General features: G+C 38.0%; 3 protein-coding genes and 1 long non-coding RNA gene across 14 annotated transcripts; 2 read left to right on the top strand and 2 right to left on the bottom strand.

The window, feature by feature from the left end:
* Positions 1 to 29,775: 29,775 nt before the first annotated feature.
* On the bottom strand, positions 29,776 to 110,111 carry LOC117419801 (transcription factor IIIB 90 kDa subunit-like). Of its 3 annotated transcripts, none has more exons than XM_058988003.1 (19): positions 109,778 to 110,111; positions 107,134 to 107,388; positions 100,707 to 100,787; positions 93,551 to 93,724; positions 81,868 to 81,899; positions 79,909 to 79,981; positions 71,771 to 71,920; positions 70,563 to 70,656; positions 66,768 to 66,894; positions 66,339 to 66,378; positions 66,123 to 66,215; positions 64,897 to 65,184; positions 48,195 to 48,253; positions 47,743 to 47,824; positions 47,575 to 47,630; positions 47,080 to 47,339; positions 33,007 to 33,058; positions 31,139 to 31,298; positions 29,776 to 30,663 (listed from the first exon to the last, which is right to left on the bottom strand). In XM_058988003.1, the coding sequence occupies exons 2-19, from the start codon at positions 107,315 to 107,317 to the stop codon at positions 30,626 to 30,628; spliced, it is 2,043 nt and encodes a 680-aa protein (XP_058843986.1). In that variant the 5' UTR covers positions 107,318 to 107,388; positions 109,778 to 110,111; the 3' UTR covers positions 29,776 to 30,625. The 3 variants fall into 3 exon arrangements, with proteins under 3 accessions (XP_058843986.1, XP_058843985.1, XP_058843987.1); XM_058988002.1 differs by having other exon boundaries at positions 48,195 to 48,256; positions 109,778 to 110,110; XM_058988004.1 differs by lacking the exons at positions 79,909 to 79,981; positions 81,868 to 81,899; positions 93,551 to 93,724 and having other exon boundaries at positions 48,195 to 48,256; positions 109,778 to 110,110.
* Positions 39,525 to 41,051, top strand: LOC131697629 (uncharacterized). The gene is made up of 3 exons (XR_009307416.1): positions 39,525 to 39,812; positions 39,999 to 40,075; positions 40,930 to 41,051. It is a non-coding gene; the product is annotated as an uncharacterized LOC131697629 (long non-coding RNA).
* On the top strand, positions 74,550 to 79,015 carry LOC117422264 (BTB/POZ domain-containing protein 6-B). 3 transcript variants are annotated; one of them, XM_034037043.3, is made up of 5 exons: positions 74,550 to 74,680; positions 76,268 to 76,562; positions 76,962 to 77,052; positions 77,255 to 77,373; positions 77,579 to 79,015. In XM_034037043.3, exons 2-5 carry the CDS (start codon positions 76,357 to 76,359, stop codon positions 78,609 to 78,611), a joined length of 1,449 nt encoding a protein of 482 aa, XP_033892934.1. In that variant the 5' UTR covers positions 74,550 to 74,680; positions 76,268 to 76,356; the 3' UTR covers positions 78,612 to 79,015. The 3 variants fall into 3 exon arrangements, with proteins under 3 accessions (XP_033892934.1, XP_033892932.1, XP_033892933.1); XM_034037042.3 differs by lacking the exon at positions 74,550 to 74,680 and adding an exon at positions 75,346 to 75,978; XM_034037041.3 differs by lacking the exon at positions 74,550 to 74,680 and having other exon boundaries at positions 75,344 to 76,562.
* Positions 110,112 to 111,556: 1,445 nt separating the features above from the next.
* On the bottom strand, positions 111,557 to 117,360 carry LOC117421803 (protein phosphatase 1 regulatory subunit 36-like). Of its 7 annotated transcripts, none has more exons than XM_058988005.1 (11): positions 117,262 to 117,360; positions 116,014 to 116,078; positions 115,229 to 115,312; positions 114,410 to 114,570; positions 114,212 to 114,281; positions 113,944 to 114,042; positions 113,500 to 113,640; positions 113,247 to 113,289; positions 112,610 to 112,803; positions 112,138 to 112,332; positions 111,557 to 111,808 (listed from the first exon to the last, which is right to left on the bottom strand). In XM_058988005.1, the coding sequence occupies exons 1-11, from the start codon at positions 117,295 to 117,297 to the stop codon at positions 111,574 to 111,576; spliced, it is 1,323 nt and encodes a 440-aa protein (XP_058843988.1). In that variant the 5' UTR covers positions 117,298 to 117,360; the 3' UTR covers positions 111,557 to 111,573. The 7 variants fall into 7 exon arrangements, with proteins under 7 accessions (XP_058843988.1, XP_058843991.1, XP_058843993.1 ...); XM_058988008.1 differs by having other exon boundaries at positions 115,229 to 115,331; XM_058988010.1 differs by having other exon boundaries at positions 116,014 to 116,249; positions 117,262 to 117,357.
* Between the last annotated feature and the right edge of the window lie 4,536 nt (positions 117,361 to 121,896).

A 121,896-nucleotide genomic window follows, 5' to 3' on the forward strand; every position in this document is an offset into this window, starting at 1 on the left:
ATTTAATCAATAATTAGTAGCTGTGTAGCGGGGCTGGGTGTGTGTGTGTGTGTGTGTGTGTGTGTGTGTGTGTTCTTTCCAATGCCCCCATTCTTGCCAATTTAGAGGCTGATAGTAGCAATACAGATATAATTATCGTCTGCTTTTATAAAGGCATTAGTTAACTCTGGACAGAAGCTTTTTACTCCTAATGGTTGCCAGCACATACTTTTACAGAAAAAATAAATAATGTTTTATAATGAGTATATAACCGGAGGAAACCTTTTAAAATGTGCATGTTCACCTAGTCACCCACAAAACAATTATATCAAGGGACTGTGACGGGGGCATAGAGGGTGGCTTTTTAACAAGTGGATGGTGTGCTTCTTATACAGTAAGTCTGTTTGTTACTGGCAGAGGAGTCCTCCGTCACACACTTGATCCTTTTTGTGTATTAGTTTGTTTTCAAATCCCGTCAATAATCTCAAGAATCTTCATGAAGGTTTAAGGTGAGGGGGATAACTGCACATCAATAACACAAAAACAGAGCGCGGCACAAATTCTCGAGACCGAAAGGCGTTTTTTCTGCTTTAACGAGTGGAATCTCCTTTGGCTCTAATTACAGAGAACTCCCTCCTCAATTCATTCTCATTTCATTCAAGTGTTTACCCTGTTGTAGACACACGTAATTGTATTATTACCTTTGATATTTATACTAAATTGAAATATAAACTATATTTTAAATACATTTTCTTAGTTTTCTATTCACAGTACAGGAACCCACTGCAGATGTCCTCCCATTTCATTTATGAGAACAGTTATCAGTACCCTGGCTATTATATGAATCAATACTATACAGAATAAAGAATAAGGGGAAAATGAAAAATATCCTTGCTTACCAATGCAAAATAGTTGATGTATCCCTAGATACTGAAGCACAATACAGCACATACTACTGAATTCAGAATCAGGCATAGCCTGCTCCCAAGTGTGAATCAGTCAATCAACTGATCAATAATAAAAAAAAGAAGTAATAAAATAAAAACTCAATTCCAGAACTCTTTCACCTGCAATTGCCTGCACTTCCTAACATTATGCCTGGAGCGACTCATATTGCAGAAAGACAGAGCCAGAGTTGAAGCGAGGTAAGGTAACACCACCGGGGTCAACAGCAAGTGATCTGTTCCGCGGTGTGAAGTTGTTCGGCTCTGACTTTGCTCCCTTTCCATCTGCGAGACAGCCAATTAATCCATCACTGAGGAGAGCAGGTCCCCTGTCGAGGGCGATTGGGATCTGGAAATCTCCCTGTCCCAAACCAACTGGCTCTAGTGGGATGTGATTGTTGCACACTGTGTCCCCACATCAATACATCAGGAATATATCATTCTCAACAGTTTCATAGTATGAATATATAAAGTATGAATATTATGAATTGGACATTATTTTGGCATCTCACATCATCTGCAACAGACGCATGTGGTTATACAGTAATTATTGTTCTTACTATATATATACAGGATAAATACATTATGTTGTACATTGTACCTGTGCAGTTAAATCCAAATGCATTGTGGCCCATTCAAGAATTTCAATTCTTTCTTTATTTATTTTTTTCTCTCATTTTATTTTCTAAATCACACTGTGTCATTATGTGCGGCAAGGGTGATTGAGAAGCCTGGGCCTTATTAAGATTGATTTGTTATATTTTAAAATCACAGATCACTACCTGGCTCAACCCTAAGAAAAATGTTTACGACGAGCACACATTGTCCTACCGTACTTCATCCTCATTAAAATACAGGGCTTCTTTCTACCCTGGTGATCATTTATTAGTAATAATATTCATCTTTTGTGTTTTTGTTTTAGATATTTAAAAAGCCTTGAAGCCAGCTCAAAACACTTTAAAAATAAAAATCAATATATAAGCAGCGCCACTTGAGCAGAACAGCTCAGAACGGTTGCAGGCATCATTAAAAAGGTAGGGGAAATTGTCTGTTTCATCTGAAGCTTACTGTACTTACAGCATTGCTATTGCTGACTGTAATGCACAGGTCTCATTGCTCTGTCTAGCAAGGACCCCTGTCCCCCATTGATCTCAGTGTCTGTTTGTTTATTAGCTTAAGAAGAGCCCAACTTAGAGGCAACATGTCATTTCCAGTGAACCCTGACTTGCTGCTTCTCAAGTTTACAGCTGGGTGGGGTTGGGGTCAAATGTCTTTCCCAGGGACATGTCAGCCACCGGGATGTCCTTGCTCTTAGTCCAGTGCTCTAACCAACAGACCATACTGTCTCCAATGGGACCACTGTCCTTCAAACAGAAACGGTCCAGTGACCAAATGATCTTCAGTTCTCACCCCTGGGTTCTGTATCCTGGTTAAATAAAGATTTCAAAATATAACAGGGCCAGCCATTCAAGTGCTTGCATCCAGGTCATGTAGGTGTGTGGGTATATTCAGGAATGACAAGAGTAGATATTGCTGTTAAATGGACAGAATTTATGATCAGTAAATTAGATTTATTACAAATGTGACTGATTTTGTGTTTCTATTGTACTTGGAAATGTAGAATGGTCACAAAGTAAATTACACAGAAATACCAGGTTCAGATGAATTGTGATTTGACAATGAGTAGCACGGTAACAAAGACAGACAGCCCTTGTAAAGATAACACTTTCACATGTATATATGATTCTTACAATCCATTAGTGCTTCTGAACATCAGATTATTGTAGAATTTAAATAACAATATTCCCATTATATTTGGTAGTGCATTTCACTGAATTGAATATGATTCCTATTGACACCATGGACATTGCAAGCTTTTCTATTTAGCTAGGAAAAACCTCGAGCTATATTTCAGAAGGCATCAACTTACATATTAATAATGCAATGAATTTGCCCTTTTTAAAGGAGACGGCACTCATCTTTCTACTGGGATCCTGATTGCTATAAGATTAGGGAAACTGATTAGGTCACTTGAATTATTTAGCCAAAAATAAAAATAACGTCTAAATCAGGAGACTATTTTATTGGTTGCTAAAATAAATGAACTGTCACATCACTTTCACTTTTCAGACTGTCTCTAGCAGCTGGGAGTGTGTGCAGTGTCTCCGCTCATGTGTGGTAGATACTTTGTCATTTTCTGACAGTTTTAAAAAAAATAACAGTTGCTTAGGATATTGAGTAGGACTGAATTAGGTCTGGGAATAGGCAACCAGGAACAAGCAATTTGAGTATCACAACCCCGAAACCGAGTGTATGTCAGTGAGGTTACGTGATTTACTGCAAACTACACTTCCGATGAAGCTTTCTACTTCAGGGTGGTGAAGGGGGACCGCATATATTTGTATTTCCCTTAATGTAGAAATTCAAATGAATTCCCTTTTCATTCTGTGTAAAGACACATTGCATTTACATAATATAAATGTGTATTGAGTGAAGTAGGGCTTCAGCTCATAAATGCACCCTTGCCTGGTAAATGTGCTTGTTTTTAAAGTGATTGAATATGGATGCCACTTCATGTCATCCAGGGTATACCAGACTGTGAAGCCTGCTAAGAACTTTAATTGTATTTATTGATTTTAAATTTCTACATTATACATATCGCTTTCTAAAGTCTCCTGGGGTATCAAACTCCTGTGAAAAATTATAGCTGTGGTCAGCACTGGTGTCAAGAGGATCAGAAATAGTTGTGTGGATTTCTATGATGGTTTAAACCCCTTTTCACTGTAACATCTTTGCATTCATTTATTTACCAAAAGAAACTAGTAAAAATAAACGTTAAAAATCAAAGACGTTGTCAACGTCATTTAAGAAATCTTGGTACCACTTTAGAGTACATTGAATGAATAGACATGTAATTACATAATTACATTGTAATAACATGTTTTTGAACATCTTTGAAAACTTTTGGTAACACTTTGCATTAAGTGTCTCTAATTACTGTGTATTTGCATAGTAGTTACTTAGTAAATACATGTGTACCTACACATAATTACAATGTTATTATGCATCGTTACAATGTACTTAATGTGTAAATATTTTTGCAGAATATAACCCTGACCCTAACTCTAAACCTAACCCTAACCCCCTAACCTTAACCCTAACCCTTTTCTGATACAATTGTGTACTTACATATATTGTGCAAAAACATTTACATATTGTAACTGTGCATAATAACATTGTAATTATGTGTAAGTACACCTTTATTAACTAAGTAACTACTATGTAAATACACAGTAATTAGAGACACAAAGTAAAGTGTTACCAAACTTTCGGTGCTACCATTGATCTCTGTACTGTGTCTACGCTTACATATAGATTTTATATATATCTTTAAATATATGTCTCGTCTAGAAACTGGAGATTTTTTTATTGTTTATTATTATTATTATTATTATTATTATTATTATTATTATTATTATTATTATTATTATTAATATTTCTCAAGAAGAAATATTTGCTCTAAAGCCAGCCTTAGGCAATGCAGTACAACATGTCTCCCTATCACACTCAATGCACAAACTGAATGGGTTTTCACTCCATTATCTGCAAGCACACGTTGTCTCCATTGTCTGAGAAATAGCTTGATTTAATGTAATCAGCACAGTTGTTTTAGGAGGACTGCGTCACACAGAAACTGCATTGACTGTGATAGCCATGAAGGAATATGGCCAAGAAAGTATAGGTGAGGTACATGCTAGATCATCTTCACAAAGTTACGATACTGCAGTTTAGGCTGAAATAAAATTTTGATCGCCCACATCTAGGGAGTATTTATGTGGTTCACAAACTGATGGCTGGCTTTTAAAAAGTATGACTTGTTCTTGAAAGAATGATTAAAGGAACCAGAGAGGCGTTCAGGATACAGGAGCCGAAAGAAATCCCAGAATTGTTTTCTACTTACTTATAGGTGTGATTAACAGCGTTAGTTTCCCCAGAGTTTCACAATGAAATACATCCTTCTCATGTTATCTTTTATTTTTCACAGCTCTAATCCAAAAAGCAAGATGAGATTACAGCTGCGAGGCTGGTACAGTATATCATCTATTAACTGTATGGATGTTGCACCAGTCGTAGCAGGCTGGCCTTTTGATGGTACAGTATTTGTGAGCCCAATCTACAGTAGGTTTTGCTTTGCAAAACCGTAATATCACTGACCAAGTGCTGCAGAATAGGACAATGGGTCTTTGTGATAAACACAGTAGTTAGTTATCAAGGTCAGGCAGAGTATAGTATTGCAGGACTGAAATGCTCTCTCGCTCTCTCTCTCTCTCTCTCTCTCTCTCTCTCTCTCTCTCTCTCTCTCTCTCTCTCTCTCTCTCTCTCTCTCACGCTCTTTCTCTCTCTCTCTCTCCTCTAAACGGACTTCAAACCCCATTTTGAGCAGCAGAGAGTGATTCAGTTTTCTACCCCAGGGCTAGAGACTGCTGTGTGTTTTTTGCCACTTGGGGGGAGTTGCTTGCATGTCGACTGTCTAAAACTCACCAATTTAACCTAACCGGTGGCACATTCAACCAATTGATTGCTCCAGTGCAGTATCACTTCAGCTTATTGCTGGATTTATACTTGCAATTCATAGTCTCATAAGCCAACACTTAAAACCTTACAGGTACTATTTATTTTTAAATTGCTTAGGCTTTCTTTTTTAATTATTGTAGCTGTTATATCTGATGGAATTGTATCTATAGCCCATTGCAGAGCCTCCTTATATATTTACCACAGTAAAGCATGTTATACCAATGAAGGGCATGATTACCCATTAAACAGGACATCCTCACTTCTCCCTGAATTAACTTTTAACCAACTTTCTTTCTGTAGAGCAATTTATTAATAGCTACATGTCTTGTTAAACTTGCAGACTGTCAGTAATGACTCACTTTCGAACGCATGTACCTTATTGAAGACATTGAGCAGGTCTGACTGGAGCAGTGCAACCCAAACCTGTTGTTAATGTTATCTAATGTGGATACCATCTGCAGCATCATATGGAACAGTCTTGTAGTTCGAGCTGGGATAAGGTTAGGGTGTATAGGCTTGCTACTATATGGATAGAGATAAGTAAGGATATAGAGACACTGTGCGTCTCACTTAAACTTTAAAATGCAACGCAAACTTTTTTGCAGAATATAATTTGCTCTTGAGCAAAATGATTATTTAAAGTGGCTTGACTAACTAACTGGAAAAAGCATCCTCTAAACCCTGATGTTATTGTAATACTTTGATAGGGTCACTAATTACAGTAGTTGTTAATCCCTTCAGGATTTCTCAAATCAATTAGCCTGTGTTCCGTATTGATGAATTTAATCTCTGCACTTTTTTCTCACGATCCTTAGGCTCTTAAACATCCTTGTTTTATTCATTTCTTCTGTGGCTTATTCTTCTGAGTGGCTTAATAACCTACATGTCTTAAGCATGTGTCAAAAGGGGCATAAATCACCCTCTGAAAAATAGAAAAAAAAACTTTAATAAGAGTCTGAGTTGAAGCTTATTAAAATACTGACCTTCATATCCAGGCAGGAACATGACTTACATTACATCTGAATTGCAAACTATTGTTCCCAAAGGTCGACTCTTGTAAAATCACTATAATTAAAATGACTCTTTCTTTTTGCCTTTAACTGACCATGTAATATGTATATTTGTTTGTTTTTAGCCTCTGTTTGAGTTCCAGTTTTAAATGAGCTACAGGTGTAACTTAAAACAAAGAACTGCAATGAATATCATTTGCTAAGGACCAACTAAGACAATTGAAATCCAGGAGGAAGTATAACTTTAAAAATTCTATTAGTCTGGAGTTAAATCAAAGCTTAAAACACATCTTTATGTAGATTTTGCCTTTGTGTAGATTGGGGTGGCCCATTTTAGAGTTTTGTTAATATGTGTTTTTTTTTTGTTGTTGATATTTTATTGTATATTACATTATATTATTGTATAGTATATTTATCTGTAATGTGAAGCGCTTTGGGATGCCTTGGCATGAAAATAAATTTGATTGATTGATTGATTGATGGTGTGAAGTTCTACTGTACATCCATGTAAATTATGAGAATAAAGCTCTAGGATTATAATAATGAGGCATCATAAAAGCATCTCAAGAGCTATATTTGCGGAATTAACAGTTACATTTAAACTTAACTTTTGGGGTCAACAAAATTAGAGTAAGTTATCATAACAATATAGTTAAGGAGAAAATTAAAATATCAGGTAAATACCAGTTAAAAATACTGTAAAACATTACAAAGAAGCCTGTCCTCAAATGAGGACAATGAGGGTTAATATTGTACCACGGCTTTAACTAAAATGTAAACTTTTTATCACTGATATTATGTCATTTGTCTTAGTTTTTTTTTTTTTTTTTTGTAACTGATCAACCTTAACTAACAGTAACCCGAGAGTCCTTTCCTCACAGCTCCTGACTGCAGTAGACAGAGTTAATGTGGGAGAAAACTGTATGTCGGTGTCTCTTTCTTCTTCTTCTTCTTCTTCTTCTTCTTCTTCTTCTTCTTCTTCTTCTTCCTCAGGGGGATTCCTGTAGCAGATGTTTGCGCTTCTGCCAGTTCCAAAGGCCCCGGGCACCTGTTGTGTGAAAAACAATACAGAGGCATTTACATAACATCACAAACTCCTTTATTGTGAAAGAAAAATACAAGAAAAGGGACCCTTTAGTAAGTGGAAGGAGAGGTACTGTACAGCAGTGGTAAACAAGAGCCTTGGACTGCTTCGATTAAAGTCCTACGAGCGTCTCTGTTTTGAGGGCGGCGCTGCTTGTGTTTTCCACCTCTGCAAATGAACAAGGACAAAAAAAAAAAAAGTTTGAACACAAACAAGATAGTGTTCAAAGTGTTCTTACACAAATAGGACAGCAGCAACACTCCCAGCTAAGCTATTTCTGTAATTCTGCATTGTGTTTTTTTTAATAATATTTTCAGTATTTGCTAATTTCTCAGTGAGTCATAAGCAGATGCTTGCCAAGTCTTCAGGCAGCTTGTTTTCTTTTTCTTTAAAGAACCAATTGTTGGAATTGATGAGCAGGAACTGTAATTATATTGATTAGCAGGGGCTTTAATTATGCCATCCCTTTCTTGATTAAGCCTGGCTGAACTCTTACCAACTTGTTAACCTTTTCTTGTTTGTTTATTCTAAACGTTTGCAAAGTAGACAAATTAAGCCTTCTTTTTACTAAGAGACAGAAAACACAGATTTGAAATTGTTCCTTCAGACGCAGAACCACATTAATGAGAATCTTGGAGTTAAAGGTCTCTTGGTAGCTGTGTTTGTTTCCTTCTGATAAATTAATGCAAGGGTGCAGGTGGCATGAGTAGACAGCAGACTCCCTTTTGAATCTTGCCTGGAGAAAATGTTGACAATTTGCATTTAGCAGCACCAAAGCATGTAGTGTGGGGGTGCATTGTATTGGGGTGCAACAGGAGAGGTAGAACACAGGGCCACTCTGATCATTGTGAATGTTGATCAAAATAGAACATTCAGGCTTCATAGAGCTTTCTGAGAAGCCTTGAAATCTTTAATAGCTGTTGATACAGAACTGTGACATAAAAATAGCCATTGAAAGCCATGAAACTTAAAAAATAAAACAGACTGTCCAAAGAAAGTAACAGTAACATGATGTTCTTTATTTTTTGTTCCCATCACATATGAGGAAAGACTTAAGTCAGATTCCTCCAGCAAATCTCACATACTGTACCAAAACATAGATGAATATCTATTACCATCTATTGTACATTATATATATATATATGTAGCTGTGTGTCACTTTTGATTTAAAACACATTCTACATTGTTCCGCTATTCATATAGATTGATATGATTCTTACTAATACAGCAGTTATATACCTCCCTGAAGGGTAGCATTGTATATGTGCTATAAATATTTCACTTGTCAAGTAGAAAAATGCATGTGATTATTATAGGAAAATATATAGATCATTTAGAATTGCTAGCCCCTTCAACAAATATTGTTTCAAAGAGAAGGATGCTGACAAGTCTGTTCATCATTCATGCAAAATTAAGCCCAGCACCTGCTATATTTTTATTTAAAAGTAAAGCTGCACTGCGTCCTATATGATAATTGTAATTATCAATGCACAGGATTTAAACATAGCTTTCAATTAAGTTTTGTCAGAGCTTGTCTTCCCCTCCCCTGCTCCAGGACCTTTCCTCCCGACCTGGAGCTTTCAGTACCACGGCAACGAACAGCAAAGTCACACAATGCAAAGGTGCCAATGTGATCTCCGTAATACAGTTCATTTAATCTGACTGAACAGAGGGAGGCTCTCCCAAGGAGTAATGTGGTAGTGACCCGAATAAGACCATGATCAGTTGAAGATTGATAAACAGCTAAATATTAATCTGCTAATGTGTTTTATTCAAGATATTTCTCCTTGCCAAGCACTGACTTCCGATTCAGCACGTTCCTCAGCTGGGGATGTCATTTACTGTGTGCTACAGCAGGATTGTGCAAGGGAAGACACCTTAGGAATCACCTTCACCAGTGTGAAAAAGCTCAGGCAGCGACACTAATGCAACTTCTTCTCCAGTTCCTCCACTGTTGTCAAATCTGCAACAGATGGCATGAAGCAAATGTGTTTACTTCCTCACAGTTCCTCACAAAATGAACAGATGTCTGAATTACAATCTGTGGAATAATGCTTGATCTAATATGACAACCAGTAAAGGTATGCAAGTCTTTATTAAAACGGTATCCTGTAAAGGCTTTCTAAAAAAACGCTGAAGAATCGGATTTTGTTAATTACGGTTTTCCTTATTTGTTGATTCAGCATTTTAAAGAAAACTCTGTTAGTTCTGCAGACAGCCTCTGCTTAGCGTTGCCTTCTAGAAACCACAGAAGAACTATCATTCCAAAACAGGGGGCCTGATCATTTGTTTCTGTGAGCTTTCTTGAGGGTTAAAAGATAATAAATAAATGTAGTAACTTTTACCATAAAAGTGTTACGCATTAGCTTGCAACTTAATCTGCTGGGAGATGAAGATTTATCTCTTGACCTCGCTCAAGAGATAAATCAGTCTTGCAGATCTCAATCACAGTAAGGTCACTTACCTCAGTCACAGGTGAGTGATTGCCCTTGGAGGCAGAGGGAAAATGAACTGGAAAAACTGATGAGCATAAGCCTGAATCAATAGTTTAGGCTCTTCAGATATTGAATTCACCTTCTCATAAAACTAATACCCAGAAAACAGTGTTCTCAAAATAAGCTAGCAAATTTTTAGCAGAATGTGCAATGACCGTAAGTAAGAGAACTCATTATGCGTTTAGCAGATCCTGGATTTCAGTGTGTGTATCGTAGCCAGATTGAGATCATTAGAAGCTAATAATATATACAGTGTATATACTGTACTACAAACTTCACCCCCCAGTTCACTGTAAGACATTTAGTTATTTGTCTAACATTAATGATGCAAAAAATGGGGCGATGTTTTAAATTCTCCATTGAAATGTATAAACAATTAGTGTCTTTTAAAAGCGAGACTGTTAAAAAAGAATCTCACTCAATATACAGTATGATGTAATAATCTGTGCTGGCATATTCACATACTGTAGTTCCCTGGCTGTACTGGAAATGCTTTGATCCCATGCAGTCAAATATTCTTAACATTCTGTTCAATAGTTGCATTTTGAGAAACAGACAGAAAGCAAATGCTTCTGAGTTGCCAGTTTGTAAGCCAGAAGGAAACTCAGTCGATTTTATATCTCGTTTGCAATGACCAGGTGTTGCATTTTTATGAATGATCTGGGAAAAAGGAAGCTTGGAACTTAATAAATGTAAATGTTATGGGAAACATCCCATGGCAGCGATTTGTACACAGAAGTTTTAAAAGACCTACCAACTTCACGGAGGCAAGTTAGACTTCCCATCTGTTTCTCTGACACAGTAATTGCAACAGAACTTTGTTTGAAGGAATGTAGTCACTAGCGTTTTGGTAATTCAGTGCTGAAGCCAAGTGCTTTCCACTAGAAACTTAGAACAGAGGCGGCGAAGTGGGTTAATGCACTTGCTTTTCACCTCTGGAGGCATTTTTAACTTGTGTTGCTTTTCAATATGATGTGTTTAATAAAATGTACACATTTGTCAGAATGTGTGTTTCTGTTAAACCCAACAATATGAGATCAACATGACCAACCAACAAAAGCAGAGTAGGCTCTTTGTGCTGGGGAATAGTCTTCATCTTCTCCTGAGCAGAAGATCTGAGGAACAAGGCAAAACCCTTCCCTCTACATTGGCCACAGTAATGAATGAACAGTCTGGACCAAGGTGTTCATCTGAGGCTATTGAAAAGACTGAATCCAGTATTGGCAACACTTCAGGTGTCATTATGTACACTGTATTGCACCCGTATCTGTATAGTTACAATGTATATGTGAAAGTATTTGAAAGCTGAAGTACCATTGTGAATTCACAAATATTGTACTCATTTTCTGACAATTTCTTCACGTTATAAAAGGAGCCATTGACATATGCAGAGCAGACTCTTTCTAAAGGTTATAAAACTGTAGCTTTGCTTTGCTTTGTTTTATGGGGGGAAAAAACCCTCAGAAGAACCAAAGAGAGACGATATCTTGCAGATTTAAAGAGAGGACATCGTTGGATTGCTGAGGTTTCCAATCAATGGATTGTCATCGCAGTAGAGTTCCGTTGATAACCCGAAGATCTCTTTATTTTTTAGATGCAGCATGCCATGTGCCACAGTGTCTGCTTTTGAGAGATGAATGTAAATGCTTCAGCACAAGAAAACAGATGGTCATAATTAAATATTTTTTTTTTGTGTGGTTGTAAGAGCGTATGACAGAAAAAGGGATTTCTTTCATAAAAGTATCCGCTTTCTTTCAGTTCTGAACGTTTATGAAGTGTGCAATCCTTTTGATTGGCCTCAAGGGAGCCTGTGTACCATCTGTGCTTCTGGAGTATTGAGGTTAGTCTTACATAACCTCAGACCACCTTCTCATCTGCTTATTTGTAGTCATTTCTGAACAGCGTTATCACTTTTATATAGGGTGACAGCCTAAACAAAATATTGCCGAGATCAGGTTCCACACTTTTTGATTTTGTCATTTAATGGATGCCAAAGCATGAATGTAAAGATTTTTTACCGAATTGTCTGGATTGCCAATATTATGTACAAGAAACTCAACAATTAATGACAAGCAGGTCCCAGTTATTAAATTGTGTGTTTGTATATATATTGATCAACACAGTGTATCACATTCATAGATGTTTCCATATGTATTCAACTTTTTCTCCCCCACCCCCATTGTAAAGATTACAATAAATAAAATAAATAAATAGATGTTTCTAGTACAATAGTGACTAACTTAGGCAGCATAAAGAAGTGCCTGCAAAGAAACAGCTCAACTACCATTAGTTTTCTGGTAACTAAAAGGAGTCCAGAATATATTTTAATGGGCCCCGGTGGCCTCAACACAAGCTGTTAAAACCGAAAGTACAGTATTTTAATGAGCCCAGCTAAGCTGTAACAAAAACAAGAACGACAGCTAGGGTAAAGAAGCATCATATTGGAAGCACATCTGTGACTGAGACAAAGATTAAAAACGGATTGATATGTACATCTTTAATAACATTGGTATTGCTGTAGGTTGTGTTGTTCCTAACACTAGTTCTTATCACATGACTTGACAGGTAATCTAATTAAATATATGGGACCATGGTAAAGTAGAATGTGGAATACTCACTTCACAGAATTACTGTTACAATGCCGTGAAACAGCACACTACTTCCAACAGGATCAGGCTTAGGAAAGCTGCCATTACCTTCTGTCCTTGCTTCTCATGATGACAGTGGGATACAGTCCGCAGATTGACTGGCTTCAGCTTTCTATCACACCATGTTTTTTTTTTTATTTTATTTTAGCAAGCAACCAACCAATGAAAAATGACACTGCCAATAATGTAATGTTGTGCAAATCCGATTTAGTTGTGAAGGGTTTGGTAATCACGCTACACATGACAATACCCCTTTGAGAAGTTAACATGTTTTGAGAAATGATATGGCTGTGTTATCATTTCGTGTCCGGTGTAGCTGACAAATAGTTTTTTTTAACAAATGATCTGTCACTTCATCTAAGATACCGGTACTTGACAAATCTATGCCTTCCTGAAAGCAGGGAGAACAAATGTTCTGTGTGATCCTCTGTTGATCTAATTGCTTAACAATGGCATGTACGTAGCTAAGTCAATGGAATAGGGGAATGTACAATAGCCATATGTAAACCTATCCCTAACCCTATCCCTTACCTTAACTCTAAACTTACCCCAAACCCCTAACATATCATTATGGCTCCAGAAATGTGCATACAGATTTCAATATTCGTGCTGTTGCAAATCTTAAAAAACAATACAAGTGCATTACAGTACACAAGCATCTGCAAATATAATCTAATATTGCTGGCTGACACTGCACTGTATGCACTGTTATATAAATGCTTTTATCTTTATTAGGAGTATGACCAGATTTCAAAAAGCAAAAAAAAATAATTGTCATATTGAGAAACCGTGAAGCGAAAAGAAGCTGAAAAACGTGAGCTGATCTATTCCCACACGATATGCAACACCACATGCCCGGGGAGATTAGTAACCCTCAAAATAGCCTGAGGTTATTACAGTAAAATGATCTCCAAACAGCTATCTCCAACAAGGGGTGAAATGCACATTACACATTTGCTGTAGTGTGTTAAAGGAGAGCTGAGTGAAACTGATACGTGGATTTCACTGGACATCAGCACTGGATGTTTTGGTTCAATTTAATCAATGCGGAAGGAAATGCTGAATTGACTGCAGCACATATTTCTAGGTGAACTGGGCACTTAGTCAGAGAAAATAGAAATTTGTAACCGAGTCATGGAGAGCGTAGCTCTCAAGCTCTTACAAAAGAATTACCCAGAGATCCAGCATGTTCTTTTATTCTTGGGATCTGGAAATGCAGCGCTACACTCTGCATACACTCTTTAATTAGGTCAGGCACTGAATGCCATATCACTTGGGGCTGAACTTTTCAGGAACAATTTCTCAGGTTTGGGGAATTATCAGTTGATGTAAATGCAAAATCATCAGGAGCTGAAAAAAAAAAACAACCAATTGCTCATGGTTGAATGATTCATTTAAATTGCAAAACAGACATTTCACAGAATAATTAACATGCACAAGAAATGCCAGGTATATACATATTTATTAAAGTGGGGAAAAAATGGAACCCCTTGGGTCAAATCTCTTGCAAATGATCAGAATTACAGTTGAAAGTCAGAACTTTGTAGATACAATTGGGAAGAATAAGGAACAAAGACCAATGCCTTTTTTTCTTAAGAAGTGAAATAGCAGGACTACAGATAGCTGCTCAGTGACAATTCTACATCATTACTCCTCAAGGACATGCATTACTATCATTTGGATTGGATTCTTATTCTTTCCATGTGTTACTTCTAAGCAGAAATCAGGGTAAATGAAACAACTACAAATCTCTCTCTCTCTCTCTCTCTCTCTCTATTCGAGATGGGGCAGTTTGAACACCTATTAACCCCCCCCCCCCCCCATCACCTCCTCATCCAGCAGAGTATAGAGACAGAACTGTCCTGAAAACACTGCGACCCCCCCCCCCCCCCCCATCTCCTCATCCAGCGGTGTATAGAGACAGAACTGTCCTGAAAACACTGCGACCCCCCCCCCCCCATCTCCTCATCCAGCAGAGTATAGAGACAGAACTGTCCTGAAAACACTGCGACCCCCCCCCCCCCCCATCTCCTCATCCAGCAGAGTATAGAGACAGAACTGTCCTGAAAACACTGCAACCCCCCCCACAGCAGGGTCCAGGCCCCTGGTTTGAGAACCCCTGGCCTTGTCTAACTACCGCACTGCATCATATACCACAGTGCCTCTGCGCTCAGTGTGGGTGTTGGTAGATAAAGTGTGTGTCTGTCTGGTAGAAGGAGCAGCTTCAGCTAATCCTGAGGGAGGAACTGAACCAGTGACCTTCAGGCTCAAGCTAAGTGTGCTTCCTACTAAGCCCTAAGGTATAAAAAAAAATAAAACTATCACATAAATAAGCTGTATGGGTCGTGTCTAAAGAATATATATATATATACACACACACACACACACACACCCTCCATCATGTTTCATTGTAGGATTGATCAATCATGACAAAATATATTCAGTGTTTGCAAAATCTGATTATTGGAGGCCTGAGCCGATGAAAATAGGCAGGTTTTTAAGAAGCTGAACTCTGGGATTGTATGCGTTGCAGGGGGATCAAAGCATCACGACCCCCACATTGACTCAAGCTGTTCCTTGATTAATGGCAGTGTTCAACATGCAAAAAAAAAAAAAAAAAAAAGGCATTACTTCTGGTTTGTACACTTTGTACATCTGATGAACAATACGATAGTAGGATTGCAATTTTAATATATATAAATGGTGCTCAATGAAAAATGAGAAGGCAAGTTAACAAATAATAATAATAATAATAATAATAATAATAATAATAATAATAATTGCATAAATATCCTGTTGTACCAAAATTCCTCTGCATTGGCCAGATAACAAATAGTGAATAAACAGCATCAATTGCAGCATGTGTAAAGTATGTATTAATAAGAAGAAAATAAAATAATAAATGCTATTGAGCTACATTCTCACAAAAAAAACAAAAAAAAAACAGTAGTGACAAATACTATTGTAAGCCTATATATCTGTGTACTCCTACCAGGGCTGCAGAACATACCGAATTTTTTTAGGTAGAAGGTAACAATGCAGTGGCATGCTAGAAATGTCCTTTTTCCACTTGTAATTAAACATGGATTGAATTGGGAAAGCAGTGGCCAGATCAGAGGAGGCACATCCGGTCAAAATAAAAAGGTTGTTGCCTGTAAGGCACCCATCTGGACAGCTGTCTAGAAGGAGGTATCTTCCTCCCCTTGTTCATGACAGCCTTGTAACAATTAGTGGCAAGAAAAAAAATGACCCAGATGCCGGAGAGAGCTGCAGAGCAAGAAGAGCAGGCCTTTCATCAGCAGCGCTTGATTGACAGTAATACAGGGGTCCAGCCCAGTGCAGCTAAACATGCAACGCACCAATGATCACGCCAGCTGTGACGCCACACTTTTAATCCAATCATGCGTGTGTGCAGGACGCTACATGAGTCCTTGCAGGCTGCCATCTGTAGTCTAACAGTGTAAGGCTTATCAATTAAAGGGGTCACTTGCATATTAGTTACACCGGAGAGTCACATTCTGACTCAGGTTGCGGTTCAGGTTATGGTTTGGGTTAAGGTTAAGGTTGAGTTAAGGCTAGGGGTAAGGAAGGAGATGGCTATGATTAGGGTTTATTTCCTGTTTGTAACAAAGCCTTCGATCGCAGTATGTTGTAGTTTGTTTACATCTCTACAATGATACTGCAACATGTGACTCCCATATTGACTATTTCTAAAGTGTTAACATTACAATGCCATACAAGCCTTTGTGAAGCAACTGATGAATGATGTCACTTCTTTTGTCTCCTTGTCTACTTGTTTGAGTTCTCCTTTGTAATAAAAGCTACATTGTTTGATATTTGTGATGTGCCTTAACCTGCTGTCGTTCAGGGCCCTCCTGATAATAAGAGATTGGTTTTAGTTCTAACCTGTAAACCTCATTTCCAAATAGCTAGTGGTATATAGTAGCTAGCTGGAGCTCAGTCACATGCATTATCACATGCAGCAAAGGCCTCTGTGCTCTAATCAACATGAGCACAGAGGCTCCTTGTTTCCGAACACTGTAACTGCTTATGTTACTTCTGCCGTAGCAGAAAAGAGTCTCAAACACTGCTTTACAGATTCAGTTTCCTTGTCTTTATAACCACAGAATAACAGGTTTCCTAACTCAACAGTATTCCTTTTAATTTCAATGTATTTCAGGTCTACCATGAACATTTTCAGAATTTAAATTTGAATGACTTTGTTTTTTAAATGACTTGGTGTTGCTATGCTAAAAATGATAGACCACTGGTTTATTCAATAACTGAGAAAAGTATGTAATATACCAAAGTAGATGAAATACAATATATAATGTATGTATGTACCCAATTGTCGCAGTATAAAGCATAGTGCTTATTAAAAGAATCGTAAACCAATAAAATTCAGTTTCAAACAAAAACATATCAACCCAGTTGCCCTACACACAGTTATGGCTTATGCTTATTATGACAGTCCTATAGTCTGTTTTTTTTCTAGAGACAATAACTAGATCTGACTTGCCATTTAATTCTTTGTCTCAATTTAGACCTCAAGGATACAGAAAAAAATGACCTTTGTCTCAGACATGTCTGGCCAATTCCTCCTAATAGAGAAAAAAAACGAAAAACAAAAGTAATGGACCTGTTTCAAGCATTCCCACAGCACAAGACAAGCCGTTGTGTCCTGGTTTACATGAACTCACATGCAGGTCGTTATTAACAGGTTCAATGTGTAACTATAGACAGCATACAGAAAAAACCCTGTTGAATAATTGAGTTTTAACAGAGTCCATATGGACATCACAAACGCACACAGTAATTCCATGTAGTATTTGATGTTGATGGCAGGTGTATATCATGCAATTGCCTTTGAAATCTAAACTTCGAGGATTAAATCCAATCCTCAACCCTGTTTTACTTTACACTCAATTACACCCTCGTTTTGGTGGCACAGATAATTATATATATATATATATATAGACATGAATGCATTATACACATAAGGGCGTACTTGTCAAACCTCGCAATGTAGGAGTGACAAGCAGCAAGGAAGTTGTACAAACACTTTTCTTTTTTTTTTAAACAACCTTTTCTTGTCTTCTGGTGCAGTGAGAAAGATACTCCCACGATTAGAGCTCACCGTGACAGCTCCTAACATGTGTCTCAACCAAAGCCAAGAGATGTTGCACATTAATTAAGTTTAAATTACACTGTGTTATTTAGTTGTGCTCCGGGTAAGCACATCCTATAATTGTATCTTTATTTCTGTGACGTTACCAAGGCCTCGCTTCTCCTCCCTTCCTACTAGACGCTGCTAGTTATCACTCCAGCGGATGCTTTTTACAGCTTAAATATCAGCTGTATTTTCATGTAATTATACTCATCTGCCAGGCGGAGGAATAGTCGGTGCAGCCAGGCAACTGCTCAAGGGCCCACGCACTCAGAGGGCCCTAGAGAAGTTATCTTTATTCTGTTGGATGAAAACCTACCAACTGTAGGAAGGTCCTATTATTAGTTCCAGCCAGTTGCTGTTTCTAATGCGATGGAGATGTTATTAACAACACCTTTTACTTCTCTTGTAGAACACTGCCCCTGTTTATCTCATTATCCGTTCCATCTGTTCTTTGATTTCATCATTATCTAATTCAGTGACCTCTTACAAGAAAAATTAATGATCACTTCTCAGCAAAGACATCCCCGGCAGCTCTCATTATCGGTCTCTGCTCTGAATTTATAAAACACCCTCTCAAAGGATTGCTATGCACGGTTATGAATACCCGATAATATAAAAATTGTGGGAAGCCATTCCCAGTCATGATGGGCAAGAGCAGCTCTGACCAGCTTTGGTTGGCTTCCATATGCATGACAGGAGCAGTCTCAAAGGGTCAAGACTCCAAGGTCCATTCTGGACAGCAGACTGACCCTGAAATAAGGAGAGAAGGTAATCAGGAATGGGCTGGTCATGTACCCCCCTGCCCCTGGTGTTACGACAGCTTCTCTAATTGCAATTCAAAGCCCTGGATATTAGTAACCCAATCTGTAGATATCACCAGAGGTTTGATTCATCTTTTAAGATTAAAAAGTGTGAATAGTTCAAATCTGACTCCGATCAGTAAGACATGTGACTGCAAGATGCATTAAGAGCAAGTGGTGAACCCCATATAACAAGATGAACAGCACGCAGCCATGTGCACATTGTATGTGTGGGCAGATCCACAAGTATGTGGACAGCACTGACAATGAGGGAGAGCGTTTCTGCTCCTGTGCTGCTAGTTCATGCCCCATGTGCTTCATCTATAACCAGTTATGATCAGGCAGTACAACAGGCATTTCCAATTATTTCTGGATTATATACAGTGACTGAGGAAGATAAAACATGGAAGCTAGAATGCTACTAGCAGAGCTGTAGACTGTCAGTTCAAAGGGTTAGCACAACCCTACCGAAGGCATTGAGAGGCTGGTAAACAGATGGGACAAGTGTGTCGAGCTGCATGGCAATTGCATTGAAAGGATCAGCTTGCATGTAACATCAAAGCAACGCTTTCATTTATTTGCAAATCTGGTGCTATGTCAGTGTAGCCAGTGATAATGGAATAGTGCAGTTAACTGCGCCTTGAAAACAGTGTCCAACAAGCAATAGAACAGGTGTGTCGATCTCCAATATAATCGCAACCCCCACACAGATCCGCACACTGAAGAAAAGAAAGCGCTCCAACGCCAAAGTCGAGTGAAAACCAACAGGTCACTTTTATTTACATGACAGGCTAAAACAGTCGACAAACTACGCAGAATGAACAAAGTGCAAATGTTTCAGTCAGTGTTTGACCATCATCAGTGCAACCAGAATCAAAAAACATCCAGATATTTAAGCAATTAGCTTAATCAGTTAATGTGGCATAAACCATGTGCAAAATAAACAACTAAAAAAAACATTAAAAAACATGTGTTAGCTGTGTCAACATTTATGGACCTTAAATCATTTGAATTAGCTTCAATTTTATAATAAATAGTGAATAGGGATAGATCTTACAGCTATATGTGCAATAGATAGGACAAGCACATCGTAATAAAATCTATGTCTAGATAATCTGCTATCGAAATAATTTCAATATACCCTGGTAGATCCAAGGGGATCATTATTTCCTTTGTTAGCAATAGCTGGCTGTCATCGTGTCATGTGACCTGACCTCTTAATTAAACGTGTCGTTGCTGTTGTGTGTTAATTGTGTCTCTTTGTGAGCTGGCTGACAGACTCAGTAAAGCAACATACAGTAATGTACGTAGAGCCTGATTCAAGTCCTCTTTGCTCTCAAGGGTTCTATATAGTAGGGTGTCCTTTGAGATTGTGCTTCAAGTCAATGAGAAAATGCAATAGACTTTATCAACTGGCTGCACTCCTCTCGGATTAGACTTTACAGTAATCTCAAAGTCTTTAAGCCCCTCTACATTTTATTATATACCATTTCTGCTCTTTGCTGAAGCCAGGAAAAAAAAGAGTCATGTATTAGGGAACAATATCGCTTGCGAGCATTGAAAGATCCATTTTAATGGAAAGTTAATGACGTGAAGTGACCCTTTCAGAGGAAACACTATAAATCGTTGCACTTGCCTCACAAACCACATAAACACACAACACAATTTCAATTGGATTTTATTTGTTGAGCTGTTTTGTTTGTTTGTTTGTTTTTTCATTTCGATTTGTATTCATTTGTGCTGCCAGAGATCCACATATATCTATATGAGTCCTTCATAATTCATAATGAAATACAATGACAGAGGTATAGTACAACAGACACTCAGTAGTGTTGAACTATTGCACAAAGGCTATTACCCAAAGCCAAAAGCTAACTTTTGTAATCATACCAGACTTTCATATTGCAATGGCCAATTAATGAAATGTACACAGTATTTCAATAATAAATAACACTGCATAGTGAATAGGGTATAAATAGTGCATACTGTATATAACATGATGTTACTAAAAAAAAAAGGGGGGGGGGGGCCATATTAACCTTTTATGTATGTACCAGATTACTCCACTAGGGGGCCGGCGAGTCAAATAGGCTTTGCAGGTAATTTGAACACATGTTTGCATCAAGAGCTTGATGAGATATGTGTTTAACTAGTACCACTGTAGAAAAGTCAATACTTATATTCAGTTATAAATCTGCTTATGGTTCCAATGGTTTCTGTAACTTGAAGGTGATGAGGTTGTAAAGAGCTGTCTGGTTTTGACAGATGTTTGAATAACCATTTATAGATCATTCCAGCTGACTGATCAGACGAGTAAAACAATAGAGCAGCAGAATAGCCAAAAGCATATTGATTTTCAGCTCAGGTTTTTTTTCAGTGGCTCGTTGTTCATGCTAAGGTGCACCTTTTTTCCTTCTGTTTCTTTCATTATTGCAAGACTTTGGGTTAGCAGTTGAACATTCTCATAAACGTAGTGGTAATGATGGCTTGCACCGCAGGGTAGATCAAAGCACAGACTTAATTTCAAAGCATCAAAGTGGTTAATAATGTAGCATGTGAAGGATCACTGAAAAGAGCTTGTCTTGTTCCTGGTAATTACGAGAAGAAAAGGGTGCCTTGAACCCATCCAGGAGACAGAAATGTACTAAAACATCAACATTAATAATAATAATAATAATAATAATAATAATAATAATAATAATAATAATAATAACTGCTGTTACCCAAACGCGTTATACGTTGTATAAAAATAAAATACAATAAATAACAACCTTTCTATAGGTTTAGCTAATCACAATATGTGATGATGATGATGAATATGTATTTAATCTCTAAACATAAACTAGCTGCATTGTTGTAAGATTTGTGTGGGCTTGTAACCTTTGATAAGCATACGTTGGGGTAAGAGTACAATGAAGAGTAATTGGTCAGCCTACTAGGATACAAGGCTGTTTATCAAGCATTTACTGTGTCATGCACATAACAAATTGATAGTCAGGAGAATGAATTGCTTTATAAAGCTGTGTGGCAGTGTGCCCGCCCCTGTGTGTATTTTATGTTTATAAGTTGCATGTGGTGTGTTAATGTGGGGTTATGTAGCACGCGTGTTATAAAATGCACCAATACTCATACACCCACATTAACACACCACACGCAACATAGACACATAAAATACACACAGGGGCGGGCACACTGCCACAAGCTGTAATATGTATGTATTCTATATGGTTCCTGATCTATTCACGGTAGCTTTATGACAAAGTAGCTTCATAAATTACAGTGAGCATATGAGCTCCATAGATCTTTCTTTCCAATCAGTAATAATGCTTGAGTAAGAAAACATTGTTTATGTTCAGGCAAAGTATGAGGCAGAAAAGGATCTCTTGCCTTTAACCTCTTGGTAGCATTCAGCTTCCATGCTGGACTTACCTGTGTCTTGCAATGTGATTCTCTTAAACAAAACTAGCAATGGGTGTTTTTGTGAACCAAACCAGAATCATGAGAGAATCATATAATACACATGTGTATATACAGAACTATAAACCCTAATGTCAAGAGTGGTGTGCATAATTTTATAAGTAACAAAGTTATATTTTATTGGACAATACCAGTAAAGAAACTCAACTAAGAAGCACAAAGAATACCACAGTGTACAGTGCAAAACATTATGTGAATAACACAAAGTGTACTGTTTCTATACAGAAGAAACTTTAAAAAGTCCTCAATATGTCATATGCCAAAAAAACTGACATGAAAGGGTTATTTTTTTCTTGTACAATACTTACGAGAGAATCCCAGAATGCAGTTGTGTAGCGAGCAGGAATCCAATATCTCGAAGAATTAGGTCTTTTCATCGGGAAATCAAAAAGTGACCTGCCCTCACTGGGCATCCACCTTAGGTCACAGGTCAAAGTGTACGGGTTAGAGTTCACCTAATAATTTCCTATAACACTGGTAATACTGTATGAAGTCATCATCTGCGATGGTCGGTCATATATTAGCAGTTGAAACAGCAGTGGCTGTGGTGGATTTCCAAAGTCATACAATCTCCCCTCACGGGATGCTTAATGATTATGGGACCGAGATCAAATAAGAGCCTACGACTAAAAACAAAATAAATGAAGCAGCTGAACTGTATCCACTCCTGTGCTGGTGCTCATCTTTGTCTTGTTTAACAGTATCTGATCACCCACGCGTGTGTAAAGCCATGTTATGATGGCCTTTTCTATGTTGATCTGGCATCCCAATCCTATGTTTTACATCATCAAGGTGCAAAAGGTTCTGAACTCGTCTTGAACTCTTTCCCCATTGGGAGTGATTATTCCAACACAGGACACAAGATTTATTAACCAGCTCCACGGAGAACACTGCGTAAGTTTGGTGCCTCGAAAGAAGAAAAAAAAAGCAGTTTCCCAAGTCATTAAGAGCAAGCTTCCCATGTGATGGTATATCCTCTGTCTATATAGTCTTATCTTGCCAGTCTGCATGGTATTGTTACAGCTACCCTTAGTGTAGTGAGAGGATTTCAATGGGCAACAATAGATACATAGTCTAAAAACCCAAAAGCATCTTTATAGAGTGTGGACAAAGGTACAGTAAAGAATTGCAGTAACACTTTACATTAAGTGTTTTTAAATACTGTGTGTTTACATAGTAGTTATGTAGTAAATACATGTGTAGGTACACATAATTACAATGTTATTATGCATAGTGAAAATGTACTGAAAATATAAATCTTTATGCACGATATCTGTAAGTAGACAATTGTATCAGAAAAGGGATAGTGTTAGGTTCAGAGTTAGGATTATGGTTAGATTATGCAAAAAGATTTACACATTAAGTACATTGTAACTATGCATAATAACTTTGTAATTATGTGTGAGTACACATTTATTTACTACGTAACTACTAGGTAAATACACAGTAATTAGAGACACTTAATGTAAAGTGTTACCAGAACTGCTGAATAATGAAAATAAGTTCAAGACAACATAGCTGCTATCTGGTAACTACGAAGCTTGCTAATAAGGGCTAATAAGGGCTCTGACTTCTACTGTACTTTATAAATCACCAAGACTCGATTCAATTACATCTTTAGGTGCTCAAGTACTTTTTTTCCCCCTGTAAAATGGAGAAATGTTAAAGCTGACTTCCAGACCTGGAAAAGTACCCTTTGTATGAAACAGTACGTCCCCCACTCTATTTAACAACGGCACATGTGGGGTAGGATGTTTTTGCAGTCTGAAGGTACCATCATCTGCTACTGTCCAATCATTTAGTAGAATCAGGGGACATGATTCACAGCTTGGCTTTATTAATTCCATCTTAAGCAGTGTGTAGCATCCATGATTGACTCATTAGCACAGGGGTGTCCTTGGGTAGCCATCCTAACAGGAAGGTACATTTCTGTTACAATGCTGTGCCTGGGGTCCTTCCTCAATAGCAGTGCAACCTGCAGCTGTCAAGCTGAATGCTACCAGCCGGTACACAGTACATACATTCAGTGGTGTTGTTATATACGTAGCAGTTTGGAATTACATTTTATGCTTGGTTGTCAAAAGGAAGAGCTAGTTAACATTCTAGCGGTTAGCATTTGTCATGACTTTATATTGCCAGAAAATCTTTGGGAGGCAGTACTTCATCACTGCATTACTATGTAAAACAGGCACTTAGTAACAATATATTTGGCTCATGGTGATTTTTAGTATTATTATTATTATTATTATTATTAAGTAGTAACAGCAGCAGTCTATTTAGCTTCCCCTGGTAGTGTGTGTGTGTGAGTTGTTTTATTATTTTTATGTGCTTGTGGACAAATGTGATACAGAAGGTAGCAGGCATATGCAGGACGCAACATATTATATATCTTCAGATCATAACTTGCAACCCTATTGGCAATACATGGTCACGTAACCAAAAATAGTTTGTGCTTGTTCCCCACAAACCGGTCTTTAGTCACTCAGCAGGCAACAGTAAAAAAAAAAAACTATTGATCTCTGACATCAAAGCACCCCTGTAAGGGGAACGGTTTGTAAACACGAAGCAAAAACGGAAAGGCAAAAAACATCGGCTTCATCCAGAAACCACAGTCACATGACCCCAATATGGCAGCCATCTTAGGTCACAGTTCAAAGTTGGTGACATATTGGAACTAGAAGTGGCAGTAGCAAGTGTAAGCTCACCTCACTGAGGTGCTTAGTAAAACAGATCTCGACTGCAGTAATAGTCTCCACTCCAGTCGCTCCCTGTATAGCACTGCATCGTCCGTTCCTGAAATCTGCAGTGTGTTCTTGATGGCCCATTTCTCTCCTGGCATGCTAAAGAGGCAGGACAGGGAGATGACAGCTAGTGCCGATGTACAGTCCGCTCTACTTCAGCAAATCCCTGCTGATGTGTTTGCTACATCTTTCTGCTCCACTGTAAATGTTCTCAAAAATAAATGAGGTATACCAAAACTTCAGATGTTGCTTTAACGCATTGTATTTGAACCCGTTGTATTTTGTGTAGTTTATGTGACCACAGAAGAAATCCAGTTACCATAATGCAGTAGCGAGATTAGGATGCTTTATTTATACCATTTTGTGTAGCCAAAGATAACTCAAATGAATTAGCAAGGACCCTTACAAGCCACATATGTTATCTATCAGCAGCTCCAAAAAATGCTTGACTATAGAAATTAGCCAAGGTGGAAACAATCCAACTTGCTGTATTGCTTTAATGCTGAAACAGGTTTTCATGTTTCATGTAAATATGTGTAGGCAGATCTAAGACAGTAACCTTGGCCACTCGCCTCATATAAACTATTCATCCCAAGAGATACAATACAGACACGAACACTCTGGCCCTTAGTTAAGCATGTATGTCATGTACTGAACACTGCTAACCTGCTATGGGATTATGAGCACGAAAAGTCAAGCCATGCCAGGCATTTGTTTAGTAGAAATGGGGCTTAATTGTAAAATGACCAGTGGGCATCTCTATTATGAAGACTCACTTTTGATTTTAAAGAGGCTATTAACCAAAATATACAAGATTCACAATGTTTGTCTGCATGGGTCCCTCCTGGACTGTTCAATGCATTTTTGATAATAATGCAATTTCATGACCGTTTAGTAAAAATGACAAGGGGATCTAACTAAAGTCCCCAGCCGCCCTCCATGCATTCTCGTCAGCTCAGTAACCTGCTCTCTCATACTCACAAGACACTGTGTTGCGTGGTCAGTGGCTCAGATTCGCTTCAGTGATCAGACAGATCTCATTTTAAGATTACAGATGGTAAAATGTTGTGAATTTTCTTTTTGTTTGGGTGGGGCGATGTAACTTAGCACTGAGGATAAATGCTATGTGAATATATACCTTTAAAATGTAAACTGTGCCCAAAAGTCTGTAGGTGATCATGTGTATATATAAAATAATGAGGTAAGAAGGTTTTGTCTGAGTATATACAGTAAATTGCTTGTACTGGTTTGAAAAGTAAGCCTTGTGTTTGAGAAGTTCCTCTGTAGTCTTGGTCCAGTGAGGCATTAATAGCATCACATTGCAAAACGTTTGACCTTTTCACATTAGCAATTTGTTCAAACTCTTATTACATATTAACATAAAGCATACTGCAGTAGAAGATATAAAAAGCGATTACTGGATAGTGTTGAATACTGAGGGCGCTGGAAGTGTGCAGTTTTATGACTGGCTACTAAAATGAGTGTAATATTATTCGGTGTGTTTTTGAATTAAAGTTGTGAAAGTGAATGAAGCAGTTTACTGTTACATGCGAGTGACTGAGACTGCTTCATCAAAGGATCAATTTCCGTTCAGGTTTGGTTGTGATGTATCCTTATGCCAGGACATGTGTTTTTATTTTACTATTCCATCCACTCAGGCATAAGACAACAAATCAATACTTCAACTGCATTTTGGTCTTTATGTCTCGATGTATAACATTATTAAAGTATGAAGAGCTTATTCTAAACATGAACCTTTTTAGATTTTAGTTTTTTCTTTGCTTGATGTAATCCCATTATACAAGCTGGTCAATTTCCTAATGTGCAAAAAGGGCTTTAGTAAAACCTATGTGAAATACACCTGCAGTAAATTGGTCCTAACAGCACCAGAGTGGAGTTAGAATGGGAGTGTAGCTGCTCTTTAGCTGCATCGTAACTCCATTATACTGCCATTTGAGGGAATTGCAATTGCAGTGAATGCAGTAAAACTCATTTGTTACCAATTTACTTTCACTAGTCTAGACTAGTTTAACTAGAGGCGACAGATCAAACACAGACAACATTATTCTTATTTGTGCAAAAAATAAAATATTAGACAAAACTACATGGATCATTTTCATACAGATTTGTTTTTTATGTTTAAATTTTGTTCCCCTAAATGATGAGGGTCAAGGAGCTAGTCCTGAGCCTCCGATGTGGGCAAATGTCCACTGGCGACCTCGGCTGAAATGAGACATGCATTTCTAGTGATACAACCCACTGTTCCACCTATCCCACCTGAGAGTAGTTTTTGTTTTAGTGCAATAAGATTTAAGACAAACATCTTATTTAGAACAGTTTCCCTGCTGTTCTTTCAGCATAGGTAAGTTAAAGTCTTAAACAGAAAAAATACTTTAATGGAAAATCCATTTATTTAAATTAGTTTAAAGTATGTACTACAGGGAACTATACAGATACAAGTACAGCTTTGTATTTTTCGCTGTTATTTAACTGTATGAATGATGTGACAACCTTTGGAAATGTCACGATTATAAAGAAATAACTATTTTGACACCCCTTGTCCATTAAAAATGACAAATGGAAGAAATCCATGGAATTTAAATGCTTTTAACATTCCATTATCAAAATGTCAGTGATGCTTGAGTAAAAATGGTACCACAGTAAAGAGAATAATGCAATTTTTTCCCCCTCCAGATTATCTATAATGATTTTCTGCTAGGCTGTACATTACATTCTCCATTAGTATTCCCACCTGCTCAGTGCCTCACTACCACTCTCTGAAGTCAACATGATCTGTGAGACAGTTGTAATTACATGCAGGTTTATATCAAAGATTTAGCATGCAAAGGTTTTTTTTTTTGTACGGTCAAATATAGACACACTAAATTATTTTGACAGCAGCGGTGGAGTAAATTTGATTTTCAAAACGACAACAGATAATTTGTCAGCTGTTCAGGGAATTTACTTAAGAAATCATCACACAGCATCCAGTCTATTTGAAGGTGGCACTGGAATCGGTAGATTTGCAGATTTTAATTATGCATGAAACGGGAACACCATGATTTAATTTTTATCCACAACACACAATCAAAATCCTCTTGGCAACTGATTTGGGTACATGCTACTGATTGAAAAACAGTGACGATGTAAGCAATAATGCACAATATTGTCTGTCTGTGTGTGTGTTTGTTTATGTGCAGTAGTTTACCCCAGTTATCCAAGGCAAAGCTGAGCAGTGTGCATGTAGTTTACACCTCGTTACACAATGTAACTACAACAGCACCCCCCCTATGATGCGTGCTTCCCCATAACCTACTGTAGCTGATGTTTCTGCATGGTGGCCTCTATTCTACATACATACATAGACATTATTTTGAATTAAAAGTGTATGCCCTGGATGATTGATTCACTGGTGTCCTAGGTATCTAAAGGAGTGGTTACAGCTGATTACGCTTGTAGTAGCAGGAGCCGGACAAAGAGAAGCTGGTTTGTGTTTGCAGTTCAAACTCAGCAGACTGTTGGCATATCTTTAGCTAGGGTGCTGTGTCTGCAAACTCAAAAGATAATGAACTCTGTAATGGGAGTGTAAGATGAACTCAGCAGATGGGAAGGTACAGTCATGATTATGTTAAAGATGGGGCAGCCTCTGCCTCTCTGCTCTAAGCCTTAGAGAATGCACTGCACACAACAATAGGTGCCAGAAATGGTGGAGGTACCACCTCCCTGCATTACAACAGTTGGGAACTGTGGGATAAAAGCCAAGAGGCATATCCAAGCTGGTGAAGCAAAACCTGCTGCAATAGCAGTAAATCTGTATTAATGGCTCTAATGGTTCTAGTAATGCCAGAAGGATTAGTCAACGTAGCACTGCAATTAAAGAATTGATGATGATCACCTGGCGGGGACTAACTGTATCCCAGGATTTTCATATCGACTCTTTCCTGGGAGATAACAAGATTTGTAAAATGGTATTTATAAAAAATATATATATAAATTTGGGATGACTTCTTATTGTCATTGTGTATCCTGGTTGCTCCTGCTGTTTTAGCTATTAAGAAAAGGTTCAAAGAAATTAACTTTTGGACACCCTTAGCTCTTCTATTGATCCATCCCGATTTTAAATTTAAAATCTTAATGAATGCTTCACCATTCCCAAGGTGGCTCAGTCGTGTATATTATATACTGTATTAAAAATGAAATATTGATATGTACTGTAGTACTGAATGTGTTAAAATCCCACATTAAAACAAGGGTCTAATATTTCACAGATTAAACCACTTCCCAGCTAAAACAAATGATCTTTCTAAAGCAGGCTAAATTGAATTAGTTAATGGGTTTTTATTGCACTAATTGTAGTTGTGCTCTTTTTAATCCCAGTGTAAATTCATTGATTTGAAGTGTTCAATAATACCTTGTTCATTTAGATAATAAATAATAATAAAACAACACCATTACAAAATAATATGCCAGGTAGTGTAAGAAACCGTTTACTAAGGTGTGCCACTAATACTCCCTTTTCTGGGATTTACCTTAAAAACAGTGTTTTTTAAAGTGTGAATGAGTCTTTGCACAAAATGACTTTTACAGATAGATTCAATTGCAACAACCAAATTGTAATCAGCACTTAAAAAAAGTATTTATAATAATAATAATAATACTAATAAATCTGACCCATTTCTCTCTCCAGGATGACACTTCCTATTCATTTAGAATACACAATAAAAAAATGAAATGAATGGAAATGTTTAAATATATATATATATATATATATATATATATATATATATATATATACACACACACATACATACATACATACATACACAAAAAAACACACTACACTCCATCCTCATAAAGAGCTTTTCTTTTACTGATCTGATACAAGATTATTATAGTTCCCAAATACAATATCTATACAGATGGAACCACCATTTATAACTCATGTTTCGCTACATCACACAAATGAATTCCCTCCAAAGGCTTTCGGTCTCCCGTTACATCATTTTAAGGATGAAAGCTTTTCCAGGTAAGACCCACAGTGCTTGAATGTATTGTTCCTTTCCTTCACTGTAGCTCCTGCAAATAATACAATCCAGTCCACACATGTGTCCTTCTACGTCCTTGTGAATCACCATTCCATGTGGCACTGATCTTTCATTCATAACAGTAAAATCCTACACACTACACAGACATTTATTCACATATCATACAATAGGTTTTCAATTACCTTGTTCGAACCAAGCTTTTATTTATGGTCACTAATTAGGCATGGCTATATTTTGTCCTTATCCTGATTAAGTCTGTCTGCATATAGGTGGTAAGCTTCATGAAGAATCTAATCTGCTTCTGCTTTCATTAGGCTCTTATGCCTGTTTGTACTTTTTCTTTAGCAAGATCTCCCCCAAGGTGCGCACTTCCTTTGCACTGGGAACTGTGAGATGTGACATTTAATTAAACTTAAGCAAGACAGTTTATTTCCAGTATTACAATGGAACAGTCATATGCAGCGTCAGGGTAATTGTCTTCGCCTTTTAAGTCCAAAGTGATATAATCATTACCTTAAAAACACAGAAAGGCAATAAATCTATTGTGTTTCATATGAAAGGTCCCATCAGCTTGTCAGTGCTTATTCTTTCAAGGTCAGGATACACCTTTTGACAGGCAGCAGCATATCTTATCAGTCCACAGTAAACTAACAGATGTTAATATCCATCGTCGTCATCCACATCACAGCCATAATCTGAAAACGAAACAAGTAGTTGATATACGGGTTGAAAAAACTGCAATTACAGCTTCATTCAGTTTCTTAAGAGCTGTCAGGAGCTGCCATTCTGGAATGTGACCTTGTCACGTCAACTGAGAGACTGAGGAAAGTGTTACATTCAAGAAGTCTCTTTTTCTTCACCCGTTATCAATCACTCGTGGCACTTTGCTACATTATGAATCAGTGGATTTCTTATTTCTGTTTCTAAAGTAGATTTTTAGTTTACGGCATTTAAAAAAAAAAAAAAAAAAAAAAGTGATACAAGTTTAATGGCCAATTATGCACATAACGAGTTGCTACACATCTGCAGCAGTCAGGTGGTTGGAACTGTTAGGCAGAAGCTATGTAGGAGCCACGCTCTTAAAAGGATGAGACGAGGTACAAAAAAAAACAACCTGCAAGCTGGACAGGCTTTCACAAAGGAGACTGTTCTGATTATATATTCACCTACCGTTTCCTCCTATGAGCAGCATGGCACTAACGCAGGGCTCTTCCTCCTCCTCCTCTTCCTCCTCGGCATCATCCTCGTTGTTGTATAAGACAGGGCCGCTTTCTACCACCACAGGCTTGGAGGAGTCTGAAGGATCAGATGAAGAAGTGGAGCCAAATCCCTGCAAGCATATCGCATTTCGTGTTGGTTAATTCACAAGGCCAGTGATTAAATAAAAAGATTATACAAAAAAAAAAAAGGAAAAAAGTAGAATCAGACTAATCTTTACTTTTTCGAAAAAGTCTCGACACTAATAATAGAATGAGCTCCTAATTATTAGGAGTATTTCCAGACTGTCACAGTTGGACAAATGAGAGAAGTGTGAATAATGAGCAATCACGAAGCATTGAAAAAAATTACATATATTTTCTAAAGACTAGCTATCCAACTGTTTTTAAAAAGCAATGATGTATTGTATTAAGGTTTTGCAAAAGTACATTTAAAGCCATTTGGAAGAAGCCTTTAGAAAACGTAGCCTGATGGAACAAGAGTAGCTGCACAGAAACATACACTACCTAACAATCATATCATTTATACAGGATGTCCCATAAGACATCATAGGCATAATTGTTAATATCCGTTGGCTCTCTATTTCATTCAGGTGTGACATTTATTTAAACAAAGATGATCAAATTCACATAATTTTGATGTATAGAGCAGATGGTCAATGGGGTCTGGCTGTCCGATTTAACAGAGCGCATCCTTTTTGGCATAATATATAATGATATTGTCTATTATTCCTGACTTATGGGGCGCCCTGTATACTGTGTTTAAAATATACAATACATTAGTAACAATCTTCAAAAGTAACATTTGGTTTGGCTGTCCACACGGGATATACAACCATTTTCTTTTGTATCAATATTTAAATATAATTAACAAGCAACTGTTTATTTTAAATGTTAATCTGGAAGTCTCCATCTGTTCAAATTAGAGTTACCTTTTCTTTTTTAGGATTGAAAATTATCTAAATGTCATGTCAGACGGATGGAAAAAGCAGCCCGATTAATTTGCCAGCGAGGGGCCAGGCTGAGTCACATGTCAAAGACTTATCAGTCTTTCATTCAGCTCTAGCCAATTATACACCAGCAGGAGTTGGTTAGGTGTTGCCTAGTGATCAACTGCTTGACCTCACACACACGTGTCAAAAATCTCAAGTCTCTGTTAATAATCAAACACAAACTGTTTCAGAAGAATATTTATTTCCAAAACACTACTTCCAAAATCCTTACCCATGGTCCCCAGGAAGTAGTGGGTACCTTTTTATTAACTTAAAATCCTGGCAATAGGTTTTTGTAATTGATTTTGGCGAAATAATTAATCAATAACTTCAAAAACATAGATGCCAAGATAAAGTACAATTCAGGAAAAAAAAAAATCATTTTAATATCCTACTGTTTAACATTTTATAGCCTACTTTTCCAAGATACATCCAATGTAAAATGTACATCTTAATAATACAGCCTGTCAGATTAAATTGACTGCCAAGAATAAAGCTGACATTAAACCACTGTGCCATGCCATTATTGCAAAGCCTTTGTTTTTTAAATAACATGACAGTGTGAAAGCACTTTGGTTATTACAATTTTAACTCCACTATGCATGAAGCAGCCACTGAAATGTAGCACTTTGTAGTGAAATGTATCTTTAGTACAGCCTCTATTACTGTATGTTTAAAGGTTTACAGCAGGAGGCTTAGAATTGAAATTCTGAAGCTGCAAGTTGTCTAGCCCTATGTTAAATGAGAACAGAGAAATCAAACTGCTGTTTCAATTAACTCAATGGTAGAGCAAAATGGCAATTAACAGTAGGCTGAAAAGTTGGTTTACCTGTTCAGTTGCAAGCTTCTTGGTGGGTTGAGTCGAAATTAATGGCCGTAACCTAGACAAAAAAAAAAGTTTTAAAAAAAGAAGACTATTTTATTTTAGCCTTTTCAGATCCAAAATAGTTGAACAGTCAATAATAAATATTAGGAAGAATACATTTAACCAACTGAAGATGACAAAATCGATTCTCTTTGCCTTTTTTTTTTTTACTTAAATCTTAGAATCTGAGGCTCAATGTTTTACCCAAAGATACATTTGATAGAGAATCGATTTTCAGTTCAAACGCAGCCGAGTTAAAACCTAATTTAACGGTCAATTAGGCTTAAGCGGAACATTTTCTAATTAAAAACTGCCCAATTTTCCAAAAAAAATTTTCCAAAATTTTCTGTGTTTATTTTTGCAGCGATCATGCTTTATAAGTGACAGATAACGCTAATTGTTCTCCGAAGCCATGTGGTCTAGTTGTGAGTTTTGCGGGAAAACTAAATGAAAATGAAACGGCCAATACCAATAAAGACACATAGAAAATACTTGAAACAGTCGGTGCTTTGAGTAGCATTACAGAAGATACACTTGAGGTTATGCAAAGTACTACAGCATTTTTTCATTTAAGGTACACATTGAATATAAATAAATGGCCTATCGTTGTCTTTAGAACTGGTTAGTGCCTCTGGATATTTCAGAATGGCATGAATTAGCTTCCAGCCTCTTGGGTGAATCTTTCTTTCAACTGCAAAACGGACTCTTCCCAGCCAGCAGTCTGACTCCACTGGTGCACTGCTGCCCCTGCCTTCATTCAGAGAGCAGCTGCTGCCACTCCTGCCATATGGAGCATCAACAGCAGCACAACCTCCATGCCCATTCCGCTGTCTGGCTAGTGAAAGTCAAAGCATCTCACCATGCCATCATTAGGGTCACAGCTGTTATCCTATGGGCTGGGGTGTGTCTGCGTGTTAATGCACAAGTGAGCAGCATGACAAAGGGAGGATGTACCAGTCCTCCTTTTATCGGTCCAGTTCTGGTGAATGGAAAAAAATAAAACAAGGACTCCTGGGATAAGAAGCAGCATGCTGTACAGTACTGTGGCCTTCAGAAAACAGTGTTTACACCCTCTGTATACAAAATCTTTCTCATGTTAAAACAGATGTTTAATTCTAGTAACTGCCTCTCTCGAATTAGCAGTACACTTTATTTTTTTTATAAAACCAGTAAAGAAATGTGTTTCTGATCGACGTTCTTCATGCAAATGAGCGCTTTTATTTCTTCATTTGCTGTAGAATCTCTACAGTAGAGCTACATATTCAAATGAGTACCGGCACATCAAATAATACAGAAACTGTATAGTTGTGCTAAAAAGACTAGGTAATACATTTTGACACAAAGGAACTAGATTCTCAAAGCTACTTACTCCAAACCATCATTAGCGCCATTTTATTCTGAAAGGAAAATAATTCAATTGTAATAGAGTAGGAAACCAATTCAGACGGCTTGTAAGCCCTTGAGTGAAATGTCGTTTTATTCTGGTTTGGTAACTTTACTGGGTGGATTTTTACTTTCTAAAGAACATTTGCCGATGATGATTTGGACTAAATAGCTTTGAGACTCAAGCTCAAAGTCTCACATCAATGTTATATGTTGATAGAGACTTTCTCTCACATTTTATTTAATCCACATATAAAGCAATCCCTGCTTTTTTGTTATGAACCCCAAAAACAAACAAAAACATTTGTTTTCTTACATCATAAGAACAGAAGACAAAATTAACGACAGGAGGCCAAGTGACCCTTCCTCAAAATGATTAGGTAACCCACCCATCCCCTCACCACTCTGTGTGAAGAAGCGTCTCTTCACAGATGCCTCTCCTACAAGAATTCAGTGTAATACATCTCTACAGGGGCATTCCCTTTCACAGCAGCATCACTATAAAATCATTAGTGAGCTGGCATTATTGTGCATTATTGTGGCTCGCATCTGCCAGGGTTGGACCTTCTGGTCTAAAGTAAAGTACTATTAAAACTGTCTGATGATGATCATTATAATGCCACAGCAAGCAACATTAAACACAGGGGCAGAGTTTGCTTTGGAGCGCAACACTACACATGCTTTTAATACGCATTCATTTGCAAAAGCGAAGAGAAATCTAAATCATCATTATTATATATTACATACGGCAACCAGCTGCTAAATATGTTCCTTAATTTAAAAATCAAACTCGCATGTGACCGACTTTTATTATATCGATAATTCATATATTAGAAGTCAATTTTAAATGATATTTTATACGTTCTCCTCCTACACTGTCATGCAGTTGCTCGGCAGCTCTGTTTTTCATGCTGTGTTTCAATGGGTTTATTTTGCAGCCGGCTCCTGTCTCTTCACCAGCTGTATTTATGGGATTAATTAGGCATTTTTGACCGACGCCTCAGCTTTCTCTAACCCCTGCTAAGGATCAAACCAGTGACCCCACCACACTAAAGCACCTGCACCCCCCCAAATGGGCTGGTCAGTTTCTGATTGCACAATACCAGACAGTTGCTGCAGGTCTATCTGGTCTAATCTTTTCTTCAGTGCTGAAGCTTTACAATCTGAAAAGAAGGCTGAAGGTGATCAATTCAGTTATCAAGGTGGATAGCTCGGGAAGTAATATCTTATTGTATAACTTCTTCTGGTTAAGCACTTGTATGGATTGCTCCAAGAGAACATGCCAAAGATTAAATACCATTATTTATTTATTTATTTAATAATTTATTGTTTACCAGGAGATTTATCAATTGAGACCAAGGCCTCATTTACAGGGGGGTGGGGCAGTTTGGTTTTAATGTCTGTCTCTAGTATGAAGAGTATCTCGTTTATAGTTACCTCAACATTATTAGTTCTTAGTCCTCATATTGTATCAAGTTTATACAAGATGAATCTATGTTCATGTGCATGCTGTTTCAGTCATGCTGTACAGTGCTGTAGGATTCTAAATGGTGAAGATGCCCTTTTATGCCCCAGATGGTGTTGGTTCCTCCGAGATGTGCATGTTTTAAACACACTTGTACTAAAAGCCCTCTCCTTGCTAGTGGTCCCTGGAACACTTAACTGTGCCTCAGCAGCATCGCTTCAATCACACCCTGCCTCCGTTTCTTTAACAGCCACGCTGCACCACGGGACTGCATAAACCTGGCAGCATCAAATTCCACTTTGAAGCCAACAGGAGTATTGCTGCAATTCCCACTTCTACTGTGTCTCTACCGAACACAAGAAAACACTTAAACAACTGTAGCTTCTGTGAAAATATTTCAAGCACTGTTCAATCAAAACTGATCTATTGGTATTATTATTTTTTTAAATGGCTAAAAAAAAACAACATTATTTTGAATTGCTAGTTTGCTTGTGTAAGTTACCTGTACATGTCAGGTAGTCGGCATTCTGTGCATTAAAGTAAAAGCAGTATTTGGTGTGTGATCTGACGATACACTTTACATTCAAATTAGCCACGTGTTATGCACTGTACTGCATTAAACCCTTGATACTTACAACACAGACACACACAAAACATATATACCTGCACAGTAGAGGACTGTCATAAGCCAGCTATAGTTTGAAACTCTCCTGCTTTGGTTTAACTGTGGAAAGTCTCTTACTCTTAAAACAGCATGCGCTTTAGCTATCCATTATCTCCAAATCAGCACCCGAGGAAAACCTGACAGAAAGCAGAAATTGAATGAACTACATCTCCCAAAGCCAAACACAGAACACCCTGGCATTATTGCCTGAAAAATAAAAAGAAGTCACAAATAAGCCAACATAACAGAGAAACACCAGTGAGTATAAAGGTCTAGGGGGCATTCTGCAGACAGATGACAGCTACATGTCATGTGGGAATCCCATCTTCAGGGTCCAGGCATCTATATGCTTGAGTAAACCAAGCCAGCAACAACATATGTGAATTTTACAAGTGGCTACAATTTATTTCTATATATTGGTTTGAATGGTCGACCTCCATCACAGCAGGTTAAATGGAGATTTCCGCATCCAGGCAAAATGTCTCCTCTATAAGTAGCTCTTCAACCTCTCTTAATGTCAGCCCTCTAATGTGCTCATTTGATTTAGCCAGAGTTACACATTTTCACTGCTGTTACACTGCAAATCTCAATTTTCCCCCAAAGTTCATAAATCAGTCCTAATTAGCGTCTTCATTTTTTTTTTCCCTGCTGCAGACAGTTTTAAAAACACTTGCTTAATGCTGTGCATCGAGCTGCTTTAGAAATTCACATTTCTGTCCACAAATAAACGCTTTCTTTGGGGGGGGTTGATGAAATAATAAAATGGTTGGCAGTGTTTAAAGTGTTTTCTGTGGTTAGATCATTATGAATGGCTGCTATTTCCACTGCCTATACACCCCCCCCCCCCCCACCTCCACCCACCCAAAGCCTTGTCCTAATAGAAGTAATAGAACAGCACGTCTAGACAAGTGAAGGGGGTTTTCAAGGTTACAATCAGTCTTTTTGCACTAGTTTTCGATCCAGCCAAGGCAACAGTGTCTTGTTAAACGCACAGCCTCTTGCAAAGGATGATAAACTTAGACCACAAACATGAACTCTGCCTGTCACTCTTCCTGAGTGAGCTTTGGGCTAAAAAAATTCAATAAGTGACAGCCCCAAACAAAATTGAAAATACGAAAATAATTCAGGGCAACCTGTCTATAGTGAGCACTCTGATAAATCACCATGTGCGTACGTGCTCCAAGTGAAATCATCTGTAAAAGACCAGTCTATACACAACGCATGTGGTCATTATAAAGAGGTCTACTTATATAATAAGCATCTTTAAAATGCAATACTGTAGCTACAAAGCGTGGAACACATTGTAGAAGAGAAAATATAATTAAAAACAAATAGATTAAACCTTAGCCTACATCTTTTAATAAACAACCTGCTCAAATCTTACTTTGAGATCAATGGCCGATCTGTTTGTGTGGATGGATACATTTAAGCTTAAAACATCAAAAAAGGAAAATGTGAAAAACGTTCATTATTTCTTGATTAAATCACATTTGTTTTCTACCTCAAACTACCATGTCTAGAAAGCAGTTCTGTAAATAACTGAAGTTAAGAACAATTCCAGGAGTGATGTCAATAATTTCACAGTACAGTAAACCAGGCAGGGTACTGAAACCAACAATTTCCTGTCTCATCTGGGCAGTGGAAAGAAGCCCTAAGAAGTCTTGTAATTCTTTAACGAGTTCCCGGTCCGTCTAGCGCTGCACGTGTCTCTGAGCCAGATGGTTGATGGAACTGCTAATGGAAATAGTTCATGCCGAAATAAATCTGCCACTTCCAATCAAATCACAGGCACTGTTGTTGTCAATAACTTTGGGATCCCTGACAAACGGAGAGCATTTTTCTGCTTCCTAAGATTGCTCCTCACAGAAACGAATAAAAGCGATAACTATGGATTATTTACTCATTGCCCAGATCAGTCAGTATTACCATGAAGCAAATTGCAGTTCAAGGAAACCCAGGCTTAAAGGGGCTTAAGGCAGGAAAGCCCTGTTAGTGCCACACAAAACAATTCTGTCAATCCAACAAGACATCTAAACCACTCTGACAAGAAGGTCAAACCAACTAAAAATTTAAATATGTTCCAGCATGGCTGCCTTGTTCAGATGAAATGCTGTATCATTAGATTAATGTTATTCCAGAACACATGCAGTCCTTGTTTCCTCAGTCACTTGCAGTTTAGATACATGACCATCCATTTCTTTAGGAACCTCCCTAGGTGACAGGTCTCTTATTTACATTTTACAAAACATCAGTAAGCTTAATAGCTGACCAGTGGTTGCTTATAGACGAGCCATAGTGAAATCTCCTTTCAGAAAGGGGACAGTATGGAACAAGTATTTCACTTGCACAGCTCCTTCCATACTAAGCTGCTGCTGCTGCTGTACTCAACAGATGTTGTTCTGTTGCTAGATGGAGACCATGTGAAACTTCTTGATTAAACACGGAATTGAGAATGCACTAATTGGGCTTGCAACTCATGTTAAGGGTATGTACTGTAATAATAGTTTAAGACAGCTGAGTTTCCCATTTATGCAACGAATCTCAACTTGGCAGAAAGCCCAAATACTCATACTGTTTCTCCCGCGCCCTGTGAAAACTTGTATTAGTGTGCCACCAGTACTGGATTGAGAACAGTTTCAGAAAGGGCCACTCAAAAAGCGCTACCAATTTTAGCAGCTTTACATTAAAACTATCTCTGCATGTGATGAACACCAGCTATTCTACATATGCATTTTTTTGTGCAGATTGTCAAGCTTGAAGTGTGACAAGAAACGATGCCATTAATAGGTGCCTAATATTTGATAATGAAGCAAATTAAAATGTTGAACAAGGGCATTCCACTTTAATACATCAAACGATTTCGATGCCAAGGCTTTGGAGCTTGCTTTTCCATGGACCCCAATAAACCCCAAAGGATTATTAAGATTCAAGCTCTCTGATGTTAATAGGATAGCCTCAGTCTGTGACAGATCAGCCAGGTGACAGAAAGAGAAGGCAGCTTTGAAATTACAACTATAACCAAGTACTGCTGGTAATGAAGCCACCCCTAGCGGGCAATATTTTCATATTTTAAAGCGTCTCTCTCTTATTTTTTATAACAGTGTTGTGAACATACAGAAATATTACATCCAGTCTGTAATGTTTACGTTTTGTATTACTTCAGGGACATTCTTTGAAAATGTATATCAAAGTCATCAGCATCAGACTACTGTAAGCCTGTACCGCCAAGACATGCACCCACCCGACTTCAAAAAGCAGGTAACACTTTACATTAAATGTCTCTAATTACTGTGTATTTACATAGTAGTTACCTAAATTGCTGTGCTTTTGTTCCATTGATTTAAAAATCCTTGTTTATTTTATTTAATGGTGTCTGGTTCAATGTAACCGATTGACAGGGTAGCATAATGATGTACTTTCCTTCTCTCTCTTTCCACATTTCAGTTCCTGTTTTCTCAACAACCTAACTGGAGAAATGAAGCATATTCCTTGATTGATTTCTATCACACAGCGAGGCCAGGGTAAGGGCACTGACTCTGCAGTCAGTCTCTCAAATTGCAGCAGTATAATTGTATTCTGTATCAGTGCCCTCACTCTTAACAGCCAGTGTCCCCCCCATTTCCCCTGATGTTATGTAGCGGATAGGTTTGGAAAGCTTCAGAATTCCAATGCAATTTTTATTTTTTTAAATTCACATTACTTGGTAGCAACTACCATTCCAGAGCCTGTCCCAAGCCCCTCCTAGCTTGCTGATGCATATCCAGTTTTATAAAATACAAAACATATTTTGTTCTCTTACGAAATGCTTTAATTTGTAATAAAAAAAAGAGAGTGCACGGATTTATATTTTGGTGTTCAAAAGCGCTTGTAGAATCTAATATTAAAACTGCAAATTTATCACTAAAAGTACAGCCTGGTGATTCATAGACATGTCCGGCTCCCTGCAGTTTTAGCCCATGTCTTTTTCAAAGTGTGCCTCTCTTAAAATGTTGCAGCCACGCAGTCTGACCTACATGAAAACAGATAGATGCCACTGTATTGTTTGCGTCAGCAGGGGCAGGCTCCCGATTAGTCAGACAAGGGGTGACCTGAAGAGAGGCTGGCAACAGTGCTCTGATAAATCACTACAAAACAATAGGGCTTTGGGCAGGGGGGAGCTGTTATCCTCCCATGTCACTTTCATAACCCCTTTTAAGGTCAGGCTTGAGTAGCCACTAGGTCTGACCTACAATGAGACAGCACTCATTTTGAAGTTATTCACATTTTAAAACAGATGTATTCCTTATCACAACTTGCCATGGATGAAACAGTAACCGTTAAATAATAAGAGACACACATACAATATTAAGGCTTTTTTTATTCTCTATCACTTCAGGGACAAAGAATGGCAGACAGAATGCTGAAAGGATGCAAGAATCCACTTTAAAGTCGGGATATGGCACAAGCCACTGAAAAGCTGTGTTGATTCAGGGGTGAACTAGTAGAAGTGCTGCAAATAAATAGGACGCATTTACTGTTCCTGCAAAACCTTTAAATGAACTTGTGAAGGGCACCCTTTGCTTAGCTCTGGGACGCTGCAGCTGTCAGCTACATCTGTAGGACTGCTGGCTCAACAACCCACAGAAGATTAGAGATAACCTCCTTATGCAATAGATGACTGCCCTGTTACAATGTCTTTGCATAGCAGCCTAGAACAGAACATTTTCTGAGCAGCACCGCTGGCAAATTGTTAAGCTGTTTAGCAGCTCATACACACACACACACACTTGGATATCCACTACCCAGATACACCCAGATGCCCTTGTATTAAGAATAAAATCAATCCCCATTATATATATATATGTAACAAAGTAATGCACTTACCCGTCACATGCGATTTCCAACTCCATCACCAATTTTCTGATAAAAAGCCCATCACTTCAATGTTATAATTTATCTGAATATCTGTCACATCCTGGTTTTTTTTCATTCTCTCTAATGCCAAATCAGTCTGTCTTGTATTGTGCAGTTACACAGCGCTTCCTCCAGTTTCACCTGACGAAAATGCAGCCAAAACAAAGCAAACGAGACAAGCTAGGGTAATGTAACAGTTAATCATTAAAACAGTTTGAGATACGGCAATATTTTTTTATTTATTATTTTTTTATCTGTGATCTTTTGTTGCTTTTGTGCATTTTCATTTGCAAGTGAACTGTGACATTAGGGCCTTATCGAGCACTATATTCTGCAAATTTGAATACTGACTTGGGATACTGTTTTAATTCTGGAAACTGTGTTGTTTTTTTAGTTATTTTTTTTTTTTTTTATCTTTTGCTAAATTGCATTGCCTTTTACATATTACGCAGTTCTGTGCATGGGTGACATTTAGATTTTATTTTGCTGTTAGGTCGTTAATGAGAAATTTTACATACCACCTACCGGATTTAAAAGTATGTACTGTATTACAGTTAACGTGTGGTCTCTTTAGTTCTGGCAAGTGATATTTTCAGAATCATATCTTTCTGAATTAAATATAGTACTGTACCAACAAAACCAATACAGTACATCTAAACGGAAGCCTACTTATTTTAAAACACAGTCCTTTCAGATATGTATTTTTGATATTGAATCTTTTTTGTGTTCCCTGAAAAACTGACAAGGGTTGGAAGGGGCCAAAATGAAATAATCAGATATGCGTCACATGCATTTAACCGTCACTGAAGTACAAATTTTATAGAGGTCGGGACTACAAGTTTACTAAAATTGACTTTAAAGTAGTGTACAAGCCAGGTTCCTAAAGCTTGTACAGTAAAATGTATATGTACACAAGAATGTGTAAAGTGAGAGGAATACCTATGCTCTTCCTGGAACAACGTCATCAGATTTTATATTGTCCACAAGGAATACAAGGCCATGGTTTAGCCGCTCATTTGGAGTAAAGTATAAGATCTTGTAAGAACCCCAACCATTTCTAAAGCCAAATAACTCACAAAGCCTAATGGAATAGGGATTCAAAGTTAAAACACTCTTGAAAGCCCCTCGTTTCATTTTAAATGGCGACATGTGGTTACATAAGCAACTTATCTGAAGCTTGCATAAACAGAGAGGTTTTGAACAGTGACATGATAGAGCTTTTGCTTTACAGCAAAGAAATAAAAAGTGCCAGGTCACACTCATGAATATGCAAATGCTCATTCAGTAAGAGCAGTACTTGTATGTATTAAGAGTTGTTCAGTAACCTAGTAGGTGCATCAGTGATTTTGATTTATAAACGGATTTTAAAACTTAAAAAATAAAATTAAAAGCACATCAACCTTCTATGCACCAAGTTCAGAGATGTATTTATATGGGTTAAGAGAGATCCACGTGTCTTGAGACACAAATACACAGTCATGAATTATACAAAATGTATGCAGACAGCTTTGCAAGAGTTTTCCCAGAAAGGTAATGCAACAGTTCACTGCACAATGAAACTGGTATGTTAAGGAGCGGATATGTAAATGCTAAATTCCAGTCATTTATTTTACAATGTTCAGGCAGTTTCCCACACTCACACAGCCTGGTGATTGAGGGTCTGTTGCTATTTTAACTCACTCGCTGTAACTAAATATAATGTTTATTGTCTAATTTGTTCCACATTGTCTCTTAATTTTCAGCCTAAATTTACTTTAAGAAGTTATTTTAAGTTAGTGCTACAAGGTCAAAGCCGAACAGTCAAATGTGTCACAAGGGGTCACAGCAAATTACAACCAGATGCCCAGCATGCATTGGTAGCCTATTCCCTTTACCAGGGAGCTGTAAGTTAGTTTTAATGTTTATAAGTCCAGCCAAACATACTACAAAATGACATCAATAAGATGTTGTAAAAAGGTGGTTGTCAAAAAATAATCTAGTTTTTAGCCTAATGTATATATTTATTCTACGTCTAACTCCTCCCAACCTCTGCTAAATGACATACCAGCATTAAAATAGATGTGGTTATTCCCAGAACAGCTTTTTCTAGAAGGGTGTAACTGTCTAAACTATAAAATGTATAAAAAGTTTACACATACTGTAACAGCGTCAAGCTCTGGGGTGCCAGATAGTAATCAATGTCCTATCAAATTATTTAACTTAACTGCATTACCAGGACCTGTGCAGTTAACCAGAGTAAGAGGAGACTACTTTACTCCTATTCACTGCATTTAAACTTGACGAAGTGACACACAAAGTCACCTGGATAGGTCTGCTGTATAAATGCACAGAAGACTGCATCTTAAACTTGCTTTATAAAAAAAATCACAACAGGTGGCTTGCAATCTAAATGAAATAAATTCCACAAATCCAAACACAAAAGACAAAATCATGATTTTAAAAATCACACACACCAGATGGAAGCGCTGCGTGACTGTTTTCTTGGCAAATCATCATCTTTCATATCAAATGGAGATGGTGAAATTAAAAGGGAAATGCACTTGCAGAAAATAACACTTCCAGGAGGAAGCAGTCTGAGATCTTAAAACACAATTGGCGCTAATTGGCTCTGTTGCTAAAAGATGATAATTGGATGTGCATAAAAAACAGAGCTCCCCTCCAGTGAAGAGCTTGTCAGCGGTGCTGCTGCTGCAGTAAACAAGCCCTCTGATGTACCAACCCAGTGGAGTATCACAAGCAATGCATTTAAAAATGGGAACAGCAGGACTCACTTTTTCCATTTCTCTGGACAACACCTATTTTTCTGTTGTTACGGTTACATGCAAAAACATTACATATCTAAAATACAATCAAGCACTTACACTAAAAACAGGAGGTCTTGATATGCAGAACATTATTAAAAGAAATAGCAGCGCAGAATCAACAACAGAAAAAAAGTATCAAAAAAGAAATGTATTGTTTGTATTTTGTGTTTCCACTGTATTGATTGGAGCAACATTGCTGACATTTAGGGTTATGTGCCATTGCTCCAGGGATATCTTTGAACACTCAGTTTGTGTTCAATTGCTGAGGTAAAGGAAGGGTTTGTGTGGACAGGGAGGGGGTGTCACAGCAGGATTAAGCAGGCAGTGTAAACCCCTTCCTAAATCACAGGGAAGGATGGCTATAGCTTAGAAAAAGATGGACAAGAAAATAAACTGGCAAGTTATTAACTGGAACCACAACTCAAGATAAGGGATGTTTCGATGCCACGTTTGTGCAAACACAGGATTACCAAAACCTTCTGACAAACAGCCATGTGAACTGAGGCATTACAAACTGATGGAGGGCTGCTGTACCATGACCAGCAACACCACCAAAACCCATTTATTTTGTTAACGTAAAACCCATAACACTTTTGGCTCCAACACACACACACTGAAATAGTGAGTGTTGGATCTACTTTTATATTATGATTACTGTCACATTTAGTTGATGGTGTGTAAAATTGAAAATCAAGAAATCCAATACTCTTTTGCATTATTTTGAATTTACTTGAGAAGATTTCATCAATGAAAGTCTTAGGGGCTTTAGAATACTTTAGTATATTTTATTTGACTACAACATTTTCTAGAAAGAGAACTTCTACAAGGCCAAGCTTTAAATGTAGGAAATACTACATCAAATATAGCAATATCATATTTATTTTTCGTATAATTATTTCTGTGGGGGCGGGGCATTATTACATTACCCTATTAAGCATTTTCTTAAGCAGCTACTGTATTTGCAAGCCACTCAAGAAGAGAAGCAATGGGTAGAGTGCCAATTTTTTCTTCCAACAGAGTTTTTGATCATTTTGGTTGCTTGTTTCAGAGTTAGCGCACCAGGGTCATCTCATTTTCATTTCATTACCGACAGGCCAAATGATAGAGAAGTCGTACGGGAACCAAATTGAGAAAAGCTGGCTCTTTTTTACGGTGTAATTCAGGTCACTTGTATTTGTGATGCTTAAGTACCAAAGGAGCCGTCATAGAAATGTCATATTATCATAACCCCGCCTAACAACATGTAGAAAATGATGTGAGGTTACAAGGGTCTTATCTTTTGCTCAGTCTTACACGACTGGTGATAAATATTAATGTTGCGAGAACGTGCGAATGGGCCAATAACGACAACCTTGCAGAAAGAGAGACTTCAGTAGCCTTATATTTATTCAAACTAATGAATAACATTACCTTACTGTTAGGTGAAGGAAAAAGACTCTGATAGGCTTCACTATGCAACTAACTCCTCCTCAACCCCCACATCAAAGCAAACCAAATACATTGCTACACTACCAAAGCAGGGATGGTAATAAGACTCCAATTGCACAGCAGTTTCACCCATTCCAGGTTTTAACACAAGCTTGATTAGCCATAGAGTTGACGTAACAAGCTCAAGGTGTGTCATCTTAAAATCATAGGGAAAACAGGAATGGATAAAACTACTATGCAACGAGAGTTGTATTTCCATCCCTGCAAAGCGTCATGCAATTTTGGTTCACTTATAAAACTTGTGATTAAAAGGCTTTTCAATAAGGTCCTCCACTTTGGTTCTATTTGACTTAAGTTTCAGGTTGTTTTGTGAAGATGCACTGGAGTTCCTGCAGTGACATTTGGTGGCAACAGACAACACCATGACCACTATTAATACTCATTGGAATCAGTGGCCATAATACATTTAAGCTTGTATTTACAGATGGCCGCAGAAAATCAGGCAGTTCTATTAAGGCTCTCTCACAAAACAAAGTGTAGCTTATTGTAAAAAATTCATGAAGATCTAGTGGCCTTCAGCTGGAAAAAACTCGCACACAAAAAATTTATGACACAAGAATGCATGCAGTAGGTACAACCAGCCACACAGGTGGACAGCAAATGCAAACAGCTACAAAATGATGCAGTACAACTGGGCAGGCATACCACCTTGGAGCTGGATTGAGGTCATCCATGGATAATCAGGCTGCAGAAAGCGTGGTTGAGTAGGGGAACTCAACCAGGCATGATGCTGGAGGAAATCCATTCCATCGGAAGAGATGGTTAGCTCGATAACCCATGAACTCGCTGGACATTATAAGATCCCATTGGTGTCTTTTGAGGAGTGCCAGTGCAAACCCCAAGTCATGGCTAAATATCAATTAAAACCTATACTCAATAATTATTAAGAAATTCTCCATTCCTATTTCACAACTGTAAGGGTAGCAGTGTGGAGTAGTGGTTAGGGCTCTGGACTCTTGACCAGAGGGTCGTGGGTTCAATCCCCGGTGGGGACACTGCTGCTGTACCCTTGAGCAAGGTACTTTACCTAGATTGCTCCAGTAAAAACCCAACTGTATAAATGGGTAATTGTATGTAAAAATAATGTGATATCTTGTAACAATTGTAAGTCGCCCTGGATAAGGGCGTCAGCTAAGAAATAAATAATAATAATAATAATAATAAATTAGAACCTGATATCTGCTGTATAAGGCAATCATGGTCCAATTATTCCATGTGTATTTATTGTAAAAACAAACCCACCCGGTACTGGAAATGAAAACAAGCCATAATGGCAAAACGCCCTTCCCACTCCCCCCTTCTGAAATGTTTGCAGTGTGATCACCAGCACAGTACTGTACCTCTTCCTCATGTTGCTGACAGGAGTGGACAGGCTCCTGCTGTTTGCTGATTTTCTGCTGGTTGACGGCTTCTTCGCACTGCCGCCCTCCTCACTGCCTTCCTCGTCCTGCGTCGGAGAGCTGCTTCCTTTGCTGTTCAGGTCCCGCAGCACATCATAATTAATCTTACTGGAGATCTTCTTCTGTTCCAACATCTTCTCAATGGCTTCACCTGCTGTGCTAGCCCGGATAGGCTCTCGCTTTTTAGATGACTTCTTAGGCTAAAAAAAAAAAAAAAAAAAAAGAAAAGAAAGAAAATTAGAAAGAAAAAAGCAATATGTTTTGTTATTATATACATACACGATACAATACTGGTATTCCTAATAAAGTCTGCTATAAATGACACTGTGTACTTGGGACGTGCGGGCTGCCAATCGTGTCATGCACAGCGCATATTGTTGGCTGCCATATGGGATGTAATTGTTAAGCGGAACTTAACTTTTTGCCTAAATATACCTTTTGCTCCTTATAGATCCCAAGTTCTTTTTCTTTTGCTATCCTTTCTTCTTTTTCTGTGAAACGGAGAACACAATTTAGTATTTAAATGCTACCCACAGGGATTCTGCAATAATAAATGAGTGCATGCTATACTACTTGATTGGGATTCCCCCACACACAGCTTACCCTTCTGATCCTTCAAGTAGTCAGCATTTTCTTTCATCCACATCTGTGTTTTAATTTTGACTTCTTTTTCACTTAAGATATACTAGGGAGGGAAAAAAAAAAAAACAGTAATTATATACGATGCTCCCACTACTGGATATTCTATAAAAAAAAGACAAGCTACAGAGACGCATGTTATAATTCATGTGCTCATATTCTGTCAGAAGCTCTGCCAAAGGAGTGGTAACACTTTACAGGATTGGTCTAAAATCTGCGCTTGCAAAAATATGACATGTTACTTTCTTATTGTAGCTGTTATTAGAATTGTGGTCTCCTCTCGTTCGTAAACTTAATGTTACTAATATGTTCTAAGCTCTTTTGTTCCTGTGGGGTAAAAAAAGCACACTCTGACAGTAAAGTGTATCATACTGTAATATATATATACACACACACACACACACACACACTCTTACCCTCTCAATTTCACTGTCATCAATTCCATTCAGATCCAATTCCCCATTTTCAGAATTTTCTTCTTTTGCATAAAAAAAAAGAAATATAGTTTAGTAAGACACACAGTAGATACTAAAGCTTACAGTAACCTTGCTTACATTACATGTGCATACAAAAGAGAATGTATTCCAATACATAACACCTTTTAATAAAAACTAAATGTATGAAAATAATGTATTTGAGGCTAGAAGCAAGAGTTATTTAGAGCCATTAATATGTGAGCAACTGCTTGATGGCATTTATTGCATATACCTTTACTTAATTAAAAGGCCCTGCAGGCTTAATAAAGGCTCTAAAACAGCATTTCCTCAAGATTTAGACTTCAGAGGCAATAGCTAATCACTTTTGATTTAAGAGGCTATGGTTTACAGTGCATAGCAAAATCTAAAGGGTCTATTCATGAAACATTAATATGGATATAACTGGGAAATAATGAAAAGTCTTTATGTGAAAGCAGCCACTAAATAGCTTGGTGATTAAATATATTCAGTAATTCAACTTTCAATTGATCATTCATGAGCAACTTCAATAACCACAAGCTACAGAGAATGGTAGGGTTAGTTTTTCTGCCTCATTTCGGGTTTATTATTTTTACTGCACTGGGCTATGGTGTTGATTTGATCAACTTAATGTATATCCTTCTGGGATAAACCACAGGGTGTTTTATTATTATTATTATTATTATTATTATTATTATTATTAAAGCATTTTATGGTACCAGATTACCAGGCATCTCCCTGCATATAGGTCAAGACAAAAAATATTTTTGTATGTATGGTGCTATGGAATACCACACTGTTTGTATGGTGCTATGGAATACTCTACTGAAAATCCCATCCCATCTGACATGGTTTTATGGGTGAAATGATTTACCAACCAATCAGTGAGTCAATTAATAAACTGATCATGCAGAAAAACAATATCCCAAAGAACTGGTCACAAAATGTTGATTTGAAATCTTAATTTAACATTCAGAACTCAACCCCAACCGTTCACCTCTTTAAATTCGAAGTTTGAAACTTCTTTCTAAAAATCTGAGACTTGCTCTCCCACACTCGATATACCTTGTGTTCAAACCAGGGTAAATCATGCACTTGCTGGTGCAAATGAGCTTCGCAGGTAATTAATTCTGCACAGGTTCTCCAAAGCTACAATTGCTCATGTTATTGCTTTAGGGGACAGGGATGAAATATTGCAATAATATAATGCAGCTATTACTGATCGGCCATTAAACAGATGTTCATTATTGGACTGTTGATATCAAAGCCGTTTGAAAAGGCTCTTCTATTGTCTGATTGTAGTCCTGCCATCACAGCTGTAAATGTTTGATCTGGAGGAGATGGCTTATAAGGCACTTAAGTAAACAAAAAGGATTTATATTTCTTCATGATGACACACAGACATAAACTGATCAACCACTAAAGTTTTCCCCAAGTCAATACATATAAAATAGCATGGATTATGAAGCATGGATTATGAAGTACAAGACACTTTATATTTCTCTGCTCTTTGTTTTGGTTTTGCTTCTAGATGACATTTAGTTTAAACTGGTGCAGATTATCACACCCCAGTGTGACTTCTTCATCCACATATGAAGGTTCTGAATCATCCTCATTCTCAAGCTCAGAAACATCTGTCAAATGTAACTTTATATGAAAAGATGCGCTGTATCTCTGCCAAGGATGACATCTTTGACAAGTATCTGTCAAAAAAAGTGTCACAGAAGTGTTACAAACGCCTCCAGAGGTTTTTTTTAATTTTTTTTTTATTATTCTATGAATCTGACAATCTAAAAATATACATTCCCTACAAGTATACACATGCATTCATGTTGCTTTTTACATGGTTGTGCAAGTCTGCTCTTTGTAAAGCACTGGAACTTGACAGGTATGGGAAAGACCTCTTGGGACATGCATGTAAAATAAGTCAGAGTTGAAGAATGGACAACGCAAGAACATACTACTGTAAGTCCTCAATGTCACTGCAACACAGAAGACAGTCACTGTACATGAGCTACAACCAGAGTTTCAAATTACGGTATACTGTAAAACCACAAGCGGTTTGTACAGACACGCTTTGTTGAAACCAAAAATAATGCATTTCAAGTTTGTTGACAGTCATAATAACATTAAAAAAAAACAACACACAATTTCCTGCACAATGGATCTTTAAGTGTTGTGTCAGACAGGGCCTGAGAAATGAGATTGCAATTCAGAAACAAACAGAGATAAACATGTGACAAGAAAGGGTTAAAAGACTTTCACTGCTACGGGAAAGTCCAAATCTGTTCCAGCTGGCCAGAACACATACAGATAATTGAAGTACAATATTCTCAAGCTAGTTCACATTTCAGAGAACTGAAAGGCACGTTACATGTTTCCCTGATCACTGTTCGGTTCTCTGTAACCGTTATATACAGCAGGCTGTAACCCGACAAAGTGTGCAGCTTTGTAACTGCATCCGAGCTACTGTATGTAATCCACCCACCTTTGGAATAAACAGACGGCTTATATAGGAGTAGATTGTTCTGCATCCATGTGAGCCGGTTCACTATACACAACCTGTGCAGCCAAGCACATCACTAGGATGTTTGCCAGTATTGGTATAACGCTGGCTACTTTGGGAAAATAAAAACAACCATACATATACTGTATTTCTATATTAACAAGTATCTTTGGTCAAGTGCATCCATTTCCTACTGGCTGTTCTGTCTCATTAAAGTTTTACCAGTAAGCAGTTTTAAAGTTCTGCCCCGTGCACTGTGCAGAAGGTTAAGCAGGGGCCGCTGTCATAGACAGGGGGCATTCTGTTAAGGGAATGAATTAATGCAGGGTGTGCACTTAGTCAAGGACGGACCTGGCTCTAAATAGAAGTACTTCATGGAATGTTATAAACCCAGACTAAGAATGAAGAGTTAAGAACGAAATGAAATCTAAAATCGTATTATATGTTTAATGGAAGAAATGGGCAGTTGCTTTAGCACGTTCCTCTAACTGACAACCCCCTCAGATGTCTGAGGTCTGCTCTTCTGACAACCCATATTAGTAGCTGTTGAAATCCTGTATGACACAACCTGTAAACAAGGCCTACGAGCTAATAACTCAACCCTCACAGACTGCTTGTTGCTGTGCCCATGTAACAAAGGGGGGACTGAAACACTCTCACAGGCCATGTGAACTGGCAAGCCTTGTGAAACAAAAGCCCGAAAATCAATTTGGTGACCTTTGAGATCTCTTAGCAGAAGATGCATTTCCTGAATGTAAACTCCTGTCAAAAACATGTCAGATGTTATCCCCGTATTACACAATCTCCCCAGTTTCAATGAGCCAGCTCTTTCAGGATGAGGCCATTTCAATGCACGGAGTGTATATTCATATTAGGGGTGAATTACGCACCTAGTACGATTCTCAATTCTTTTTTCTCTAACCTGTTACTAAAACACATGGACAAACAGTGCACAGTTTAACTGTCAAGTGCAACCCATTTCATGTAGAATATTTGCAACTGAGAAATTGACACCTAAAGAGAGAGAATAAATATTTTGACTGCTTACATGCAAATATACAGGAAACATATTGTAACAGGGTATAATAGATACAGTACCAGGCTGGGAATTATGTCATAAACCATGTGAATGAGGACTGGGTAACTTGTGGATGTCTTCCGAACCTCAAGACTCGCCTCTTCCACTAAGCCATCCATTACGATGATGTTGTTTAGTTTTTTTGCCATGTACCATGATCTTTGTAGATGATGTTTTAGTGGTGTGCTCAGTCCCTGGTGGGGGTGGTCTACACAATTAGCACTCGTTAACATCCTTGCACACACAGCTTAAATTAATTTGACCAACAAAAGCAGCACACTGTGGTTGCAGGTGTCTGTCCTGTGGCTTGAAATGTCAAAGGGTATGATTAGTTTCTACAGGATTATGTCAATTAGAACACTTCAGTTAACAGAGAAATAAGGCAAGATACAAATTGTTTTTATACTATAATTAACACTCCAAAGTATAATTTTCCTCTCATATTATATGGAGGGTCTTCTGATTATTTTATGATATGTTTAGGGACTTTTTCACCAATTAAACTGTCTGTTTTTAAAAGTGCAGTAAAAAAATTAAATAATATAATATTATATAGTTATACACTGTATAGCAAACAAATAATACAAATCATTAACACCCTTTCTATAGCTTTACCTTCTAATCACAATTATTATTATTATTATTATTATAATAATAAGAAGAAGAATATTCACCTTGAAGCTAGTCACAAAATCCATTCATTGTAAGGTTATTATGGACTACATTCTGAAAAGCCTTGTCACAAGCAAGCAAGAGAAACCTATCACTGTTCCAGTATTTCACGCTCCTGGTGTTTCTTTGAAAAAACACTTTAATACAATTATCATCAAGTTTCACTTAGAAACAAGAGCTTGTCAGTACTATAACACCTCCAACATTTACTGCTTAACAAATTAGCAGAACGGAGCAAACACATACCATTGAAACTAAAATGACATGATGGCATATGGCTTGTGAGATTTAAAAAACTTCTGAACAGAAAAGCCTGATCTGTTTTTGATGTGGTCCCAATCAGGTGTTGTGTTTCAAAGCCTTAGAAAGATGAAGAAGGAAACAAAAAAACTAAAAAAATCAACGCTGCAGGGTACAGGTGAATCAGTTAAAACTTCAAAACCAAAGGGGCCTCTTTGGTTTAGCGCACTCTTTACATCTCTGTCCAAAACATTTGCTATTAAAGAAAACAAAGAGCCGCTATATTTTCACCCTCCTAGTCAAGTCTTATAACCAGAGGGCCTAACCAAAATACCCCAGCAGCCTTCTGATGGTCTTTAGTATCACTAAAGTCTCTTCACTCAATATCCCGACCCTCTTCAAGCGTTTTAAAGATAAAAAGGGATTTACTGACTTTTACTTCAGTTCCCTCCTGCCTTGCTTTATGCAAGAAGCAGAGTCAAATGATTCAGATCTGGGGCTTTTAATGGAGTTAATTTATTACTGTTTTCTATCCAGATATTAAATGGGAAGTGCCTTGCTTGAAATTCCTCCCTTTGCGTTGCATAGTTTCATGGTGAACTAGCTGGAAAGTTATGTGCATTCCAGTGGTATTCAACTACAATCCTCAGATGCTGCAATTCTGACATGCTGCTTCTGATGCACAAAAAATACTTTACTCACAGCCTCTGATCTCCAAGTCGGCTATCAGCATCAGGTTAGTGCTTCGCTTACTTAAAAAAGCAAACAGTCACTTTATCTATGCCTCGACAGATGCTCCGTTTTCTTCAGTTCAATCTCAGCTCGTTTTTCTGTCTCTCTACCACACTGTTAAAAGCTAAACACTTCTTCCAAATATCTCTTAAGCAGATTCAATAGCCCTTGCTAAATGTACTGCAGGTAGGGTGTTTTAAATCTATTAATATATGTGCTTTTATAAAACGTTATGGTCTGGATCATTTAAATCACCCCTGGAGAAAATATGCTTTAGTTTAGCTATCCAAGTTTAAGTCTAATTTATAAACATGATCTTAATTGTTTTTGTACACATTTGTGATTCCTGGTATTGAAGACACTGCACATACATTAATTGCCCTTTATAGGTCCTTAAAGGACAGAGCTCAATTTAAAGCAACTAATGTCATTCAGAGCGGCTTCAAATTGGTCCTCAAATGGCTCCACAGGCATTCTTTTCTAGTAAATTATGCTTTATGCACTGCATTAAAAGACCTACATGGAAAGACATTTCAACTAGTCAGGATACAGTACGAGTCAGGGATGGAAATAAGACTCCTATTACACAGCAGTTTCTCCCATTCCAGGCTTTACCACAAGCTTGATTAGCCATAGTGAATAGGTAACAAGCTCAGGTGTGTCTTATTAAATTCATTGTAAAACCGGGAGTCACGTTTCTATCCTTGTGAGTGCTAATGAAAGTAAGTGTAACCTGAAACTTGCTAGTTGGTTTCCATCGTACTGAAAACATCTCTAAACAGGCCCATTCGAAGCATGTAATAGAGTGTTACATTTATTAAAAACAAATACTTGTATTTTAATTGCATTCTGATTTTTATTATTACAGAATTCCTCCACTAACTGCAAATTCAAGACACAAAAAAGAAATACTATGTGAACTGGGTGCCAGCGGACAGTGGAAATACCATGTGAACTGGGTGCCAGCGGACAGTGGAAATACCATGTGAACTGGGTGCTAGTGGACAGTGGAAATACCATGTGAACTGGGTGCTAGTGGACAGTGGAAATACCATGTGAACTGGGTGCTAGTGGACAGTGGAAATACCATGTGAACTGGGTGCTAGTGGACAGTGGAAATACCATGTGAACTGGGTGCTAGTGGACAGTGGAAATACCATGTCAGTTTTTGGTGCAGCAGTTTAGTACGTACTTCATCTGTTCTGTATAACCATAGTACTCCTCTTCAATCTGTTACGCCATTTACACATTTACCCATTTACCCATTTTCCGCTCTCAGACCCTTTACCTACTAAATATCTTGGTATATAGATAATGATCTCCTCTTTTAAAATATTTTGCAATGAAAAGACATGGTACTCTGAAATGCTCTCCTTTTTCTAGGAAAGCAATACAACTGGGGATGGGGAGTTTGTTGCTGGATAACTTCACTTGGGCTACTTGCTCACTAAATATCTTGGTAGTATCCCTGAATAGATAATTGTCTCCTCTTTAAAATATACTAAAGAGATATAAAAACCCTAAAAATCTATACAATAACCATATTCAGCAAATATAATAACAGCTTGGGGATGTAAACTAGCTGGCAGGCAATCTTCATGACTTTTATCAAAATGAAACGGAAGAGAGGGCTTCTTTTGTTGAGGTAAAACTGCCTGTGCAGATTTCTATTGCCCAGGGTCACAACGTTACAGCAATAACTGAATCTCTATTTCCATAAAGCTCTCATAAGCACAAAATATATACTGTAGGTCACTTTACTTGAGAAGGACAACCCGTTTTGGTGCAAGCCTGCCTCTGTGTGTTCTGTGTGAAGAGGGACGGATAAGATGCCTTAAACATAAATAAAGTCATGTTTCATGTGAGCTGCAGGGATTAACATAAACCTTTTGTTTTATTTCAGTCACTCGGTACAAGTCTCCAAATGTCACCCTGGTGTTGCCTTGCGTTTAGACTTTTGTGGAAATGTTGTTATTGTGAGGATGGACCTCTTTCATGATATGATTGGGAACATATGTTCTTATCCATTATAAAATTAAGTGCATGGAAATGAATGATGTATGAGAGAAAGGCACAGATGTCTACTAAATTCGATTTCCAAAATACCCTTGCCTGAAAATAAAAAAAAATAATAAAAGGTCTGCATAATAATGTTTTTCTAATAGATAATTGTATGAATTTTTCAAAAGGATCTACATTTAAAATCAACCCTTGCATGAATAAATCACAAGTGACTTGTACAAAACATGTTTAATGTTCCTTTCTTTGGGGATCATTACAGTGTTTTAAAATCATACTGACCAATCCAGCTGCAAATGTTTCTATTTCTAACATTTCTTTTAAACATCTACTGTTAACATTTCTACGGTTAAACATTTCTCTGTAATCAGTAGTTTTTATTACATTTACTGCATCTATAGCAACATAACAATTGCTACGTCCAGACCGTGCTGCACACGGTTCATGTATAAACTCTGATCTTCTGAGAACAAAGGGTGAAGAAGCAAACTTCAAGAGCTTAAATTCTACAAAGTGCCATCTAAAAAAATTAATAAAACAGAGGCGCTGAGCAAACAAACAAGCCTTTCTCTTACCATAAACAGCAATTTTGCGCATTGCTATTAACTTAAAAGGGTAACAGAATACTTCTTATTGGTAGTGCCAAGAGTTGTGCATTTTGCAGATACGGTTTTCCGATAAATAAATGTGTTTCTGGCACTGTACACCCATAAACAACATCTTCAGAGCAAAGCTGACATTTCCTGGGCATTAATGACTTGCACTCAGTAACCATCTGATAGCTTTAAGTGCCGAGATAAAGCTGTGCAGCCATAAGTGTCCTGATCGCCTATAGTCACAAAATGCGTTCTGAACCCAGTGGGTGGTGCCATAAAGCAGCGGGTTCAGGCCTAAGACACCTGTTCCTAAAATACTCCTACTTACTAATGTACTTGGATGTGTTGAAGCCCCTGCTCCACCACTCAAGCAGGCTTGGCTGTAGGGCACAAACAATGCAGGGCTGCTGAGAAGCTAATTATTTGCCAAAAAATTAAGGAAGGAAAGTTGAAAGACAAAAAAGTGGGAGGCAAATTGTTTTTCTCTAGCTTTTTTTTTAATTACTGTGCTACACCAGGTGTGCAAGAGTTTAGGAAGCACTTAGCATGTCTTGCTGATTTCCTGCGACTAACAATCTGTAACTTCATATCTTATTTCTTTATTTTTATATTACAACTTTATGTATTTTTAAGTCAAGAGGAAACAACACGTATGCCTGCTTTGAATGACAGGCTCATTAGCAGGCTTAAATAATGTGTAGTTTCCTCTCCACAGAACACACTTAAAATAGCACATAGTTTTCACTGCTCTCGATTACTAAAAAATAAACATTTCTGCAGCAGCCTTTTAACCAAAGCAGACCCCCACCACCACACACACACACACACACACACACACACACACACATAAAACGTGCAGATGGCAATCCCTTTTACTTCCTGTTATGGAACAATGGCTGTAGAACTGAAGGAAACAGATAGATTTGGAAAAGGATATAAACAGAAATGAGTGTTTTTACAACGAGTCCTGTCTCACGCCCAGCTCGGTGACACAATGCACAAGAAGCACCAGCTTGCTGACCTGCTGCTTTCGAGGGTCATGAAGCTAAATCTCTGCCCGTCTGCCTGGGGAGCCAAACTGAAAATGTGCAGAGTTTCCAGATCTAGGGTTTCTTGTGGCTACTGGATTAATTTCCTCAGTGACATGGGTTAGAATTTTTTCTCTAGGGGCAGACTGACCTAGAAATAACTTTAGATCTGTCACTGCCTACTGTGCGGCTGGCTGTCAAGCAGGAGCTGGCAATGAGAAAGCACCAGTTTGTGTGGAACCTGTAAAGCACAGAGCTGAAATCTGCAAGAAGTGAAATCTGTCTGTAGTACATGTTCAAAGCAAGCCTACTGTAATGTATCATTTAAGAACGTACAGTATTTGTGCATGATTGGAAACTGCTGCTGGGGTGGCACTGCTGACAAGGGTTAAGTCGTGACTTCAGGGACCAGAATTAAAGAGCAGTTGTGTAAAAAACAGGTGATTTATTTTAAGAAGATTAAGTAAAGAAAAGCCAATCCAACATTATGAACACACAGTACTGTAGTAATACAAGTGACATTACTCTGCATGTGGGTGTTAAAAAGCAAATGGGGTCCACAACATACTTTGCACTCTGGGCTCCTAAATTCTATGAAGTTTGTTTCAAGCTCTGCTTGGACAGCAAAGATTGTCATTTTACAAGACGACCAGATTGGCATGTTATTTTTCCTGTGATCTTACATAGTGTTTTAAATAGAATAGTAACTAAATATAAAAACAAAACTGGAGTAGTCTCTGCCTTTCCCTTTAACCAAATAGCTGTCACTTTTGTTCCACCAGTAAACTTTGCAGTTGTTTACAGAATACCCGGTGAGCTTACCGGGCAAAATGAATGTTTGCATTAAACCTGATCTGTTTTCCACTTAATTTCTTATACAGAAATTACCTTAGAATAGTATAAAACAAACAAACAGGCATTACTATAGTTAAAGGGAAACAAACCACTAGCAGATGGCTGTGGTCCAATTATGATGTCATAGTAGCAAAGCAATTGTAAAGCAGCTGCCTAATTACATCATGAAGAGGTAAAAAAAAAAAAAAAAGCATTGCACTTGTTTAACTAAATATGCAAACTTCAAAACATACATGTGATCTTAGCCACCGTTTTATATATTCAGTGTCTCTGCACCCATATCATCAAAGACCAATTTTGAATACAATTTATCTTTGGTTTCAAGTACAGAGTTCTTTTGATGTTTAAAGCAGGAATAGAATGGCTACCCTCCCCCTTAAAAAGAATTGTACTCACATTCTCATAATTGTATTTGACTTGTGCTGTTATTCAAATATTAAGTATACACCGTTATTAGTTATCATGGAACCCTGTGGCAGCATTATAATAAGGGGACAGCACTGTCACTTTCAAAAAGGTTTCTCTGGGAATTAGGATTCCTTAAATAGACCCCAGACAGGGGCAGAGCGTTCCTGCATTTTTATTTTTTTTTTTATCATCCAACAGCATGAAGTAACCTATAAAACATCACTGGAAGTATGTCAGCTTGTTAAAAGAGCCCTAAAGCCTCGTCGGGCACCAAACACTAACTCCACAGGGCTGACCCATAATCAACATGCACTCCACTGTGTCATCAAGCAGCAAAGGGTCATAATAAATACAGGCTTGGGGACTACAACGGTCATAGTGTTCTTGTGCAAGAATTCAAGCCATGAAACATTTTCAGAATAAGGCATTAAAAAAAAAATCTATTAAAAAGCAAGACGTCTTAAATCGCTGTCTAAGGCCACATAGGGTTGTGCATGTCATGACTAAGACTATTTTTGCTTGGAGGTCAACTGCAGCATCTGCTACAAAGATAAATCCCCAAAAAAGTAAGTAACAGCAGGGGGTTTGGAGCTGGTTTTCTTTTTATAGCTGGTATACTTGTGACCGTTTTTTTAGGTCACCCACTTACAAAAAAAGTTTGTCATTCCCTGCTGCATAAAATGCCTAAAGTATATAGATGCCCCATTTAACACCCAGCGCCTCTTCATTATATAAAACCATCACTTAAACAGGCATCTGAAGTTACTACTTGATAAACACAGAGCAGGAAGGCTACAGTATCTGGGTGTGCTGCTGGAGACAAACACCCTCCTCGCTTTCTCTCAGTCCTCATCCCTCTGTCCTAATGCTCAAGGTATACTTTTCTCTTGAACTCAATAAAACTGTAGGGCTGCACCGTACAAATCACAGAAAAGACAACATTATTAACATAAAAAAAACACATTTTGAAAGTTATTAGGTTAATCAAGACATAAGGCCAAGGAAAGTTTTGACTTTAGACAAAGTCTTGCAGTTGAAGTTATTTCTGACACCTCCTTAATCCTTAAGGCAGACTGCAGACCTTAGCCAATACACTTATTGACATTGCTTATATCTGTGAAAATGACAGCAAAACACTAAAAAGAGGCTATCCAGCTGTAACATCAGCACTTTCATGCAAAGCCTTGAGAATTGAAAATCTACTGACTAATCTCCAGACACTCGGATTTCCAATAAAATCCAGATTGACGGATGGTACGCCTGACATTTTATACCCCCCTACCAGATTATGAAATCCCTGCGAATTTGAGTTCCTTTTATCTGGATTTTTTTTACTCCCCTGCCATTATAGAAACTGAGTTTTACCTTAAGGAGTTGTGTTTCAAAGCATCTCATTACTGAAACAGTACATTTAAAATAATATGTAATGGACACCACTATATTTCTCCATAGTTTTTTGTTTTTTTTACAGCAGTGAGGTCTCAAATTGGCTTGAGGAGGAACAAACAAACATTCTGCAAAAGTATTTACCAAAAACACTTTTTCGGGGGGGGGGGGGGGATATTCCTACACAATCCATTCAAATTTCACAGCCTTTCATGAGTGATGATTCAGTCATTTAATAAATATAAAATATGTATACTCAAAAGAAATTGCACTAATGAAACCAAAAAAACAAAACAAAAAAAAAAAACCATGCACTATTCTGGTACCGTAAAAGTTAAGTTATTTCAGACCAAATCTCAATCTGACTTTCGCTTGATAAGCCTGGAATTTGTGTGCTGCTACAGACGCATAGCTTGGTAGCCCGGGTGCTTACGGCCTACATCAGCTTTTTTTGCCTTTCCCCTCGGGAGACCTGTTTACGTGACCTGGGTTAATAAAGCTTCATTTGCAATAATATATCAGAGACCCAGAGAGCTCCCATGATTCACTCGCTGTCAGGGTAAGGTGTAAGGGTCACATTTACTGGTACCTCAGGTCTCAGTATTGGATGTTTATGATAATTTCCCCTTGTTGACTTCCCTTGTACTAGCACTGGGCATTTGCCAGCTGTTCTGTAAACTGCCCACACAAACCTCAGTAATGAAGGTATAAAATGTGGTGTCATTTTTTTTTTTCTTTCAGTTATTATGTATTAAGAATAAAAGCTGTTACTTCCTCTTCATTGGATCCAATGCCTTATGCACTTATTTTTTACTATTTGTTTCTCTCTGGTGAGAATATACATGAAGTAAAAAAATATTCAAAATATTCGCTAGCAAAACTATTCTGAAAAATTTGGAGAATTTACAATGTCTCAGTTTTCCATGATTTTTTCCCTTAACATTCAAATTAAAAATTACCTTCAAATCGAGAACTGAACTGCAAAGAGGCTGATCCCTAATCTACAGTACACCTGGGTTAACAGACTTTACTGAATGCCCCTTGAGTTCCAATTAGCATGTAATGATACACCCCACATGCATGAAAAGAAGCCTTATCAAAAAGAAAGGAAAATGTATTCAAATTAGACAGCACATGCTTTTTTTAATAATTCCTTTTAATAAGTCTCATTCTAAAATGCATTGAGCATATGCCTGAAAATCTGCAAGCAGAGTCCAAACTCCATCTGTATCATGGAAACAATACATAAGCTACTTTATATAACAATGCATCAAGAGATCCATGCCAAAGTGATGCAAGTGTATAAAAGAAATATAATTGAATAAAGGAGAAATGTTCAAAGCTATACTCAAAATATTCCTGGTTGACTTTCAAACAACATTTGTCCACTGTTTACGCTAATGTGGGCTATATTTAATTGGAAACCAGATCTTGTTAGTTTCCCAGTTTATTCCCAAAGGGTAGTTTTAGCAATAGACACACAAGCGTTTCCTCTCATCCAATTCTTTCACTGAATTAATTCAACAAACGTGTTTCTGCTACTACCTGCAGCAGGAGTAGGTTATACATATCAGCTGGCAGTGCAGCTGTAGTTCTGAGAGGCAAAAGAAATGTAAACCAAGGGGAAAAAACGATTGCCTTTTCACTCCAAAGGTTGTTAGTTAAACATTTAATTGAGAGAGTTTGATTGCTCAACATGACCTTTAAAAAATAACAACCTTCTCAAATCTCACTAAACCTCCAATTACAATAAAACAAAATGTATACTGTAGCTGGCCCAAAAGGTCTAGTGATGTTGGTTTTCTTCAGTTCCTGCCAGTTGCACGGGTTTATCCCGTTATCTCCAATTCTTACTTCTTGTATACATTAAAAAAAAAAAAAAAACTAATGAGATCCGTTATTAATACAGACTCCAGCTTCAAAATGTAACGCCGGGACAAAGCTGGCAATGGCCAAACAGACACTTCTCTGAAAAATAAATCTTCACGCCTCATTCGCAGTGCTGTGCTGGATTAATCTCTCATTTTAAGGTGAAACAAGCAGTGTAAAATATGATTTTTTTTTAGTTTTTTTTTTTTAGTTAGTTAAAGAATCCCCATGAAATAAGTCTCTATTAAAACTGTGATTTATTAGTACTGCCCTTCAACAACATACTGTACTGTAGTAGAATGATGTGAAATTCTAGTGCTTGTCAGGCAGTTTGCACACTAGCTTAGACATACAGTAAGTAGGCTTTGTAAAAGAAGACCATTGTTGATACTGTATGTCACTGCTACCCTCCTGGATATCTCTGCCGAAACTGAAATTAAACACTTATATTATATTGCCTTTTAATGAGTAAAACAATCCGATAGGCTGATCAACTGTAAAACATGAAGATCAATAAAGTGTGATGCCACATGCTGATGCTGTCATAACCTCAAACATCTCAGCCAGGGCTTAATTTGTAAACAAAAAGATACCAGATCTTATATAATTGAGGAAGCCCTAATGCACTGACCTTGATTTACAGTGGCTTCCATGAATGCTCAACTGCTTCTGGATTGGGGCTTCATTCCTTATTGTTGGTGTCGGTAGCTGTATGCCAACCTTTGCCTAGCCACGTTTTAACATAATCTTTAGGTCGCAATAATAATCAGTGGCGGGCCAACATTTCATCATTTGCAAACTGTATAATTCTCGCCATCAGATTAAAAGGTATTGGTCTGGGGCTCCTGAGAGGCGCATCCAGTAAAGGCGCTCTGCGTGGAATGCAGGATGCGCCCCATAGCTTGGAGATCGCAGGTTCGAATCCAGGCTACGTCATTGCCAACCGTGCCCGGGGGTTCCTAGGGGGCGGCGCACAATTGGCAGAGCACCGCCTGGGTAGGGAGGGATTAGGTCAGCAGGGGAATCCATGGTTCACCGTGCACCAGCGACCCCTGTGGCTGACAGGGTGCATGAAGGTCTGCAGTGGAGCCATAAAAACCATTGGCAACCACTAAACTTTATATATTAAAAAAAAACAAACAAAGAAACAACTGATTTGATATTGATTGTGTACACGCGAACTATGTTCTTATACGAAAAAATAAAATGTATTACTGATCAACTGGGACATGCATGTAAAGTCCCAATATTATACACACACACACACACACACAACAGTTAGTAGCTTGGATAAGACGACACAGTTCGGGCAGAATATGCATTCAGCTTTAAAAACCACACCCAATGATTTAGTCTGAACTTGTGTCTATCTTCTGTTTAGAAGGATGCAACAACAAGTACGTCTTGTCCTTCCTAATAGAATATTTCAGGGGCAGAAAGCCAAGACCTAAATTACGTGGCATCTCTTCTGCCTTTAATTTAAGCTTTGTGTTACATTTGTAATGCTCTGTGTGCACTTATAGGAAACTATTAGAATAAATGGTATAGATTACCCACTGCATGATAATTGCAAAAAGGAGGCGGTCTTGCCACAGAGAGATCTGCACACACAGATAATGATAATGTAGAGTAAAAATAAGCCCCATCACTGGGGACCTGCAATGTCAGAGCAGGATTAAACAAACCAGAATCCAAGCGATGATAGAGTGGATTGCTAATGAATGGGTACAACTTGGAGAGGGGGTGGGGGGGGTCAAAGATGAAAATGCTGCTTTGAACATCAACTGCTAAAGTCTTCTACAGTTAGCAGAGCCACTGAAACACTAAGGCAGCAAGCTGAAATGATTTACAGATTTATACTTTGGCTGCAACAACATGCAGTAGTAGAGAGCTGCGGTCATACAGCAGAATATGTTACCACACCCATCAGACAACTTGAGCACAGTGCCCCCAAAGGATTCATCAAGATCCACATAGCCCACCTTCTCGTGGAAGGAGAGAGAGAGAGGAGAGGAGAGAGGAGAGGAGAGAGAGAGAGAGAGAGAGAGAGAGAGAAACATTTTGTAACTTAATCCACCCTAAATCCTCTTGACAAAAGGCTGCCAACTGAGATTGTGCCAAAACATCTATCACTGTTTTACTGCTGTAGTGAAGGGACTCAGGGAGGCAACAAAAGAAAAAGAGAACCTTTGAGCTGGATTCAGACACAGGCTTCCCAAGGCAGATGACAGTTTTTCTGGCCACTTCTCTGTGCTTTTACAGGGTGAAGGAAGTAACAGCACAGTAGTGAGCAGTGCGTAAAAACCCTCCTTAAAACCTGACAACAGCAGCTGCAGCTGTTTTCTGCAGGGACTTCAAAGCTTCACTACAAGGAAGGAAAACCAGAAAAAAAACCTGGCACACATGGAAACAGAGGAAATGTGTGTAGAGGTTGTACAGTAGCAGTGCGGTTTAATTTGCTTTGGCTCAGAGCTGCTGGCTTTGTGTTAGGTAGGGGGGAAAATGGGCGATTACCTCAAGCAGCTCCAACATCGTTCTCCAATCGCAGCAAGTTTTTATAACGTCAACCCAAAGATCACCATTGAAATACAGTACCAAAAAGTGGAGTAAAAACCAAAAGGCACGATTTTCCAAATGGTTTGGACCAATAACCCAATCTTAAATCTGTGGCTTACAAATTGTTTCCTGCCGTACACCACTGTCTGAGGTCATGCGGTTAAACTTTAAAAATAAATCTGCATCTGGTTTATACTGGGTGAAAAATCCAGTTCAGACATGTAACATTTCAACAAAAAATTTGGGGTTGCATTTATTAACCTCCCCTAGAAACCAGTTGCTGATCACAGCAGTCCCACTTTTACTCTGTTTTGTTTAACACAGGACAGAAGGAGCTGAAAGTGTTTTCACTTCTGTGAAAGAGAAGACTGTGCTCTTGTTTTCATCTACACGTTCAAGAAATACCAAGGCATTTTCTTTCCACGTTTTTACCCATTACATCTGACACGACTCACTACCTTGCATTACTGTTGCCTTGCAGAGTAATTCCCTCCTGATGAATCTGACAGCTGTGTACAATGTGCCCTACGTCCACACCATGCTGATCAGCTGAACCCAAACACATGCCAGGAAAAAGATGCATCCTTGCTACCAGGCTAGCTGAACAAGCTGGGAGAAATCTTGGCCCCGATCCATGTAAATTGAAACATACATACATCTGTATGGAAATACAGTACATTGTGAAAGAGCTACAATAACACATTTGAAAAGCACTCACTGTTGTCCTTTTTGTCTGCTATGCATTCCTTAATGGAGTCCGTAAGGCCAAGACTGGCAGCTGTAGGAAGCGGCCCCAGTAATGAGGCGAGGGGAAGACGTTTAACAGGGGACCTGTCTTTTTCTGTTGCTGTCCTTTCCTCCTCCTCGTCATCCTCCTTTTCGTCAAGAATTTCGCAATAAAAATTATTGTTGAGGTGATTCGCTGCGGCCTCCAATTCCAAATCATCCAGTTCCTCTTCCCCGGGAGCACCAGAAGCAACTGAGATACTGTCGTCCATCATCGGGTCTGAAACAGAGCAAATGCAGTCAATAGGTGTGCAGAAAATAAGGATTCCCTGTAAGGCACACGCTAAAATGAACGTTAGAAGTACCATTAGTTAAACAAAAACCCAGTGATCTGTGACACACACACACACAATTATTATTTGTTTATTTAGCACACCCAATCATAAAAGCATCTATATCTTCATATTCAGGGATGGAAATAATACTCCCATTGCATTGTAGTTTGACCCATTCCTGGTTTTACTATTATTTATTATTATTATTATTATTATTATTATTATTATTATTATTTGCAGACACCTTTATCCAGGGCGACTTACAGTTGTTACAAAATATCACAATACAAAATATCACATTGCAAAATATCACATTATAGATATGAGCAGTTATAAAGTACAGCAAAATCAGTAGAAAATAAGATCAAATCCAAATAAGAGCTTGTGACCTATACACCGTGGCTAAGCAAGCTAGTAGTAAAACCTGGAATGGGTGATATTGCACTCAAATTAAAAATAAATGCAACAAAATGATAATTCAGTCTTCTTAGTCATTAGCCAGGTATTAAAAAACAGAATGGAGCCCAACATTTTGTTTGTAGAGACACCACTGTTCTATAAAAAGTATAAAGTCTTTGTATATTCTCCGACTGTCTTAGCTGATCTCCAAACAATGTCCAAATTGTGAATCACTCCCCCTCTTCTCAAAAAACCCATGGTTAAAATTAAAAAGAAAAAAGTTAACAGATGTACAACAAATATAATTAAAACAATGTGAATCAACAGCAACAAAACCATTTCTCGTTACATACTGCAACTTTAGTAATTACAGCAGCTCCAATCACATCTCGTGATTAGCTGATTACATGGCTTTCTGAGGGATCATTTAGATAACAAGCTGCTGCTCAACTAAGAGCTCAAACAACTGTGGACTTCTCCGTACCTTCCACTGCATATGATGCATATGGTCCTTTCAGCTTTGGTCGACTGTTCTCCAGTTCAGTCTCTATTTCATCCTGGTAGCATGTTATTTCACCTACAAAACACATTACAATAAAATAAATAAAACATTACAACAATGACATTCCCCCATTACAATGTAGCTGCAAATTCACCACAAAGTATAATAATAATAATAATAATAATAATAATAATATACCTGCAACTTCATCAAGCTTCTTGGCTAATTCTTGCTCGAGCTTAATAAATAAAAAAAATAAAAAGTAAAAAATCTGTCAAAGATCAGCAGTCACAATAATGAGAAGAGAAAAACACTGAACACAACCATAACTAGTCAGGCTACTGCATGTACTGTAATACAACTGGTCACTGCAATTGCATTTTATTTTGAAGGCCTTAAATCTGAAAAGGAAATGTTAGGTTGTCTCAACTTAGCCCTCAGTGCACAGTCGTCTAAAACCACCAGCATCAAAAAGAGACGCAGCGGATTTGGCTGGAGACTGAACTGCTGTTTCACTCACTATTACAGTTTGAGGCAACTTGCAGGGAAATGCAAGGAAGCCTCAATCCCCACTGCCTGCTATCCCTGCTACTGGCTCCTGGATATTTGAACAGTAATTAGATTTACCTGTTTTAATTTCACTTTTTTCTGTCCCGCTGTGAATGACGGAGGATCACATTCCTCTGTCAAGTCTACTTTCATGAACTCGTCAATTGTTAGGCTGCTTGTTGGAGTATCTTCAAATTCTGTTAGTCTGCAATAATTTTACATCACAGAAGTTAGAACAGACCCTCAAATCTTCAACACAATCTTTTTTTTTTTTTTTTTTAATTTAGTAGTCACCAATTGATTTTGTACCCGTTTTTCTCCCAATTCGAAATAGCCAATTATTTTAGGCTCAGCTCGCTGCTACCACCCCCACGCTGACTCGGGAGTGGCGAAGACAAACACAGCCTGTCCTCCGAAGTGTTTGCCGTCAGCCAACCGCTTCTTTTCACTCTGCAGGCCCACCATGCAGCCACCTCAGAGCTACAGCGTCGGAGGACAACGCAGCTCTGGGCAGCTTACAGGCAAACTCACTGGCGCTCAGCCAGTCCACAGGGGTCGCTGGTGTGCGGTGAGCCGAGGACACCCTGGCTGACCTAAGCCCTCCCCACCCGGGCGACGCTCAGCCAATTGTGCGCCGCCCCTTGAGAACTCTCGTCCACAGACAGCAGTGGAATAGCCTGGACTTGAACCGGCGACCTCCAGGCTATAGGGTGCATCTTGCACTCCATACTGAGCCTTCAACACAATCTTTTTAGCAGCCATACGTGTGCCCCTGTAAACCTGCACCATGCATTATCTTTGATCTTTTATATAACGTTTACTTCTGCAAGACTAACTTGTCTTATATATGTGCAAGTTGATAATGAGACCACGCCATTTATTAAAGGTAACGTACAGAAGTAAATATATTATATATATATATATATATATATATAAAGACTAATTAACTCCACACTAAAGATAACTGCACTCACAGACATGTCTTGTTAGCGTGACCTCCTTCAAGGCAAAGGGGCTGACTTATTAAAACATGTACTGATCATGTTAAAAAGCAGCGATATCCTGGAGATGTCGTCATTGTTCAGATGAGCAATGGTACATGATGTCATACTATGTAAGTGTTCTGTGTTAAGCTTAGTAGAACAAAAAACACCAAAAGTGGAAATGTCCTATTTGGCAGTCACAGTAGAGGTGAGGCTCGTGCCTGCCCAGCTAATTTCAAAAAAGAAGTTCATTGTTGAGAGTGAGAATATAGGAAAAAAAAGACAAATGCTATGAGCAAACTTTTTGGTAATATACCGCATGGCCTGCTGAACATGAATTTTATAAACTCCTTGTACTGAACTTGCTGGCATGTTACAATGTAATAACTGCAAAAAATATTCAGATGCCAACAGCAACTTGGAACTGTATGTAACCACATGCTTTTCATCATTCATTTACAGCCTTTTAATAAACCTGGATCAAAGGCATCTAGTTATTTTAGTGTGTATTGTTAAAAATCTAAACGTCATAAACAGGCAACGGGCAACAAGGGGTCATATAACACACAGTATGCGTGTTTACCACCAAGGGGTTTAAAAACCCACGCAAAAGGGCTCACTTGGGACCCACTTTAGAAACTCTAATTTAACTCTTTCTGATTCAGTAATGATCCAGTCCAAAACATTTTTTTTTTTTTGCTCTCACAGCGAGTGATTCAGCTGTTTCATTCAGTTTCTGCCAGGATAAATAATCAATGCTGTCACTTTATCTGAAATGTGCTCCGTCAACCTTTCAATTCAAGAGCATAAAAGCAGAAGTAACAGCTCTTCACTCAAACAGGTACAAACACAAAACTGCATTTGTGGCTCGTTTTACCTCGGCGTACAGCCTTTCACAAAGGCGTTTTTTCTTTTGTTTGTTTTTTCCTGAAGAAAATTTTAAAAAATGTATCTTTCATAAATAAACATTTTGGTGTTTCTCCAAAGGTTTTACGCTTGAAAGAAATTAAATATTCATTACACTGCTCTGTATAGCTTGCACTCAACTAATAAAAAAATGCACAGGGATGGATTTTTGGTGAACTTGAAAAGCATGGACATGGCAATGTGACTTTATCAAATCGGGCCTGCAGCCATGCCTCAAGTCTGCCTTGACGGGACTAGCCTCTCAGCAGACGAGGGGCACATCAGTCTACATGCCCATCCAATCCCATTTTTAATACCGAAAGCAGAGGTGCACAATCCTTTTAAAAGATATGTTCAGACAGTCTACATGTGTCTAAATGGATATTGAATCCCTGAAATGATGAAGTAGGCACTTAATTTGATGTAGTCTTATTACAGAGCGAATGCATGATTTGGTAGGTCTCTAAATTGCTTACCGGTAATACAAATATATTTCTAATTCTTAAATATGCTCATTGTAAAAGTACAAAATATAGTGCAGTAATTAGCTTTATGAGGAAATAAATATTACAGACGCATTATTGATTTCTGTTAAGAAAAGCCACAGATCACTTTTTACTGTATCATGGAATTATAAAATGTTATGTTAATAACATCCGTCCCTGTCAAATGTAGGAATGGCTCTGCAATTTCAGGTCACATGTAAAAGTAAAGGGTATCATTATACAGACAAATACAGTAATTTCAACACTGAAAATAAGAAGTCGGAATCTGATCTATCTACATATGCAATTAGTTGTAAAGTTAGTAATATGTACACATGGCTTCAAAATGAGGACACTTTGTCAGTAGCAAACAAAATCAATTGCAGAATGATCTCCATTACCTACATCCACTGTATGTACAGTACATGTAAAAATGCAAGTGCACAGAGAGATTCCACAGAATCTGATACTCTACTTAACTTGAAGCAAAGAATTTCACAGCAGAGTTTTATCAAGACTGGATAAGTAAAAAAATGAAATACTGCCAACACATTTAAAAAAAAGTTTCAGCACAATTGTATCTTTAAAGCGAGACCTCACCATATCCCATCTCCAGGGGGTATAAAAAGAAGTCTGCATTCTGAATAAGGCACGGATTGTTTCAGCAACTATTGCCTGATGTTATGAGACATGGGTTGAAACAGTTTCAATTCGCCATGTTGGGGTTGCTAACAGCTGCTTGTCCACCTCTGGTAAACTGAAATCAGTTATTCTCTCTAGCTGGGAAGCTTCAGGCTGTGCTTGGCCTGAGAAAGAACTACTGCTGTCTGCCAGAGTGGCCTCTAGGCTCTTACAGAAGGAAACGGAGTTCCTTACAGAAGCCCAGTGAAAGCCAGAACATTTATCATTACAGTAACAGTTTATCCAATGTTGTATAAATCAATTGGAATTAATATAGGTCATAAATAATTACCGCAGGAACCTTCTGAAACAATTTGCGTTTACAAGGCTGCTGGTTATAGTTAATGAAGCGGTGAAGAGGCTGAAAAACTAATATGTCCTAGTATTATGTTCTGCTTGAGTTGTGCTTCCAAAATGTACAAGCATTCCATATCCTATCTAGTCAATGAGTGGCTTATCTAGCCAATGGCACAGCAGCACCATGTGCATTCTATTAAACCTTTTAGAAATATCTATATGCACAGTCCTGTGGCATTTAATCTTCCTGGGCTCCCATGTAGATCTGTCTGCAGTGGACTTATGGTTTTGAAATACTGTCTGTTGCTTATTAGCTGGAACTGCTGTTACATAATAACTGAAACAAAGATTGAGTAAACTTAAATTCAGATATGAGAGAAAAAAAAAAGAAAAACAAAATCTGGTTATAATCAGGAAGGGTTGGGAGGTTAGTATTTTATGGAAAATGTTTCTGTGGGGGTTTTTTTAGCACTAATGTCAAAGACCTTACAGGAATACAGAGAGGAATGAACCCCACCCACCTTTTCCTTAGAGTAGACTCACAAACCTTGACTACTCGAATAATTTCTTTCACAGTACGACGAAATTCATGCATCCTGGCGGCTACAAGGAGGGCTGTGGCAAAAAAAAAAAAACCACAACATTTCAAAAAACACTGGTTAAAACAAAGAGGGAAAAAAGTCAATCTTAATATGTATTGCTTTGAGGGATATGAACAGCCTGGGAATTAAAATGTTTTTAAATTCTTTGACGACATGATTGTCCACAGCATCTGGATATCCTCATAAGGCTGACTTTGGGGAAGCGAGGTGGGGAAGCATATTAGCATTGCACTGAAGTCCAGAAGTGATTATATATATATATATATATATATATATATATATATATATATATATATATATATATATATATATATATATATATATATAATTTATTTATATATTATCCCACTTCCACAAGATAAAAGAACAGTTCCTTTTGATAGAATGGTAAAGTAATAACAAATTCTCACTCTTTGCTGTTGCTGACTTTGGTAGAGCAAATAACAAAACGAACAGTGGCAAGAACAATTCACATTACAATGTACAATAGTAGTAAAACACAGACCACACACCCACACCCACACACCCACACAATGTGTTTGTTTTTTAAAGCATTCTTATGTATGATTTTTGGATAGGCTGATAGCTGTATTGCCATCTCTTGAGACAAGATTACTGGCACAAGGAAATACTTCCCCATCCAAATTCTAGTGAAAGTCTGGCAAGAGAACACAAAGCAGGACATTAAGCCAATGCACAGGGAATGAATGCTATTATATAACTGTACTTTTGAACAGCCCTTAGCAAGACATGTAAAGCAAAACCACATTCTGTACTACATAAAGACATTTATGCAAGACATATAATGAAGCTTTAAGAAACTTTGACAGGAAACTTCGTGCAAGTGCTGCGTAACTACAGCACAGGACTATAACTGGAAATGTATTGAGAAAACATAAGCATAACTGGATATGACTAACAGGGGCATCATGGAAAAATGTCAAAAATGTTATTTCACCCGTCATCATAATACTGTATTTCTACACTTTAAAAAATGAAGCATTTATGTTTCATGCATCTACAATATATGTTAGGCTTCAGCAAGAGATTCAGGAATCCCATTCAGAAAACCCCTTTCCTGGCGTGCAAAGGTTAAAGGCTGCAGTAATGACCCCTCTGTGGGATACCTGCTCCACAGAGTCCTGATGGCCTGCGCCCCGTGTGCATCCAATCTCTCTTCATCCTCTGCAATAACCTCAGAGCAGTCATTGACACCTCGTGGTTCTTATCTCCAAACTCCAGCATGTGTGCAAAGCGAGGGATATACAGACATGGGTCTACGGGCACAAACAAGGGAGGGAAAGGAGAAAAATCAAAACATTTGTATTGTGGGAATTCAATTGAATGAAGGTTTCATATATGCAGGGTAAAGAATCATGAAAACATCTGAAAGACCACACGAATAATGAAAGTCTAGTTCTATATTCGGGTCATGGCTAAACTTGTACAAAGGAAAAGCTGAAAACAGCAGTCATGAGGATGAATACTAATCAGAACTAACATAAAAACTACGCAGGAGACTTTAAAGAAATATGAAATACTAGTTATCCAGCTCTGGTGTTTCAGATTTTCACGGCTCAAGCCTAAAACGTGTATTCTAGTTAAAAAGACAACATTGGGGGGCAATAAAAAGAAATAACTAATAAATAAAATCAGACATTTATGTGTTCATATTTTAAATGTCTCTTTTAAATATTACATTAAATGCACTCGTTATTAAAGTATTAACACAACCAAAACTAGTGACACTCACTCAAAGTTGCTTTTTAACATCGTTCTGAAAAATGTGTGTTTTGCAGGCCAGAGAATAATCTGAAACCACCGAAACACACATCTGGATGATCAGTTTCCATATTAACTTCTACTCTGTTTGCTCGGCATCATGATTAAAAAAAGCAACCTATAAAAGCAAGCCCTGGGAAGGGAGCCCCATCCTCTCATCCTCATTTTCAGAACTTCCTCTGATTTCTTTATCACTTAACCGAGGATGTGCAAGAACAGGTTCCTTAGGCTCAAGTCAATTTCCTTGGCAAACTCAATGTGTGGAAGGGTTTCCTGTTCAAACTACTAATCAAATTAATACCCAGATGGTCCCAGCTGCACAACAAAAGCCAGTATTCTCTATCTTGATAAACAAGATGAAAGGATCCTAACGGAGGATAACATACTTATTCCTCTCCTCTAAAGCATCACACAAAAGATACATTATTCTAGCTGGTAAACTTTGTTAAGTTTGAATGCTTCACTGTACATTTATTTGGGATTTAAAAAACAAACTATAGGATCATTAGTTCATGCTTAAGTAAATCGGTTCAGCTTATAAATAGTTTTCTTATTGGATAAACCAAATTAGACGCAATACCTATTTTGCATTTGTGATTCTGCACCCAGTATGACAGCTATGTGGAACGAGGCAAAAGCAGTAGACTTCCAAGCACACAGTACGTGGGTGCCTGGACAGGGGTGCCAAACTAGAACATCTCATCTGCTTTACACAGCAAGCTGCACTAAGTGCTGGTCGTCTCTTACTCAATGCATTTACTGTGCTGCCAAGATTCAGCTGGTGCACTGGCTCAGCTTGCTGATGCGCAAATTGTAATCCTCTGTTGAGGTCATGAGATACAATTCCAAATTTGGCCACAAGCCTGGGAACTGGAACTCTACAAAGAGATGCGACAGAGATTCAGATCATAGTTGAAGCAAAGATTCCCCCTCCCTACTGATTCTTTCGGGTGGAGGATGGAAAAACTTTATCGGCATTTTTTCCTTTTTTTTTCATGCAGCAGCTGGTTGCTGTTCGGGAGGAGACTTTTGGGAGCTTCAATTGCAAGCCCCCAGGCTTTCACTCAGCTATACAACAGCCTGTCCTTCCTGGACAATCGGGAGGATTAGGGGTCAGCGAAATGGAACACCTACCACAAAACCTCCTGCACATAAACACAACATTTCTCATTTCTTACTAGTTACTTACACCCTGAATTAAAATACAGGGCAGCAGTATTTTATTGTATTTTTTTTTTTTAATGTAGTGCTATAATGTGAACTGTCATAGTTCCACACTGGGCGGTTAACGACATTAACTTTTGACCCACAAACCCAAAATGTCAGTAGCACTACACTGTGGTTTGAGATAGGACTTGCCTTTCACCACAGTTAGCTGTCCTGAGAAGTGGACCAATATAGAAACAATATATTTTAAATAGGTCAGTTCAGTAGGTTTTAAGATTAGCTAAAACAAAGACACTGTAAAAATACTGCTTATGTGCTAGTATAGACCAAATAAATTACAAGACCGGATTTACAACTTGTTACAACTAGTTCTGGTACGTTTTACCTGTCTCAGGTACCATTCTTACCTTTAAGAGAAGCAGGACTACGCTTACCAGAATGCATTGGGTTGTGAATTGAAAAGCCTGAACTATCCCAAACTGTCCCGCTGAACACAGAGCCATATGGTCACCTTACAATTAAAACAATGCAAAATGCCGATAAAAAAATATGGACCTCCATATAGTTTGTATCTAACGTGACTGCCCATGTGGAGTGATATTATTAATGTCTTTCTTACAGAACTTATATTAATGTGTAACAGTATGTTGTTTATTTCTCCTTGTCTGAATCAACCGAGATGTATCTGGTCCTGAATAAACGCAATGTATGGATCATGTCCCTGTGTAACTCCAACACTGCAACTATATTAAAAGCTATTCGTTCATTCGGAGTTTGTAATTATGGCAACGAATAGGCTAAAAGGAAATGATACATCTAATCTCGTTGTCCTTCCTTTGGAAAACCCTGAGCAGATTAAATGGTTTACGATGCCTTTAAACCTACGCAAACGCTTCATTTTCTAGCACCGGGGCCCTCTGTTGGAAAGTAAGAAATTCAGCATTGAAACATGATATGTGTCAGCCCAACCCCCTCCGTCTCTCATTCCTAGCTCCACTTGTATCATGGATTCTGGCTCCACTGAGGATTTTCAAATGCAAACTTTAACGTCTATATTTCTGTGAAAGGACGCCTATTAAAGCAAACAGGTACAACATTACATCAATCCGCGGTGTGTTGTGTGTTTATTTATTAATTTTTTAATTAATAACCGATTGAATGAAACGGTGATGTTGGTGCGTTAACCCGACCACAGCAGGAAGTCAGTAGGGATATAAGCGTTCTGTGTTGATGTATGCTATAATACACTTCGTCTCGTTAACTGTTTTTATTGTAATTTGTTACTGTTGATGTGTTATTGTTTTAAAACAACGTTATGTATAGTAAACGAATGCCTTTAAAAAAATAAAAGAAAAAAATAAAACATGATTATGGTTTAAAGGAGCGTACAGTGATTACGTGTCTGGTTCACAGCAGTTGAGGTTTACTTCATGAAATCTAATTAAAACCGCGTCTGTTTATTGAGCCATTCAGAGCAACAACCTGGAGTAATGCTTTTAAAACAGTCAAGGAATAATACAAAAAAGGATTACGGCATTAATACTGAAAATTGTCAAGATTCTGGGACATATTTAAAACTGGTGTAAAAGTTGTTTGCTTTTGGGAGGGCGGAGGGGGGGGGTAATTTTTATTTTACAAGCACTGGGGAATCGAACTTTACGCTGTTTTCCCTTTCTTGAATGCAACATTTTAAAAAAAAAGCTAGAACAAAAAATACAGGGGAACGGAAGTGGTTTTATTTATTTATTTATTTCATATGGGAGTGGGGGGTGCCAGATTGACACGCAAATTAGACCTCCGCTACGATTTTAATTCACATTTATAAAACTAGTCCTGCTTTTGTCTTTTGTCATTGGTGGCTGCAGGTGCGATGACGTACAAACCATTGCATTTTAAAGAAAGCTGCAAAGGGTTTGTTTTGAGATCGCTTGCAACGTATTGTGTTAGTGAAAGGAGGAGTGAGATAAGGGTGGGAGGATTCAGGCTTCTGACGTAAAGGCAGTTTCAAGATGATTTGTTAACAAAAAGCTGGACGTCCTCGCGGATTAAACAGAAATAACCGAGCAGCAGCACCAGCCACCGAAGAGAAGCGAAGCGTATGTTATTGTAACTTCAATCATTTCTTCAGGACGCCAACTGGAGTGAAACGGGTTCTTATTTTGGATATAGAGTCTTTAGGAGAAACACTAGGAATTAAACAACGCGAGCTACCCGTGCTGGGATCCTTATTTAGGGGGAAATCAATGACATTTGTTACCGATATATCAGTGAGATTTCTTTCGGGGAGGAAAATATGCGATATTTACGTTCTTCAAGGAGCAGTTCATAAACATCGCTGCATAATTTCGGGAGGATATATTAATGCTGCTGTTCAAATTCATACAGGGTTGGTAAATAAATATGTTCTTTTTCTCCACAATTCTTTAAACTACATTTAAAAAAACACCGCTCTTCGAGAAAGGGATTTTAACCATGCTGTTCTCAATGTTGCTTCCTTTGGCAATGATGTAAAAGGGAGTTATTTTTAAAAGTTTTTTTTTGTTGTTGTTTAATTAATAGCCTACTAACACGTCTGTATTTTTTGGGTTTCACGGAGTTGTTGCTGATGTCAGTGCCTCCAGATTGCCTTCATGACAGGATCATGAAGTGTTTGACTTTTTTCCTTCTACTTCCAGAAACCTTGAAAAAGTCCAAAAAGGGTGTTAAACACAACAGCACGCTGCCAGTATGCTATGAGATTGTAACTCTGTCTCTGAAGAAGAAGATGGCTGCAGAGCTGTACCCTGTTAGCACAAACACCAATCTCCCCAACAGCAACGGCACTACAGTGACTACAAACACCAAGAAGAGCATCGTCCCGGTTAACCACACTGTTACACCCTGCACCACAGCTGCGGCACAGCAAAACATCAACAACAACAACGTCGAGACTGCCAACTGGCAATCTTCCCACCCCACCTTAAGGGAAAGGTAGGCTGGGATCAGTGTGGTTTAATATAGTATTGCTCCGCTCTGACTCGGAGAAATCCGAAAATAGTGCATGCATTGCCCCCTAAACTCCAGTCGCTCGTTTTTTTTCCTCTGAATTTTTAGAACTGCTGTAATAGGTTTTAAAGTATAATAACTTCCCAGAAGCAAAAGATTGTTTCAAAATTATTATTTTGCAATTAATGGAAATTACATTAAGGATTAGAAAAAATGTATCTCCTCTCATCTCACTGTACTTTGATTTATTTTGGCAGCTAACATGTTCCCAGTTTAATCACGTTAATGGGAAGTTGTTTAGCGTTATAGATTTCTAAGTGTAGCTAACCTAAAGCACGTTTACAAATGCATGATCATGAGGTACTGTTTTATTCTGATTTCTAGGAATGCCTTAATGTTCAATAACGAACTCATGGCCGATATACATTTTATTGTGGGTCCACCCGGTAGCTCTGAGAAAGTGCCAGCACACAAGGTACGTTTTGTAAGAAATAAGGTGTCCTTCCAGATCTTTTTCACAGCTAGAAACAGTACTCCTAATGAGCAGTTACTTATTTATTTATCTAGCTTTACATGTAATTTGTGGCAGATGTAGTTATACACATGTGCTGAAAACATTTCACTGTGCTGAAGGAGAATTCGTTCTTATGTCTAATGTGGTTCTCTTTACCTTGCAGTATGTTCTGGCAGTGGGCAGCTCAGTTTTCTGTGCCATGTTTTATGGGGATCTTGCAGAGGACAAATCAGAAATCCATATTCCAGATGTGGAACATGCTGCTTTCTTGATACTTTTAAAGTAAGTTTGCATTTTTAAAGCTGACCCACCATCAAAATAGACCTCTGAATCAACCCCCCCCCCCCCATACAAAATCTTACTTTTTTTTTTTACAAACTTAATAAAATATTAATTACCTTTTGGACTGTAAAATGCACAAGTTATTCAATCTGTTGCTTTAAAAAAAAAAATTATATATTTTTTTTCCCCCTCATTTGTTTTTCAGGTATATGTACAGCGATGAAATTGATCTGGAAGCGGACACAGTGCTGGCCACTTTGTATGCTGCCAAAAAATATATTGTGCCTGCTTTGGCAAAAGCTTGCGTGAATTTCCTGGAGACCAGCCTGGAGGCAAAGAACGCCTGTGTGTTGCTGTCTCAGAGCAGGCTCTTTGAGGAGCCGGAGCTCAGCCAGCGTTGCTGGGAGGTGATCGATGCCCAGGCAGAGCTCTCTCTCAAATCAGAGGGCTTTTGTGAGATAGACCAACAGACTCTGGAGATCATCCTGACGCGAGAAACGCTCAACACTAAAGAGGTGGTTGTGTTCGACGCAGTTTTGAACTGGGCCGTGGCGGAGTGCAAAAGGCAAGGGCTGGTGGTCACGACAAGGAACAAGCGCAATGTTCTGGGGAAAGCCCTGTACCTGGTTCGAATACCAACCATGACACTGGAGGAGTTTGCAAACGGAGCAGCTCAATCAGACATCCTGACTCTTGAAGAAACGCACAATATTTTCTTATGGTACACAGCCTCAAATAAGCCCACACTGGAGTTTCCCCTGGCACAGAGGAAAGGGCTGGCACCTCAGAAGTGCCACAGGTTCCAGTCTTCGGCATACCGCAGCAATCAGTGGAGATACCGGGGCCGCTGCGACAGCATCCAGTTTGCTGTTGACAAGCGCATCTTCATCGCAGGACTCGGACTGTACGGCTCGAGCGGTGGCAAGGCGGAGTACAGCGTCAAAATTGAACTCAAACGCCAAGGGACAGTCCTTGCCCAAAATTTGACTACATTTATATCCGATGGCTCTAGCAGCACTTTCTCGGTGTGGTTTGAGCACCCAGTGCAGGTGGAGCAGGACACCTTTTACACAGTGAGCTGCATCCTGGATGGGAATGAACTCAGTTACTTTGGTCAGGAAGGGATGACCGAAGTTCAGTGTGGAAAAGTGACGTTTCAGTTCCAGTGCTCGTCAGACAGTACCAATGGGACAGGTGTACAAGGGGGGCAAATACCTGAACTCATTTTCTATGCATGATGCGGACAATTGCATACAACTCCTGCTGCATTCCACTGCTGCTAGTAAAGCACATTAAGAAGAAAAAAAAAAGCCTTCTGAATATTGTAGCATTAAGAGGATGTCACACTGCAAACCTGTTACCATTTCAAAAAAACAGCTATCAAAACTTTAAGTGAAGGAATGCTCTTGAATTTAATCTTATTTTATTTATTTAAAAAATAATGTAATGTTATTTGATTTAATTATTAAAAACGGCAGTAAGATGTAAAAAGCTGTATTGCACTTCTAGTGGGAGATTCCCTGTAGTGTTTTGTATATAAAATAATGCTTATTTGTTTACAGGCTGATTGACAAAACAGAATGTTCTGTATTAGAGGGCAGCTTATGAACCTGCAAATTATAAACGTTTTCATGTGACTAAACGCTAGAGTGTACTTTCATAATCATTTTGACAAAACTTTAAAAAAAAATGCAGATGCACTGGTAAGCTTGGACTGCAGTATGCCTTCCATTGACCTATGTTGTAGGTTTGCATTTAAAATCCAATAATTACATTAGAAAAACAATGAAAGGATGGATTTACTATCTACTTATAGAATTTTGAATGTTTAGAACTGTAGTGGCCAATACATATATTTATCAAGCAGCACTAACAGCCCCCACAACCCCATCTAAACAGTAGCTGACTATGCTAAAAAGAAACACAAATATTCATGTATAAAGTTTTTAGTTGCACAGTGCCCTCTAGGCGTTTTGAAGTGAACTACAGTTGAGTGTAGGAGAACTCCTTTTACATTCTGCCCCAGGGTTCTGTTCTCCCTCCATCCCTCCCTCCCACTCGGTCTTCAAGGTAAAAGGATAGGGCTGTAACATTGACTGATTTAATAACCCCCCAATATCCACAATGTTTAAACTATGAATGTGGTGTTTATTTATCATGCATATATGTATCAAAGCAACATTGCTGCAGGGTTTACTAAAATTGTAAATTCTTGAGAGGTTAAATTAAAGAAATTAAACTTGGAGCCTAAACTTATTTTTCAAATAGTCACCGATAGATGAAATGGTAGCCGCATTAGTAGTCTCTGAAATACAGTCCCTTAAACATAAACAATACAATTGCAGTACTGTTTTTTTTTTTCCATAAACATAAATTGAAATCATATGATTGAATGTCACAGATAATGTAACACAGGTTATTTTATCCTTCATATTCCAACAGTATGCTTTACCCTGGCAAAAGCTAAAAATCAGACACTTGTGAACCCACACTGAAAAACAATACTTACTAGAAATGTCAGAAATACATTATTACCTATTGCAGGAGCATTAATGCAGAGCTCTCTAGCCAAGAGAAGAAATGTTTTTCCCAAAACATACACATTGACCTGTCAAAAGGAAGTAGAGACAACATGTTAGAAAGCAAACACAGCGGCAGCACTGTGTTCTTGCACGATGCAGAGCAGTGAGCTGCTCAGAAGCTGGAAGGTTCACAGATCAGATTAATATTCCACTCTGGGAAAGGAGTCGTTGACACTTCAAGATTTGTGTTGTATATCTACGAAGCAAGGGAGCGTGGGGACATATTTATGCTCGGTTTCTTTATGTATACACACAAAAAAGAAATGCGTACTTCAGCCAATTTGTTTTCTTTATTATGCAAAAACTACTTTTTTTCCTGGAAAGGCATTCCTTGGATTTAAAGAGCAAAAGGTCTTCTGTCCAGTGACCATTCCCACCACATCATCATCAAGGGAGGGCTCTTTTCTGGTTAAGAAAAGGCAGAGGAATCTAGAGGTTTAGGGGATCTAACATTCTAACCTGACAGGGCTTCAGAGCCATCTCATGACCTTTGGGTGCAGAAGATTACAACCCAAGCATACCAAGGTCTTTAAGCCACCATGCCAGAGACTGGACAACAGCCTATCTGGCTGATACACTGCTACTTACTAGGGATTCATGAAATATTTGGTAGTCTATTAAATGAGGTCTGCGTTCCTAGGCTAAGCCCAAGTATGTGGCTCAAATCAAATACTAAAATTAGAAGGGCGTTGCTCTCAAAGGGACAGCTGGGAATATAAAAATAAACTGTGCACCAGCTGCATTGAAAAAAATGTCCCACTGCTTAATTATTAAGACTAAAAATTGCAGACAAATGCAAAGTTAATTTTATCCAGCCACAGCTGTTCTAAACAGATAAATAATAAAAAAAGACACTGTGAATCTCACCATCTTAGGAAAAGAATAGTGTTCTTTGGCCTTTAACTTTTCGCTCATTTGAATGACCCAAATCTACATAACATGCATAGAAGAGAAAGGGCGGAGCGCTAGCAATATGGAAACTTGAGATTTCAGTGCAAGAGCCGACATAGATCAGGCTGAGCAGTGTGTTTGGACAGATTCGGAGTAATAAGAGGGGTTGATCTTCGAAAGGGGAGTATTGATAGAGAGGTTGATCTTCAAAAGGGGAGTATTGATAGAGGGGTTGATCTTCGAAAGGGGAGTATTGAGAGAGGGGTTGATCTTCGAAAGGGGAGTATTGAGAGAGGGGTTGATCTTCGAAAGGGGAGTATTGAGAGAGGGGTTGATCTTCGAAAGGGGAGTATTGACAGAGGGGTTGATCTTCGAAAGGGGAGTATTGAGAGAGGGGTTGATCTTCGAAAGGGGAGGGGGTTTAGCAGCAGTTTGAACTGGTTCATTGTAATTGGATTAGATGCCCAAAACCACACCTTACCCCATACATGGAAGGTCACTGTTATTATACTTTACCTGTTACATTACATTATTCAACTTGGCTTGTATCAATATTAAACTTTCATGAGCAGGCTGACTTCACACATTGATATTAATTTAGCTATGAAATGCATTTGCATATTTATTTGTTAAATTCAGTATACTGGGCATCGAATGTGTTTCACATTAAAATTAAGGTTTATAACAAAAGACAATTTTGATGGCATTTCCCCATACTTTACCCTATCTTGGTGCTACTCAAAACTGTTATCGACTACTGGCAATTTCTTCAATGACAAGCAGAAACTCTTCCTTTCTGCCACTTGTTAATTCCTACAGTATGAATGGTTCTACAGCACGTGCTGGCTTAACCAGACCAAATATATCTTTTTACCCCAAGGGGGCTACACCCATCTTTATCACAAAGGCTATCGAAATCCCGGAACCATATTTATAAATATGTAAGTTTAATAACCCAGTTTTACAGAATATTTTAAGAAAATAAAGAAACAAAAAGAAAATAAACCAAAAAAACACCTACCTGTAAAAGGTCACTCAGATCAAGAAGCATATCTGCTGTGGTTAAAGAAAACAGCATTGTTTAGCACTATCATAGCTATTATCCTAAGAACTGAATGCGTAGCAGTGCCTGGTGCAAGATTATTCCGATTTGACCTGGTATTCAGCACTATTAAAAGTACCTTCACAGAACAACACCACTAGAAAATATCAGTGTATTAAAATATAATAACTGATATTTTCTAATAAAGTGAACAACCCTCAACTTGTATTAACATGTAAAGAATTGTGACTGCAGTTTCAAATGAGCTGCCATGTTCGTGGTTTTTAAAATAGAGAAAATAAGTGCCCTCAATTTCAGTAAAGTCATAGCCATTCTGAAACCCTAACAGAGACCGCTCAACAGACGTTCTTTTCACACTGTATTCCCCCTCCAATCTAAACTCTAATGAAAGTGGCACATAGCTATAGAAATCATATCGGGGACTTAAATGTCTGGTCTTTTGTACGGTATCTACTGGTTGCTAAATTCCACATAAGATGATCTGAAGTCACTGTAAAAATGATATACTTTAAAAAGAGCTCCATAGCACATTATTTGGGGGCTTTAAACTCAAGAAAAGAGATTCATTGGTTGATTATATAGCGAAGCAGCACCCTATTCTGTGGTTGCTGATATCTTAAACAGTTTGTCCCAGTTTTGAAAGTCTAGTGCAGTTTTTCATTAATACAAGATTCGTGTGTCAAGATGAAAAATAAAACCCCAAACCCATCACTTATTACCCGAGATTCTTTCACCAGCTGGCCCAAACCCCTTATAAAAGTGTACCATGGTTAAAACATAGCAAAGTGTAACAAAGCATAGCGAAGGTATGGTATGGTATGGTAAAGCATTTTAATAAACATGGCAAACAAGGGTAAACTGTGGTAAATGTACAGTATAACACCATGCAAAAATACCACGGTACACTTTTATAAGGGTAAGGTTTGTAAATGCAGTTTACCTATCTTACAGTATGACAAGCACAAAGCACTTTAACATCCTGTTCTTATTTCTAGAAAACCAGCTGTTTTAATAAATAGTGCTTGCATTTTAGATACCTGCAGTCCCAAAACGAATTCACGCTTCAAAAAAGAATCACTGTGCAAATATTTCAACAGCCCAAACAATCTTATATTTTAAACACAGAATAACAACCCTGCTTGATGAACAAGTACTGCATGTGACAAAGAACGGGGTTCATTCTACTGTGCTGATCAAAAATTCCAACGGTCCAATTTCCACCGCCTAATTTATCAGTTTGCAAAGCCATCTGACTTTTACATTTCAGCCTATTTATCATGTTAATTTATACAAATCACATCTTTCTCTCCACATTCTCTATTATCACAAAACACCTTTTCATAACTCAACAACAGGATGACAGCCACATTATTTAAGAGTGCTCATAAGTTAATGAAAGCTCAAACCTAACAATAGTTGAGGCATTAGAGGTGTTCTGAATACATTCAAAAACATTACAACGCAAGGTCATATTCAACGCTAATCCCAGTTTATCGTTAAAACCCTCGTACAGAGCCCTGTCTAGAAATAAAGGGCCAGATGCAGTGCAGAGTCATGGGAATGTCAGCAGAGGAAAAAATCTTTACAGAAATGAACTTGCTTATGGCTTCATTATTTCCATGTCTCAAATCCTACTGTACGGTATGCAGGCCCACTTATGCAATTCTGCTCATTTTAAGGTCATTCATACTACTTTGTGTCAACTGTTTTGAGGGAGCACCATCTTTAAAACAGCTTCAATGTGTTATTTTGTATTACGATATGTGATAATAAATGATATTGATTAATGTTGGTGCTCACATTAATCACATTAAAATGGATTCAAAGTAGGAAAATTACCTTAAACGGAGTAGTAATGCACAAATGGGATTATCAGGATTCGATACACATGGGGGAAAGAAGGATTGTTTAGCAAGGATAGCTTTTTTTCAGGGAAAACGACGCGAGATCTTCAACCCAGAGAGGCAATTCACTCGTCCCCCATTGGGCAAGTTATTAACACATTAGGAAAGGTCAAAATGTGCCTCCCGTCAACAACACTACATAAAAAACAAGCAATTAACAAAACCTAATAGCTCAGCTTCAGAAATATCGATTCAGATTTGCTCAGCAAAACCTAAATCCTTTTCTCCTTAAAAAGTTGTTAAAAAGGAATCATGCATGACAGGTTACATTAAAAGCATAGCGTACTGTAATCCGTTACTGGTAAGGAATTCAATTGACACATTAGCTACTTTAGTATTGTTTGCAAATAATTAAAATCAGTCATTTATCATACATTACACACTTATTGCAAACTGCCTTTCATGCAAAATGTTACTTGGCATTACAGAATTACAAAATGTTTTCACTCCACTAAGTAACAGAATATACAAAAGCCAGGTTACAATGAGTAGGATATGTATTTTTTTTTTTTTTTTTTTTTTTTAAAAATCAATGATTTTTCTGCACTTCAGGAATTGATTTTTCTGCACTGATCCAAAATCCCATTTACTTGAATCTCCCAGATCTGCCTAAGGAGCTTCCTTATATTAGATCATGTGAACTTTAGTATTTCAAACAAAAAGGGAGGGGGGGGGGGGGATCCCTGTAGGCACAATACTGTTAAAGGTGACCTTACTTTATAAACCAGTGTACAGAGCTATCTATACATGAAATCCCTCTTTTTACAACACAGTGTATTGTCCTGCAGAGTGTTTCGTACAGCAACATGGGTATTAGGTTGGTCTGTGAATTGACAGAAGCAGCCTTATACCGCATGTTTTTGATGCAAGTTGGAGTATTGTTAATGCCCCACCACACACCATTACTCTCCCTGAATCAGCCCTCATTTTACTTTGTGCATTAATCATTATATCCACCCTGCCCGGGGATTTTTCAGTTGAATAGTCGGAGCTAATCTTCATATTCTACCTTTACTGAAATATGAATTGAGTAAGTGACCCAAACACTATTTTTTTGCAGATTGAACCCCCCCCCCCCGCACCCCCCACGACTTCTGTTGTGGAAAACGCGAGATGCGAACGCTGCTTCCGGACAGATTACACCCTGCCAGCGGTATTTGGTACTGTATGAATGTTTTGAAATATTCTCTGCTTGAAGAGATAGACATAGATATAAATATAGATATATAACAAAATCTGGAATTAAGGCCAGCTAACAATGTGCTGGGAAAGGGTTACTTCCACCCCCCTCATATAAAATTGCTTGGCCATATATTTCTTCAGTTTTTCCAGTAAATGATGCTCAGTAGTCGGTAACATATCAGTTTGCATAAGAAATGCTGAGAACTCATTGTGCATGTTCGGAATGAGCTGTATAATTAATTAGTCACGTCTGTCAACGGAAAATGAAGCTGGTTTAAAAAGATAATGGTTATTTAAAAGAATTTTTTTTTGCCAATAGAATAACCAATTACTGGATGTTCACATATCAGGGAGAAATCTATGGCTATTTAATGGTCATGAGCAGAGATTTGTACAGAATCTAGCTAATTTTCTGAACAACCTTATTTCGTGATCATTATGAACCGAAGCAGCAACGAATGACATCATTAAAATGCATTTAGATTTGCTGTAATATTTTGCCTATTAGCTTAACAAATTCTAAATAAAATCTTCTTGTGGGGAAATTGTTGTGCAGAAGAGAAAATAGAGATTTTAAAATCATGCATACCAAGTAACTCAGATTTAACTGCAGATTAAGGTTTCTGTGGAAAATACTGCAGCCCTACTGTAATGGCTTGCTTATACATAATTTAAGGGGACCTCTAGTTCAGCAGACTTCCGAAGTGCAATATGCATGTTTAAAAGAAAAAGAATTGTTTTCTATATCCCTTAACCATTTACCTCCTACAAAGCATCCACCGCAAACAACAGAACCCCTCAAAAAAAAAAAAAATCAACAGGGGTTCATGAAATATTAAAACTCAACAGCATAAAAGCCTGGATCTTACAATGTTCTTTCTTCTTGCTTAAAAAGCTGAAAGGTCAGTGAACATCATTTTCCATAGTAGCTTAACCATCGAGTAAAATGCATGGCACAATCAATACATTAGCAATACAGGCAAACGGCTGTATTGAGCAAAGCTGTCAAATAATCTTATTATTTACCAGAAGTACAAAAACACACAGCCAGCAAACAAACAAACAAACCAGTAAGGTGCACAGGACTTCCTCCACAGATAAAAGGTTTAAAATATGAACCAATCCATGGTCGTCTTTATGCAAAAACATCTGGTCCATGACTACTTCCTTAACAGCTGCCATCTGATTTTTATAAAAAAATAAAAAAATAAAAAGGAACACTTATAAATACAATAATATAGATATGAATCTCACCCCTTTCCAAGTCTGTATAGTAATTTATAAATCACTGTGTTTGCAAATCTTGCATAAACACTTTTTTTTGCTGTGGTTTACAAAGAATACATTCTGACTGTCATTGCACACAATATAAACTCTTGTGAGAATAAATGCAATGCCACTGAAGGGCCAGAGTCAGTATTAATAATAAAACATTTTATTCTTCCATGTCTCAGCCTCTTGGGAACAGAAACAACTGCAAATGAGTGCCTTTGTTCCTCCCTCTCGTCAGAAGTAGAAGGGTAGAAGAGCGCTCTTAACTACAACATTAAAAGGATCAGAAAAGGGCCTGTTCCACTCACGAACATTAAAGAAACAGTTAACCACAAAGACTAGTACTGTAAATGCAGGCTGGCACAAATGTACATCTTTGCAGAGTAATAGCAGGATAATGCTGTCAACTGCAAAAAAAAAAACTCTGCATTGCAAATCATTTTCATAAAAAATTAAAATATAAATGGTCTTCTTTTTTCTAACTTTTTTTGATCATATTCTGAAACATTATTTCCATCTGCTTAGCTCTGGCACATCTGAATGGGGAAAAGCTCAAAATGAATAAGCCTGTAATACTACACCAATATGAGACAAGTACCTTATGGCAGATCTAAAATCCTGTAATAGCTGGAAGAAGAGGGCAATGATTTTGAGCTGAGCTGCCTCAAAAAAACACACAGGTAGCTCAAGTCATAATACTTACTATTACAAGAAGCTGCTTACTATGGATGTACGGGCCCACCTTAAGCATAAACCCCGAAATCAATTTTACAAAACACAGCGTTAAACCAAGCAAACAGAAGAGGTGTGCTCTCACAGGGGGGTCTCATCTTTCAAGAACACTCACTTCAAGCACTAGCTTCCCTAAATATTTTAGTAGAGGGCAATCATGGAGGGCAACAGAAGTCACATAGATTGATTAAGTGCAAGGTCTTCCAGTACAGTGTGACATTTAAAAATAAAATTTAAAAAAAGTTGATACATTATATTATTCACAGTATATTATTTTTAAACCTCTACCGTGGATCTCTCCCAAAAATATACTAAAACAGGAAAAGGAGGTTAAATTATCTTAAAACAAAACCACAGGGAATTATACCTCTAGGTAAGGTGACAGTATTAAGTTGCATAGAGTTTGAAGTGTTCAAAACATGTATTGTAATTTTAGATTTTAAATATGTTTTACAGTTATTGCATGATAATACATATTATCATATATTTGTAGTATTTTGCTGTTTTATATATATATATATATATATATATATATATATATAAAAAATAATTTCATTGCACATTTTACTTCGTTAAGTAAACAGAAAACGTCTACACACCAAATCCTGCCTCTTGTGGTCATTTCTAAAACCTGAGCTTTTAAGACTCTTTTCAAGACTGGCCCACGTGGTTGAAAAAAGTTACATTCATTAGTAAGCCTGGTAAACAATGATCACACATGAAAATGGATATTAAAAACAGGTAAAGTTAAATGCAATTCACTACCGCAGCTTCAGCAAAATTAGGAAAGAAAAATGATTAGTTTGAGCGGTTAAAAGCATGTGCTGCATCCTGTTTCACTGCATTTGTATTTCTTCAGAATAAAAGTGGCAGTGTTTAAACTGCCAGCATGTACCCACACCCCCTGCATTGTTCCTCACAACGCAGCAGGACACGAAGCAGCTCACAAAGCCTGTAGTGTGTTTTTTTATTTTTCTATTTATTTTACAATAAGGCAATGAGCTCCGGACCTCCAACTGCCCTCATTTTGTCTGTACGATGAAGTCATTATTAGCAATCTGCAGCAACGACAATCTACAGAGCTTATATGAACCCCTGAACACAGCGGGTTTCCCTGTCCATTGACGAGATGGTTGCCAAGCAATTGTACTGTGATTGACATCACACTGCAGCTTAAACCATGAGCAACAAAATGTACTTTTCTCAAACATTAAAAAGAAACTGCATTTCCTAAAATGCAAATGTAACTATTTGAAACCACTTCACAGAGGTCTGAATATTTAATCTTTTATGCGTTTGTAGGGAATCAAGATTTCCAGGAACCTAATTAGCCCTGCTAAGGGATTAGGTGGCAGAGTGGACTCCATCCCGTTATTTCACCTTCAGAACCCAGGGTTAAATCCTGCAGTGTGGTGGTGGAGGGCAAGGGGACGTTTCTGCATCTCTCAGCTAATCAGGGCAGTCTGCTCAAGAGAGCTCCTGTCAAACAACTATAGTATGGAGAGTGAACTACACTTTCACACTGTCAGAATGTGCCCTCTACGTGTCATATGTATTTAACAGGGAGGGATAAGAACACTTCTACGTGCAAGCAAAACCAAATGTTTATTATCCGATGCCCGTACGTTGTATACTGCGTGACTAAACAGCTAACAAGCAACCCACAAGGGCACTTTAAGGAGTCAAACATGTGCCCAAATTGTTTGTAACTAGCTTTCCAACAGTTTGATTTCAAACTTTTACTTTCCTTTCAAATGTTTGTTTCTGAACAGTACAGTACAGTACAGTACAGGGATGCCTCAGTCAGTTTGAAATAGAGTTCATTCCATTAGGTATATAGTAGAAGGGACCGGTGACTGGTTGATAAAAAAAAAAATTCACTTCTCACCAGATGAGTATCTGATGCTGCTATTATAAGAAGTTCATGTGGCTCTTCAAATTTATTAAAACATTTTCAGAAACAATCCAGGCCAAAAGCATCATTGAGCATTGGCTTCCAGTAAGAGCACAGACAGACAGAACATTGTGTCAGAGGCTGCTCAGTCTCTACTCCCATACACACCTTTTAGAGACTGAAGGCATTTGGTATCTGTTTCCACTGAGAAGTACACAACAAAAACAAATGCGCTGGGAACTCTTCCAAGTTGCACCAGAGTCTGCTGATAGGTGATGTCATTTCTGGGATGGTTTCCATATTTACCGTAAAGACGTGCTGGAAAGATATCGGAGAAGACACAGCAGAATACAGGGAATAAAAAGGGTACATTCTCTCCTGTAATTCACTGGGGAAAATATTAGGAAGAAGCATACTGGCTACTGTAGGCTTGTGTTTAATACATGAGAACGCACAACTATTTTAATAGAAATGAAGTAAAAAGTAGTATCCCTTTAAGTAATAATGCAGTGTTAACTAGAGGGCATCTCCTCAAATTAGAAGATGAAGAACATTCCACAAATGTTACATATGACTCCTCTCCTAGTAATCTGTGCAATTTTGGATGGAAAACTGCCAATCAAGTGCCTGCAGCCCTCAATCAAAGTCCATCAGATCTCCCGTCTTACCTGACCTGCAGCTTGTATTAATTACAGAATGCAGGACGGGGATGCCAATACAAAACAAAGATTGATCAGTCGTGTGAGGGACAGCCCTTTAACAAAAAAAAGCATGTGCCACTTTCGGCAGATGTTTCCATTTGTTTTCTCCATTCTCTGTATTTCACTGCACTACATTGCAAGTCTTGTTTATTTATTAATTTATTTGGTGTTTAATCTATACTGCAGCAGATTTACTGCTGCCGGGTCCTTATAAATATCACTGACTTAAGAAGAATTACGATTCAAACTGCATGTTTCTTAGGAGGATGTTTACAGCTCCTAATCCTACCAATTAAGATTTCTGCATGCGATTACTGGTCATCTCTCGAAAGCACAGAGCCAGCTCTTGCATACTCAAAATCCTAGCGGGAGCACAGATACAAATCTCAGCTTTTAACATTCTGCTACCGAGTAAAGAAAAAGGCTACAGTAGCATCAGGAGACACAGAAACACAGCCTTGCAATTTATCACAAGGATGTGGAGTCATTTGTCCAAACACAGATTAGACAAACATTACCACCAGATAAGTATCCTCACTTACTGGAAACTCCTTCATAACCTTGGTCTGGTTCCTTCTCCTCCTCCTCCTCCTCCTCCCCCAGAAACTAAAATTAATGGTAAGATAAAAAGGATCATGAGACCCAGGAGTTCCTCAGACCATTTTGGGTAAAGCTTTAGGGACGTTTTGGTTTGCAATAATATAAATGCAGTTTTGATCTCCAGCGTAGGTCAAAGAAAATCACTCTGCAAGTGGGGGATTCAACAATATTTAAACATCAGAAATGTGAAGTAAGTGAAAACATGCCCCTCCAAATCCTCAACAAAGCACTGCAGCAAGAAGCTTTGGAAATTGCATAATTATTCAGGATTTATTTTGAACTTAAAAAACCCAGCAAGAAATTACTGATTTAAGACAATAAACCACTTATCAAAAACATTTAGATCAAATTTATGAAAATAATTCAAATGACTGTGTATGAAAATTGCAAATACGATTAGGATCACTCCAGACCAGGATTTGTATAGTGTTTGATGAGTTCGTTGCTAATTTTCTACTGGAACAATACTTGAATATACTGAAGCTTTGCTGATAAATGCATTGAACACCATTACTGACTAGGACTAAAAAGGTGGCACAATGATTTACATATTTTATTACATGGGTCCTGAATTTAGCTTTTCATTTATTTTATTTTTTTACAAATACATTGAACAGCTCATATAAATTAATTCCAGTTTGAGCAATGAACAATTAAGCTGCAAATACAGTATGTGTTGGCACAAAAGCAGCAGCGAGCACAGGCAACGATTCACGATTCAAAGTTTTCAGACTTTGTTGCTATTATGGATGTCTAATTTCCAAAGCTACCCTGCAAAAGGCAGACGTGCAACAAGTCTTGGTAAGAAAGCCAAGGGTGAGCAACTACAGCGTTCACGATGCGCTTCTCCTTCTGTTTTACTTAATCATTTATCAGCGAGCGGCAAAAACATGCATTTAGAAAGTCGACATAAAATAGATGTTTCTCATGTCCTTCCTTTATGAATACTAGCTGGCAGTGATCGTTCACCACTGTCAGAGGCCGAACACTGCAAAATCAATGGAGAAATGCCATTCTCCCCTCCTGCTGCAGAAACTAGCTGTGTGTCTCTCGTCACTGCCTTCTCAAAAGAGTTTTAATGCTGAATAGATTTGTTATAACTTCATTTGATTCATTTAAGAAAATGTTGACGTACTACAGTAGCGTCCAATGTTACTCATGATTTAAATTTTACTGAAAATATGCTTTTGCTTGACTAAAATCACGTTTAATGGTAACAATTGTATCCAAAATGATCAGCGCGTTCCTTGCAGTCCACTACCTACTGCACTGCCCCCCTCCTGGCGTCTAATGTTATACCAAATCCGGTCCAATAACAGAAATGCCTAAAAAAAGTAATTCTTGCATTATTCCACATTGTAAACTTCCACCTCTAAATTCCAAAACTGGTTGGTATTTTTCCCCAGATGGAAGGCGGCCATGTACTGTAGTGCATTTTAAATCAATTCTAGAAAAAAGGACACCGTGGTATGCTTCCAAAAAAGAAAGGATTACAGGGCCAGTGTTCAATGCAGATATTGTAAAAGTACCAACTAACTGGAAGTCAGACCTTCAGACTACCACCCACACACGCATACGTGCAACACTACTCCCATTGAGAACATTCACAGACAAAACAAACTTTTGTTTTCAGTGAACAGAAAGAGAGAGAACACAAAAGAAAAACTGCATGCCTATTTTGTCGTGTCTTTGAAATGAAAAGCAATTCAAAGTTGATAAATCTTTGTTTTTTTATGTAAATATTGGCCTAGTTTTGGGGGGAAAAAAAAACAACTTTGACTTGACTTAAACAGGTGGAAGTCAGACTGAATGCCTCCATTCTGAGAGCGTTCATCCCACAGTCGCAACACAGCTCTTAACAGGCCTTACCCAATTATATAGCGGCTTGGACTCACACGTCGTGTCACACACATTGGGTATCAAGCTGCTTTCTAATTATCCTTGTATTGGGTTCTTGTACTTTGCCTTCAAGCTGCTTATCACAACACAGCCATCTATATGTAACTTAACATTTTCTTCAAAACGTTTAAAAAAAAAAAAAAAAAAATCATTGAAATTTAACGTTACGGTTCTGCCCTTTCACAATAAACTGATGATTGTGCAGCAAAGCGAAGTCATTAACCTGCATTGGTTTGTTTAACACTTTGCCCTTTAAACACAATAGCAACAAAACTAAACCCAAACCGCTGACAGCTCCACAACGCGTAGAGCTGACATGCAGGGTCTGTGTGGCTCCTTTGTAATTCCTGGTTGACTACTAAGACTTTTTTTCTTTTTTTTGTTCGTTCATTTTTGGCAAACAAAGCAATAGGCACTGAATAGCAAAACCCCTCATCCCATCCAATCTCACAAGCATAAAGAAAGGAATGCTTTTCAGTCAGTAAGGTGAAGAAAAGTACCACACCTCAGTATAGTAAGTCAGGTGAATGCATCAGTCAACAACCAATTTAGGGTTAGACCTTTATCAACCACGAAATAGAGGGCTTTAAGCATGACTAAACCAAAATAAACAAATGAAAATAAATCAATCAATAAATACATGAGAACGAAATCTAGAGTAACAAGGCTAAGAAATATAAGGTGGCTTTTGAAAGGATTTCGCAAAAATCAAGTGTACTGTACGTTACCTTAAAAATCAAACAAAAAGTTGAGGTATAATTTTGGTTACTCTAAATTGCTATGATCAGACTTTTTATGCATAGTTATTGACATCTGTACAGACAGGCTTTTTTAGTCAATTTCTAGGTATCCCCCCCCACACAAAAAAGTAGATTTGCAACTGCTAAAAAGGAGGAGCTGGGGGCCTGTTCTGTTGTCAACAACTTGAAGATCAGTAATACAATATGATTCAGGGCCAGTCCACTCACTCACTCACTCGCACGCACGCTGAATGGAAAATTACACATCTACTTTGCATTTAAAGCTCTTTGCTCAGACCAATATATATCTGCTTTTGAGACACTTGAAAAGTAAACATCAAGGTAAGATGAAAGGAAATGCTGAATACAATAAAAGGAGGAGACGGCAGACATTGCACAGTCAGAATTACTTAACCTCTAGTAACTGAAATTCTCTCGAGTCCCGACTACCCTTCTCTATAAACCAATTACTCACTACTATAATAAATATGAGTCACTCACATCGGGGCAAAAGGCTTGTTCATTAAACACAATAAAAAGGACTGGAAGGATTAAAACAGAATGATGATGCATTAATTCACGTTCTAACAAACTGTACAATCTGGGTGGACAGACCTTGCCTTTGTCCTCTGTCGATGTGCTGTCGCCCTTGCTCACCAGGGGGGGGGGGGGTTACATTTCCTACACACTTACTGCATTAACCCATGAAAAGGATACGAGGCGTCCCCTCTGTTCTGCAGACGAGGTAGAGGCAGGCAGCAATAACGTGACTCATCTTCCTCCCCCGAGTCAGCTGTTTGCTCACCGCCATTTTAAAGAAGTTGAAGGCTGTATCCAGGCAATGCTTATTCAGCTGCAGCTGGTGGCCCAGGTGGTTTACTTGACGTTTTCCTAAAACAAAAGATATTAAAACATTTCCACACAAAGCCAGTAGCAGGCGAATCAGCGACTGGTACAGTACTGCAAAGCCTTTGGAATGTTACCAGCGCAGCTTTTTCAATTCTTCCGGCCACAAGGAAAGGGTGACCTGATCCGTTGTTTCTTAATGTAAGAAACGGCACACGAGACACTGCATGCAGTCTGAGTAGCAGTGGATTTACAATTACATATAAGCACCCTTCATGGGAAGGATGCTCAGTTATCTGCATTGATCTGCTTATCAATAATTGGTTTCACTCACGCTGCATATTTATTGAGTCGAGATTAAGAGGGAATTAGAGTACAAGATAACAGTTTTAAGAAGCACGGGTTTAATGTCTCAGACACACCATATGTACAGTGTGGCACAATCGGGAGATCTCAGCTTGGAACTCACGTCGGAGAGACATCTGCACTAAAGTACAGGCACCTGTGTGGAACACACAGGAAGAGCTTCGAGCTAAAGGAAGAGTCTGGCAGTGTTTACTGCAAGAGGAGACCAGCGACAGCCCAAGAACAACACAGAAGAGCATAATGAATCTGTCTGCGAGTTCAGCTTGCACTGCTTCCTAAAACTGGTTTTATCTAAAAATAACTGAAACATGGAACATTAAATGTGGCTCGGAGTTCTTTCCCCAAGCAATCTAGTGTACATGGTGCAAAGTAGGGGTGAGACCGAATAGTCGAACATTCGACTATTCGATAACGATGGCACCTATCGACAAGTGAATCCAACATTCGAAAGTTAAAAAAAAAAAAAAAAAAATGTATATATTGATTTTATTTTAAAGCCTGTACTGCTGATTGGCTCTCTATGTAGCGGTAATGAAGATTGACTGGAGGGTGGGATTTGTTATTTCTTGTCTGTGATTGGCTAAACTAGAACGTACCTCGGCTAACGATGGCTTCCTCACAGAAAAGTTCTGCATGGAAATACTTTGACAAAGTAAATGAAAACACTGTTAAGTGTAAAATATGTGCAGTGCAATTAAACTACCACAAATCTACAACTGGTATGTTAACCCACCTAAAAGACAAACACCCTTCTGTGACGCTAGCAACGACAGAAAAGGAAAGAGGACTGCAACAAACCGCCATTGCATCCCTTTGCGGTGAGGCCTCGTCAGTGTGACAACGTCGTACGTGCTGAAAAAACATCAGCCCTTATTGCTAATATGGTGGCAAGGGATATGCTTCCCATAAGTTTTGTTGAAGGTGAGAGATTTCCGGAGTTGATGAAATTTGTGGAACCTGAATACACAGTCCATGCACGAAAAACCCTGCACTAAAACAATTACCACTCGACTCGAAAAAAATGCATGCCGATTCAGCAGCGTCTGTCCGCAGAAACTTGTCAAAGGCTGAGAAGGTGGTGATTACTACAGATGCGTGGACTGCACCGAATACCGAGTCGTACGTCATTGAGGATTGGGAAATGAAAAACGTAGTTCTACAGACTCGCGCCACGCCAGAGAGGCATACAGCAGAGAATCTCGCAAATGTGTTAAACACCGCTGTAGACCACTCGGGTTTAAGGGGGGGAAATCACTGCCTGTGTTCACGACAATGCCAACAACATCATCTTTGGAGTTTGTTGAATGGGACTCGAATTTGTGCTTTGCACACACTCTGCAGCTCGCCTTCAACGATGGCTTTAAACTTGGTGCTATACATAATGTAGTTGGTGCGGCCAGCCGTTTTGTGTCACATTTTTATCACAGTGCAATAGCTACTCAGGCTCTGAAGTTGAAACAAAAACAACAAACTCTGCCTGAGCACCGTCTGCTGCAGTATTGCCGGACCTGATAGACATGCTGATTTTTTTAAACAAGAATAAGTGAACATGATAATAATAATGGACATTGCTAGCCTAACTATTCCTAAAGTTTTTGTTAGGATTTTTTTTTTGCTTCCATGGAAGGCTAGTGCGTTAATGCCACTCAGGCCTTTTTGTTCATTCATTTATTTATTAATATTATTAAGCTAGCTACATACATACATAGCAAGCTATTGCCTATACAGGCTATTTATTTTTTATTCACTGGAACTCGAACGCACAGGTATGTTGCCGATTTGATTTAACGTAGACCGGTAGTCTGCATGTTGTGTGTGGTTTGAAAACGTGGGAAAAGTAAATCGTTTAGTTAAGTGGATTGTATAAATTAGCTAGCTAGATAGTCTAATGCATTTTGTATTTCTCTGTTATGACCGGAAAACATTATTGCCACAAGGATGCTAATGTTAAGGCATTTGCCTCGCAGCTCACATTGCTAAACTATTATTGAATGAAAATTAAATTAATAATTGAATAAAAATTATACAGGAGACGCCCATATTTTATAAGCAAGCGTTCCTTTTTTTTTTTTTAATTGTCACAACCTTTATAGTTCATTTGAAATTGTAATTAACGGAAAAGCTTGTGACAATATCGGTAAAAAAAATAACACTTGCTTGCAAAATACGAGAGTCTCACACGAGAGTTGACAGGTATGCTTATGTTACTGCTGCTGTTATGGCATTTCTGTATGTTTCCTAATAGGAAGGTGTTTTTTTTACATAGCCTAATGTTTATTTAACAAAGTTGTTAAAGTTGTTGTGTTAGCTAAGTATTTTAAAATAAAGTTCAGAATTTATTGCAATTGAAATAATTGTCACTTTGCATTATTTCGCATTTAATGTACGTCTCATTTTGAATGGGAGGCGGCGGGGGGGGCGGGGGGCGACTATTCGATTAGTCGACCTCAACAGCTGTGGAATTATCGATAGTCAAAATATTTGTCGTGCACATCCCTAGTGCAAAGCATTGGATAAGAGAAGCACATTAACTTTCAGTAATACACAGTGAACGCCCTTCCTTTTAGCAAAGGAATATTTAAAATTAAAGGCAGACGATGAAAGAAAATGAACCCCCAAAACAGAGCCCCTTAGGAATGTTTGTACTTGCATTAAGGTCTGTACAATACTCCGGGCACATTATTACTTTACCTGTGGACACTAAATCATTTCTATACAGGCACAGTGAATGGCTTTTGCAGCTGGACATATATTACTGGGGAGCTGGTACACAAAGACTTCAAAAGAAACTGAACTCTAGGAGAAGGGCCAGGTAACCACACATAATTACAATAACTAGACAGATATAACTTACTCACTGCTTTTTTTTTTGTGAAACCACAAACCAGACTGTGGGTGTAAACTAGCCTTTACATCACCCCATTCAACCAAAGAACAGGCATTTATATTCTCTCAGCCTCAGACTCTAAAATCAGACTGCAAATTACACGTCACCGTTGCACTCTGGAATGCACTTCATCTCTTGTTCTTGATAGTGGTAACAACAGAAAATAAATTCATTAAAAAAGAAACAATGTTGTGATTCACACTTTCTGGCCAAAACAATTCCTGTATAATTAAAAACCACACAGATAGGGCTTAAATCTTGATTAACTCTGCAATGCTCATTTCTGTATCACATGTGACAATGCTTAGCCACCCTTCTATTTATTTATTTATTTATTTTATTTTTTAAATCCAGCCTCACAAGCCAGAATTTTTCATTATGCGTTGCTGGACAGGGAAAACAAATTGTGTTTTGTACACGAAACAGAATCTATTTCTATAAATAAAGCAGCATTTCTCATTTCAAAATTGCTTGCTCGGACCATCCAAAATATTTGATTTCTTGCCCCCTGCTATTTTATTTTAGGCTCTTGTGTTTATTACGCCTCCCAATGTCAATACTGTGGTGAAGATTTTAATTATTGGTCTCAACTTTCCTTTCTCTCTATATCAGTTTTCTAACCCATCTCCCTATACAGCCCTGAGGCTCTCTGTTTATACCTTCACCCTTTCAGTCCTGACGGGACCTCAAAGTTCTGCCTTATCTTCACGCCACATGTTAACACATGTTGTCGGAAACCACTAGATCCCAGTCTGAGGTAGTGTAGAAAAATATGACAAAAATAATTCAGGACTGAAAGGGTTACAAGTATAGACATCACAAAACAATACCTGAATCCCTGTCGATATCAGATTGCAACAAATCACCTCGGTTCTGTAAGATAATGCTGTAAAGAGTGGCCCAGTCTATTGAGAGGTACTGTACATTATGTCAATAGACAAGAGAAAAGAACAGCTTTTTTCAAGGTTTAACCACTAAGGATACTGTTACAGAAATCAACTACAGTGGGAAAAAAAATTCTATTTCATTGCAGCACTTTCGCATTGCTTTAGGGGTGGAGGGGGTGAACCATGTTCAAGATGTATTCTCTGTTTTTCCCTTCTACTAAACTGGAACTCAACACTATAAAAAGATGATGAAAAATCCTAGAGGGAGCTGAGAAATCTGCAGGCTACCTACAATAGGTCTTACTGCAGACATATACTGAAAGAAATGTATCAAACACATCACCTTCATGACATCACATATTCTAACAATCAGCCACAGGGATTGAAATGCAGAGGGCAACTAAATGTCATTAAACAGACGACTCCCGGCAATATCGCGCTCTGACAATTCCTTTTTAGGGATCCGAGGGAAAATAACTTATTGACCCACTTAAAAGAAGCAATAAGCACCATTACATTTTAAAAATAAATTATTAATAACAAACCACTTAGAACCATGCGACCTGATTGGGCACTTCAGATACTGCAAATGACGAGAATCTAGCACACTGACCTTCATCAAGGATGGATTAATGGACCAGCTGGCGAAAGTCTGAGCAAAGTACCCAGATAAACGCAATTTATCTCACTTGTTAATCGTGCCGTGTGCCAGCTCCATACAAGTGGAAAAACAAGCACAGCCACCGTCTAGGTGGAACAAGTTAGTCAATCTTCCCGAAGGCTCAGGCGTTCAGTAGAGGGAAAGCAAAGACATGGCTGGAGCTCTGGCAGAAACTGCAAGCACACAGTACTGCATCACTGTCTAACAGTCACAAGTCATCTCCATCATTACACTATCATAGCAGAACTGTTGGACTAAAGCCTCTTCTCGTGGATGCAAATGCTTAAGGGAGGAAACAGTGCGCAACACAAATGCTGTTAGTTTTATTATGATGGTTCTGTCAATTCTCAAATGGTTGATGTTACTTATTGTAGATCAACATGAATCCATAGAACATATCTGGTACAAGGCATGGACAACAGATGCCCATCTCTGTTGTACTGCAGTCCTAAAGGAGCAAAACATATTCCTCAAGAACACATACAGTATGACCTATAACCCTCAGTCCTGTACATCATAAATAGCGACTGCTTGCACTAGAGAAATGCTGGAGTCACACACTGCTAATGGATGCTGCCTTGCCTTCTCCGATACTAGTGAGAACAGTGAGATACCAGTGAACAGCTTTTACGGTAAATGTGTGGTCCTTAGAAAATGCAATATTCCTAGGAAGTTACTTTGACACTGGGCTAACTAAATCAAAAATGTATTTCCATTAATGCTCCTGTAATTGCCTATTAGTCCCTTCGTGCTTCACAACCCAAGAGCTTGTTATGATGTTTATAGATAGACACTTCAGTGTCTATCTATAAACTAAGTAATCCCATCTTCATATTATTTATGAAAGTCTGCAACACTTGAATAACTCTATACTGTATCAAAAAGATCATTAAAAGGAGCTTCATTAATTTGACCTGTAAACATTTCCGTTCAAAGCTATGTCCTTGAGCTGTTGCAAGGATAAACTGGTATTTGAGAAATACTGTCTGAGGTATACAGCATGTTAGTCAAGCCAGGCCACTACCGAAAAATATCAGCGTTTTGTCCAAATCATGTGGCCAATTGGCTGGTTTAGCAGAAAAACGAAATCATATAAATTTCTTGTTCTAAACGAAGACTTATTATTTTTTTTACATACGAACAATTAATAGCACTGTCCTGTAATAAAACTGCATGCAAATCCAATGCATTATTTTAAGTTATGGTGAGGTGTCAGTGTGCAAAAGTAACAATGTACAGATTGTTCTACACGGCAATGGAAATGGTTACCAGTTGACAGTCGTACAGCTTTTTCAAGTGCATGATCCAAGGGGTCATGATTAAATGCTAAACTTAAATGCTAAACTGAATTAATGCATTCTGTATTAATTCAGTTTCATACACAGCCAGTTACCCATGCATATTGATAGATTTCATACCTAATTTGCCACTGCATGATAACTGTGGTGCTCATAAAAAGTACTCCTACTAATTTACAGTCCATTCTCATTTATATATAAAAAAAAAAAATAAAAAAAAAAGCATATCTGATTAGGACAATCTTGTTATCATGGTAAATCATCCATTTTTAACTTAAAATAAACCTAGCTTTGTGGCATTTTTAATCCCAGTAGTAAAGTCAGAACCAACATCGGTCTGAAAAATCCTGTACACGTATGGAGGAAAAAAAAGCTTAAACAAATAATCACTTGCTGTTCAGAAAACTCCAAAAATCTACTTTTAAAAAGTGCCTGTGTGATAGATTTCAGATTGGACAGACCAGGCACACGAGCCTCCCCCACCCCTTCTGTCCAGCTATGTTTAAACAGGACGCATTCATTCAGACTAGCCATTCCCTAGCCACCCACCCATTCTTGTTTCCTAGACAAGACATGCCACTTACAAGGCTTCACAGATGGCCTAGAATTCTCCTTTTTATTATGTATTTATGCAAGTATTTATTTAGATTGGACACATTGGAATGCAATACCTAACATAGCGCACAATGCTGTTATGCATTGCTTTCAATCAGAAAAAGCCTGTATGCCAATATTGTACTTCCCTGCTGAAGTGCCAAGAGTTAATGGTTAAAACTTAAACCGAATGCAAAATAATTCTTGGACATCAGATATCATCACTGTGCATCCGATAGTTGGTTGCAGGAACGTGTTGTGTAGAGTAAGCAACATGGGTGGATACAAAATGGTAAGAAAACAAATAATGACATTTTTAAAAGTTTTCACTCACCATTCAGTAAAGTCTGCGCTCGGGATTCCTTCCCTAAACTGGTATGAAATCCTGTTCCCAGCACTGGCCCTTTTCCCGAACCTGCCCAAGCACAAGAAGAGGTGTGTGGAAAGTATGTCAAACTCATGGCATTGTCATCCAGGCTTCCATTCACTGTGGTTTCACAACGACTTGTTTGTTGAAAATACTTTTTTTTCGCTTTGAATTTTTTTTAAACCTTATTTCATAAAAATCATTTAGAAACTAAATAAATATCTTCGAACTTCTAAACTGCGTCCGCCAGTGAAAGGTGATGTTTAAATGGTTAAAAAGCTTGGATTTCATCTCATCAGAAAACGTATATTAAAACATCTCATACATTTTAAGAGACAATTTATTGAGGTGCGTGACCTTTTGAGAACTTCTCTATATCTTCTGGTAATTCATTTAGCTGCTTAAGTGGAGCATAAACCTAATTTCAGAATGACTTTACTTGAGTGCTCAACCATAAACTCACTTAAGCCTAGAAAAATAGAGAATATGTTTCACCGCTATGTACAGAACCTTCATAATTGCTTTGATTTCACAGTAATTTGTTTAATGTTATACATTTTAGGATATTACATGTAAGCATGTAAAATAGAAACTACTGTAAACAATAATAAAAAAAAGCACCAGTAAGCCATGAAAACTCCAAACTGGGATGAAAGTAAGGATTTCCAAAAAAATATATATAAACTGGTGAAAACTCAGAGAATTTGGGGTACAAAGCTTCCCAATACACCTTTGGGTGGATCTGAATGCACAATGAATGGTCCAGGTACTTTATCTGGAAACTGTAGGGGCAGGGTACGACAATATGGAAGAAAGAAAATGTAATAATTTAATAAGAATGAAGGGTTGATAACTTTCAAGTAATTGAAACGTGAAACAGAGGTGTACTGTACAGTGTTTTCAACAAACCCAACAGCCGTGTGTACTGTACATACCTCACTGAAATCTTTGGGGAACAGTGTATGATACAACTGTTAAAAACGGTTTCCTTTACATGTCTTTTTCTGTAATCGCTGCCTTCAGCTGTTTTATGCATTTATGGTGGCTGTTAGCACCTCATTAGAAGACAACCTCATTCCATCTATAATCTTTGTTTATTCTCTTTTTTTACACTTGCAAAGTCATCCATCTGTCATGTTAACAGGTTTGAATTTGCATCACACCAACCAACAGTGTAAAAAATGTCTTGATTGCCAATATTCTTCCATAACTGGAGGCAAGTTAAAGGAAAACTGGCATTTCACAAGGAAAACAGATTCAAATCCACCCTGCCTTGTTGCAGGCTGACTGCTGTTACTTTTGAGATCATTTTTTTCACACACGCAATATCTAAATCAGCATGTTGGTATTCATTCATGCAACAGAATTATCCCCAGCACTATTTATTTCAGTTGCTTTCTAAACTTAGACATTCATTTCTCCTTTTTTGCTTTACATAACTTTAAAACACTGATATATGTAGCCTGAGAATGCTACAGTGGGAATAAGCTAATACACACATTCCACATACTGTAGAAAACAGTTTACGGGTAAAACAAGATGTTACATTTGCAGTGTAGTTAAACAAACTTCAAGACTTTCATATGCATTGTGGTAGAATGCCGTCACTGAACCCTGTTCAGGAGTGTAACTCACCCCTACACTGCAACACTGCTTGTGCTATAAACTAGCAATTCTGTTCTGTGATTTCATGCATGAAAGCTTCTAAGGAGGGGCAGTCATTTGCTTATACAGTAATATTATACTGGATTCTCTCAAATTAATAATCACAGAGCTTCAGTTATTTTTTTCAATGTTATTGAATGACCGCAGGGGGGTCATTAAAATCAGCTCTGTTCATCCGTTATCCACTTCTACTATATCTATGCATAATTTACTATTTTAATAATTACATATAAATTATGTATTATCTGAAAAAAACTGGTATCATAATAAAACATTAAAAAAAGCTTTAAGTCATAATTGTTCGTTTTCTTAAATTATGAGACTCTCAGAAGTGTAGTAACTACCTACTTCCAGAAGCAAAGTAACAAACTACTTTTTCATCCATTATGTTCCTTTTTTAAATAAAAACAGCCCTAGTTCTTACATAGTGTTAAAACGTCCTAGTGCTATCCGTTTTATAAGTGGTAGTGAGCTGTACAGTCTCTCATGTATTTTTGCATACAGAATTAGGGCTGAAGAGGGTTGTGTATGTGTGTGTTCTTTGTGAATCTCAGACGCTGCGTTCTGCTTGAAATACAGGCAAAAGGAAAGCAGACAAGCAGTTGCAAAGTTACCGAAACTAGAAAATAGTGCAGGTAGTTCAATGAGAGGAGTAACTCGAACACGAATCACTGAAAGCATGGCAATACGGCTAGAACTCTGCTTTCCATCCATCCCATCACTGAACTATAGTTTCAATTTTACCTGCAGCATCTTTACAGCAACCGTGATCGATACCTGATCAGCTGCAGGAATTTCCCCAAGGACTATTAGATAAGTTTAACTTCAATCACCAAAACACTCGGGTTAAACTCATTCATCGAGAGAAATAAAGAGAGACCCACACCCAAGCGAATCTCAAAGCCTCAATATAATTCTTTTTGTGCAGAAAAGCCTCAGGGCTATAGTAATTGAAACGAAACTACCCGGGATCCTGATAATGCAGTGATATAGGGTTTCACATTGCGTCACTTCAGACACCAACTAGTTAGAAGAAAATTGTTATCCACTTTGTAACAACCTTGTTGAAAAAATAAATTGCATGGAGATTAATCTGCAGGCAGGGTTAAAAATATAACAGATAGGTTTGATGTGGTGCTATGACTCATTTCCATCCGATATCCACGATGATATTCCCATGGCTGTCTCCTCACTAGCAAGGAATCAGGGTTTTAGATGCAAGTATAAACTCAGTCATTTAATCTGCATCTAGGGCGATGGCTTGTATGTGCTTAAATCAAATGATACGATTCTCTGTGTTAGTGGCACTGCAAATGTTTTTAGTAATACAGTACATGTCGCATTTATTCAAAATGTTATGTACAAATCTGAAAGCATTCCCTGGATACAGTATATGAATGCATACAGTATGCATGTTAGGAAGTGGATCATGAATTTGGATCACCGATCGGCCAATACACTTCAGACCTGCTAAATCCCAGCACACACTAACAAAGCTTAAGTCAGCAAGACAAATAAATATAGGTCTACTGACCCAATTAATAATACGGTATTCTGAAAATGGCATAGTCTCGTAAACAAAAACGTTGACGTCTAATGAGGTGCACGTAACTGAACCTTTGTATGCATTTATTTGATGGCACTGGAAGTGATTTCAAGCCGATGGAAATTCATTCTTTCTTTATTTTACTTTAAAGTGCACCTTCAATCTGTTCCAGAATGAAGAGACCAGATACAGACAGACTAAACATTGCTGTATCCTTCACAGTTCCATAGCGTTCCATTTTGTGTCTCGGAACACATCCCAAATTCTTTAGTGCCTGCAGCCTGTTCCTCCCACAGGATACACAGACAAGAGTGTCAGAGCTTCCCTCCTCAATCTGACCACAGTATCTCTTCTCAAGCGCAGGAGAAGCACAACACTGCATGCCTGACTGTTTGTCATGTCTCATTCCAAGAAGATTACTTCCTTTTCTCATGCCGTGTTTACTCTCCGTTTGCAGCCTTGAACCAATTCATAACTGAATACAGCATTAGCACCAGCAATTCATATTTACATTGCCTTGGCTTGAATGTGAAAAGTGGCGTGGAAAAGTGGAGAAGAACAGAAAGGAAAGGGACTGAACCACCCCAATCACATCCGATAGGAAGGACTCCACTTAAATAGACAGATGCACAAGATTTACATTCCTGTCTGCATGTCAGAAGGGTCGGCATACTGCATATATAGCTCTGGCAAACAAAGTGGCCTTTAGCTTTATAAAAAGAATGAAGTTGGACCCTACTGGAGCAAAGTAATCATATTTAATCCATAACTTTAAAACACACATGGCTGGTTTTACACACCCAGATTAGCAACAATATACTGGACTAACTAATGTTACCTTTGGCAAAGTAATCCAAGTTTGGTGCTAATCAGGGATTTTGTAGTCTCTGTTTGACAGCTTGTCAAGAATAGGAAATTGATGTAGGGCTCGAGAGTGACTCGGTGTATCTCTGGTTTTGCTAAATCGCTCATACAGTAGTCGCCTTTTAAAATAAATATATAAACAGTAACTAGATGAATTGTAATCTGCTCACCACTTACACATATTATATAAAGCTTTTACTTGGCATGATACATATGATTCATCTTAAGGGAAAAAATACAGTAGATGCCAGTTATTAGCAACCCTCATAAGACAATGTTCGGTTATTAACAACATTTTCCCAGGAACCAATCCTGTCCCATAGACTTTAATGTCAATGGAATTCTGATATTAGCAACTGCACGCCGCTTATTGACAGCTTTATTACTAGTTGCCAGTGCTACAGAGCGCACTTGCATGATTTATGAGCATGCTTCATGCAGCTTTTATAACACACTGACTTCACAACTGCGTATTTCTGGCGGACCCTTTCAACAGTGGAAGTCTCTTTTGGTTGAAAACACAGACAACTAATCGCTCAGCTCGTTTTAGGCATATAAACAAAAATATGTTTTAAGAGCATTAAAAAAAATAAAAATAAAATAAAAATCGCACTTTGACCCCACCCTGCCAAGTAACATTGAGCAACCTACTAAAGTATGCGTGGCCACTTGAGTCTTTAAACAGAAAGATGCAAACCAACTTGAAGCTTTGAATTTTGATGATCCCACCACTCATGATTATTATTTTTTTTTTATTATTCTCTAATTCTTCTGCTAATGGGTTTCCAGTGTTCCTAATACGTCTGGCTCCAGCCACACCACCACATTATGCACTCTTAATAACTCTATAATAACTCAGAAGCACCTCGCTTTCATTAAAATTCCACATGATTTGCATTCTCTAAACATTGTGCTGTATAATTTTCTGTTCTGTGTAATGTGCCTGCATATTGTGTGCTGCCCACTGTTTGAAGAGACAACTCAGTGGTGGCAGGAAGTACCCCCCCCCCCCCCCCGTATGCGGGGAAAGGAGAAATGTAATTGTAATAACACTATATAGTAAAATGGATGCTCAGTTTTACTTATATTGTAGATATTTATATTACTAATAAACAGGGCTAGGTCACTGCAGGTTCACAGCATAAAGGGCAGCAGTGTGGAGTAGTGGTTAGGGCTCTGGACTCTTGACCGGAGAGTTGTGGGTTCAATCCCCAGTGGGGGACACTGCTGTTGTACCCTTGAGCAAGGTACTTTACCTAGATTGCTCCAGTAAAAAACCAACTGTATAAATGGGTAATTGTATGTAAAAATAATGTGATATCTGTATAATGTGAAATAATGTATAATGTGATATCTTGTAACAATTGTAAGTCGCCCTGGATAAGGGCGTCTGCTAAGAAATAAATAATAATAATAATAAAGGCCAATTTAATTCAGTTGTAACAATAAAGCGTCAGTCAGCACTTTTAATGGACTGAGGACATTTTTTTTTATTTAAACATTAAAGTAATGTTAAACTCGACATCTAAATGAACCACTGTGCTTTTTAAATGATCCCCCTGCCTGCCTATAAGGTGTCTGAGGCTTTATTTAAAAAAAAAGAAAAAAAAATGATAACACAACAGCGCCCTCTTGTGTATCATTCTCCCAGATTCAGTTACCCAAAAACAACAAAAAAGTAGTTGATTAAATAAAGGCAGACAACATCAATTAAGATGGGAATCATTCGTTCCCATATAAAAACTAAAAATGAGATGTTGAGGCTTTTACTTGACATCTTCACTTTGCTCTGCCTGGGAGGCCATGACACCCGGACATGCTACTGAAAAGAAAGGAAATTATTGCAGGGGTCGAAATAAGACTCCCGTTGCATAGCAGTTTGATCCATTTCTGGTTTTACTAGGAGTTTAATAAGACACACCTGAGCTTGCTACCTATACACTGGGGCTAATCAAGCTGCTATTAAAACCTGGAGTTGGTGAAACTGGCTATGCAATAGGAGTCTTATTTCCATCCCTGACTCGTGTACTGTATCCTGCCTCGTAGAAATGTCTTTCCATCCAAGTCTTTTAATGCAGTGCATAAAGCATCATTAGCAGAAGACTTAAGAATGCCTGTGGAGCCGTTTGAGGACCAATTTGAAGCAGCTTTGAATAACATTAGCTGCTTTAAATTGGGCTCTATGCTTTAAGGCAAGGCGATATAAGGGGCAATGACTGCATGTACAGTATGTTCTGATCTTCCATCCCTGCGATAATGCATTGTAAAGCATGCAGGAACATGCAGGACTGTATTTCTTTTTTTTTTCTCGAAACTTACAATCCGAGGAGACGAACTGGCCCACAGCAGAGGATCCTCCGCCCCCGTTATCCATAAACTGAACCTCGGAGACGATGATGTTATCCTCCAGCACGGAGCCACAGCCCATACACACAGCATCCCCTCGCGCCTGGTCGATATCGATGTCTGTGCCCCCACAGTTCTTACACACCCGGGAACTCATCTTCAGGAGCTGTTAAACCACCCTGCCACTGAGAACCAGGCTCCTTTTACAAGGGGCAGAAGAGGAGGCACCTGGGGAGGGGCATAGAACAATACTGTTACTCCAAAGAAAGACAATTAGACTTTATTCTGTTTAACACTCATGTTACAAAGCTACTGTCCTGAACTTATAAGTAACCAAACAGAGGAATTTGACTTAAAATCACTTGCAAACTTAATGTAAAGTTTAGTAAGTTCAGTTTTATTGAGCAATAAACATTTTCAGGTAAAATATTGACTTAAGTTTTTTTTTTAAATTGCTTAAGAAACTGCCTGACAATTAACTGGCAACAAAAATAAATTAAATAAACATACATACATACATACATACATACATAAATAAATATACTGTTTTTGTAATATTGGAAGTAACACTCATGTGACGCTGACAAATTGTTTCTGTAAATATGATGTTACAGTTCCTACAAAATATCCATCCGACGTGGTTGCATTTGCTCTGTTAAGTTGAACATCAAGACGAAGGTATAACCTCAAAGCCACAGTGATTGTACAGGCAAGTCAGGTGGAAGAAACACCAGAGCACACAGAATCACTTCTTATTCACTGCAGTATCAGTGATCACTACATTACAGTAACTGGCTATCCGTTAGGGGGAAATGCCAAAAAATACAGTGTTGTTTCTAATTTAAACTCTGAACTTTCATTCACGTCATCTTCAGAGACCTGGGAAACCCTTCATGTTCCTTCTGTGGGCCACTTGGTCTAGGATTTCCAAGTGCTAAAGTGCACAGGAATGCATTTCTATAATGATGCAGCAAATCACCATCACTGCAGATTAAGAGTCAAAGAAAGAAAGAAAAAGAAGCAGGTTGGAGTGATGCGTTACTTCTGTAGCAATGGGGAGCGCTAGTGTAAATCCACACAAATCACACGAAACAAGACGTTTTTCAAAGGCTGCCGACTCATGTCTGAGCTCACAGGGTTACGAAAGGGCAATGACAGTGTGTGTGACAGTACTTTAGCTGGAACACTAGATAAGGATTTATCTCACATTTCAGAGACCTGCCGGTGTATCTCTCCAGTGTCCACTTGGTGTTTTTCTTTGTTTTATTGTTTGGAATCGTGTTCTGTCTATTGACTTGGAGGCTCACTGGAAATAAAAGCTGTGTCATAAAGAGCAGATTTATTCCTGGTTCTCCTTCTAAATAATAATACAAAACACATTAAACAAAATGATAGTATGCCCCCCAAACACAATGATGCTAACAGCACCAGCAACACTGCCATACACACCAGTGCAACCCATTCAAAGTAATAATGCAGCCTCCTATCTCCGTCACATTAGCTAGTATACTACAGGGTGTTTTCTACTGCAAGTCCCTGGTAAATATAAATTAACTTTCTGATCACTCTGTTTCAAGGGGGGTGGTAAAGAGGCCTATATGGACTAACCAGCCTGGGAGCCACATCAACGTTTTGGACGTTAAAACCACTAAAATGACCGGCAGGTTTGACTGTGGACAGTGACAAACCACGAGTTGTGCAACAGACATCACCCAAGGAATTTACTTTCAACTCCAAAATATAAAAGGTTACAAGCTCAGGCATACTGTATCTAACCTCTAGCATAGAAGATGATAATAATTCGGAGTCAAATGGGAAAATCTGAAGATCAAGGAAGCTGAAATGGATCAAACTGCAACAGCAATTTCCATCCCTAGTAGTGACCATGTTGCCACCCCTGGGTTCTGGTAAACGGGCACTGAAATAAATACAAAACCCGGATGCACAACACTCTCTCTGTTCACTTCCTTAAACACAAGATTTTTGAATACAAAGTTTTGTCCAAGAGGCTGTTGAACAAAACACGTTAACGAATTGACCAACTACTGTACAGCAAACACAGCATCAACACGAAACTGACAACTGTGTGGTCCTACCAGCTGTATTTCATTATACATTTTAACTACTGAATACACATCATGCACGAAACGGCAGGCTGGTGTGCAATTGTCCCCCTCTGAATTTCGGTATTCCTGTATGCTAGCACGGAATGAATACTCAGATTAACTAAAGGAGTTCACGACAACACAGCACTGCCTATTGTTATTGCTACATAGTAACTTGATAACACAGCTTTAAATGTTTTTAACACAAACAATATGTTTATATTCTCTGTCATTTGCCGAAATCATGTTAACACAAAAAGCGTTGCCTACATTACAATCACGGCTAACTCAGCATTGCTGCTAGTATTAATACTTCTTAAGGACTGATTCTGAAGTTCATGTAAACATGATCATAACTGGGCCCATAAACTCACGTGTTTCAAATACTACACCATCTATTTGAATACCGATCACTTAAGACACATTCTCGTATATAATGCTACTGCAGGTTTACTTGTTTACCCTAAACACACACACACATGTCAACAGAATAGAAATTAATAAGAACTTACCGTTCCGGTCACGCCAAATCTAGATCAGCACTGTTAGATAGGGATACTGTGACAGTATTACTGTTGTCGGGACACCCCAGCAGGAAACTCTCAGGCTTTAAAGCCGTGCGAGGCCTTAACAGAGTATACCGTTTATGTGTGTTTCCGAATATTATTTACAATATATTTATTTAAAATGTTATTATACTCCCTTGAAGACGTTTCTCAATAAACGAACAGTAATTCCTTTACCAAAAATCACTAACACAAGAAACCCTTTTTCTCCTATTCATATGGACCTAACACAGAGTACCAGGACCTTCTCATCACACATCATACGGGGGGGGGCACGCTCGCTATTTGTGACTTTAAGTCGGAGGCACGTAAAGCATGCGTGTTAATAAAAAGAAAACTACTGTGCATTAATTTTCATAGATTTTTCTCTTCACTGTGTTTCTAAAAATTGCAGATGTGTTGTTTTTTTTTATAGATATTTGTAACAGCCTCCCCTCTCGTACACGTGTGTTTACTGTGTTCCTAGTCAATCGTATCAACTGTATCAAAACTCCTGTGATTAGTTGAAGCTGGAGGTTGGAGGAGATGGTTGTTTGTGAAATATTATCTGAAAGTGTATTATTTATAACGTGTTACATTGCGAGTCAATCTGGCATTTGTTTTCCCATTTTGATAAGTTTCTAATTAGTTCTGTTTTAATTTCCGTGTAATATATATATATATATATATATATATATATATATATATATATATATATATATATATATATATATATATATATATATATATCTCTTTAGGAATTGGTTTTGTTCGTACCAGTGTCAAGATCTACCTAAACCCAAGGTCCTGGCACATGACTGCATTATACATGAAATAAATCACCTATTTGTAGAGTATGTTTTTAGGAATATCTTCACGTGTCTGGAACATTGCACTGCTACGGTAGATATTAGGCACAAACATTAGCAGCCTTTATAAAAGTTTACACCGGTATTTTTGCACCTTTGCTGTGTTTTTGCCCTGGTTATACTCTATAGTACATGCACCATGGATGGCTTACCATGGATGTTTGTTTTTTGTAATATACTTTACCATACTTCTCCTTTCCAGTGCTTACCTATGCCTTACCAAGCACTCACTGTGCTTTGTGCCTTGCCATACCTCTGCTTTACAATGCTCACCTATGCTTTATTACACCTTGCTGTGTATTTACTGTAGGACACTTGTATAAGGGGGTACTGTGCTGTTGTGGTCTTACTCCTGATACACAGGCTGTTACTCCTATTAAACAGTATCTCATTGTATGCTCGTTTCCCCTTTTGTTCCTGTGTTGCATGCAGATGTTAATACCATCTTCCAATGAGGAGTCATGCAGGTTACCAGAGCTACAATATGAGTCGCAAGACCTTTGACATATACATTATATACATTATGAATGCTGGCACTGCATGATTCATTCAAGGTGCTTGTGGCTTACTTAATTACACGATGAGTAGCCTGGATGGTCACACCCACTGAGGATTCTAATACATATGAAACGCCTCTTCCACCAGAAGTATGCAGGCCGTTATTCAGTCCATCTGATATCTAAGGTAAGTTCTTATTTGCACTAGCTTTTGTTTAATACATATGTTTTAGCTGCTATGAATAGGCTATACCTTCTTGAGCAGGACAATTACATTCAATTACACTGTAAATTCAGTGCTCTGAGCAGCACAGCATATACTAAAGGATGAATGTAATTATCACTGTTAATAAATAAAGACATATGAGGCAGTATAGAGAGTAGGGTGTTTTTTTTATTATTCAGTGTCAGAACAGAACCCCTCTGTAGTTGTTCTTGATACAACAGTACGTGGTCGGCTCACATTTCCCTGCGAATCATTTTGAGAAGACGATAAGCCCCGGGATCCCAGCGACATTTTGCTTGTTAGTTTGCTTTCTTGCTCGTCCTCTTCTTCATCTTCAGGTTCAGCACCACAAGGCACGAGGGTTTGCATGCTGTACTGGCTCAGAGGCTCCCCAATAATTCCAAAGCTTTCCAAAAAGCACAAAACAACAGGTGCTCAGTTTTACCCCCATGGAGCATCTTTTGGACTGATTAAGTTAATTGCAGTATGTAGAATTTGGAGACCATTGGGGGACTGGAATTATATGACTTTCTACAAATACTGCATAAATACATAAAAGCAAATACTACATGAATAAATAAATAAACAGGTAAAGCATAATGGCTGTGTTATGATAAATCATGTACTGTATAAGAAATTAACCAATCACTCTTACGAATTCCAGTACATCACTACATGTGTACAGATGTGCGTAAGCCAAAACGCATTTTGTTATGTTACTTTTTTTAAACTTACTTAGATGATAAAGCAGCAGAGAGTTCATCTACCAGAGCTTCAATGTCACAGCTATCAATGGTTTTGTCTTGGTCTAGTCGGTGGGGTTTGAAGAGATACTGGGATTTCTCTTTCGGGGATGGCAGGAGAGACACAATCACAGGAGACCTCTGGTTAATTATGCTTTTTATTGCTGGTCGTTTTGGATTACGCTTCCTAGAAAACAAATAAGTAAATAGCTTCACATAATTCATATCCGTTGCCCTGGATACAGTACACAATAGCATAACAGATACTCGCAAGTGATTTAGCGTGACATTAAACGATTATAGTTGGACGTTTATCAGTTCAGTGATTTTTACATATTTGAAAAGGGTTATTGCTTTCTGATGGCTGAGCGATACTGAATGCTAAACTACAGAACGATGTAGTAAACAGGAAACAATGAACTACATTTTAGTGTGAAATGGAGCTTCAAGTAGATTTGACGTACCTTCTCTCCGGAGGGCAGACCTTGCCTTTTACAGTGCTTTTCTTTTTCGATTGCTCCTCGGAAGCCTGTCTTACTCTGATTGCAGGATTGAAGGTATCCGAACGAAGGAGCCTGCCCACTTCTTCTTGAATCCCTTTCAGATCCTTACGCCTAAATGTCACCCAGGCCACGTAAGCGCAGAAGTTGTACAGGCACTAGCAAACACAGAGAAATGTGCCGTGTGAGAAGCAGAGCTATTGTACTCTAAACTCTATCGGCTAGTTTCACAGACCTCGGTTAGCACTAGTTTTGGACTACCTTACCTAAAGTAACATTCGTGAGTCCTAGATTAATGCTAATCCAGGTCTGTGAAACTAGCCATTTCATTTATTGTGCTTTATCATGCTTGCTTATGCATTCACAATGCTTTACTAGACCTATCCAGTAACCTTATGGTTATAATTTGTATATAAATATATATCTATACCTTTTATTTTTAAATCTACTTTATTAAGTTTTGTTGATGTATTCTTTAAGGGAAAGAGTGATTATTGCATCATTTTTTGAACTTATAATAACAAATCATGCTTTATCATTATAGAAACGTGCAACAAATATAAGCACCACTACCTAAGTACAACAAAGCTTTTGTACATACCTCAAACAATTGTCTGTCTTTGTAAGTTGATGACACCCTGCTCCTGTTAACGTAAAAGTAAATATGACAATATTTACTCCCTGATACTGTATATTTAACATAATAAATGTGAAGTGACTCTGTGACTTCTGAAACGATTATTTAAAATATATATATATATATATATATATATATATATATATATATATATATATAAATATTTTTTATATATAGATATAGATATAGATTTGTATTGATGTGTAGTTGTACTTACTTCCCACATGCCATATGGTGCTGCTGAGACATCCCAAGTCCAAGGACAAGAATGGAGTACTTCAAGGCAAGCTGTTTTCTTGCTATTTCGACTTTGGCACATGCTTCAGCTACTGCTTTCCTTTCTGTTACACTTTGTTCACTAAAAGAAATAACATTTGAAAAATATGTTTATCATTATTTCATATACTGCACACACACACACACACACACACACACATATATATATATATATATATATATATATATATATATATATATATATATATACAGTATATATAATTTATCAGTTAAATTACAGTCAACATATTTAGTCAATTACTTTTACTGCCTTTAGTCCTACCTCACGCTAGATGTCAGTATTGTAATGCTACATCATTCAAGCTAAATCACTCTTCCTTTTACAGCAAAACAACTTTCACATTTCTAGTACTAATCTACTTACGACATTAGAGGTTTAGGTTTCCTTTCCAAAGCTTCTTTTTCAAAGTAACAGGATACATACAGCAGTAGGGCAGACAGAAAGTTATTGAGTTGCTGGCTTCTGTGGAAAATACAATTTATAATGACTTTGTCAATATACTGTACAGCCTAAGATTACTGATATAAATCAGTAATCAACAAGCAAGATTATTCAGGTATTTAACACATTACTTCAAGGACCAGAGTTCAAGCAAACTGTTTATAAAGAAAATCATATATTGCACACGTACCTCATTACAGTGGTAAAACACAGAGGTATGCTAAGGGATTCATTTTCCTGGAGCAAGTTAAACGCCACACCTGAAGAAAAAAACAAACAAAAACTATACATTTCTACAGACACGCCATAAACAATGCAATTCAGCATTTGATCAAGTTCAGCGTTGCTAGAAATGTAATACAACGAAGAAGAGCCATGGGGTACTGACTCTTAACGTCCTCTACAGTGATGTGCTCCCGCTGCCCTTGCTTTAAGCCAAGTCGAGGGGACCCCCGCATTATCCCCGGGGCGTTCCCCATCATTTTTTTATCCACAGGGATTCTTGCACCTCCAAAGCCTTGTGTGGTAACAGGCGGGGATCCTGGCAATCTATTAAAGGGAAAGCAAAAATAGGAGGATGATGGGAAATGTAGTTCTGAGGGGTCCACGCAGGTACATGTGAAGCCATCTTGATGCAAGGAATTTAAAAGTTTAAAAAAGTGATCAAAATGTAAAAAAAAAACAAAAAAAAAACAATAAAATTAAACAATACATACACGTAAATAGTTGTAGCAAAACATGGGAACATGTAACACAATAAAATTAAAAGGTCCTTATGTACCCTTTAACAACTTCTAAGGTATTGAAAATGACATCTACTATGCATAGAGATTAGAGACTAATATGCATGAAGAGTATTACTACGTGTACTGTACTGGTGTGATTATAATAGGATATGTTGGTTATGAAAGAAACAGCCTTCATGCAAGGTTATGTATAGGCTATTCAACAGCAACATAGTTAAGGGATCTGCCAACAAACTAAATATCCGTGTTTGTACTTTAGTTTTTTGTTTACGTACATTATACTGTATTTCAAATAAGATATGAAGTGTGAAAAATATGCCTTTCGTAATCTGCTGAAAGGATGAGAAATAATATGTCATTTGTTCTCGTTGCATTTAAACTATGTGAAAGTGTGAAGAACGCCTTCAAATGGCATCTTTAATAGACTTCAAGTTACTGTAATTATTTGAATAAATAAATACCTGTCTGCACGCTTACTGCCAGTTTCCTGAAAATTGATTGCTTTCTTCTTCCTTTTATCTTTCGTGTCTATGGATTGACTGAAACTAAAAGTGTACAGAAGATCTAGTGAAATAACATTTTTTTTTAAAAAATGTTAGTAAAATAATCAAAATGCAAAACAAATATTATTTTGGGGGTATGCTGACGGTCCTGCTCGTTCTCGTAATTGCCTTTAAGAAGTATTTATCGGCGGGTGGCAAACGAGCAGTAGAAACGTCAACACCCCAAAGTTCCAATCGGCTTTGAAAACACTCAATATGGAATTGTCATTCACTGCTGCTCCGTTGTAAAGGTGAGGGAAGGACAGTGTTTTGAAACCAACACATGAATGAATGGATGTATTTAATACCTGCCGATTTACTTCTTAAAGGCGATTCTGAGTAAGAGGATTATCACGTCGCAATAGTATAAGGAGGTGCCTCTGTTTGTTAGCATGAAGGCTGAAGGGTGAGCAACATGACTTCAAAATATGACAATAAACTGGAGGGCCGAGTACTTCGTGCTACTGTAGTCCCAGTTCAAACTTCATTAATTCCAGTATTCATTTGTATTGGGCTGCTTAAGTCTGCATGCCTGCTCGCAGTGAAAATAATGATACATGGCAAGCAAAACATGGGCTAAAAAGTTCCAGCTTTTGAATTTTAAAATGCATACAGCACAGTGCCTAAAGATTACCATAACCCAAGCCTTCTCATAAATGTGCATTTTCATTTAGTTATGTATTATTTATACATGCATGTGTTACCTGAAGAATTGAAGGGTTTGTGTCTCCTCCTCCCACTGCCATCGTCCTGGTACAAGTGCTCCAATCTTTCAATAAAAAGAGCCAGTGGGTGCGTTAAGTAAGTGAGCCGCTCAGAGCAGCTCAGTGACAGAACCCACTTAACCGCATGCACTGTTTGAGAGCGCTACAGAGCACCTTTCATCGGTGATCCGGGGGAGCGGAAAAAATCTCGCTCAGTTACTTAACGCACCCACTGACTGAAATGAAATACGCTTCAGGTATTGCATTACTTCACAGCGTATCTTACCGATCGACAGTTCCGTACAATGACTAGCTGGTTCTAATAATAATATATATATATTTTTTTTTTGCGTTTTTTTTTTTTTTTTAAAGAGGATTTGAATTAAATGTTAGCTATATATTTTATATATAAAATTATTTCCCTTATGAAAAAAAAAACATATTTTTTATATATGGTAGAAAAGTGTGATCCTTATATTTTTCATATATATATATATATATATATATATATATATATATATATATATATATATATATATATATATATATATATATATTAGTCTGTAATCCATATATTTATTTTACATGTTGAAAATATATGGTGCACCTTTCATTAGTCTGTAATCCATATAAAATAAATATATGGATTACAGACTAAAATATATTTTCAATATACTAAAAAGGGGGGCAATTTCTATATATGAAAAGTATAAGGATCATACTTTTCTACCATATATTAAAAATAATTTGTTCCATAAGGGTAAAACTGTTCCAAAATTTGTTCCATAAGGGTAAAACTGCCTATTTTTCGTACTTTGGTTATTTTAAGTGAAATAAGTTACCTCTAAGGTTAAATAAATAAATAAATAAACAAATAAATAAATAAATAAATGATTGTATTGCTAAAGTGTTATAGTATACTTTGTTGAGGGTTTGTAGCGCTATCTTATCCCGGGAACTGGGTCGGAATTAGACCTAGGTCGCACAGCTTGATCTCCGTGTGTAACTTATTCCTCGTTCAGATTTTTAAAAAAATAAAATAGAAATGATTAAGAACAAGCTTGTTTGCTTAAAAACTTCGTAACAGCTATCTTTCTGCATGCATGGCCCAACGCCACATTTAGTTTATTTCACAATTAACTATTTCATATTCCAGCGTAATAATACGACATATAAAACAAACAACAACAAAAAAAGATATTTACGGTAGAATACAACGCAGTTCACGTTTCATAAAGCTGTACTTACACTTTTCATAGGTAAGTTAGTTGCAGTGTTTACCATTTTTCTGTGTTCGCTCAGCTCAGTTGTTTAGAGGGTGACGCTGCTGGTAGCTAGGCAACGAAAAAAAAAAACAGTTCAGCAGCTGGAGTCTGGAAGTGACGTTGAGTTGTAAATAAATGTGTGTAAAATGAGCATGTTATACGACTTGGAAATGGGGTCAATAAAATTACGATATATTTGTATACAAAATACAAAACAGTTATTCAAAGTATCTTGCCTGCAGTCTGATCTACCTTTGCACTAATATTTACACTAACTTGCGTTAAATGCATCATGCATGATGACATGTATTTTTTAATGGATTTACCATGCTTAACGTACGCGTGATGAAAGAAGTACGGGCGACAAATTAAATGCCATAATTGTTTCTGTGTTGATTTGGAAAATAATATGGAATTAAAAACCAGTCAACACCGTCACATGCCATAGTAGTTAAAAAAAACACACACACACAACTTCCTTTTCAGACAATCGAGGTGTTGTTCTCGAGTTACTGAAGCTGCAACTTGTTAATAACGCGTGCCCTAGCCAATAGTAATTTATTACATACGCATACATAGTCTCAGGGGATATGAGTAACTATAAAAGCCTTGGCTTTAGATATGTTCTTGTTCTGTTGTGTGAACTAAATGCTGCAGCTGTTTTTGAACAAGGGGAATTGTTAGAAAGGCCGCTGGCCTGAATTTAACTTGCCTTTATAGCATTTCCATATTTGCTTTTAAGCTTGTGTCATTGGCTAATATGACCACCAGGGGGCACCAGAGCAGAGCCAATATAAAAATCGACGCCTATTAAAAATTGCACTGCAACCAGTTGAAGAACGACACATAGCGTAAAACGTCCTGAACTTTGATAGTAAATCAGTTTATCGACATTTTCGACTTAAATTCTCTTTTATTTTATTTTAGTAACTAGCAATTAGGCTGTCAAGGCGAAATTAGTCACATTATAATAGCACTGTATCATTTGTATATCTCTGGATAGATTTCCAATTAAAAACATTTCGCAGTATACATGTTTTTTCAGCATAGTTGGCTTTATTTAGGAGCTATGGTAGGTGTATAGCCAACTGCCCAGCATTTTAAACAAACTTACCGAGCTGTTGTTCTTTGCTGTTCTATTCTGTTCTGTACATCTCCTTTTAAAGGTTTATCATTGTAAATCTGCACATTAGGGTTACAGCTTACCAGGTTTCCACTATGAATATTGCTGTATTTCACCACAGTACAGCACTGTAAAGATTTATAAAAGCACCTCCACAAACGTACTGTAGAAAGGTGTTTAACCGTTCCTAACAGTTGTAGAACTGACTGTTGTGAAGGGGAAAAAAAATACACACAATAAATAATTGCCTAGATGTATTTTGTCCTAACAGTTCCACAGTGCTTTGCACTCCAGTCTTGTTGATTGTGTGAGTTCCCTCTCCACTCATTGAATCAGCTGGATAAGTGTGCTCCATGAGAACGCAATGCATCCAGTTATCCTCTCATGTCTGCAGAACAAAATGATCCCTCTTGTTGTTCCATTGAGGCAAGAAGGAACACCAACAAAACATTTCAGGGAAAAACAGTTTGCAATTAAAAACAGCGTGTGTGTGTGTGTGTGTGTGTGTGTGTGTGGTTACAGTATTGATATTTATTTCCAGAGGCTTGCTATGGACCTGAGAGTCACAGCCAGCATGAGTGTGAATTCAGACTTTGTTCAGTGTTTACACATTTCTCCAATCCAGACATTCCTATCAGACTAGTACTGCTGCATCAAGGCACACGCGAGGGAGAGGCAGTGTCAGAGTTCTATCTGAAACAAAGGCGTATGAAGATTTATCAGGGAGTAGGGGGTTGTCATACAGCAGGCTGCTATAGGAATGAAGCATTAAAGGGAGATCAAACACCTGTATTTTATACACTTTGACATTAACCTTTGGAAAAAAATATCTTTCAAATAAAAGCATGTGACTGCCACGAAAAAAAGGCATATGTGAAACCAGTGAAGCAAACACATACTGTACCGGCTCATTGGAAACAGGTGTTTGTTCAGCAGCTTTTTGTTCCCTGAGAAACTTGAGAGATACAGCCACCTCACCTTGGATGACCTACACACCGCATCGAAATATTGAGGTACTCTGGTGTGCGCCCTTGTAAAAGCATAGCTAAGCGTGATAAAGAAAAGTGACATCATGGAAAAACATAGGTAAGCATTGTAAAGCCCAGAGAACTATGGTAAAGCATATTATAAAACATGGCAAACCAGGCTAAACTATGGTAAATGCATGGTATAGCTCAGGGAAAAGCATGGGGAAAAAGCTAAACGACGATGCAAATGTACCTTTATAAGGGTGCATTCTTGGCTCCGCAGAACAGCAGACTCACTGTTATTTATGAAACCCCTGGATTACCATTCCAAATGGTCTTTAGTGGTGATGAATTAATTAAGGGCTACTAAGCACCTGCTTTGTATTCTGAGACATTTCCCAGTTGCCATGGTTTTATGATGATAGATCAATTCAGTACCAGGATGCTGTGAACCAAGGCAATGCTTGGGAATTTAAAACAACTCCATCCGGGTGCCTGTTAGTACGATCAGGCAGTGCAGAAACCCAAAGCATCCATAACCAGTGCAACAAGCCAACAGTTATTTCAAATGTAGATCCATCAGGGGGTTTGCAACCGGAAATCAGCTTCAGTATTTGGGACGTGGTTCACAATCGCTCCTCTGATTGTAGAACAATTGCATCATTAATTTAGATGAAAAGCTATGGTGCAAGTTACAAGAACTGAGTGCAATGTAAATCGAAAGAGGAACTTACCCAATGACATTTGCATTCGTCAGTCATGGGTGAGGACATTGAAATGGGTAAATGCTTTAGCTTGTGAGTTATTTCAAAGTTCTGTTATTCTCTTTTTGTTCATGAAGTTTGATCTTCATGAAGCCGCTCTCGGCTGCTGTTTACGGTCAACAGCGCTCTGCAACAGTTTCATTCATATCACTGTTCATCCACAACTATTAAACACTCAATAGTTAAGAAATACTCAAAGAATCTAAAGTCAAAAGCTTCGACTAGAAGTTTTTTTTTCAATATCTTCAAATGGTGTTCGCTGACATTGGAAAAGACTTCTAGTTCAAATCGGTTGCCATCCAATTTTAGTTTCTTGTAGTGTTTCTTTAATATCATTGTTCCTGCAAACAGAGTGACAGTTAAAGTGAATATGACCCAGGAGTGTGAAATGAGGCCTGATTTAGGAGACACAGTTCTGTGTTGAAATAGGAAGTAGTAATTGAGCCATTGAAGCAGTCTGAAGTAGGATGCAGCACAAAAAGACTAAAATCAAAGCATTTAAACATGCTTTGTTGGAGGGGGCCTTATTTCCTAATTTCTTTCATCTGCAACCAATCAATCGCAAGCAAAGACTTTCTCCCTGCACCCTGGGAGAGGTACGCACTCCCCAGCTGTCATTTCCTGGATAAATGAACCTTTTAAGATTGCTTTTTTCAGGTGTTCATACACAACCCTTTTTTTATTTATTAGCTGTGGGATTACTTTGGATTTCAGTATCTCTATCTTCTAAAACATAAATAACATCTGCCTATGATTGTATACATCAGACTGAGCTGGAATTCCTGGAAGGAGTCAGGAAAAGGCTGGCTGTTTTATAAAATGTTGGAATACACTTATTGACTTAAAAGTTGGGTGCCAATTAACGAGTAGAACTAGCAGAACTAGCCAACGAGAAGACCGTCTATATTATATATAGCAGCAGATTTGTTTGTAGAACTGACTGTAAAAGGTCAGGGGAAACATATACAGCCCAGTGTTTTCCAACTTGCTGCACTAACCTATTCCACTGTATCTGTTTTTATTAAACTACCTGTCAAGCTGCCTGATAATACATATATATATATATATATATATATATATATATATATATATATATATATATATATATATATATATATACCCTTCCCATGAGCGTGTTGAGGAATGTCATAAGTATTCAGCCAGGGAAACTCTTGCGATTTAAAAACAACATCTTATTACATATGTACTTGACCGAGAGAAGAATTAGGGGGAACATGAATGAAATCTTAAAAGGAGCTGACATAGTTAACCCTAACCAATTTTTGTAAGCGCAGTATGGAAACCAGGACCAGAGGACACAGTTGGAAATTAAGTGGAGACATTAGGACTTAGGACAGGGGAAAAGAGACACCTCTTCACACAGAGAGTGGTGAGGGTATGGAATGGGTTATCTAGTCATGTTGTTGTAGACTCTTCTTCACACAGAGAGTGGTGAGGGGATGGAATGGGTTACCTAGTCATGTTGTTGTAGACTCTTCTTCACACAGAGAGTGGTGAGGGGATGGAATGGGTTACCTAGTCATGTTGTTGGAGACTCTTCTTCACACAGAGAGTGGTGAGGGGATGGAATGGGTTACCTAGTCATGTTGTTGTAGACTCTTCTTCACACAGAGAGTGGTGAGGGGATGGAATGGGTTATCTAGTCATGTTGTTGGAGACTCTTCTTCACACAGAGAGTGGTGAGGGGATGGAATGGGTTACCTAGTCATGTTGTTGTAGACTCTTCTTCACACAGAGAGTGG

The sequence above is a fragment of the Acipenser ruthenus genome, chromosome 15 (genome assembly GCF_902713425.1).
Source record: "Acipenser ruthenus chromosome 15, fAciRut3.2 maternal haplotype, whole genome shotgun sequence".
Taxonomy (NCBI): Eukaryota; Metazoa; Chordata; class Actinopteri; order Acipenseriformes; family Acipenseridae; genus Acipenser; species Acipenser ruthenus.

Bases quoted from the DNA above. Each gene is read 5' to 3' on its own strand.
- LOC117422264 (XM_034037041.3), top strand. From the start codon at position 76,198: ATGTCAGTGCCTCCAGATTGCCTTCATGACAGGATCATGAAGTGTTTG. The intron at 76,563-76,961 runs GTAGGCTGGGAT...TCTGATTTCTAG, and splicing joins CACCCCACCTTAAGGGAAAG to GAATGCCTTAATGTTCAATA. The intron at 77,374-77,578 runs GTAAGTTTGCAT...TTTGTTTTTCAG, and splicing joins GCTTTCTTGATACTTTTAAA to GTATATGTACAGCGATGAAA.
- LOC117419801 (XM_058988002.1), bottom strand. From the start codon at position 107,317: ATGAGTTCCCGGGTGTGTAAGAACTGTGGGGGCACAGACATCGATATC. The intron at 65,185-66,122 runs GTACGGAGAAGT...GCTCTGTTTCAG, and splicing joins TGCATCATATGCAGTGGAAG to ACCCGATGATGGACGACAGT. The intron at 33,059-47,079 runs GTACAGTACTGT...TTTTTTGTCTAG, and splicing joins GTCAGCAACATGAGGAAGAG to GTTACGGCCATTAATTTCGA.
- LOC117421803 (XM_058988005.1), bottom strand. From the start codon at position 117,297: ATGGTAAACACTGCAACTAACTTACCTATGAAAAGT. The intron at 113,290-113,499 runs GTAAGTACAACT...TTACGTTAACAG, and splicing joins CACCATATGGCATGTGGGAA to GAGCAGGGTGTCATCAACTT. The intron at 112,804-113,246 runs GTATGTACAAAA...TGTGTTTGCTAG, and splicing joins AAGACAGACAATTGTTTGAG to TGCCTGTACAACTTCTGCGC.